The sequence below is a fragment of the Sabethes cyaneus genome, chromosome 3 (assembly GCF_943734655.1).
Source record: "Sabethes cyaneus chromosome 3, idSabCyanKW18_F2, whole genome shotgun sequence".
In the NCBI taxonomy this organism is placed as follows: Eukaryota; Metazoa; Arthropoda; class Insecta; order Diptera; family Culicidae; genus Sabethes; species Sabethes cyaneus.
The window spans coordinates 23,571,277-23,684,804 of NC_071355.1; the positions used below are offsets into that span (position 1 = coordinate 23,571,277).

At 38.5% G+C, this 113,528-nt stretch overlaps 1 protein-coding gene across 1 annotated transcript; it reads right to left on the reverse strand.

Annotated features, from left to right (window-relative positions):
* Positions 1–223: 223 nt before the first annotated feature.
* Positions 224–95,002, reverse strand: LOC128739387 (putative protein TPRXL). The gene is made up of 4 exons (XM_053834869.1): positions 94,843–95,002; positions 34,340–34,595; positions 24,376–24,790; positions 224–310 (listed from the first exon to the last, which is right to left on the reverse strand). Exons 1-4 carry the CDS (start codon positions 95,000–95,002, stop codon positions 224–226), a joined length of 918 nt encoding a protein of 305 aa, XP_053690844.1.
* Between the last annotated feature and the right edge of the window lie 18,526 nt (positions 95,003–113,528).

Consider the following 113,528-nt stretch of genomic DNA (forward strand, 5'->3'; position numbering starts at 1 on the left):
TGATACTAGAATTGTAATTATAAATCTCGTCGACTGTTGTTTGCGTGCGTAAATGTGTGTTAAAAAGGACCGTAGGCCATGATATCGCAGAGGGAAAGAGATGACGAACATTTAAAATAAGAAGTAGAAAAAAACAGTCAACGGATAGGCACTTGGAGGCGGTGTGTTTGTGTGTAATTTTGTTGGCACTGACACTGGGCGGTAGGCGCTGGCCTGGCCCAGTTCACCTGGCAGCAAGGAATCCCCAGCCGATGGCAAACAACGTGGCGGTCACGGCCAATGTCGGCCACACCAGGGTCTGCTCCAGAAACTGTGAATAAAAAGAAGGAAAGCAAAAAAAAAAGATTATCAGATGACTATAAAAGCAACGGCTGGCTGTTGTGAGGGGTTAAGTGAAAACATCATGCCATCATGTTTATTGGCAAAGTGATTGAAATTATTATTGAGTCCCCCTCCGGGGTGGTTGTTATTACTGCTGGAACCTATTTTTATTATTGTTGTAGGCAATGGGTGCCAAACGAGGTGGCTGCGATTGCCAATGTGTACTCACTGTTTTGTCCTTAATTAGTGTCTCGATGAGACACTATTTTACTGTTTTAAATAGTACACACTTTATTTTCTCCCTGGCTTTTGAGCAAACTATACAAGTTTCCTTCATCAAGCCAAGGAGTAGAATCAGGATTTAATTTACCCTTGGCAAGAGCCCTTACTCCTCGAGTCAGTACTACCGTTGAAGCACACTTTATACAAGAGGCTGCTTCGCTGCTAATGTATAGGATTTAGTATTATAAAGGTTGTGGAGGGGATTGGGAGGATATTGAGAAGGGAACGGTAGAGAGTCATACGCTAGTTGGGAAAGTAGAGATTTTTTTCTTTAAAAAGAACATTTTGAACTTCTGGTAGGGTTGAAGATGAAAAGCAACCATGCGTCTCCATTTTCGCTGCAATTCATGAATCTTACTTACTGTTGCATTATTTTGGAATTCACTTTTAAAAGAGCGCTGATTGTGCCACTCACACAACAGTCTTAGTGAATCTGTTTGAAAAACTTGTGGTGGATAATGGCGAACGAAATAAGGTTTTGTGAAATATTCGTCATTCGTATTTTATTTTCGAGAACGAATGGTTACGATAATGATAAACTTAACAGGTTATATACTGTTGGGTAGCCCATAAAAGTCGTTTTTTTCGTTTTTATCAAAATAGTAACTAAAATAACTACTGCAGTTAATCTCCTGGAACACTTCTAAAATAACACAACTTACGGTGAGTACGATGTCTATGGACTGAATTATCCGCAATCAAAAAAATCACAAAGAGTTCAGTAAGGCAATATATTATCTTGAAATTGATGTTATTGTATTGAATTGATAACGACAAACGCCGGTTTTTTAAACTCAAAAAATTGATTTTTGGCATAAATATTGCTTTTAAATTGTCCATAAAATGGAGAATGTTAATCGGTGATATAAAACCTTCGATAAATTACTTATAAATCTTTTTCGAAAGCTCGCGTCCGAATTGGATTCTTTCAATCAGTTTGAAGCAATGTTGCTCTCCGACTTTAAAAACACAGTTTTGAAAAATACGCTTTTAGAGCGTATTTTTTTCAATCGTTCTTTTTTTCATCCTTGATGATCCCCTTACTTACTTACTTTAGCAGCCGACAGCCGGGGTGGCTCTTGCCGTATCAAGAATTACTCTCCACTGTGCTCGGTCCTGGGCTACTCGTCGCCAATCCGTCGCGCGTCTCGACACACGCAAGTCGGCTTCAACCTGGTTGAGCCATCTAGCACGTTGGGCCCCTCTATTCCTGGTGCCGGTGGTGTTCTTGAAGAGAACGGATTTCACTGCACACTCGTCCTACATCCTTGCGACGTGACCGGCCCACCGTAGTCTCCCAACTTTCGCCAGGTGGGACGATGCAAATCTCTCCAAGCAGTGCCCGTAGCTCGTGATTCATACGCCTCCGCCACTCTCCACTTTCTGTGGAGAGTCCGCAACACCTTTCGTTCAAATACGGCTAAGCAAAGTTACTGCCTCAAGTCCGTAGAGGACTACCGGTCTGATTAGTCTGATTTTGTACATGGTCAGCTTCGTGCGGCGGCGCATGCTCCCAGATCGAAGCATCTTGCGGAGGGAAAAGTAGGCTCGATTTCCAGCTTGAATGCGTCGTTGAATCTCCTTGCTCGTATTATTGTCGGCGATGACCAGAGATCCCAAATATACGAACTCATCAACCATTTCCAGTTCATCACCATCAATAGTCACTGTCCGCGGGAGGCAAACGTTGCTTTCTCTGGAGCCTCTTCCTACCATATATTTGGTTTTCGACGCATTGATTTGTAACCCTATCTTCCTAGCCTCCGTTTTTAGTATGGCGCAGATTGCCTCCACCGTTCCAAGGTTTCTAGTAATGATGTCGAGGTTGTCTGCGAAGGCTAGGAGTTGGCTACTCTTGCTGAAGATCGTTCCTCTCGTTTCGATGCCCGCTCACCGGATAACACCTTCAATAGCGATATTAAATAACATACAGGACAGTCCATTCCCTTGCCTCAACCTTCTGCGCGATTCGAAAAGACTCGAGAGTGTCCCCGAAACGCGCACGTAGCGTATCACTCGCTCCAGAGTAGCTTTGATCAGCCGCGTCAGTTTGTCCGGAAAACCGTACTCGTGCATTATCTGCCACAGCTGTTCTCGTTCAACTGTATCGTGTGCTGCCCTGAAATCCACGAAAATATGATGCGTGGGCACGTTGTACTCTCGACATTTCTGAAGGATTTGATCCCCAGTAATCGCATAAATTATCATATAATATTGTATCAAAAATATATCCTCACTGGAATGATACGATATACATTTCATATCTAGCAGACTGAAAAGAATTAGTAAAATTTGAATGACAAAAAAAGGATCAAAACTAGGTCTAATCTAAACCAGCCTAACCTAAAGAAGGGCCAACAATGGTCTTATCCGTCTCAATGATAACACATACAAAAAATAAATAAATTAGCATAAACAGCATAAATCTAAACAAAAATCTAAAAATAACTTTAAATGGCATAAAAATAAGTATAATGTGAAAGACTAAAAGAATGCTGCTCGGTCGTTGAAGTCTTCTTGAATATGGGGATCCATCAATAATGATGTCCAAAGGCCAAGTTCAAGTCCCAAGTTCCCAAGTCAAGTTCAAGTCTCAAGTTCCAAGTCCAAATCTCAAGTCCAATTCCTAAGTTCCGAGTCCCAAATCCAAGTCTCAAGTCCAAGTCCCAAAAGTGCAGAGTTTCTACTACAAATCCTAAGTCCAAGTCTCGAAGGCCGAGTCCCGAGGGCCGATTCTCAACTCCAAGTTCCAAATCCAACTGCCAAGTCTAAATCCTATGTTCAAGTCTAAGTCTAAGTTCCATGTCCCAAGTGTAAAAAACAAGTCCAAGTTCAAGACCCAAATCCAAGTCTCAAGTCTAAGTTCTAAGTCCCAAGTCCAAATTCAAATCCCAAGTCCCGAGGGCCAAGTCCCAACTCCAAATTGCAAGTTCAACTCCCAAATCTAAGTCCAAGGCCAAGTTTAATTCCCTAGACGAAGTGCCAAATCCAAGCCTCTAGTACAAGACCCAAGCCTAAGTCTTAAGTCCACGTTCGAGTTCCAACTTCAAGTCCAAGTCCCAAGTCCAAGTCCCAAGTCCAAATCCCAAGTCAAAGTCCCAAACCTAAGTCTCAAGTCCAATTTCAAGTCCAAGTCCTAAGTTCCAAGTCCCAGGACCAAGTCCAAGTCTTCGTCCAAGTCTAAGTCTATGTCCATGTCCAAGTCCAAGTCCTTAGTACAAGTGCCACCTCCAAGTTCAAGTCCCAAACCCAAGTCGCAAGTCCTAAGTCTCGAGAGCTGAGTGCCAACTTCAAGTTTCAAGTCCAACTGCCAAGTCTAACTGCAGTGACCAAGTCCCAAATCTAAGTCCCTAAGTCACAAGTGCAAAATCCAAGTCCAAGTTCAAGTCCCAAGTCGAAGACTCAAGTCAAAGTTCCATATTCAAATTTCAGTACTAGATGCCGAGTCTCAACTCCAAATTCCAAGTTCATCACTCAAATCCAAGTCCAGGTCCACAGTTCAAGTCCACGTCCCAAGTCCGAAGTCTCAAGTCCCAAGGCCAAGTCCAAGCCATAGGCAAAGTCCAAGTACAAGGCCAAGTCTTAGGCCAACTCCAATTTCAACCTAAAATTAAATAAAAAGAAGAAAACTTATCCAATTTAATTCTACTATGTATATTTTATTCACGACAGATACGTATTTCACCTACGACTTGCAGGCTTGCCCAATGTCTGTTTTCGTCTAGTTCGAAAACAGACACTGAGGAAGCCTGCAAGTCGTAGGCGAAATACGTATCTGTCGTGAATAAAATATACATAGTAGAATTAAATTGGATAAGTTCTCTTTTTTTTTTTAATTTTAGGTTTCGTATGCTACTAAGACGCTCCAAAAACTTCAGTCCAAGTTCAAGCTTAAGTTAAAGTCCATGTCCAAGTCCTCAGTCTCAAAGGCCGTCTCCCAACTCCAAGTTCCAAATCCAACGGCCAAGTTTAACTTCTATGTCCAAGTTCCATATTCAAGTGCCAAATTCTAGTTCAAATCCCAATTCCTAGTCCCAAGCCTAAGTCTCAAATCCGAGTTCAAGTCCCAACTCCAAGTCCAAGTCGAAGTCCCAAGTACAAGTTCAAGTAGTATCAAGACTTATTCATTTATATTCATTTATTTATTACATCCATCTAACCTAATTGGTCGCCCTGGATTGGATGGAGAATAGCCCTGTTGAGGTCATCCTCAGGCAGGCATAAAACCCTGTCATCTTTTTCAGAGAATCTCGTACCACGGTAAAACTTGGCCATTGATTCATCGAATTCAAACACCTGCTCTACCGGAGAAAATGCACGAATACAATTAGCGATATGCTCGTTGAATCTAAATGTGGTACAGTGCAGTTGACACTGGAATGGTTCAGCAGAACGAAGCGAACGTTGAGGAATACGAGGAATTCAGCAAGGAAAGAATGTGCCGCAAATCCATACGTTTGGCGTCTTGGCATGTTTGGACTTGTTGGACTTTCCTTCGATGTTCTAAAATGTCGTAGACCAATAAGGTGACGAAGACCAGGATATGGTGGTAAGTTTACGGGATCACGCCAGAGGGTATCATGTAATGCTAGAAGCTAGATGAATTAACCTCTCGAATTAAGCACTCGGTTAATTCTCAATATCCAGGCGATCCTGGAGTCCGAACCAGATATGCAATTCCTAGTACTGGTCTAACCAAAGAGCAGTACAAGGCCCTTAAGAAATATGGATCCATGAGATCCCGTCCGATTTTAAAGAGATAATACCAAACTGTGGCGTTGCTTTGAAAATAATAGCCGACCGTTTCATGTTGAAATTAGGCTTTGCATTAAGAACAATACCCACATCGTTGACGTGGTTGACTGTTTGGAGTACAGCGCGAACAGCAATGGGTCCATATTGCTGCCTTGTATTACACCCTATTTGTTTGGGAATGGGGAGGAAAAGCCTGCAGTAGTACGTGTTTGATCGCGTAAGTTGGAACTTAGCTATTCTATAGAATGTTGTGATGCAGCAATTCGAGAGATTTTCAGTAAAAATATGATTAATATAGTCAACTTAAGCCTCCTGCTCTAGATGCGAGATACAAGTCGTCGCGAAGTCCAAAAGAAGAGTGCTAATGGATCGTCCTAGCATAAATCCGTGTTGATCAACAAAAATATAATTTTTCATATACGACAGAATAGCAGAGCTTACTTTTATTTCGAATAGCTCACACGTCGCAGTATGGCTAGTTATGCCACGATAGTTCCAAATATTACGTCGATCGCCACTTTTGAAAACCAGAAACATATCAGATTGCTCCCAAAATGCTAAAAAATGTCTTTGCTCAAACGATCTATTATGAAAACGACATAAAGGTTAAGCCAATACATCAGCGTATCGGATATAAACTACAGCAGGAGTCTTAGGCCAAGACATGGGCCAAGATACAAATCCCAAGTCCAAATCCAAGTCACAGCTCTAAGTCCCAACTGCAAGTCCCAACTGCAAGTCCCAACTGCAAGTCCCAAGTTCAAGTTCCAAGTTCAAGAGTCAAGTCCCACGTCTCGAGCCTAAGTCAAAGTCCCAAATATAAATTGCAAGTCCAAGTTCCAAGTCCTAAGCACATGTGTCAAGTCCAAGTCTCGAGTCCTAAGTTTTAGGTCCTAAGTCCTGAGTCCAACTCCCGAGTCCAAATAACAAGTCCAAGCTCCAAGTCCAAGTGTCAGGACCAAGTCCCAAGTACAATTTTCTAATCTCAATTCCCAAGCTGAAATCCCAAGTCCAAAGGTGAAAATCAGGTAACAAGTGCATGTTTAAAGCCCTAGAGTCAACTCCCAAGCTCCAAGTCCAAGAGTTAGGACCAAGTCCCAAGTCCTCGTTCGAAATCCAAATTCCAAGTCTAAGAGTCAAGTCCAAAATTCAAGTCCAAGTTTCAACTCTAGGTCACAAGTCCACGTTGAAGTCCAAGTACCATGTTCGAATCTCATGCTCCAAGTCCAAATCCCAATTCCAAGTGAAAATTTTAAGTCCAAGAGACGTGTCCCAAGTCCAAGTCCAAATGCTAATCCCAAGTAGCACTTGTAACTAATTACAAAAATAAAAAAAGGTTGCACAGCAGTTACATTTAGACTACTTTATTTTTCAATGATTTCTAGGTGAATGCTCCACTAATACATTATCGTTAAGAATAAATTTAAAAAATCAGAAAGTTAAAATTAAAATTTTTATATTTGTACATATTTGTTTTACAAAAAATCAATTTTTTAAAGAAGTACGTAACGAAAAGCTATATTAAATAGGAGCGCGTGAATTTTTCAAAGCTAGTCATGCATTTCACCATAAATTTGAAACTGCATTAAAATTTGTGTTGAAATAACAAGCGAAATTTATACACTCTCCTATATACAGTAGTTAAATTTATTGCTTGACGTTGACAGCCATAGATTGAAATAATTTTCTTGTATTCTAGCAATATTGTAACCTGCTGCATTGTTTTCGCTATGCAATAAAAGTTTCAATATAACTAATTTGCCACCAATTGAAAGTCAGTTTACAGTTTATGTGTAATTTCAATAGTAACCATTTTGTAACTATACATGTTACATATTGGTCATTGAGTAACTGTAAATGTAACCATGTTTAGTTACATAAGTTGCGCTATTTCGGTTACACAACTGTTATATTTTAAGTTACTGTAACCCAAGTTTTACGTTTAAGTTTGTCGCATATCAGCCGCGCGACTCAATTGTGACAATGTGTGTTACTTGGGAATCCCAACTCCAAGTCATAAGTTCAATTGTGAAGTCTAAGTCCTAAGTTCGAATTCTAAGTCACAAGTCCAGAAGTTAAGTTCAAGTCCCAAGTCCAAGTTCCAAGTTCAAGAGTCAAATCCCACGTCACAAAACGAAGTCTAATTCTCAACTCCAACTCCAAGTTTCAAGTCTAAATTCCAACTCCAAGTTTCAAAGCAAAGTTTCAAATCCAAGTTCCAAGTTCCGAGTTCTTAGTCCTTGTTCCAAGTTCAAGCTCCCAGTTCAAGTCCCAAGTACAAGTCCCACGCCCAAGCCAAGTTTACATGCCGAGTCCAAGTTCAAAGTTCAAAAGTCAAGTCCCAAGTTCCGAGTCCATGTTCGAAGTGCAATTTCCAAATTCAATAGTCATGTACCAAGTCCAAGTTCCTAATCTGAAGTCCCAAGCCGAAATCCCAAGTTCAAGTTCCAATATTTAGTGAACGGGACATAACACTAATAGTTCTTACAAACGGATAGTTTACCTTTTAAACCGACCGGTTTCGGGAAACATGTTTCCCATCAACGGGGTGATGTCCAACTGATTATCTTGAAGAGATGGAGCATTTACATCCTTAACTTAGTCAAACTGAAGAGCGGCGATATTATTGAAGTATCGTCCTCATTCATTAGCGGTTGCTCAGCTGTAGATATTTGCATAGACTCCCAGGCATTTAAGTGTGACGATTTTTTCACATTTTTGCCTTTCTACTATATAAATATATAGTATAAAGGTATAGAAATCACTTGGAAAACCGGAAATGGAAAGAAGGTCCTGCGGGCCGAATGTTATATACCATTCGACTCAGTTTCGAAAACTGAGCATTTTCTGTGTGTGTGTATGTATGTGTGTGTGTGTGTGTGTGTGTGTGTGTGTGTGTGTGTGTGTGTGTGTGTGTGTGTGTGTGTGTGTGTGTGTGTGTGTGTGTGTGTGTGTGTGTGTGTGTGTGTGTGTGTGTGTGTGTGTGTGTGTGTGTGTGTGTGTGTGTGTGTATGTGACGCTTTTAATCTCACTCACTTTTCTCGGAGATGGCTGGACCGATTTTAATGTTCTTAGTGTCAAATGAAAGGTCTAGGTGTCCCATTGGTCGCTATTGAATTTCATACTGATCGGACTTTTAGTTCAAAAGTTATGTATAAAAATACGAAAAATATGGGACTTCATTATCTCATAGGTCTCTTAACCGATTTGAACAAAATTGATTGCATATGAAAGAGGAGCCTTGCAAACCCTTAACCTCCAAATTTCATGACGATTAGACTTGTAGTTTGAAAGTTACATAAAGAAATGTGAAAAAATAGTATTTGAAACATATTTATGTAACATATAAGCATTAATTTAATGATTAATAAATTAATCCACCTAGCGGCGTGACCTAGCCTTTCTACTGCCACAATAATCATTATTTAATTTTTCAGGAACATCTATAATTAACTTGACTATATTTTTAAATATCCGTTCCGTATTCCTCAAAATACTTATTTGCCAGTAAAATTCATAACGTATTGCGTAGAATAATTATATTTTCTTTCCTTGGGTGCGTAAATACTTGTAAGCGACATTTATGTTATTTGATGAACATCTTATTTAGTTTTATAGTCGATCGGCTAACTTTCGGGTTTCAGAGCCACATACGAAACTTGTTTTGAACTGACAATATGAAATATGTGTTCATAGCAGATTTTCTGATATTTTTTTTTTGAGTGGTTTAAACCCAAAGGGTAGATTTTTTTGATATTTTGATATTAATACCATGCGCTCAAAAGTTAGCATCTTTGAAAAACAAGAGTTCAGAAAAATTATTATTATACTTCGCTTTTGAAGAAAAAGGATATCTACAACAAAAGGATTAATCTCAAAATTTTACTATTAGTTTGCTTGGCTTCAATTTTGCAATATATCTGAATTAGAAAAAATAACTGAATAGAGCATTAGATATGAAAAAGAGAAATTGAACTTTTTCTTAGCTGGCGCTCCTTCAGATAATTATTTTTTGCATGAAAATCAAAACTTAAGCTTCTTTTGAATGTACTTTCATGAAAAGATAGTCATTAGCTTGATCGCATCGTTTTTACAATGTTAGAGGGTTAGGAAAACAAGATGAGGTCGAAAACTAGTGCCAAAGCTGCGCCATAAACATGCTTGAGAATGGGAAATACGATCGATATGATTCCCAGTGCTTGTCTTTTTTTGATTTATTTATTAAAACATGATACATGACATAAGACATCTGTCCTTTAAAATATCACTAACGAAAACAAATCTTACAAAATTTCTACATTTCTAAGCTCTAGTATCTATTGATTGAAAAGAGCATCTATTGATGCGCAGAATTTGTTTGGAATTTGTACAAATTTATTTGGAAAAATCAACTCACTAGTATTTTTGATTCTATGCACCACTATACCTACATGCTTAAATAAACTGCTTTTCTTCGCTCTTTGCTTTTCTTGTACAATTGTGAGTAACAGCAAGTGAAGAAAATGACAATTGAAATCTGAAATCAAAGAAAAGAAAAAACTTTTCGATTTAATCCCACTATTTAATATTTATTTGCAACAGATACGTAGTTCACCTACGATGTGCAGGCTTCATCAGTGTCTTATTTCAAAGCGTATACGTATCTGTCGCAAATAAATATTCAATAGTGGAATTTAGTCGGTAAAAGTTTTTTCTTTTCTTTAATTTCAGAGTTCGTATTCTACTAAGAGGCTTCAAAAACTTCAGACAATTGACATGTTTCTCACTTTTCTTGAATTTCACTGCAAATTTTAAAATTGCAAATTGTCATCACATACATACATACATACATACATACATACACACATACATACATAACATACATACATACATACATACATACATACATACATACATACATACATACATACATACATACATACATACATACATACTGAAGACTAATTGTTGAAGACTAATGGCATGCATCGCCACACTGGAGTCGTTTATGCGTTTGTTCTCTGTTGCATTCCTATGCTGCTTTATCCTGGCTTGGATTTTACGACGAGTTTGACCAATGTATATTGACGGGCAGTCTAATGAATGAGGACGATGCTCCAATAATATCGCTGCTCTTCAGTTTGACTAAGTTATTGATGGGAAACATATTTCCCGAAACCGGTCGGTTTAAAAGGTAAACTATCCGTTTGTAAGAACTATTAGTGTTATGTCCCGTTCACTAAATATTGAGTTATCGGTTCTTACGTTGGCATAAAAATAGTTTTCAAGTTCCAAGTTTAAGTTCCAAATCAAATAGTAATATCTAGAAGTAATAGTCCCAAGCCCATGTCCAAGGCCCAACTCGAAGTTCCAACTCTAAATTCCAAGTTCGAGTGTGAAAACCTAAGGACAACTTCCAAGTCTCAAGTCCAAGAGGCAAGTTGAAGTCCCAAGTCTAAGTCAAATTCAAGATCCACGTTCCAAGTCTAAAAGTCAAGTCCGAAGTTCCAAATCCTTATCTCTAGTCTCAAGTTCCATGTCTCATTTCTTAGTCTAAGAGTCAAGTCCCAAGTCCCAACCCAAGCAGCAATGTGAGTTTTATTATACTCTTATGGCGGTTTTAATGACCAATTGTGGTCTTAAATACCATCATAACAGTGAAATAAAACCCAAATTGTTACTTGGGCAGTCCAAGTTTCAAATCTAAGCTTCAAGTCCTAATCCTAACTCAATTTCAAGTCCTAAGTTCTAATTCCAAGTCTTAGTCTCGATTCCCATGTTTCAAGACCAAGTCCCACGTCCAACTCTCGAGTTCCAAGTTATAAGCCCAAGTCCCAATTCCAATTCCCTAGTCTAAGAACCAAGTCCGAAGTCCAAGTCCACGTCTGAAGTCTAATTCTCGAGTCTCAAGCCCCAAGCCTAAGTCAAAGTTACAAATCCAAGTCCCATGTCCACGTCCAAGTCCATGTCCAAATCCCTAGTCCCGAGTCCTAAGTCTCAAGCCAAAGTCCAAGTCCCACGTCTAAGTTCATGTCCCAAGTCCATGTCCAAGTCCCAAGTACTAGTCCCATGCCCAAGCTTCAAAACCCAAGTTTAAATGCCAAGTCCAAGTTCAAAGTTCAAAAGTCAAGTCCCAAGTTCCGAGTCTATGTTCGAAGTGCAAATTCCAAATTCAATAGTCATGTCCCAAGTCCAAGTTCCTAATCTGAAGTCCCAAGCCGAAATTCCAAGTTCAAGTTCCAAGTTTAAGTTCCAAATCCAAGAGTCATATCTCAAGTCCCAAGGCCCAACTCGAAGTTCCTCTAAGCCCCAAGTTCTAGTGTGATATCCTAAGCCCAACTTCCAAGTCCCAAATCCAAGAGGCAAGTTCAAGTCCCAAGCTTAAGTCAAATTAAAGATCCAAGTTCCAAGTTCAAAAGTCAAGTCCGAAGTCCCAAATCCATATCTCTACCCAAGCAGCACATTTTTCACACATATGGTTGCAGAATCTTATTTATGACTGAACTCAATCATAAATCGGTTGCCGCAACTGGTTTGTAACAACGGTGCTAGTAGGGTAGTCTCAAGTCCCATGTCCAATTCCTTAATCTAAGAGTCATGTCCTAAGTCCTAAATCCAAGTCCTAACCCAAGTCTAAGGTCCAAGTCTCAAGCCCAAGTTCGAGTTCCAAATCCAAGTTTCAAGTCCTAGCTCAATTTCAACTCCCAAGTTCCAATCCCAAGTCTAAGTCTCGAGTCCCAAGTTCCAAGCCCAAGTCCCGCGTCCAATTCCCTGGTCTAAGAACAAAGTCCTAAGTTCAAGTCCAAATTCCAAGTCTAAGTCCCAAGTTAAAACCTCGGGTCTCAAGCCCCAAGCCTAAGTCAAAGTTTGAAATCCAAGTGTCATGTCCAAGTCTCTAGTCCCGAGTCCCAAATCTCAAGCCCAAGTCTAAGTTCATGTCCCAAGTCCATGTCCAAGGACTAGTGTGAAATCCAAGTCCTAAGCCAAAATTCCAAGTCTCAAGTGTAAGAGTCTAGTTTATGTTCCAAGTCTAAGTCAAATCCAAGATCCAAATTCCAAGTTCAAAAGTCAAGTCCGAAGTCCACAATCCATATCTCAAGTCTCAAGTCACAAGTACAATTCCCTAGTCTAAGAGTCAAGTCACAAGTTCTAAGCCCAAGTTCAAACCCAAGTCTAATTCTCTGTCCCGAGTTTCAAGTCTCAAACCCAAGTCAAAGTTCCAAATCCAAATCCATGTCCAAGTCCAAGTTCACGTTCAAAGTTCCAATCCCAAGTCCAAGTTCCAAGTCCCATGTACCAGGCCCAAGTCCCAAGTCCAATTTCCTAGTCTAGTCTAAGAGTCAAGTCCCGATTCTCAAGTTTCAAGCCCAAGCCTCAAGTTCCAAATCCAAGTTCCATGTCCGAGTCCAAGTTCAAGTCTCAAGTTCCAAGCCCAAGTCCAAGTCCCAAACCCAAGTTCAAATCCCGAGTCTATATCCCTAGTCCCAAGTCCCAGTCCAAGTCCCAGTCCAAGTCCCAACTCAAGTCCAAGTCCTAAGTCCTAAATACAAGTACAAGTGCAAGTCCCGAATCTCAAGTCTGTAGCCTTCATATCCAAGTCTTAAGCCTCAAGCCCAAGTCCAAGTCCCAAGTCTAAGTTGGTGTAAGAAGTTTATACCATTTTTGTCCAAGAATTGGTCGGAAAACTTTTCTTGCAACTGTTACTGTACAGTGCTAACATTCTTTTGTCAGGAATTATTGCTTCTGAATAAGAATTGAGTTTAAAATTTCCCAGCAATTTCCTTTCGCATATTTTGTTTCTTTCAGAATTGTTATCTATTCGAGTAAATGGTAAACGTAATTCAGTGAAAAATGTTTTCAATGCAAACTGTTTTGCTTTCAAAGCGGAATAATGATAGGATAAAGAAAGACACCAAATTTGTCATAAATTTTGAAGACCCAGATGCTGTAAAAGTTTGGTGCCTCATCATCTTCCAAGCTCCTTAGCATGCTAGAAGTTTGATATTCATGGCGTTCAAATTAACCTTAGGTATCTATCAAATTTAATCGTTCCAATTTGAAAACCTTTATCACGATAACGCCATGATTGCTTTCATTTGGTTCGTGAAGAAAAAAGAACAATTCCGTTTTTGAATCAGGATGAATGGTAATTCCGGTCACTAAAGAGCGACCGTAACGACTCCATTCTGGTTACCAGATTAATCGGCTTCAATAAAACCGGTCGAACTGACCCATCATGAATACGCGTACGCTTCCGGAACTACGGAACGAAACCAATAAAAAGATCAATTTTTATAATTGGTCAACTTATCTTCGTTAAAACGTGGCTTTCATTATTAGTCTAGTCACATTCTAGCTCGGAACTGATAAGCTTTTTTAATAGCAAAAATAAAGGCAAAAAACTTTATTTCAGTCATTTGGCCATTCAGAATTGATTGCGTTGACTGCCATTTTCCTGATAGTTTATTACTCGCGACCAGATTTCTTTCGGACCATCATCATTTACCTGCGTCCAGCCAAAGCTATCATCAGTCGTACTCGAAAAGCACAAGATCAAGCGCTATAATCTTTTTTATTTTTATTTTATTTTACTTCGATGATTGCCCTCCCTCCCGCATGTTGGGACCGTACAAAAAAAAAAAGAAAGAAGGGGGATTGTTTTTATTTGTCTAACCAACAACAGTTATTGAGGATATCAAAAACAAATCATACGTGATGCATCAGTGTGCAGTGTGCATCAAAAGTGCCCGGAAAGATTATCTCTTGTATCGAGAAAGAAAGAAAGCATGGGGAAGACCCGAAGCCCTGTCATGTTTATGCGTATAGCCGCGTCGTCGAGGAACAGCAGCAGCAGCAGCATCCCATACGCATCACAATACCTAATCATAAAAACAACGATTACGTTTCCAGCGAAATTGAAAAGTTTTTCTTGTTTATTTGTATTCTCAATGCAGGGCCTGGCCTGGCCGTTCCGATCACATTTACCGCGCGCAAGAGACTCCGACTCCGACTTCGATTGCCGTGGGAGGTTTGTTTACCGGTACTTTTCACGTTTAAATATACACTACATCGCGCCCGTCAGGGTCATGAAAACACGGGTGATCGGGCGATGAAGGTGTTGGTAATAAATCATTGGCAACGCATTGCCTAAAGCGTATTTTTATAGATGGCATTATTTTCTATTACGATCAAATTCGAACTTCGAACAGATTGATGCATTATCAATCGTAATAACTGCGAAAGTTTGTGCTGATTTGTAGCGGTACAAAGCTACCGGTTTAATGCACATAACCTCCAGTCGGTTTCGATTGCCCTGATTCGTAAGCAATCGGACAAATGCGGTCACTCCATAATCGTCCATCACAGCCAGCCAGCGCCTGGCCAGCGCCATCATGACTCTACATAATTAATCGTGTATAATGCCAGCCAGAACCCTCTCAACACAGTAGCAGTCCCTGATTCACTCGGCATCTTATAATTATTTCTGCAATAAAACTCATCCCTTAGTAATAAGTGTACCTGAGAAGTCGAGATAAAAGTCATCGTTTGTAGTCTCGGACTTTTTTTTTTTCATTCTCCACGTTTAATCAGAGATGCCAGAAGGCAACCGACAATCGCAGGCACCACGACTGATAAGCTAAAGCCATACTGTATTTATACCTACGTACGTATGGATATGCTTCATCATTGCCTCAATCAGCGTGCTTCCGTTGCATAGAAAACCGATTTTTCTCCAATCACCTGATCCTGGGTGCCTGCCGGCCGTGTGGTTGATGTTCTTTTTGCACACCGTTTTGAATTATCATCATTATTGTTGTTGTGTTAGGCTCATATGCAGATAATTGGGTAACTGTGCTAAGTAAGACCGACTGGTGCGATCAACCATCAGATCAGTCTCAGTCTCGCCGGGTGTCGTCGTCACCATCGCCATCGTCATCATCTTCCATCAGTCCTTCTTACATAGAGGTAATTACAAAGGAAGACTATTGACCCAATTTAAGTCTCCGAGGCGACGCCATTCAGTACGGCTAAAGCCCTCCTGAAGGGTTTCTAATTTTTTTGTGCCAGATGGTTGGGTTGGGTAGTGATAAACGGATTTTACTTTAAATGGGAGAAAAATTTTTCTCACGATTAAATTCCGCTCTAACGATCTGACGCCTTCGCAATTTTTATTTTGTACTAAAAACTGCTATCAAAATTTTCCAATTCCGACCACTAGGAGCGTTACAGTGAAATAAGCAGTGCGTCCAAATATTATGTGAATCGAGCTTTGGCGCAGGCCAGTGATAAAAGTAAAATCCGAAAGATTTTTGTGTTTTTCATGTTTAAAGTGGAATACGAAAATTAAATGAAAGAATACTTCTTACACGATTAAATTTCACTACTAATTTTATTCACCACAGATATGTACTTACAGGTTTCATCAGTGAAAGTAGAAGTGCTATTTTAGCTTAAATCGCTTCGGTTTCTTCGGCGCACTTATTGCTTGGAATGTAACGAAAAAGTGCGCCGAAGATACCGAAACGATTTAATGTAAAATAGCATTTTTATGAGCTTTGTTGCACTTTGGAGGGTACAATTTTTCTTGCAATCAGCAATACATTGCAGTACGTAAAGTAGCGGAGATTGGCTGCGCATACCTGCGCCCTTTTAAAATAAAGCCCCTTAAAAATTTATTCAAAATTGGACAAAAGCTGTAATAACTCGAAAACCAAGAAGGGTAGAGCTGCATTTCTTTCAGCAAAAAGGTGTATTTTCATAGTATGTTAATTTTCGCGGAACAAAAAAACTGCGTAGAAATGAAAATAACAAAAAAAATAGAAAAACTGGTATTAAGGGGATACACTAGTTTGTAGCACTATAACTTCTTTCCCTTAAGGGATAGAAGTTTTCTTTCTTCGGCGAAAACTCCTTAAGTAACATTTTGTATAACTTTTTCTTAGGCTTTGTTTATTTTTAGCTTTAAATAAAAAAGTTATATTGATTATTTATTGACCCACCACCTTAAGGTGAAATTAGTGATCATTAAGATATCATTGTTTTGGGGAATAGAATAGAAACTGTAAGCGACAAATAACCAAACGCATTGTGTGTCTACATGCAGTTTGACGAGCAATGTTATGAAAACACGGGAGTATTGTATAACGCATGATGAACATTTCAGTTGAAGTCACGCGAGAGCTTAACACAAAATTCGCTGGTATTCTTTGCCCAACGTAATGTTGCCACATAGTGCATGCTGAGTGTCTTTTGCATGCGCAAATGCAGATTAGGTGCTCGTGTGCTTTCATATTTTGTAAATTCTGCCAACTGCGGAGATATATTGATGGAAAGTGACTCAGATATTGATGTGCTACAATTAAATGTTTCTAGCTACTGCATTTCAAGTAAAGTGAAGGGCCGGTTTTGTTTAAAATATTCAGGTAAAATGCGATACGCGATGAGTTTAGTATTGTTTGTGTGTTTTATCCTTTATGTTTTATGCTGAGATGATTTTAAAGTGCGTGTGCTCATAAACAGTTTTCTCGTCAGAAAAACATTTTTGTCGATGGAATTGAGTTGCATATTGAAGATTATCAATAATGTAAGACAAATAAACATTTATCCTAGCGTATCTACTGTGCTACATTTAAAAAATTGCAACTAAAGAGCCATTTATTAACACACTCAAACAAATCATGGTTACATGATGATAGGGTAGATGCTCCAGTAGTTGTGGTAGTACCAGTAGTCGTGGAAACGCGAAATATATCATAATTTTGGCGGATCTCGAGATAATTTCAATTTTCTATTGTTAAATATATATTTGTTAACAGTTTTATCTAAGACTAGAGGACCCGGCGCGCGTTGCTACGCCATTCTGAAAAGGGATAGATGCATAATGCTGAAGAATTGTTTAATAGTAATCTTGCAACCAAAAGCTTTCTTTCTGACAAACCAAAATATTCCTAAATCATGCCGCGAATTTCTAATCCCACGTAACAATTTGGGTTTTATTACCAACCCATAAAATGGTTATGTTGGCAGAATCGCAATAAAACAGCGGTTCCCAAATGGGGGTTCGCGAACCCCTAGGGGTTCGCCAAAACTTTAGTTCGCTGCAGAATAGTATAGGGAAATCCGTCAGGGGGTACGCGAACTGAAAAAAGGTTGGGAACCGCTGCAATAAAATATTAGTGCAGTTCGTTTGAAATCAGTTGCAAACTGGTCAGAAACCATAGACTTAGAGTAATCTCAACATTTTTTTCTTTATATTTTCATTTCAACAATATATTTTCTTTTGAATTTTGTTTTTAAAATAAGTATTATATTTTCTTACTTTTATTTCATTTGACTCATTATCAAGGCTTCACCGATTTACTATTAACAAATTTGTTCCAAATTTATTCTACATGTTATTATGGACGGCAAAAGTCGCGGCCTGCTGCCGTCTCGCCCTGAATCATATAGTGTTACTATATGTAGTTTTTCGTGGTATTGTTATTGACTAATGTTTTTTAGAAGAATCCAAAATTTGCCGAGTTCGATACTTTTTGAATTACGCAAAAATTTCTGTTTAATTTGTATAACTGCCCTCCCCCCTTCCAGAGGGGGAAGGGATCACAAATTACCATAGAAAAAACCTTGCCTCCAAAAACCCTCACATGCCACATTTGTTTTCATTCGCTTGATTAGTTCTCGAGCTATGCAGAAATTTGTGTTTTACTTGTAAGGGAGCCCCCCCGACCAGAGGGGAGAGGAGTCTCAATCCGGCATAGAAAAAAAATCTGCCTCATGTAACCCCCACTTGCCAAACTTGGTTTCATTTGCTTGATTAATAGTCGAGTTATGAGGAAGTTTGAGTTTTATTTGTATGGGAGCCCCCCTTCTTAGAGGAAGGAGGGGTCTCAATCTACCATAGAAACAATTTCTGCCTCCAAAAACCTTCACATGCCAAATTTGGTTGCATTTGCTTGATTATTTCCCAAGTTATGCAGAAATTTGTGTTTCATGTGTATGGGAGCCCCCCCTTCTAGATGGGGGAGGGGTCTCAAACCATGCTAACAACATTCCTCACATCATACGCAATATGTATGCCAAGTTTCATCAAAATCCGTCGAGCGGTTTGCGAGTCTATACCGGACACACGAACAGCATTTCATTTTTATATATATAGATACATAGTTAAAATCAAAGATGTTGGTGCAAAAATTACAAATTCCTTTTGAGCAGACCAATAAAGTGCAACTGCTTATAAAATTCGTCATAATCCATAACATTTTAACAAGCCTACGCTGTTATCCACCTGCTGCCATGCTCACTGCAAGCGTTACTAAGGGCGGTAATCAAAATTCCACTATTATAGGCAAATTTTCCACGATTATAGAAACATTACCACTACCTTAGGAGCACAGACTAATGTCAGGAAAAGCAATATTTTGGATATAGGTATAAACCAGCAGAATGGTATAAGTTTGGTATGTATTTAAAACCAACATTATGGTGCACCATATTATCATGTAGTTCAATTGGAAACTGAAAAATTGAGCGTTCAAATTGCCTTTAAACACTATCCCCCGACATAATCCCTCCATTACTGGAGCATCTACCCTAGCTAATTTACTAATAGGACGACGACACTATGCAGGCGCTTGCGACTAACGCTATTCGTCTGTCAGCGTGTTAGCCGCGATTCTCAACGCGGGTGTTTGGGGAAAGGTTCCCCGAATAAAAATGCACAGCGAAGAAACATTGAATTTCACTACGGAAATAACGTAAAAATACGATAGAAAGATGACAAAAAGGCACCAAAACTGCAACAAAATAAAAAGATAAAAAAACATGCTAAAACGAAAAAACGTCGAAAAGACAAGAAAAAGACAGGATTTTTGTTGTCTTGGCAACAAACAGGACGAAAACGAAGAAAAGGCGGCAAAATGTCAATGTAAAGACGCAAGAAACAGTACCGAAAACGGTAAGAAACGACGAAAATACGATGGAAAGATGGCAAATAGACCATGAAAATCACGATTAGAAAATAGACAAGAAAGGTGCGACAGAGAGGTGACAATGAGACAACGTGCTGCTCGAGCCAAAGATGTTGAAACTATTGACGGCGATGAACTGGAAGTGGTCGATGTGTTCGTATATTTGGGATCTCTGGTCACCGCCGACAATAATACGAGTAAGGAGATCCAACGACGCATTCAAGCTGTAAATCGAGCCTACTTTTCCCTTCGCAAGACGTTTCGATCAAGAAGCATACGCCGCCGCAAAAGCTGACGATGTACAAAACGCTAATCAGACCGGTAGTCCACTACGGACTTGAGACAGTAACTTTACTTACAGAAGACATACGTGTACTTGCCGTTTTTGAACGAAAGGTGTTGCGGCCTATTTTTGGCGGGGTACAGACGGAAAGCGGAGAGTGGCGGAGGCGTATGAATCACGAGTTACAGGCACTGCTCGGAGAGATTCACATCATACACCTGGCGAAAGTTGGGAGACTACGGTGGGCCGGCCACGTCGCAAGGATGCCGGACGTGTAGTGAAATCCGTTCTCTTCAAGAACCCCACCGGTACCAGGAATAGAGGGGCTCAACATGCTAGATGGCTCGACCAGGTTGAAGCCGACTTGCGTGTGTCGAGACGCGCAACGAATTGGCGACGAGTAGCCCAGGACCGAGTACAATGGAGAGGAATTCTTGATACGGCAAGAGCCATCCCGGCTCTCGGCTGAATAATGTAATGTTGTTAACCAAAATGGCATAAATACTAATTTTAATACACAATGAGCACCCAGTGGAATTTGTGATTCCTTTTAAGGGATAAAGTTTCCGAAAAAGCAACGATAATATGACGAATAGACAACGGTAGGTCACATTCCAGTGTTACGGGACACAATTCGCGACCATCGTTAATGTGTAAACTGGTTACTGTTTTACCAAATTTATGAAAAATATTTTGCAAAATAGGGGACAGAGGGAAACGTTATTTTCCAGTTGTGTACTAGGGATTTGGTGAAATGGGAACTGATATGCGTAGTAGGGATGGTGTCCCGTAACGCTGGAATGTGTCATAAGGTGACAAAAGTAGAACGAAAAGACATAAAATAAACGACAAAGAGACAACGAACAGGCAGTGAAAAACCAGCGGAAAGATATCACGATAAAGTGGAGACCACTAGGTAAAAAGGCGTAAGAGGACAAAAATACGATTAAAAGACGCCAAAAAAGCGACAAAAAAATGACAATAATAGAAAACGACTACAAATAGATGTAGAAAAGGCCTTGAAGAGGCGATTTCTCGAGATAATTCTCGATGAATTGAGCTCTCTACTAACACGAGGTCTTCGAAGATTGGAAGTTTTGCACTTGGTTGGTTGAAAGCGGTTAAAAAAATAAGAATTGCACTTTTAAAAGCTCTAAACAGTAAACCCCTGGTTCGCCAAGGGGCCCAAAAGTTTCAAAAAAGTTGAATTTCAAGCAAACCTAGGTTAGCTTAATCTAGGTAGTCTCAAAATGAAAATCGGTTGGAAGGCTTATGGCGAAAACGGCGTTCTTTTTTGATAAAATCCAATATGGCGACCAAATCCAAGATGGCTATCAAAATTGTTTCTGTTCCATTTGAATGCCCTATTTACATAATCATGCCATTTGCTAGCAGTTCCATTGCAAATTTAGAGAATATCACATCATATAGATCTCAGGATTTGCTTCAAATTCTGCTTTTATGAAACTTCTGGGGCCCTTGGCGAACGAGGGGTCCATTGTTTTGAAGTATTAAAACGGCGCGTCTTATTTTTTAACCACTTTCAATTAATTAAGTGCAAAAGTTCCAATATTTGAAGACCTCTTGTCAGCAGTGGCCCTGTTTCAGCGAGAATTGCTCATCTCCTAAAATGGACTCAACTCAAATGTCACGGCTATCAAACCAAAAATGGCACAAAAGGCAATAAAAAATGACAAAAAAAAATACTGAAAAGAAACCAAAAGACGATGCCAGAAAACCATATGTTCAAAATAACGATAAACGACTAACAAACGCAACAAAGACAAAAAAGAGGGGTTCACACGGTGTTGATTAGCATTTACGCCTTTCACGCCGAAGACTCAGGTTCAAATCCCAGCCACGCAGAAATTACGAATTGAATAATTTAGAGAAAAATTTAAATGTATCATAATTGATTTGATTTAAAAAAGTATTAATTTCCTTAAAATACAATCAAGAACAAAACCTAAGCAATGAAAACAGATACTTTTTGCACTTTTTTTGTTAGATTATAGTCACTTTTCCAGCTTGGGTCATTCGTGACTTCTGCGGGGTTGGAATTTGAACCCGGGTCCTCGGCGTGAATGCTAACCGCTATACTGAGTCTGACCCCACTTTTTGCACTTGTCAGCAAAACTAACTAACCTTTTATAATAACAATTCTTCAAATGAGGCACTAACGTAGGTTAAAAACACAGATGGTAACACTACGGATTTTTGTTCAGCAAAACCTGACATCAGCCTCTTATCCAGCAACTTTTATCTCTACCGCTCGTCGTACCAGCCGGGATACGAGCAACCTTAATGGAGATCGGATAACCAACACGCAGGGCCACAGGAGGTTCGTGCAGGCCTTACAAGCCATCCGTGACAAATAGCAATACAGGAAGTAAATAATATGAAAAGGGACCGGAGCAATCGGCATAGACCAACGCAACGAAAAGGGTTGGAGCATGGAACTGCAAGTCCTTAATTTTTCTGGAAAGTACCCGTATCTTTTGCGACTTGTTGAGGGCCCGCAAGTTCGTACATTGTAGCACTGCAGGAGGTTTGCTGGAACCTGGAAGGGATCTACGGTACATTGGTATAAAGATGGATGCACAATTTACCAGAGCTGTGGCAATACACACGAGCTAGTTAGGTATAGCGTGGACGTGGAAGCTGCACCTGGTGACCCGTCAAAACGTGGAACGATATAGACAGAAACGAAAACTTCAAACTCAGTTTGTCCGAGATAAGAAATGGAGGTAGAGGTCATAGAATAGTTGTATCGTTCTCAGGAAACGCGGAAATTTTATAAGAAACTTAACGTATTTCGCAAAAGTTTTGTGCCGCGAGCCGAAACATCTCGGGATAAAGACGGAGGAATTCTTTCGGATGAACGTGAGGTGATTGAGAGGTCGAAGAAACACTATAATGAGCAGTTGGATCCCAAGTAACAATTTGGGTTTTATTACAGTCTTATGATGACATGTAAGACCAAAATTGGTCATGAAAACCGCCATAAGAGTACTCACAATGTTGCTTGGGATTGCGCGGATACGGAATACCAAGCCGGCAGGGGTAATGACTACATCAGTACGGCGAATGATGGTGATTTGACGACTCCCAGGAGAAGTGAGCGAAGGCATCAAACAGCTGAAGAACAACAATGCAGCTGGCAAAGTTGAGCACGAATAGACACCGACTGATAGTCCGGATTTGGGAAACAGAGCAGCTACCGACGGAGTGGAAGGAAGGAGAAGCGCAGTGGAAGGAGCATGTAGATTCGTAGGAAGTTATCAAGTCGGTTTTGTGGACGGGCGATCGACAATGGCTCAAATCTTCGTGTTGCGACAGATTCTCCACAAGTGTTACAATACCAAGTCCATACGCGCCAGCTCTTTATAGATTTCAAGGGCGCCTACGATACTATCGACCGTGAAGAGCTATGGAAAATTATCGACGGAAACGGCTTTTCCGAGAAGCTGACAAGGCTAATTAAGGCGACTATGGTTGGTGTACAGTGCTGTGCGAGTAGAAGATTTCGACAAGACAATGGTATTTCCTACCTTCTATTCAACATCGCGCCAGGAGGTGCCTATTGCAGCCTGGCTTTTGGTCTAAAATCTCCGTGGGTCCGGAGTATCACTTAACCTTTATTAGCAAAGATACTCCCAACGACTGCATATTGCATAATGTAATCTGTAAATTAATCAATATCTTCAAGGGAAGCGTTTGGTACGGGAGGTCCACTTTTTCTTCTTTCCGCTTGATTTCAATGAGTTGATTGGAATGAAGTATCATTTGTAATTCCACTTGATTTTTTGGAAGTGAAATAAGATAAGATAATTATTTTTGTGGATCAGCGTTGCATTATCTAGTGGTAGCGATAGCGGTAGGACGTATGGAATATGTAGAATTTTTACGAAGTCAGAAACTTTACTGACGAAGCTACACAGATTGAAAGCTACAATAACCATCTAAATATTGAAACAACCAACTACGATAGCAACACGGTTAACATATGAGTGCGTAAAGTTATGCTTATCGGATATACGCACAGAGAAAAAGTATTGTTAAACGGTATTTTTTCAATCTCAATTAAAAACTTATAACATCCTAAAATTAATCGACCGAAACTTTCATTTTACGTAATCGCAACAAGATTGCCAGGTCCTCCGACTAATGAAAGATAGTGCGCAGTAGGACAGCGGAATTGCTGGAGTGAAATGGAAATGCGAGCGTAATTGCCCGTAGATACGTTAGTCGAAACGCTGCACCTATGTTGAAGTAATGAGAACGCACAACTGCTATCACTGCCATACATTTTACGATGCAAAGGTTGTGATGGCAGGGCACTAATATTACTCCTGCGCCTTGCCCTTACGCCACGGATGGTAATCAAACTTGTTGCAATGAAAGCAGGAACTGTACGTAGTAAAATGATTAGCTTGGCGAACAGTGAAAGTTTTAATAGAAGCTATCCTATAGTTTAAGAGTCTGCATTAAATCGAAAACAAAATTGCTCGATTTTGCGAAGTGACATTATTTTTATAAAACAGTGAATAATGAAGTACGACCCTTCAACTGGCAATCCGTGGTTGCTACCATCTGCAGATGCAGGAACCGAATCGAGGCGTGACGGGACATGGCACAGCAGCCAAGCCGTTTCACATACGAAACAACATCTCGCATTCATACACCCGAGTCGAGATTCGTGTCTCGTGGCAATTATGAAATAATTATCTCTTATCTCTGCCGATTCGCGCGGCCAACCGTTGTTCCCGGTACCCCGGAGATACTTACTCTCGATTTCCTGGACTTGTTTGCCTTGGACTTCTTCTTGCGCTGTGGGATTTTGCCGGCAAACTCCTGCAGCTGTTCACGACCAGCCATGTAGTCCAGATGGGGTGGAATGAACCCTGCGTTGTTGTTTGCAGCCATTAGGCCCATTGTTCCGCCGCTTCCGCTAGTACTGCTGCTGCTGCTGCTGCCGCTGCCGCCACCGATGCCATCGTGGTGCGATGGATGACCGTGCACTGCCGGAAGGCCCAAGCAGTGCGAACTACATCCGGACGAAGGCTGAGACGAGTCGGACTCACTCGATTCATCTCCTTCGTCGTTCCATACGGCGGAGGAGGAAGACGATGAGGTGGACGCGGCGACAATGGCAGGACTGGTTCCACTACTGGGCGTCGAGAAGCTCGTCGGGAATTGGTGACTGTGGAGGATGAGAGAAGGGGAAAAAATTGGCTTGTTAAGAAAATTATAACAACTTTTTGCAGAACATTATGCTCAACAACAGGAGATCAATATCAGTGCCAATTTTTCACTTGACTTGTGACCCGCACCAGCAATTTAGGAAAATTCTGTACCATTTGAGCGTTTATTGCTTCGGATGGTTCGGGCAAGTGATAAGCGTTGAACTGATTTTCAATAGGATCTCGCAACTGTCGGGGTGTCGGTGTCGGAAGATCGACACGATTTCGGATGGATAATTTTACATGAACATCAGCTGCGGCGTAATTGTTCGTTTCATTTGTTGAAACGTTTTGCTGCCTTTTGTTGCCTCATACACATGCTATTAATGGGTTCTAAATGATAGCACAAAAGAATGTAGTTTTGAATACAGTCAATCTCAATTCGTTGTTATTTATCGACAATGCAAAACAATTAATGTCGATGAGTAACACGTCTGTTACTAGAATAATAGCATTAATAACAAATTTTTAAATTGAACAAATTTTTTAAATTTAACAAGGATTTCTAAACATGTAAAATATATTCCGTTCTGATTCAAACTTCGAACACTTAAGCTATGCTGAAACTTTAATCAAAGAAAAATGTTCGAAAACATCTTTATTCTACTCCCATAAATGGTTTAATAGCATGACAATTTAATTATTTTCATGTTAAAATTTTAAAAATGAGGATAAAATGCTAATTCACTTTGAAAAACACTAAAAAACTGCTGTTCGGTTTTGATTCAAATTTCGAAGACTTTCATGGTCGACATTCAAAGTTCGAATATTTCAGTCTCAAACATCGAACACTTGTATTACTTTGAAAAGTATTAATGCTTTTAGTGTCATTCAACTTAAATAAGTGAAATTGCATCCTTTTTCTAAACACTGTCTTTTTAAATCCACCTAACAGTATGATTTAAAATTTCCACACAATAATTAGTTTCAATCCGTACTTCTGTAGTCAATTGCTAATAATTTCAAACTTTATGTACCACATCTGAAGCAAGTTAACTTTGTACAGCTTAACAATGCAAATAATTCATTTTCCCGAAGGAAAATCCGGAAAAACCGGATATTATTCGTGGGTGTTCGAAGTTTGAATCACACCTCAAAACGTGATTCAAACTTCGAACACTTTTTATTTATCTAATATTTTTGAAATAATGCATGAAATATTGTATTTTAACTATGCTTTAGTATATATATCTTGCACTTACCTAATAATCGCGAAGTGGGAAGGTAAATGTTCTAAAATTGGTAAAATAATGCAAGCGAAAAAACAGCTACTTTTGCACGGAACGCTTAGAGTATGCGAACGAAGTTAAAATCTGAGTGCTCACTTTTTTCCAGCGCCTGCTGATTTCTTACAAGGAGTCCTACAGCTCAATGTCAGATCTAACCGGATAGAGGACATTCTAACGAACACAATGGTGTACAATAATCATAATATTTTATCATATTAGCGAGCATTTTATGCTGAAGTGTTCGAAGTTTGAGACTGTTCTAAGTTTGAATCAGAACGGTATACTGATTTTTTTTTTGCCAGATTTTCGAAAATAAAAACAATAAAACTAAGCCATCAAAAATATATCATCTATTTTATATATAAAAATGGATTTCTGTCTGTCTGTCTGTCGGGATGTTCCTTATAGAATCGAAAGGTTCTATGATGGTTAGAGACCCCTCCCCCCACTAAGAATGGGGGGCTCCCATACAAATGAAACACAAATTTCTACATAACTCGAGAATTAATCAAGCAAATGGAACAAATTTGGCAAGTGGGTGTTTTTGGAGACAAGCACTTTCTCTATGGTAAATTGAGACCCCTTCCCACTTTAGGAGGAGGGCTGCTATTCAAATGAAATACAAAATTTCCGCTCAACTCGAGAACTAATCAATCAAATTGAACCATATTTGGCATGCGGGTGTTTTGGAGGCAAATTTTTTTTCTATGATGGATTGAGACCCCTTTCCTCTTTAGGAGGAGAATTATGACCACTCTCCCCTTTAAGAGGGGGGGCTTCCATACAAATGAAATACAAATTTCTTCATAACTCGAGAGCTAATCAAACAAATGGAACCAAATTTAGCATGTGAAGGTTTTAGGAGGCAAGAATTTTTTATATGGTGAATTAGGACCCCTCCTCTTTTTAGGAGATGGGACTCCCATACAAATTAAATACAAATTTCCTCAAAACTTTAGAACTAATCAAGCAAATGAAACTAAACTTGACATGTGGGTGTTTTGGGAGGCAAATACTTTTTCTGTGGTGAATTAAGACCCCTCTCCTCTTCAGGAGGGAAATTATGACCCCTTCCCCCTATAAAAGGGGCGCTCCCATACAAATGAAATATGTACAAATTTCCTCATAACTGGAGAACTAATCAACCAAATGAAACCAAATTTGGCATGTGAGGGGTTTTGGAGGCAGGATTTTTTTCTATGATGGTTTAAGACCCCTTTCCGCTCTAGAAGGGGTGGCTCCCATGCAAATGAAGTACAAATTTCTGCGCAACACAGGAACTAATTAAGCAAATGGAACCAAATTTGGCAACCTAAGGTTTTTAGAGGAACTTTTTTTTCTATGGCGGATTGAGACCCCTCTCCTCTATGGAAGGCGGAGGGGGGGGGGGTCCCGTACAAATGATACTCAAATTTCTGCATAACTCGAGAATTAATCAATCAAATGGAAACAAATGTGGTCTCCCACATGCATGCATACATTTTTGGAGGCACGCTTTTTTCTATGGTAGTTTGTGACCCCTTCCCCCTCTGGAAGGGGGGAGCGGCTCTCACACAAATTAAACAGAAATTTTTGCATAATTAAAAAGTAATCGAACTCGAGAAATTTTAGATTTTAGAAACATTAGTCATTAACAATACCACCAAAAACTACTTATAGTAACACTAGATGATTCAGGGCGAGATGGCCGCAGGTCGCGAGTGTTGCCGTCCATACTAAAATATAGAGTAAATTTGGAACAAAATTGATTACTCTCCATGGTTCCATGGTCCATGGTTTCTAACCAGTTTTCAACTGATTTCAAACGAACTGAACTAATATTTTATAGTGATTTTGCTAACATTATCATTTCAAGGATTGGCGAAAACCCCAAATTGTTACGTGGGACTAGAAATTTGATGATTTAAGAATTTCGGTATGATTTAAGAATATCTTGGTTTATCAAACAGAAAGCTCTGCAAGATGCAAGATTACAATTAAGCAAATCTTCAGCATTATGCTTCTACCCTCTTTTTAGAATGGCGTAGCGACGCGCGCCGGGTCCTCTAGTTTTTGATGAGGGGACATAAACGACTAAAACTTTTAAAAAATTTATTATTTTTTTATTTCAGATTTTGATTTTGCAGTCTTTTCCAGTCTTTAATTTTGTTACGATCCAGCCACGAGAAGTGGCCGAAAAACGATCATACACATAAGCGTTCCAGTGCGGCATGGAACAATCTCGACAGAATAAAACGCCGCTCCTGAAAAACCACGATTTTCAAACTTTATGTACCTTTTTCTCAGAAACTACACAACGTATTGGAACAAACTTTTTTTTGTTTTGTTGGTAGTAGCTTGACGAAGATTTTTATAACTTTTGAGCTTTGTAAACGAAACACAGCCAGAGAAAAGAGAAAAAGAAGACAACATTTTATTTTTTTCAGCCATCTTTCCTTCTTCTTTTTCTTGTTCAAAAGTTAAGACCAAAAGCTAAGACCGGGCGTTTTCTTAGTCTTCATCCGTCTTGCCACTGCTAGTAGTTCGGGAAAAGCTCTTCCACGATAGCCTTCAGCTTATCCGGGCGCAACTCCCCGGCTGTGGCAGGTTCTTTGACTTTTGCGATCACGGTGTGGTACGCGTCAGGGGTTAACTTACGTTTTAATGCAGCCCTGGCTACCCCGAACGTCATGCTACGCTCTTCCCAATCTGATGCAGGTCTGGCTCTTTGGACGCGTCTTCTGACCCAAAGTTTTCTTATTGTCCCATTCTATCAATATGCTCGTTTGTCGGCTCCTGGGCATCCGCCAACTCGTTCGCATGCAAGATCGATCTTCCGCCGTCCACTCAGAGTGCCTCGACTAAAAGATCCCTATCAAAGGCCGTCGTCTTACAGCTGTCTTCGTCTTCTAGCTTTCTGTATAATCGCCGGATTCCACCAGTTGATACTATATTTAATCGCCTGGTCATCGCTATGCCAAAAGTGACATCAATAGTGGGCTCGCGACTGTCTTTAAGAAAAGTGTTAACGGTACCTTCGTTGAACAATGCAACTTCTAGCTTAACCAGGCTTCTAACAGACTACCCTTTGACGTTAGTGCATCTACTAACCCACTCCACAGCGCAAGCGTTGAACTCTCACGCAACGATGCTCAGGCTTCGCCCGATGGTTTTCTCAGTCAGCGCATCCAGCATTTGGTGGAACTGCTCCAAGGTCCATCACCCAGGACAAGCACGAAACTTTCGTACGAACCAACCTCATCAATGGGGAACTTGCCCGTTGCATGTATTGCTGCTTTATAAGCTGTCCAATTACCGTTACCGGGAGGAATTCGGTACGGCTCTGCAATTATTGTGACGTCGCACAATTCGCACTGTACTTTCTACGCACTTCTTAACTCCTTTTCTGTCGTGATCTTGTCCAGATCCCTACACTCGATCACGCTTTTTTAGGAAAGCGTTTTCGTTTCTCCTCCGCTTTCAAGCTCCTTGAAAGCTGCCCTTTTAACCGATGGATACTTTTGCAGCTCAACAAGAAACTCTTCCCATTTTGAGTTCGCCAGGTTTTAAATCGCTTTCTCTCCGAGTTCCTTCAATTCCGGGACATCTCGCACTTTTTCGTGGATCACAGGGTGAGAAACGTTGGCATTCGCTTCAACAATTAGGGCATCCCCCTTACGTCTTTCGCGCTAAGGTCTAGACTTTTTATGCTTTTCGTTGTTCTCTTTTTTCTTCGCTGCTGTTTATCCTTCTAACTTACGACAGTACGCCAACCGCTGTTTTCGCCACAGCTCGGATCCTCTTCTTCTTTGTTCTTGGCCTTTTTTTGCTCCTCTTCTTCCCTAGGCGTTTCCCCCTTCTTTCTTTTTATAACGCGGATTAAGATCTGAAGGTGCTCTAGGCGTCTCCAGTACTTCGGAAGTGCTCTTCTTCATAGCTTCGCTTAGTGCAGTTTCAGCAGTCTCAGCTCCAGCCCTCAGATGCTTCTGCTCACGTTCAGCTGTCTCCACACGTGGTTCGTGATCGCCTTGTGGTGATTCCATGACTATCTTTGCAAGCAGTGAGGCCATGCTAGGGTTGACTCGGGTCTTTTATGGGGGCCCGAGCCAAAGCCAGATCGACGCAAGTCAGGAATTGTCATCTGTGCCTACTACCCCGCCACCTAAGGGGCCGAGCTCTGAATATATCACGAAGGCCGGCTAGGTTTTAACGGGACGGAGACAGCAGTGGCTTTGCCACAATTGCCTTTCCAGCAAGGTGTCACTCTTGCCTACTGAGAGAAAGCGAAACTAAGATTGCCAATTCATAACGTCGAATCCTATCGATTCATCCATGCCGTGTTCATAACTCGCTATCGTAGCCAGTGTACCATAATCAGGATCTCACTGGTATCGATCCTACAGTGCCTGTTGGCATTCCAGCGGCTAAAGTAGGTACTTTAAACGGCACTAGCTCGCTTTGACGGAACTACCTTCTGAATTTTGTGGTATTTTATAGAAGTTTGACAGAGCCCACTCATTTAATTTTCATGACTACTCAGTAAAGTCAATATTCCACTATATTAAAATCTTCTTCAATTATGAAATAGGGTAATTGATCTTGAATGGACCTATTTAGCGCTTTTTAACACCACCACTCGCACTCCTGCTCAATTTACTCGTCATTTATAAATAATATGTGGTGATGTTACTATTTGTTGGAAAGTACCACCTTTTTTTCTACATTATCAGTAGTTTAAAAATGTATAATTGATTAAACTTTTATTAAATATATCGTTTTTTGCCAAAGCCTTTTTTTGATCTTGAATGGACCCAACATGATCTTGAATTGGACCTATTTTTGATTTTGAAATGGACCTAAATTAGGATTGTCATAGTTTCTTCCACGTAAATGAACAAAATAATAACAAAGAATTTTTTTAATAGTACAACTATTTGTTGTTATTTATTAATAGGACACAAGGTTGAACAGCTTTTACCTTTCTTATATTCTGTTAGAAAGGTATGAAAGTCGGTTGAAAAATTTGAAATCGGTCACAGTCACCGAGGGTCTTGTTTTTATGTCAGCCCAACAATTGAACAATGTTTCAGTGACTTGATATGCGTTGTGTATGTATCTGTGTGTTACATTTGTATATTGGGAATTTATTATTACCTGTTGTTCAGATATGGTTGAAACGATTTCCACGTCATAAAAAAATTATGTCGCCTATTAGTTTCAAAAATTTAAACCATTCATTAAACATATGTAATATAACTTGTATTAAACGTAGTTTATCAAGTACAGTGGGGTTCGAGTTTTTATTTAGTGACTACATATTTCGAAAGGTCAGACTTTTACTGACGTAGGACTACGTCTTACTGCAAAGTATCTAAAGGTTTGCCACAGCCCCTGTCGAACATTTTGAATATAAAACCGTTGCAATCGTGAAAAATTCGTTAATTAGTGGTAATTATTCAATTTTTGACACATTTATATGCAATTTTTTCAGTTAAAAAATGGTCTAGATTTTGCCACGGTTTCGATGTTGGCAACATAGGCGACACGCATTGGTTGTCAAATTCGAAATCATACTGTAAATGATGCTTGAAAAAATTAGACTTGGTAATTCTACTAGGTTTAAAGGTAAGGTTAGATACTAGGTTTCAATTACCAGATAGAAAATAGGAAGTTTCAAAAATGAATATTTTAGATCTCAGAGTCACTCAATTTCGGTGGACAAGGAGGTATTAATTTTGTCACAAGTCAGAGGGGAGAGGTGCTTAAAGAAAACTTTACATCCCCCAAGAAAAAAATCAGAGGGGTTGTGTATAAGATACGACCACGGATGACGTAGTACAACGTTAGTCCGGTTGCATGATTTTGAATATTACTAAACTGATTTTTAATCTATCTGTCAATCGACCAAAAGGTGATGTGAAGTCAACCTGCTTGCTTATCGGCGGAATATAAGGCCTTTGCAAAATATTTTTTAAGTTTTTGTCACACCCCCCCCCCCCCCCTTTGGAAATTGGCTTGAAAAATCGGGGGGCTAAAAAAAATTTGAAGTCAACCTTAAAATTACAGCAAAACTTTTTGCTGTATTTATATGGAAAATACAGGACGTTATTTGTCCATGAAAAAAATTTTGATTCCAACCATTTTTACGATGTTGCCTGTAGATAGTTAAGCAGGGATAACCACTTTAAATAGAGTTTGGAATATTAGCTTCGTAACTCAATTCGAAGTTCCAATATTAGAGTTTCCTATACAATAAAGCTATATATAAATCTTCAGAAATGTATTCTCAAATAACTTGTTTCATTCTTCTGTGCATTACTTTTAATGATACAAGAATTGTCCCGTTTAGCATAATTTGGGAATTTTTTTACATAGGGTGAACAAATTGGGAAAATTTTGCTCTACTTATATAGATTACTTATATAGATTACACTTTTGCTTCGTGCTAAAACAAATACGTAAAATCCAATTGGAAAAATTTAAGTGTAACTGGTTTTGTGCTAAATGCAAATGAAGCAAAAATAGTTCTTTTTTGAGGGGCATAGTACCTTTTGCACCATATTTTTTGCCTAATTTCAAATAATTTTTTCTCGATAACGCGAAAGGCAAATTGAATCGGGTTTTTTGCATTCGAAACATTGCATTTTATACTAATATTTGCAATTTTGTTTTCATAAGGGAACCTTTTCCCCTTGCCCCTACGGCTCCTTGAAGATAGTCGTTCAAAAAACCATGAATTGCGGTACCATGGATTGGCGCTGGGGGGCTTATCCGAATTGAAAAATTCCAAAACGACATGAAAGAACATTAAATTATCTCGTGTTTGATCCATCCTTTTTTAGAATTCGAACACATAACAAAATGGCGAACATTGAAACATAAAAGTATGGTTTTTAAGCGAAAAAATTAACTTTAAACATTTCTAAAAAAATCAAAAATTACACTATCAAGAAAAGGATGGGTCAAACACTAGATAATTTTGTTGGCTTTCAAACAAAAAAAGAATAATAAGAATTGCTTGAGCCGTTCTTGAGATACTTATGGTACCGACTTTCAAAACCTGGTTTCGAGAAAAACGACGTTGAAGTTTTTACTCGTTGTTTAATCGCTCCAGACATGCGCGGTACAAATAGCTGTAACTTTGTCAATATTTGGAATTCATGCAAACACATATGGTCAAAATGTTAATCTTTCGAAATAATCAATACAAAAATTTAGGTTTTAAAAAATCGAAAAGGTACTATGCCCCCTTAACAAAAGGCAGTTAGTATCCCTCTTATCTTTTGATCCATCTTATCTTTTAATCAATGATGGTTAAAATTTTTGTACAATACTGAGAATAAATTAAGTTTATATTGTTTTAAGCATAAAATGACATATGTTAGCTAACTAATTAGGAAGACTTTTTAGTTTCAAAACTAGAGGCTACAATGTACAAACACTATAAAGCAACTACGAAAAAGGATGACTGATAGTTAGTTTTATCAATATAATTAAGTTTTTATTTAGGCTATAAATCAAGCCTACTTTCAATATCCCGTGCTTATAGATTAATTATAAACGGAGATATTATAGTGACAACAAGCAGTTTCAATGAATATACAACGACGAGTTCGTTAGTGGTAGGCAATGATAGCTACCGTCAGTGATGTCTCGGAGCGCAAAACTAGGTCCATTCTAAAATCAATACTAGGTCCATTCAAGATCAAAAAAGGGGGTTAACATTTTTAATGAATTTGAAGATTTTATTGGTTTTACTGAACTTTTAAATACCTAAATTGAAATTACACATATTTTAGCATCATTTTAAGAGTATTGTTTTATTTCAAACCAGAAGGGTTCCGGGTAGTAACAGTTTGAAAATACTCTATGGTGACTGCCAAAACGCTGAAAAACAGCTACTTTTAAATAAGCGGCAATAAAGTGGTTTTGGCTATAATTTTAATTTAATTTTAGTATATTTACGTTCAGAAATGATTAAAGATAAACATAAAAGCTAAATACAGTACAAAGACTTGATAATTATATCCTAAAATTCTTATTTAAAAATAGGTCCATTCAAGATCAGAATTCGACTAGGTCCATTTCAAAATCATTTACCCTACATAAGTTTTTCGTAGGGTGTATGCATAGAACTTAGCCTCGTTTCATACAGCCCATCTTTATAATGAAGCGATTAAATCTTTAAAAAACTTTAACTTAAACACAATTATTCAAAGTCAAGCAAAAATTGATAACCAAAATAGGCCATAGTCTCACTTGCATGAAGGTTGAAAGAATGTACTTATAGTAGATACTCACAAAATTGCCGCCGAGCAGGACGGCGTATCCGGACTGTTGGCACTGTGCTGGCTGCTGTGGCTGCTGCTTCCACTGGGACTCGGAGTGGGCAGTCCGAAGAACACCCCGCCGCCCCGTCCGCCGATGGCACCCGGCGGGGTCCGCAGCACCGCGTTCGGGGTCTGCGGGAAGAACACCTGGCCGCTGTAGTAGCCGGTGGTGAACGGACTGCAGGACGTACTCTGCGGTGACTGTGAGATCGGTGTCGAGGGGGTATCTGCAACGGGGAGCGGGAAAAATATATAGAACAAAAGGTTAGAAGCGGTGGAGATCTTCATCGGATTGCAATATAGGCTACATATAGGTGAGTGCTTTTAGTACGGGGCCGTGAGTCACCGTATGAACATGTGCATTTCACGCTCGGCTTTGTTAATAAGTGCGACATTCCTTCCAAGCATCCTATAACGAGCCGGGTCTGACCGGGCGATAATCGTAACGAACGGTTGTATGGAAAAGGAAATATCTGACATACCGGTTGAAATTCTACCGAGACATCGAACGGTTCGCTATTCTTCAAATGTTACGATCTGTTCGTGGGATTTTTAACGGCTTATTTTTGCCATCCTTATCCGTCGAAAGAGGAATTAATTACAATTGCTCTTAAAGTGCATCCAAATTAAGATGTGAGATAAGTTTCACGCTTCACTCAGCATAGTCGATTCTTTATAAGCCCAGTCACTACACCCGGCACAGGTAACACAGACTAATCGAAGTGTCTGAGTCAACACGTCGGCGGAGTCCATTCATAATGAGCCGTATGTCCTTGTCCCAACTCACGTTCCAAGCTTGGCAATTGTTTGTAATAACAGGGCAAGTGTCAGTTCGCGGCTTAGGTTTTGCTTCGGCTACCCTCACTAATTACCCGGGCTGTGCGCGTGCACGTGGAAATCATAAAGGCTTTGCTCATTCCCTCCCTGACCTGGTACTAAATATTCGCTAAAACAAATATCCTTGAAGCGTACGGTTCCCGCTCGCGCCGCGATACATGACTTGCATCCTGCCGATGATAAATTTGGTTTCACGCTTTTCACACGCGATGATGGGTGGGAAATTGCAAATTGCACCTCATTAGCGGTCAATGAGTCTTTGATTATTTGTAGGTATACAAGTGGCATGCAGTGAGCATTAGCCACTGCCTGTGGCATGTAGCACTGCGAACTTATTTGCTAGCTATGCCTACAAAAGGATACTAATTCCACTGGGAATCCAGCCACTCATTCTTCAAAGATGACGAAATATAATCAGTCTTAATCGACCTATACTTAAGCGGGCAGCTATTTTCCCAACCCACCGGGCGATCTTTATCGGAGAAATCGTCCGTTCGGGCCCCATCGTCAGTGTCAGTGCGTCATTAAGGCACGATAGATGCCGCCAAATGCTAATGGCAGATGCAATTAAAATTCCCGTCTGACAGTCTCGTGAGGGAATATGTCTATCTACTATGTTGTCGACAGGCAGCCGGCCGGTGGTGGCGCGGGTGGTGGTTCTGAAGTATTTTTGCATCATCGAATGGCGCGGTGCGGCGTTTTCTGAATGAAGTGTCGTCCCTTTACGAGCAAAAACGGATAAAGAGATTCCTACCGGCGGACGTCATTGGCGCTGTCGATCGAGCTAGCGTTACTGATTTCTATTTTAGTTCTTTTTGAAAGAAAAAAATTAGAGAGCCTTTCCACAATGGGAGACCACTAAGTGTCACAGTTTTAATGGATTATTAAAAGCGTTAGTCAATAAACGAATCCATTTCATTTTTAAAGTTATCCATTAGCTACTATTGATGCTCTACCTACATTTTATGGCAAAGGAAACTAGGGGAAGCGAGATAGCTAGAGAAAGTTAATTTTCGTACAAATTTTATATGAGATTTGATAGTTTCGAAGTCTCCTATTTTCAGATTACGGGTAAAATCAATATTATTAGCATATTTTTGACGCACTAAAATAGTTAATTTAACAGCGAAAATATCTAGTCCATGTCATAGTCAATTATTTTGGCTAGCACCACTGCATATCCATGCTCGTAGCCTTGGTTACGTACCAACAAATGACTGCCTTGCATTCACGATTGCAATCGAAATGAATTGGAGTTTTCCCCATTAATTCAAGTGAGCCCTCTCTAAGCGAAATCATTAAAACTTTAACCTAAATAAGTACTCGGGCGGTAAACCAAAGTTTCATGTTAATTTTTGCGAGTGTTTCGACGAGTTGGAGGGTCGAAAAATAATATTAAAAAATCGACGGCGAAAAAGAGAAAATAACTATAGTGGTGAATTTTAATTGTGTCTCAGTATTTGGTCAACAAGTCTCAGTATTTGGAGTAATTTATGGCACTTTCCAAACACAGATATCAAATTCATCTAGGCTCAATCGTTTCGCCGTAAAGAATTTTTAACCCGTTGGGACGGAAAGATTCTGCAACACGTTAAAACTTGTATGACGTCTTTTCCAACCAATCGCGGTGCGAGGATTGCTAGTTAGACAGTAGGGTATCTTGCTGCTTCGTCGTAATTGCCTATTCCCGTCCTTTCCAACACAAATTATTAAAAATATTAGCGTTTTTTATGACACACAATGCAAAATTAGTTATTCCCTATAATTTTAGCTTGTTGGCTATCATACGCGATCAATCAAAGCGAGCAGAGACCTATTTAAATGCTTTTTTTCATTAAAGAATTCCTATCAGCCAAATTTCCTACGTTTTTTCGTGCGACGAAGAAAAAGTGGCGACTAATCGTTTCAATTTCCGTCATTCAAAAATGAAAATAACTCACGCAAGGCATTGTCGTTATTCTACAGCCAGGAAAACTTGCCTGGCCTGCAGAAATATTGTAGAATAACATTTGTCATGCCGTCCTACACAAATACATGCGCGTTAGCTTCGTAAACATTGTTGTGATTTTCAGTTTGGACGATGAAAAATTTTGATGGACGGACTTTAAAACGGTGCGACGAATTTAAGAAATAAAGTCAGTTGCGTAATTTCAATAAAATGCTTTAATAATCGCTTTTTAATGATTTCAAAGTGCACGAATCGGAAGGTAAGTGTGTTTGAGTCAAATCAGCACCAGAAGTTTTGGAGTATTAATTAGATCCATCCAAGAAATGATGAAAATTAGAATGACTTTACTTACTACAACGGGAATTAGAAATAAACCCTACTTCATTATTTTCGATTTTTCAAAAGTACAACCGCATGAATCAAGAGCGTTCTTTATTTGGGTCGACACGTAGGACATATTCCGATCGAAACCTGACAACTTTTCGAGAAAGATTTTTTGGAATGATCCTCTATAACAGCTACCTTCGCGAAAGACATAGTTCTACGTCAAAATTCATAAAAATGGTTACAAAATAAGCACAAAATCAAAAGTAAAAAGCAGTAGAACAATGAAAACAAAAAAAAAAAAAAATCAAATAGCCAAGGAATTAAAAAATCGAAAACTTCAAAATGACACAAGTTTCAAGTCCAAAAGACCAGAAGTTCAAAACTGAAAAAAATCTATACCTATAAAAAAGGATTTCTGTCTGTCTGTCTGTCCCTATGTTCCTTTTAGAATCGAAAACTACTGAACCGATCGGCGTGAAAATTTGCAATTAGGGGTTTTTGGGGTTACGGAAGGTTCTCTCGATGGCAAAAGACCCCTCCCCCCATTAAGAGGGGGGCTCCCATACAAATCTATGCCTATAAAAATGGATTTCTGTCTGTCTGCCCGAATGTTCCTAATAGAATCGAAAACTACTGAATCGATCGGCGTGAAAATTTGCATATAGGGGTTTTTGGGGCCAGGGAAGGTTCTTATGATGGTTAGAGACCCCTCATCCTACTAAGATGGGGGGCTCCCATACAAATGAAACCCAAATTTCTGCATAACTTGAAAATTAATCGAGCAAATAGAACAAAATTTTACATGTGGGTGATTTTGAAGACAAGAATTCTTTCTATGGTGAATTGAGACCCCTCCCCACTTTAGGAGGGGGGGCTCCTATACAAATGAAATACAAGTTTCCTCATAACTCGAAAACTAATCAATAAAATAGAACCATATTTGGCATGTGGGTGTTTTTGGAGGCATGAATCTTTTCTATGATGAATTAGGACCCTTTACCTTTTTAGGAGGGGGGCTCCCATACTAACGAAATACAAATTTCCTCATAACTCTAGAATTAATCAAGCAAATGGAACCAAATTTAGCAAGTGGGTGTTTTTGTAGGCAAGAATATTTTCTATGGTGAATTAGGACCACTCCCCACTTTAGGAGGGGGGCTCCTATACAAATGAAAAAACAAAATTTCCTCATAACTCGAGAAATAATCAAGCAAATGGAACAAAATTTGGCATGTGAAGGTTTTCGAGGGCAAGAATATTTTCTATGGTGAATTAGGACCCCTCCTCACTTTAACAGGGGGGGCTTCTACACAAATTAAATACAAATTTCCTTATAATTCGAGAACTAATCAAGCAAATGGAACCAAATTTGGCATGTGGGATCTCCCACAGTCTTGAATTGATGAGTCTTGAATTTATTTTATGATAGTTAGAGACCTCTCACCCCTGTGTTAGGGGGATATGGGCTCTCATACAAATAAAACAGAAATTTTTGCGAAACTCAAAAACTAATCGAACTCGAGAAGTTCGAGACTCTTCCATAAAACATTAGTTAATAACAAGGCCACAAAAACTATCTATAGTAACACTAGATCATTCAGGACGAGGCGGCCGCGAGTGTTGCCGGTGACCCGCCGTCGGAACCGCCGATCACTTTGGGAAGCAACAACCCGCAGAAATCACTACTGTCTAGGTTTATTTGTTTTCCTAGGTCTACCTGGGTTACCTGGAACGAGCGACAGCGAGTAAGGAGAGGATCGCGAAATGGTACTTTCCACAAAAAAGTTTTACGTGAAATGGTACATTCCGCTTAAGGTTTTTCGTAAAATGATATTCGGCGAAATGTTGTACAATCATGGCGAATATTACTATCCGCTTTCTGGCTATGCAATGAGGGGACAGGGGAGATGTTTTCTACTTTACTGTGAGGAAAAATTGCAAATTTGTATATTAAACTACTCATTCCTGGTAACTAATAAGCAATAACATAAGCAGCAAATCAGCGTATCTGGCATTTTATACTGCACGTTGTTGTATATTAGCTTTTTGACTGCATAGGTGTTGTAAATTGGCATCCAAAATTGTATTCAAATTCTTCGTGTCGGTAATTATCTGTAAATTAGCATTGTCAGCACTATAAGAAGATTATCAGTATAGTAGCTGTATATTTTGCCAAAATAGCATTTAAGTAGCATTTAAGGCGACTCAAATGCTTATTGGCCTACATTTGAATAGCATTGGTGATGCTTATTGGTTACCTGGGATGCTTTCATAATTACATAACTGCCAAAATGAATCATCTAAGGTTGAACTCCTCAGAAACTTGCAAAACTCGAGATTGTGACAAAGATCATCCGAGATTCATGATTTATGTACAACACAGGTTAATTTGTGGCAATACGAAGTTTGTCGGGTCAGCTAGTAAAATATATAAAAAAAATTTCGCGCTATTTAAGAATTTTTAATTCAATTTCGGGCAACTTCGCGCAAACCAGGCAACCATTAGGTGAAAGTACTATATTTTGTTTATAGAAAAACAATATTTCCATCAGAAGATCTTCAAAGGAATCTCAGAAAAAATCAACCATGCTGTACTCCCGATAACGACTGATTGATTTTAAAATACTAAGCAGTATTAGCCGAGTTAACTTGAAATTGGATTCCCGATGAGTAAGGTTCGTTTTTTAGAAGTGTGTGATGATGATTGTGGATAAAATGCAATAACATTCAATAAAATGCGTGTGTAGAAAACTTGATGTCAATTACACTCAAGTCGTTTTTTGCGCGAAGGATACGTTCCGCGTAAATCAAAACCGCGTGAATTCCAAACTTACGTGTAAAAATAGACGTTTTGGGCAAATCTGCATAATTTCCGAAGGTTGCGTAAAAATACCGCGCGAATTCCAAAATTCGCGTAAACTCCGAAATTCGCGTAAAAAGCGACCCCAGTGTACTAGTATTGGTGGCCTTGATAAGGACAGCGAAGTTTGTAAGAAGTTGGCTTTTGGTCCCAAAATACTGCCTTGGGGGACTTCCGAACTGATACTAAACAAGCTAGATTGTGACGTACCTAAATTCGTAGCAGTTTTTTGATGATTCTAACCATGCTGCCATCGTTCTGTTGATATTTAATTTCATGGAGCTTACAATTGCTCCAGGTTGTACTAAACCCCTATCCCGAATCACGCAATCCTGTTTATAGAGCTCTTCAGTACGTTAAGAACAACTGTTTGTAATGAAAAACATCACTAGATGGATGTACGAACTAGCAAGCCGTTAAGATTCAACTACAAAAAGGACAAACGCAATATTTTCTTAAATAAATGATAGCTCAGATTACTCGTTTGCAAACGCTAATATATTTCAATTTCCAGCTAGAAAAGTATCAAGCAGCAATATATTACCCAGCGCTGCATCGAGAAAGGCCCTCCGATGCAGCTTCGCATCCATCCGGTGCGACCGGCCTTTCGTGGGGACAGTGATAAAATTAATTAATTGTATAACTTCGCTCCCATTCCTTCTGCGCGATCCTTCGCCCTTCCCGACGACGACGCTGCTCTGCCGTGCTGTGCTGTACGGTCAGTGATGCGGAAAAACGGCGAACCACTTGCCACGAGGATTGTTGTGGTTCGGCAAAGTGCGGCAAAAACCGCACAACATCGTAGAGGACCACAGTGCACCGCCATGCGATCCACTAGAAGGGTGGCAATAGTGCTGCGGGATATTATTTCTCGGCAATCACAGTTTTCACAAATTACCAACAAATGTGCGCCCGGTCCGCGTGGAGCTGTAGGGAAATCGGAATTACCGCCTCGGTTGGCAAGATTGATAACCTTGAACGTTGATTGCCGCCGAGCATAGATTGCATAACACACGTAACCGTCGGGCATGATGGGGGGTTCTCGCCGTCAATTCTGAATTGATCGTTTGATTTGAAAAGTAAAATAAAACAAGCTCTAGTGCAACAAGTGGAGTTATTACTTAGCGTCGTTTTGTTTCTGCGCAATAAAAAGCCACATTCGATCGACGCACGAGTCTCGTTCTAGGCTGTCCCGGGCTCGCAACTAGCTTCCCCCTTATCACCTGCCACCCGGACTCGAATCTCGGACTCGGACCCATGATCGCGCTGAACCCGCATAGGACTCTAGGGACGGATGGTTTATGCATAAGTTTAAATGAATTATTCCTAGCGCATGTAGCGAATAAAGAGTCGCTCAATTGCTATTGCACCAGTCAGCCACTCGACGGGTGATGGAGTCGTCATCTTCTGAGCCGCTCAACTCTGCACCTTCTTGGCATTTACAGAAAAAAACCTATATGCTGCCTGTACGAACAAGTGTGTGCGGACGGGATCGCGAAACCAGCTACCTACTAGCGAGGAAAAAAACGGCAATTATTCACTCCAACTCATTAGTTAGTCCTATGCGACCGGCTGCTTGTTGCTGCAGCGTAATGGAGTCGATTGAAGAAAGAGGGCCCAATATGCACTGCCGTGAGTGACGATTTGCAGGCAATTCAGCCTCCGTCCGTACCCGAGCCCGTTGCTTCAGTCAGTGCAGGCAGCGCCAGTATGCAAATGATGGTGATTTTGAAGCGTTAGAACAATAATAACCACCCGTAGAAGGAGGAACCTGGTCGAAGGTTTCTCCAGCGTACGCTCTGTAGGGATCGATAATCTGATTATATAAGAGCAGATTGCATCAGGTGTGTGTGTGTGGTTGTGGATGTGTTTTGTCAGGGCAGTGAAGTTTGGCACAGGGGGTGGTTGGAGAGGGTGGTTGGGTTGTCTTACGACTAAGTTATACCGAAGAATTACTTGCAACATTAATTGAAGTCATGTCAGCGCTGACTTCGGATGAAATATTGCCTGCCTGCGGTGTAGCGGTTTTGCATACAAACACGTGTGTTTGGAATTAACCTTCGCTGCAGATTGTAGGCTTTTATAGGCTGCGAAGGCTCTAGAATGCGACTAGAAGTGCTGGGCGGTTGTACGCGAGGTGAACAATTTTGATGAAGATCGATTAAAGTGATGAATGGGGACGATTCGAAGAATAGAGCCAGCTGATGATCGATTTTGCATTGGCTTTTCGTAATTATACAAACACTTGATTCAAAGGAAATTATACAAAAAAAGACTGCTAGTAGGTATATTGACGTGATCTGGCACAGGTTAGATAGTTAATGATTGTGATTTTGACCATTCAATCATTAAATATTAGAAGACGCTAGATTTTGCTTTTCACGCAACGATAACGTTTCGATAGAATCATAGAATCAAAGTATCAAAGAATCATAGAATCTTAGAATCATAGAAGCATAGGATCATAGAATCATAGAATCATAGAATCACAAGAAACATAGATTCATACACATAGAAACATTGAATCCAAGAATTCATAACCTTATATTCATATATTCATTCTTATATTCCTATGAGAATCCAAGAAGCTAAGAATCAGAGATACAACAATCCAAGAATTCAATTACAGAATTCAATAATTCAAAAACCCACGAATGCAAGAATCCAAAAATTTAAGAATTCCAGGATCGAAGATCTCAACAATCCTAGAATTTCATAATCCAAGAATTCAAGAGTCCAGTAATCAACAATTCACGAATTTAAGAATTTTAAAATTTCAGAATTTAAGAATAAGAGAATACCAGAAACTGAGAATCCAAGTGAATCCAAGAACTATAAAATTCAAGAATTCAACAACTAAAGAATGCAATAATCTAAAAATCCGAGGATTCAAGTATCTAAAGCATCCAATAATATAATCGATCCAATAATATAATCAAGAATCGAAGCACTAAAAAATCGAAGGTTCCAATAATCCAAAAATTTAAGAATCCAATATTTCGACAATCAGAGAATCGAAGAATCTAATAAACCTTTAATGTAAGAATCCAAGTGTCACAGAATCCAAGAATACAGGATTCTAAGAATCTAATAATCCAAGAATCAGAGGATCCAAAAATCGCAGAATCCAAGAACACAAGTATTCAATAATCTAAAAATCCAAGAATTCAAGAAACCAAGAATACAAGAAAGTAAAATTCTGAGAACCCAAGAATTCAAGAATACAAGAAACCAGGAATCAAAGAATCCAGAAATTTCAAATCTAAGAATCCAAGAATCCCGAAGTTCTAGGATCCAAGAATCAGTGAATTAAAAAAATTAAGAATTCAAGAATCGAAGCATTCGAAAATGCAAGTATCCAAGAATAGAAGATCTCGAAATTCCAAGAAAATAATAATCCAAACATTCAAGAATCTGAGAATCCAAGAATTATAGAATCTATGAATTCAAGAATGAGAGAATTTAAGAGCTCACAAATCCAAGAATCCAAAATCTATGCATCAAAGAATTCAATAGTTCAATGATCAAATAATCCTAGAATCCAACAACCCTAGGATCCATGAAACCAAGAATCAAAGAATCTCAATCGTCCAATAATCCAAAAATCACGAAACCCAATAATTCAAATTCAAGAATCTAAGAATCAAAGAACTGAAAAATTCAAGAATCGAAGAACTAAAAAAAAATAAAAATCTAAGATTTTAATATTAAGGACTCGAAGAATCCAATAATCCAATAAACTCAAAAGTCCAATAATGCAATAATACAATGATCTAGTAATCTCTTAAAATGAAATTAGTCATCATTGATTCTGACAATTTCAAAAGCAGTATTTTTGTTTGAAAGGAAAATTCTATGCATGAAAATATATTCGCAGTGTTCAGCTAGGTAAAATCCATCAGAATCCATCAGTCTACGAATTCAAGAATCCAAGAATTCAAAATTCCAAGAATCGAAGAAATAGAAAATCTGAGAATCCAAGAACCAAAGGACTCAGCCGTCTTCGATTCTTGGAAGCTCAACAATCCTGGAATTCTACAATCCATGAGCTTCAGAATCCAGAAATTCACGAATTGAAGATACGAGATGGTGCCGACAGAAGACATTCCGATGAAATAACTCTCGAGCTGAAGGATGTAGCCATCGCAAACCATTGTTACAAAACCCGAACCCAGCTTCGAAAGTCATTTGGGCGCCTTGCAACCGTTTATAGACGACGATGGTTCCCTTCGAGTCGGCGGACATTCGCAAAATTCGAAATTGCCCTTTGAAACCAAGCATCCAAGCATTGTTGCTTCTTCAAAACGACTCCAAGAGGGACACTCCGGGGTGTTGGCAGCCGTTTGTCAAAAATTTTGGATCGTCAATGCTCGTTTAACTATTCGTAAGGTGATCCACATTGTCGTGAGATGTTTCCGCACGAAGCCGAGGAAGGGTGATCTTCCTGAACCTCGGGTAGACGTCGCCGCACCGTCTGATTGGACTGGCGTCGATTATGCTGGGTCAGTTTCAGTGAAGGAGAGCATTGCTTAATTCGCGTTCCAAGTATCGAAGGTGTTTCACCACGAACTTGTGTCGGACTTGTCGTCGAATGCCTTCCTGGTCGTACTTGATCGTTTTCTCAATCAATGGTATGCAGAATATTTTTAGACAACGTAACCAATTTTGTTGGCGCATCCAGGTGGCTGCGCTTCGGTAGGCTGCGAATTTCGGTAGTAAAGACCATAGTTCAAGGCCAAAATCAAAGATTCTCTATTATACCGAGAAGTAGAACGGGAATTCATCCCACCAAGATCGCCGAGGTTTTGGGGTATTATGATTGACCAAAGTGAAGGTGATGAAACTGCATTTAGTCATAATTCTAGGATCTTAGAAGCATTACAGAAACCAAGAAACTAAGAATCTACGAATTCGAGAATCAGAGACATCAGGGACAGCACTACTGGAATCCAATAATTCAAAAATTCAACTGTGCAATAATCGCAGAACTCAAAAATGCATGAATCCAAAAATCGGAATCCAAGAATCCAAGAAAAAATAAATTCGAGAATCGAAGAAAACAAATAACCAGGAATCGAAGAATCTAATCTTTAACCAACAATCAGGGAATCGAAGAGTCTGATAATTCAATAATCTGAGAATCTAAGTTTCCTAAGAAATAACAGAAACCTTAATTTTAATTTTTCAATGATCAAATCAACTCAAAAAATCAAGAAGCCAGTAACAAGCGAATTCAAGAATCCAGCAATTCTGAAATCCAGTAATACAGCCCGCCCAGTTAGCTCAGGGGTACTATGCTGGCCTGACAAGCCAGTCGTCATATGTTTGAATCTCGATTGGACGGTGCCGCTATAGGGTTAATAGGATCTTTGCACTATCCCCGTAATTTTCTTGTACTCTAATAACCGGCTGCGAAGTCTGTCGAAAAGAAGGGTCAAGTTCTGAAGGACGTTTATACTCATGGCTTTGTTTTGGCTTTTTTTTAGGAATATAAAAATCCTAGAATCCAGGATTATAAAAATCCAAGTATCAGAAAATTCAATAATTCAAAAATTAAAGAACACAATAATTTATAACTCTAAAGATCGAGGAACTCGAAAATGCAGGAATAGAAGTTCTCAAAAACCCAATGATCGGAGGATCCACGAATCCAAGAATCTGAGTATCCAATCTAAGAATCCCAGATTTCAAGAATAAGAGACCTCAAGAAACTAAGAATCCAAGCAATTAAAGAATCCAATAATCCAAGAATTGTAGACACCAGAGAATCCAAGAATTGAAAAATTTGAGAATTGACCAAACTCGTGACTTTAGTCATGACCTTGAAATGTGGTCAGGCATATATTAATAGTTTTTTGAAACGATGATTCTACAATTGATGAAGGGCATTCCAGCATTGGACAAAAGATAGGAGTCACGACGACAACTTGTTAAGCATAGCTACTTATTACCCCCCCCCCCCCTTTCTTTCCACCCTTCCCCTTCATTCCCGCAAAAAATCCTTCTTCATTACTTTCCCTTACCGTCCCTTCATCAATTGTAGAATCATCGTTTCAAAAAAATATTAAATTTGAGAATCCTGGAACCGAACAACGAAGAATCTAATAATCCAATAATCCTAAGAATCCGAGAGTCAGAGAATCCAAAGATCTTAAAATTTGAGAATTCAGGAATCCAGGATACAGAGAATTCAATAATTAAAAAAATTCAAGAATCCAAGAATCCGGAGAACTCAAAAATACAACAACTGAAGATTGCAAAAATCATAAACTCCAAGAATCCTACAAACCAATAAGCTAAAAATCCACGAAACCATTATTTTATGAATCTAAGATTGCTAGAATCTAATAAATCAAGGAACCTAGAAAGTTCAAGAACTGAAAAATGCAAGAATCCAAGAAGCGAAGAGCTAAGAAACCAGTAATTCAAAAATCCAAGATTCCAATAATCTAAAAATTTACGAATCCAAGAATCGAAGAAAAGAAGATACCTAGAATCCATAAAACCAAACCAAGAAACTTAGAATCCAAAAATTCAAAAATCAAGAAGCCAGAAATCAGCGAATCCAAGAATCCAGCAATTACAAAATCCAATATTCCAGGAATCCTTAAATACCCAAGAGTTTAATCCAAGAATTGGAGAATCCAATAATTCAAAAATCTAAGGATTCAAGAGCTTAAAAACTTAAAAATCCAAGAATCGAGGCGCTCAAAAATGTAAAAATTAAAAAGCCAGGAATCCAATAATCCAGCACTCCAACAATGCAATAATGATCTAAGAATCCACAAATACATGAATTTATGAATCTAAAATTCTAGAATCTAGACATACAAGAATCCAAAAAGCCCAAGAATAAGGGAAAACAAGAAACCAAGAATTCACGTAATTAGAGAATCCAATTCAAGAGCTCCAAAATCCAGGTTTCGAAGAATCCAAAATCCTTAATTTTGACAATCAGAGAATCCAAGAATTTAATACACTCAAGTTTTTTTTATACAGCTTATATTTATGGTTTTTAAATTACCGTAGTTTTTTATGACGATTTTTGAATTAACACGGTTTATTTTTATAACAAAATTTTAATCAACGTGATTTTTTACATCGTTTTATTTTATACGCCATGTATCCCCCGTGTACAAATAGATTTGAGTATAATTCAATCTAGGTGTTCAAAAAATTAAAAATACAAGAATCCAAGAACCGAAGAACCCCCAAAATTCTGGATTCAACGAACTGAAAAGTTCGAGAATTTAATAATGCACTAATCTGAAAATACCGTAATCGAAAAATCCAGGGATCCAAGAATCTAGGGATTCGATATTCCAAGAATTCGACAATCTTAAAATACAAAAATCCTAAAATCCAAGAATTCAACAAACCAACCATCCAAGCATCTTAATTATTCATTATTATCCAAAAACTCAAAAAACCAAAAACTTAAATTTCGCAGAATCCAAAAATCCAAGATTACAGCAATCATGGAATCGAAGAATCCAATAAATTAATAATACCAGAATTTAAGAGTCAGCGATTTCAAGAATTCAAATTCTAAGAATCTAATAATTCTCAATCAAAAATCCAATTGAATCGAAAAATGAAAAATCCGTATCGCCTATGTTGCCGAAATCGAAACCGTGCCTAAATCGAGACCCTTTTTCGATATGAAAAAATTTAATGTAAATGCTTTAGAAATTGACTAAATATATTTAATGAACGATTCCAACCATTTTATGTTTAAAAAATCCGCCAAGAGCTGTCCGTTCGGTGCAAATAAGATATTGTCACCCTGCGGTAAGACGTAGTCCTACGGCAATAAAAATATTATTGTTGGAAACCACATAACTTTTTTTCATGAACATACTGAGGGCATCATGTTTTCGTCATTTAAGCTGAAGGTCGTCAGAGGTCAGCTGCTTTTTTACTGATTTCAGTACTTTGTTTCCACTATCGTTTTGTTTATGCTAAGTTTATGCTGAGTTGCTAGTAGTAGGAAATAATCTGTTATGAACAATTATGAAACGTAGAATCGCGTATCCATTTTTGCTGTTGATCTAGATCCGACAGTAATTCTATCACATAAATCGTTGTTTACGGTGAATTTTATTATCAGAGAATTTTATAAGTATGAGTAATTCTCGCTGAAACGGGGCCACTACTGACACGAGGTCTTCAAATATTGGAACTTTTGCGCTTAATTGGTTGAAAATGGTTAAAAAATAAGAATTACACTTTTGATACCTCGAAATAGTGGACCCGTCGTGCGCCGGGGGATCTATCAGGTTCAAAAAAAGTTAAATTTTGAGCAAACCTTGAGATCTATATCTTGTGATATTTCATAAATTGGTCCTAAACTGAAAATCGGTTGGGGGGATCATGGTGAAAACGGCGATTTTTTGATAAAATCCAATTTGGCGACCAAATCCTACATTTGAAAGACATGCTCTTCTCCTTTACAGAACCGGACCACTTGTTAGTTATTTCATGGCAAATTTATGAAATATCACAAGATATAGATCTCAAGGTTTGCTCAAAATTTAACTTTTTTTGAACCTGTTAGGCCTCTTGGCGAACGAGGGGTCCACTATTTCGAGGTATCAAAAGTGTAATTCTTATTTTTTACCCATTTTCAACCAATTAAGCGCAAAAGTTCCAATATTTGAAGACCACGTGCCAGTAGTGGCCCCGTTTCAGCGAGAATTACTCTATATTTTCGAAACTTTACGACTGTTAATTGAGTAGTGAACATTATTGGCCAATTTCAAGCTCAACGTAAATATGGCATCACTCCCGTTTCCTTGGTGACGTATCAACAACGACGGTCGCGGATTCGGAATTGCAATCGAAACTTCGTTTTTTCGATTGCAATTCCGAATCCGCGACCGTCGTTGTTGATACGTCACCAACGTGTCACCAAGTGATGTGATAAATGGAACGGCCGAAAAAAATTAAAGAAAAATCGGTGGCTAAAAAGTGAAAATACAGTGATGAATTTTAATTGGGCAGAAATCTCAGTATTTAGTGTAAGTTATGCTCCAAAAAGTAATAGAACCCATAGAATGCAATGTTTAGTGCTTCGAGTTGCAAGTTATGATTACGACTAGCAGATTAGTTAAACTAATTTTATTTTTTTTGTGATGGTTTCCCGAGTCTATGGAACCATGTTGATACACTGAAGAAGGGAAGGGAAGGGTGATATTCGGTGCAATACTGACTGCCATAAATGGACTCTGACGACCTTGTCCTTAAAGCATGTATGCGGAAATGGATTGATATTAAAGCATATTTTTGGAAGTGAAATATCTTGTGTTGCCAATAACGGTTAGTTTTGTTACCAAAATCGAGGCATGCCAAAATCGAACCATGCCAAATTCGAAATCCAACTGTACAAACTTTGTCAAAGGCAACATAGTTGTATCTTTTCATATAAATTAGCTTTGAAGCGTTATTTGTGGACAAACCCTTAAAAACAGTTTTTTGTTCTTAACTTTTTCTGGTCAATTTTTACGAGTTAATAGTATTCCAGAAAGTTATTTGTCTTACTAAAATACATGTTTTATTGGAAAATCATTATACGTTATTTTCTAAATTTTCCAAGATATTGAGCTTTTTCGGTGAAAAATAGTACTTCTTTGAGCTCGAATATTTTTCAAGGTGGTTATTGGTGGCAGATTAAATAACTCACACATGAAAGTACAACATAAAACCTGTAAAGGAAGTATCAATTGTCTATATCTGATTGTATCCTCGAAAGTTACAGTTATTTTAAAAAGTGCTTATTACATGAATTTAATAATAACAGGAAGGCCATTGCAAATCCAGTTAAAAGTTTTTGTCACCCTCCCTTGGAAATTGGCTTGAAAAATCGGGGGGCAAAAAAATAATTTGTGGGATATGAGTCAATTTTTTTTATAAAATAAGGACCCTAAGGGTTGTACGAAAGGGTGACGTAGGACTGTGTCATATAATACTCATTATATTGATAACATGTTTTAATCGATGAAGTATAACTTTCTGTCTGATCATTAAATCAAAGACTAATGTAAACTGCATTTCTGGCATATGCATATTTGAGTATTTGTGAGTATCATTGTTTGAGTGTTTATTTGTAAAAGAAGAGCGAAATATTCTGATTTAATTCTTCATTGAATCAATGGTGGTTTTGAAAAAAACCGTTTGAAATTGTTTGGTGGCCCTGAAAAGAACTATGTTTGAGCTGATAGCACTTCTTAAAAATCAGTACTATAATTACTGTTGCCAATATATAGATGGATGTCGCTAATCGGTCCTTTAGACTCTAGGATGATGGTTGCCCGCTAATACAGGAGTGATAGGAATCACTGTAAAGTAGAAATGGATTAGTTTCATCAAAATACTGACCATCCGTCAGTGCGATCGTGCGGTAAATGAGCAGACGGCGAACCTAGTGTGCGATTTTATAGTCACTGGCACTGCCGCTGCTACTTGTAAGCTAGAGTAGGTATGGGAGAAACCAGATCGGCTGCTGCTGCTGCTCAAATAATTATCCGAATGAAACGTTAACCATTTTAGAAAATGTAGAAAAATCTTTCCATTCTTCAATTACTATAGTTCTTATAAGAACTGTTTAAGACCACAACGGCCTGCTGCTGAATTTGCTGCCCGTCAGTCGATCCGTTTCCATTTGCCTTCAGTGTCCGATAGCCGTCGATGATAAATAAAATACTGACCGTCCGTCAGTGCGATAGTGCGATAAATGAGCAGGCGGCGAACCAAGTGTACCATTTTATAGTCACTGGCACTGCCGCTGCTACTTGTAAGCTAGTGTAGGTGGTGGGGGAAACCAGATCGGCTGCTGCTGCTTAAATGATTGTCCGACACTGATTGAGCAAGCTATCGAACAATTTCGCATGTCTGCGATGGGGATAATGCAAAATGTAACGTAAAGTGCATCGTGTGGGATTTACGTTGGCCATTGCCCGCTGATTCCGCTTGTCTTCGGGGTCGGTGTTGCCGTCAATAGCCATTGATGTTGCCAATTGAATTGGAAAAGGGGTGTGGCTTACAAAGTGGTCTCAAAGGTTATCATTTGGATCCAAATCCTTTGGTGTATCTAATTGTCGTCCGTGCCTGTGAAGCTAGGCGATCGCAAGGGAAATGTATGGGAAAATTCGGCCTTAAAACTTTACACACATTTTCACTATTTAGCGTATAAAAAATTATTATTAATATGTTACTATAAAATTGCTGGACATTTTATCTATCCAACGACATATTAACTGTTATGTTTCGTTCAGTAGTATAGTAGCTATTAGCGTTGGAAATATTTCATTCAAACGTTACACACTTCTATTTTTCGTTTTTACAAAGTGCTACCTAGTCCCAGTATAGTAAACAAAGACGTAGTCCTACGTCAAAAATTTTCCTTCGTTTTTGTCTTGTTTTCGTAGATTTTTGCATAGAAAATAATAACGTATATATTATAAGCAAGAATAGATTCGGTTTTCACGTTTAAACTTTAAATAAAAAACCCAAGTTTTTTTTTGCTCAATTGAAAAATTCACTTTGTTTTTTTTTCGCCCCCCTCCCCCCTTCAGTGGCCGAACACCGGAAGGACAAAAACTTTATAAAATATTTGTAATGGCCTAATCTAAGGATCCAAGAAGCCACGAATCCAAGTATCCAATTATCCGAAAATCCAAAAATCCCAGAGCCTTAATTTACCAATAATCCAAGAATAAAAGAATCCATGAATTCAAAAACCCTAGAATCCAAGAATCGAAGAACTCAAAAGTCCAACAGCCGAAATGCTATAAGATAGAAGAATCCAAGATAGCAACAATCAGGAAGTCGAAATGTCCAATAATCTAATAATCTTGGAATCCAGGCAAACCAAGAATCTAAAGATCCAAGATTTCACGATCCGAAGAACCTCCAAAATCCAAGAATTCAAGAATCGAACAGCTCAAAAGTCCAAAAATCCAATAGTCCCATAATCGAATAACCCGGGGATTCAAAAATTCGAAAATCAAAAAATCGAAGATCTGACCTGATCTGATCCATCCAAATCCAAAAATCTAATAACCCTACAGTGCTTGAATTTCAGGCTCCTAGAATCTATGAGTGCACGAATCGTGGAATCCAGGAATTTAATGATCAGTGAATCAGACGCGTTCCAGAGCGTAGCTATTTTGAACAATTGTTTTCATCCTCCTTTGGGCTTATATTTGTTTTACCACAGGGCTGAGAACTTAATTAAGCTGAACACTAAACTCCGCACTATATGATCGACAATTGCATTGTCATTGGTGTAGTAAAATCAGATAATTTACAAGGAAAAACTATTCTTGTTCAACGTAGCTACCACATAAGTATTTTAAATACGACTAGCGAGTGAATAGATTATTTGAAAGTCACACAATAAATAAATCTAGAAAGGTTTTAGAGCTTGATCTTTAAATATCAACTTAAATGTAAGCAGATAATTATATTGATTTCCTGTGCTGGGCATCGCTAGTCGCTTATTCGCTAACTCACAAATCACTAGACGTCAGTAAAATTTCTGTAATTATCGAGCAATTGGCGAATTAGCGGTATAATTAGCAGTAATGATTTCCAAATAAATGTAGTTCAAAGAAACGTTACTAATATTTTGCGAAAATAAAAATTATATGGTTTTACAGAAGAGAACTATAACTCTTGTCTTCAAGGGCATCGTATTTATTTCGTTTAGCTAACCACCAAATCGCAAAAACCTAATTCGCGTTTCCCTTAGAAGTTCAAATCAATTATGTTCGCTCGCTCCAACCAAGTCCACGAACCCAACCGCAACCATTAAACACACAACGGTGAACCAATCGAAGAAGGTGTCTCCAGGAGCACGTGCGGACCATGTCGTTTTTCCTCACTTTCCTCGCTGCCTTTACCGATCGTTAAAAACCCAACATTGTCCCGACTCTCCGGCGAACTCGCGCGAGGCGGCCCGTGCAATTCTGTATTTACACGTACCCGTAACCACCACCCGATCTGCAACAGATTAATATCGTGCCATTAAAGACAGTTCTCGCCAGCAACAGACCTTCCTGTTGACCCGTGCCCGGGCTTCCTTTCCGCTGCCCGCACAAGCGACGATGGTCGGCGGCGACAGAATCATGCCCGGCCGATCCGAAAGTGTTCATTTCCTGAACCAACCCGAGTGGCTGTACGAGCGGAGTGGTCTACTAGCTATTATTAACCTAAAAGATCGCCATTTCAAGACAAGAAGCAAACTTTGCAAATTGGACAGCCTGAACTGTTTGCCTCTGGAGCGGCAGCCGTAGAACTGTTTTGTTGTGTCTGTATGTGTGTGTGTATGTGCGTGGATTGAATCGGGTTCGGCAGTGGAAAACTCTCCCATCAGTGCTAGTGACAGGCCGTTTTCTTGATTAATTAATTAACTTTTGCGAAGCTAGGTTTTACGGGGCAATTGTAGTGAGGTCTATCGTGCCAGTGCAATTAATCTAATTGTCGGTTTAATTTATAAAGCGCAATTACTCCCGCACTTATGCCATGGTAGCGTTTATGTTGGATTGACACTCTGGTTTTACTGCACTCCCCAATTCCTTTGATTCGGACCCAACCGAGCCGGGCAATTACTCACCATCGAAAGGTTCAACCGCCGATACTGACCCCTGCTCGGCTCGGCTCGGCTCGGTTCTAACGTGCTTTGGTCCCCGTGGGCGTGTTTTTCCGTGCAGGTGTTCACTTAGAACTGGACTGAACAAGTCCAGAAAGCTTCGGCCGAACAGAGCAAGGCTTAGAGCGAACGACAGATAATGGCTGGCCGGTCAGCTTGTCTGGAAAACAGGAGAGGCTTTCAAATGCACAGGAGAAAAAAAGAACAACAATCTGGAAGAAATCGAAAGAAGCAACCGGTATAAAGAATATCGCAGAACGTATTTTCTACGTCGAACGCTCCCTCCGAGCGACTATCATTAGTCTCCGAGGGCGATGGAACCGGCCTGAAAAAAAAACTGAACCCAACCCGGTACAGTCACAACGGCGGCGTGAGTGGGACGCAAGGACCTAGCAGTGGGCAGCACCCGGCGGGCGGGCGGGGGAAGATTCGTCCGGAAAAGGTTGCAATGAAAGGCGAAATTCAAGAGAAAAAGCGACAGCGGGTAATTCGAGAAGCGAGCTACCGTTCTGTGTGCGATCGGATTTTGACTGACTGAAGCGAGCAGCAGCAAGGCTTACGGTTTTTGCTTCTTCTGCTGAAAAATGATTCCTAATTTGTTTCTGCTTTGCTCGATTTTCAGACCGATTTGCCACTCACACACAAAGTGTAGGCACACGTAATCAGCTAGGGAGAAAGAGTTAAAATATCATTTTTTACCGGTTTGCGCGAGACAAAAAACGGATTGAAGAAATTAGAGATAATTTTCCTTTTTGCCTTAATATGTTTTGTACCTGAAGTAGGTTGATAAGTAAGCTGGGGTTTAAATAATCATTGCAAATGATTGATTAATATTCCATCTCATTGGCACTCGATTGTAACTACACTGTGCCAGAAATTAAATACAAGAATAATCGCTTAATCCTGTTTCTGTATTATCTTCTTGCCTTGCTGCACTGAATCTATAATCTCAATAAATAATCTCCACAGATTTTTTTTTTATAAATTCAAGACCAACAATATTTCCACGGCGCATCAACAAAAAGCAATCGCTCCAACCTGTCGTATCAATATAATTTACCTCAATATTTGCCATTGATCCTTAATTAACTCTGCCAGATGTGAAGCTCTCTGACGCGCGAGCCTCCAGCACAGTAGCTCGGCCGGCCGTGCTATAGAGCAGTGATTCTTGTGCCATCTTACCGCCAGGAGGCACCGAGCTTGACATTAGCCAGCTAACGAGTGCATGCATACCGCGGAAACTCCATCATAAAATTATATGTGCATTCATTGTTATTTATCCGGCCCGTACATGCATGCGGTTAACCCTTACTTGTCGCCACCTGCCATCATCGATCGCTGCGAATCTGCGCCGCGACTTAAGCCGATGTGATGTCGATGAAATGATGCAACATCATGTTTATTTAATGGCACAAGTATAAGGACGATCGCGCGCTTCGAGCAATGAGTGCTAAATAGTAGCTAGAGCTAAAAGAGGTAGAGAAAAAATCCCTGCTTTTAAACATACTTCGCGTAGATTCTGCACTCACGGTATAATATTAATAATAACAATAATAACAGTAATAGTATCGCTGATCGGAACGACATCAAACGAGATAGTGCGCCAACAGGCAACGGTGCCATCGCATCAAGCAGAGTATCGGTTCGGTTTGGGTCTGTCAGTTCATGTCCTCTGTGTTCTATCCAACGAGTGTCGTACCAGGTTGAACATTAGAGCCCGATGGTAGTCCGTCAGTACCATTAGGCAGCGCATTTATTGTGAGGCTGTCGTCGATCCATCAATTCATATGAGACACCGCAATTAAGCGTGGAAGTGTGAAACCCTTCGGTAAGAATCCTTCCCAATCGGTCCGTTAGAACCATCAGAACCAATCATGCTCAGGCAAAATGCGTTGTATAAATCATTGTTTTTTATATGATTTGACGTATGATGATAGATTTGAATTCATTTCCCCAAACAAAAATAAATATAGCTCGATGTTTTGATGATATCCAATTCTGCTCCGTCTCGTCCGAACGTAAACGTGTGTCCTGTCTGCTTCATTAATGATTAAAATACAAATATTAGGAGATGCAAAAATTCATGTTGATTTTAATCCCATATTTTACATCATTCATTCTAATGATGTTACTATTTATATGCTAATGCAAATGTTGATTGAAGTGTTCTAGAATGCAGTTGCAAACTTATATCTATTCAGGTTGCAGGGACAGCGGAGTGCTTGAAAGCGGTCGGTTTTTGGGTTTTGGTAATGGATTCCCGTTATAAATACTGCGCACTAGCTCTTTAGTCTCGAGGATTAGGAGGTGGGTGTGACTCTATGGTTTAAAGCTTCTGTCGACTACCGCGAACGACAGCGTCTAGCTGCGCTCAATTTACTTTGTGGACCTATCTACAAAATGTCCACGGCAAAGCACATTTACATATTCGATTTATCTATTATTTTTCTTTCATCGTCAGCATTACCATCATATTTAAAACATAACATCCAGGCTTTTGGCGGAGAAATCTCGGAGTCAGTTCGTGGGGTCCTCGCATGGTAGGGATGCCTCCACCTGCGGGCATAAGCCCGTCGGCTATGCGTGAGGTTCTACCTGTGTTTTAGTGGGCGACATTGCCTGTCTCGCCGGGTAGAACTGGCATTTTAGATCTCCCTAATACTCTGAGGATGACAGCACAAACGGGTCCGGCGAAGAGTTTTATCTTTTATACAACATTAAGTGACCAGCTAGATAACCCGAAAAAAAGGAAAATTCAATTCTAATTATATGACCATTTCAATACTAATTTCAAATCAAGTTTAAGTCTATTTGCAAGTCCGATTCAAGACAATTTAAATCTAATTTCAATTCCATAGTTAAGGTTCAACGTCAAGTCTAGTTTTAACTTTGATTTAAGACCAACTTCATATACAATTTCAAGTTCAATTTTAAATCTAGTTCCAAATCCAATTCAAAAAAAATTCATTTCAATTTTTTAAACCCAATTTTAAGTGAGGTGAGTTAAGTTAAACTCCACAGAAAAGTCGGAAAATTATGTTCTATCACACGGAAATTTTCTGAAATTTTTTTTCAAAATTACAATCAATATCAATTTCTAGGCTTCTAATGACAAAATTTCCACGATAACAGTTTTCGTTATTCCTGAGGGCTGAAAAACTCGATTTTCCTGAATATTTTCTCAAATGAATTAAAAAATTCATATCTCATGAACCAAACAACATAGAGCAAACAGTTTTCTCAGCATATTCACAGATGAATGGACCAATGGATCCACAGGTTCCGTTTTTCGCCTTTTTCCTGAGCCCAGATTTTCCTCTTTTCCACTTTTCGTCTCTTTTCTTCTATTTTTTTCGTTTTCAGGTTCGATTTGCTACTTTCCCTGTTTCTTTTTTTGTTATTTTCTGTACTGTTTCTACTTTTCATCTCATTTTCAGTTTCGATTTATAACTTCTTTTCAATACCTGTTTTCGTCTGTTCCATTCTTCCTAGTATGTCATAATTTTCCGGTTTTTCCTTCTTTTTTGACGTGAGTTCTGTTTTTGTTTCCCGTTCATCCTCTTTCTGTTCTCATTTGTCATTTTCCTGCTCCACAATTTAACCTTTTCTATCTCATTTTTTCTCCCTTTTGGTTCCATTTTGCTCCTTTTCTGTCCAGTTTATCCTCATATTCTACGTGTTCTTTATGACTTTTCTTTCTGTTCTGCCATTTTCCTTCATTTTCCTTCATTTCTCATCCGTTTTTTATCGTTTTCTGTTCACTCTCGTGTTTTGCCTCGTTTCCCTCCTTTTCATCTCCCATGTTCTTCGTTTCCACTTTTTTATGTCCTCGAAAAAAATTCCTTTTTTTCTTCGCATTCCATCACGTTTTTTTCTTTTTTTCATGCCAGCCTTTATCCATTTTGTCTTTCGTTCGTGCTTGTTTTTCTTTGGTTTTTGTACCGTATTTCTTCTAATCTCGGTTTTCTATTTCCCTGCTCCCGCTGTTTTCTCCTTTTCTTTTCTTCATTTTCTATCCCGTTTTTCTTCTGTTTTGTTCTCTTTTTCTCCTTTTCTCTTGAGTTTATCCCCTTTTTCTCCTTTTCTCTTCAGTTTATCATCTTTTACCTCGTGTTCTATATGGTTTTCCTTCTGTTATGCCATTTTTCTTTTTTACATTCGTTTTTTATTATTACTCCTTCTTCTCTCCCGTCTTCTTGCCTCCTTTTCAATCCCGTTTTTCTACCTTGTTGGCCTTTTTTTCTGTTTAGATTCCATCTTCATTTTTTTTTTCGTTTTCTTTATGATTTTCTTTTCTACTCTGCCATTCTTCTTTTTCTATTCGTTTTTTAACGTTTTCTGTCCAGTCACCTAATTTTTTGTCTCGTTCCCCTTCTTTTCTGACCTTTTTTTATTCATTTCCACTCTTTTATGTCCACTTTTCCCCCCCATACTGTCACGAAAGCAAAATCTTTCGTGTTCCTTTTTTCATGCCAATTTATGCTCTTTTTCTTTTTCTTCCTCTGTCCTTCGTGCTCTTTTCTGGTCCATCGCCTGCTCTCCAGGAAAAAGAGGAACATAAGGGAAAGAGACCACGAAGCGGAAACGTGCACGACGGTAAGCAGCACGAAAAACTCAAGAGAAAGAGAAAAGGAATAAATACTGGCAAGGAAAAAAGAAAAACGAAAAAAACATGAAAAATGGCAGAACAAAAGGCCTAACTATAATGACACTATAAACATGAATAAAATGAAGCCAAACGGGACAAAAAGGGAATAGAAAAGGAGGAAGAGAAAAGGAGACACTACGGAAGCAGGAGAATGAAAAAAACAGGAAATGAAAAGAGGAAATGGGGGACGGAAAAAATGGAGAAAAAGTAAAAACGGAAGATAAAAGTGAGGAATAAGTGATAAAAACACCATGACATGACAGAGCATGAACATGACAGAAACGAATGAAAAACACGAAAAGCAGGACATAGTAGGAAGAACGAAACAAACGAAAACAAATATAGAAAAGAAATTAAAAAAGACAAAAAGTAGAAACAACAAATGAATGAAAAATGAAAACTTGAAAACGAAAAATGAACTTGAAAACGAAAAAATCGGAAGAAAAAAAAACGAAAAATAGGACAAAGGAAAAAGAAGAGGACTCAAGAAAATGACGAAAAACGGGATCCATTGGTAATCCATCTATGAATTTGCTAAGAAAAGTTAAAGAAAGACATGAGAAGACTAGACACAACGAACGGATGAACGGACAGAAGAACGGATGAGAAAATGAGAAAAATGGCAGAATAGAAGGAAAACCCATGAAGAAAACGGAGAAAATGAGAATAAACTGGGCAGTAAAGGAGAAAACCGGGACAAAAGTGAGAAAAAAGGGGATAGGAAAAAAGAGGAAGAAAAGAAAAGGAGAAAACAGCAGAAAAATGGATAAGAGAGAAACGTGAAAAAGGAGAAATTGGAGTAAAATATAAACGGTAAACGAAAAATGAAAGGGATATACGGAAAAGAAAAACAGACTGTGACAGTAAAGGAGGGAAGCAAGATGTAGCAGGAAAAACGGAAGACGAAAACGAAAAAAGGGTCAGACGGGGAAGTACAAAGCAGAAATAGACGTAAGCCGGTACCGAAAAAAAGAAAAAAGTAAGAACATGACAGAAAATAACAAAAAACCAGATTGGGAAAGAGAAAAAACTAAATAGAAAGGCGGAAAATTGGAACAGTGAAAAATCTGGATATCAAAAATAGCGAAAAACGGGACGGAAACATAGAAAATTAGAGAAAAACAACGAAGAAAAAGAAAACAGCGGTCAAAAATAGCAAAAACGAGAGAGAAAAAGAGGTATAACAAGTCTAGAAAGGGAAGGTGGAACAGAAAACAAGAGAAGAATATCGAGAAAGAAAAGAATAAACCGATAGAGGAAACGGGAAGGTCAATTGGCATATAAAAAAGAAAGATCGGACGAAAAACGGGAATGTGAGACAGTAAAAGAAGGAGAGAAAAACAGGAAAATTAAAGGGGATTACAGGGGATTAACGAAAAAGTTAAATAGGAAGCGAAAAAACGAACCGGGAAATAAAAAGGAAAACCGGCGATGAAAGGGAAAAAGAGGAGCTAAAATAGAATTAACATGATAGAGAAGAAGCAAAAACGGGGCACGAAAAAGACAAAAAACGAGAAGGAAACTAGATAAAAAAAAAGCAAACGATAAAAACTAGAAACGAAAAATAAGGAAAGAAGAAGGTAAAAGACGGAAAGCGGGGAAGGAAAAGAAATATGAATATAAAATATAATAAATTAGAAAATATGAGACAGGAAATGAAAAAAACGGCATATTGAAGCAAGAAACACAAGTCAGAAAAAAGACAACGGGAGAAGAAAAGTGAAAGCAAAGAAAACGGAACAAAAATAGAAAAAAAACAAAGCACAAAGTGGAAAAACGAGACTAAAGAAAAAAAGAGAATAGAAAAGAGTTAAAACGTGTGAGAAAATAAGACGAAAAAGGTCAATTCTTGTTTCAAGTTAACTGTCTGGTCTAATTTCATATCCATGTCCGGTTTGAAGCAAAACTTTAAGTTCATATTAGTCTATATTGAAGTCTAATTTAATGTTCTAATTTGAATTTTAATTTCAGGTCTGATTTCAAATGTACTTGCGAGTCCAATCTCAAGTCCAATGTAAATATAATTGATGTCGAATTGCAAGTCGAATTTCAATTGCAATTTTATGTCCAATTTTAAGCTTAATTTTAAATGCAATTTCAAAGTAAAATTTCAACTGTAATTTTAAATCCACTTCCAAGACTTAATCAATTCCAATATCAAATTCTGTTTTAAGGCCGGCTTCGTGTCTAATTACAAGTGAAATTTCTACTTCAAATTACTCCAAATTTAAATCCAATTTCAAATCCTATTTTAAGTCCAATTTCAAATCTAATTTCCAGTTCAATGTGAAGTAAAGTTTCAAACCCAAATTAGTCCAAATACAAGTCTAATTTTATGTCCTATGCCAAGTCCGATTTCAAGTCCAATTACCGTTAACGCAGGTAATTTCGACCAGTTTCTAATTCCGATCACTCAACTAAAATAGCCGATTTTTAAAAGATTGAATTAAAATTCAGAGTTCAAGGGCGTGCTTAAACCATGATGATTTTTAATAATTATGGGTTTTGATTCAAACTTTTAAAAATTGACAACTTTAGTTGTGTGTTCGGAATCAGGAGCTGATCTAAATACTAGTCCAGTTCCAAGTCTAATTTCTAGTCCAATTTCAAGTTTGCTTTTGAATTGTACCCGAAAGTCTAATCTAATGTAATCGGTTGGTATTTTTGTGATAAGTAAGGCCATTACAAACATTTAAAAAAGTTTTTGTCCCTCCGGTGTTGGGCCACTGAAGAGGGGGGGGACGAAAAAAAAAACAAAGAGAATTTTTTAATCGAGCAAAAAAAATATGGATTTTAGGCAGTTAAAGTTTAAACGTGAAAACCAAATCTATTCTTGCTTTTAATAAATACATTGTTATTTTTCATGCAAAAATCTACGAACAAAAAGACAAAACCGAAGGAAAGAAAGTTTTTTTTTAGCCGAGTCGGAAATTTCACTGTTTGAACTTCCATGTCCATTTCGTGCTAGAAGCGTTAACTCAACTCGTGCACTCATTTTTCGAGTTTTTCAGGCTGTGGAGCCGACAGCCAATTGATTTTATAAAAAAAATTTAACTCACATCCTACAAATTATTTTTTTGAATTTTGAAGATGATTCGCAATGGCCTAATTATAGTTTGGTCATCCTACCATTACTCTATTTTACCAGGCCAAAACATTCTTTTTTATGCCTTGCTATGATAGTTCATACGTGTTACTATACTTTTGTCTTCCTTGTTTTATGATAATATACTGAATAGAAGTGTGCTGCATAGTCACTCGTATACGGAATTAATTCTAACAAACTTAATTCTAACAAACTGACTGATCGGAACTAGAAACGTCAAACTATTTTCATGTTCCTGATTCCGATCATAGCATTAAAGTTAAGTATCAAATAAAAATGAATGTGAACCACACTGCCAATAAAATTTTACAATTGTTCGCAAAACACTAACATTGTAGCATGTTTATATATTGTTGCCTTCTGTTATACGAGGTTTTTAGAAAGGCTAAGCGGTTGTTTCATTGAGAGGAATGATATAGTTTTTTATTGCGTTGCAACCTCTTCATACAAAAGGGTCAGTATAGAAATTAGTCTGACACAAGTCTGAAACTGACACAAGTTACAGGTGTTTTGTGGCATTAAATTATGCATCAAGAACCTTGTTCATGTATATTTCAAAGACCTACGCGAGCTATGTATTATGTGCAGTATTCCTGACGCTGGGTAAAGTTAATTAGACAAAAGCAATAAAACGGAAAAGAACAGAACGTGACAGAGAAGAATGAAAAGCAGGACATAATAAGCGGAGGAACGGAATAAACGATTACGAAAATAGGCGAAAATCGTGACCGAAAAAAAAAACATTCAAACGAGACAGAAAATGGCAAAACACGAGACAGGAAAAGAGGAAAAACTAGGAAACTGGAACTACTAGAACTAGAAAATGAAAGTTAGAAAAAGTGAGAAAAAGTTATCAAAAAGGATGTAAAAGGAAAAAGATGAGACAAAAAAATGGGATGGAAAAGGAAGAAGAAAAAACTGGAAAACGTTCTAAAGAAAAAGGCAAAACGGAAGAGCAAAATACTAAAAGAAGAGATAAAAAAGGACAACCGGAGAGGAAAGGGAAAAAATGTGCCAAAAACAGTGACAGAAAAGACGGGGAAACGGGGCATGAAACAACCAACAAAAAACGCGAAGGAAAGAAATTGAAAAGAGTTAGAAAAACAAGAGAATTGGCACTGGAGAAAAGGGAAAAAAGAAGAGAAAATGTGAAAAACAGTAAAGGATAAAACGAAAAAAAAGTGGAAGGAAAGTGAGAGGAAATACCAAGAGAACCATACAAAAAAGGAAAAAAAAACAAAACAAAAAGTGGTGAAACGGGACTAAATATAGAAAGAACAGAACAGAAAAGAGATAAAAAGTGTGAGAGAATAAGACAAAAAATGTCAATTCAAATTTCAACTAAAATTTCAAGTTCAAATTAGTCCAAATTCAAGTCTAATTTAATGTCCAATGTCAAGCCCAAGGTTTCAAGTTCAATTACAACTCTAAATTCTAGTTCAGTTTCAAGTCTAATTTCTCCGAAGTCCGAAATTTTCAACCTAATCGAACGGTATTCTTACGATAAGTAATAATAGATTCGCCATCCCACGATTACTTTGTTTCTCCGGGTCAAAACATTTTTCTGATAGCTCCGGTGCTCCACGTTTTGTTCATGACTGGGCACGCTGTAACTTAATATGTTTTAAAATCCGAGCCGTCCCATATTGCATCCAAACTTTTGTCGACTAATTTAATTCATCAAACCGATAAGAAATGCTACCAAGTTGACATAGAAACACAAAAATCGTGTTCCAGGCATATCAGCTTTAGCTTTATCAATTTTTCTATATTTTTATACGATCTAATACTCCACTTCAACGCAAGCCAGAAATCAACAATAGAGATAACAAACCAATCAGTGCACCGTAGTAAAGTTAACTACTTTAGTGCCGACTGCAAGATTAGTGTACGAGAGCCAATTACAGCCGTTTTATTGTAAAACAGCTCCTAAATCAGCCGATAACAGCTCCGCGCTACACGTGTGTCCAACCACTACTACCCGCTGCTGCCCGCTGGCCGACGGGCATCGTTGGCTGTCATTCGAAACTTCTCAAGTGCGTGAAGCCATAAAGTCGCAGATTCATGATAGGCCAGCGCGCTCTCTAGCTGTTCTCTGGCAAACAAATCCGCCACGGGCTGTGCGCATTGGCGCGCTTCGAACTTGCACTTGCCCGTGTCAGTGGGCAAGATCGCTTGAATGCGATTACATACACATATTTTCCATGTTCTTCGGGACAAAGCAAGCATCAATCTGTCCCCGCTCGGGGCTGGTAACGGGGTCCGATACGAAGGGTACATCAAGGGGGCAGCGCGCAGGACGGTCCACGGTTTAGACCACCATCGCGTACTTACTTTAGCCATATCACTAATAATTTTGAGGAGCTCCGTACACGCAATCGTACGGATGCTGGCTAGCTGAGCAGCGCTACGTCGAGGATGAAGGGGTTTCGAAGCGGAGTGTGGCTAGTGCACATAGCAGATTCGAAGGAACTAGATGGTATAATTTATGTGTGCCCCCTTCCGAGTTTGAGCCGATGATGGAGACGACGTCGCTCGTTGGCATCAAAACAGAACAGCGTACAGACGCGTAATGTGTGTCCATACGGATCGGGTGTAATGCAAGACGGGAGCTACTATAAGATTTGTTCCGACTCTCCGCGGCGGCGTTACATAACAGCTGCATGCATATGAGTAAATATTGCATTATTATAATTAAAGACGGGTTGCCACCCCACTAGCTCTCGTCGTTTCATTACGTTCGTGATAATATGTATACACGGTCAGTACAGACTGCAAGTCGCTTGATAGTACCCCCGCTAGAAGTCGATTATCTAATACAGCACGGTAATCGAAGGGAATTGAGAAGCGCATCGTCAGAATAACCAAACAACGAATCACGACGTTGCGAAGCTTCGAAGCATTAGTATGGCTTCTCTGTTCTATCCCCATCCCCACACACATGGGGCAAACGTATCCGATGATCATGACCCAATCCACCGGGAGCTGAAGCTGACCTGTCGCACCGCCGCTGCGCCGAGAATCGGAGCCTTGATCACGACCCTCACATTTTCCTGCTGCTGCCATCGGATGACCGAAGAACCGTACAGTTCGGTAGGTACCTGGTACGACGACGACGACGCGACGGCAAGAAGGAATTGTCGTCAAACAGGAAAACTTCGGCCAAAGTTGACATCTGCTGAGCTGACAGACACGATGATTACATCTTCCTCATCAGCACATTCGTGACGAGACGTTTTTTATTTGCTTCATCCTTTGCCTGTGCGCTAGGAGATGCATTAGAATTAGAAGCACAGCACAGGGATTATTTCTTACCGCGAATGATCGAGAGTTTGTTATTATCGTGATTGTGCGGTGGGAGTTGGGTGAATGAGATGGAGTGGAGGCATGGTACTGGGAATATTTACATGATATATGACATTAAAAGCGAATATTTTTATTTACATACGTTTGTAGTAATGTATATGTAAATACATGTACTAGCAGGTTAGGATAGGAAACTCTTGCCAATTAGGGCTGTTAATACCAATTGACTAGTTTTCGAATCAACTTTCTACAGGCGCGGATTGATATTTGCACAATAAGTTTTCCCCAAAATATGTAATTTCATAGTATCAATGTGTTATTCTAAGTCAGGTTTTGTTTAAAATAAGAGAATATGCAAAATAGTCAATTTAAAAAGTCGTAGCTCTAAAGTTAGCTATGAATCGAAGACAGACTTTTCTCAAAAAATGTGCATTCATATGTTGATTTTTTAACTCTCGAACAATTTACAGAAAATCGTGTTTGCAATATATTTTGACAACTTTTCAGAAAATTCTTGCCCGAATGTCTGAAGTATTCAGAGTTTTTCATAATTTACAGAAAAAATGCGGTTAAATATTTAAAACTGAGCTTGTTGGAAACATAATAATAACTAACCAACTGTGTTATTGCAGTTTTTTTTAATAAAATGCAATTTTATTCTGAAAAAAAAAAAACGGTAACAAATGAATCATCAAAATACTGTCCCCATTACTAGCCCAGTTGGCCTCGTCTTTCGCTAGTCTCGTCAGTCGACTTAGATTTTGCTGAAGAAAAATCGGCAGCTGAACCAGTTGCGTTTTAATCACAGAAAAAGGGTAATAGTTTCGTTTCAAAATTAGGAAAGAAGCAAAACTTAATCAAATTTTGTTTTAGGAAAGAAACAAAACTTAATCGAAGTTTGTTTTTGTTGTGCAGATATGATTTCGTATTTCTCAATTGCAATCGAGATATACGAATCAAATTGTTTGCTGGGTTTTTCTAATATACAGCGAATTTGTTTATTCAATCCGGGTTGGAACTAGATGAATTTTATCTGTCAGTTAGGAGCAAATGAACACAATAAGTTCATCTAGTTCGATCCCGGATCGAATAAATAAATTCGCTAATACTTTTTACACGGATGAACGCCGTTTCATTCCGCCAAGACGTGTAATCACTCTTTATCGCATTAGTTCATCGATACTGTTCTTATTACATTTGAAGGAAATTACCGTAAGCGTACCTACGGACTGCGTTCAGTCGAAACCTCCAAAGTCCTGTAAAATGTTATGTTAATGCACCTAGCAAAAGACGTGTATATCTAGCTCTTAACTTGAGAGTTCAATTCGTAATAAATCTATTTGGTGTGCAAAATTAGGAACCTTTTGTCTCTTGATGGCGTCTTTTTATCATGATCTGTAGCTCTTTATAGCATTTCTTGTCGCTGCTTTGCCATCTTTTTATAGTCGCTCTATCGCCTTTTCTGCTTCTATTTACTTTTTTCGTCGTTTTTTACCAATTTTTTTACGCTTCTTTCGTGTTTTTTCACCATCTTTTTAACGTACTTTTGTAGTCTTTTGTTTTTACATCGTCTTTTCGCCTACTTATCATCATTTTGTTGTCTTTTCACTACCTCTTCATTGTTGTTTTGTCGTCTATATGCTGTCCTTTCGTCGTTAAGAGACTGGAACTTTTCGTCATCCTATTGTTGTCATTTCGACACTGCTTTGCCGTCTCTTTGTTGTCTTTTCTTCGTGTTTGTAGTTTTTTTGTCACCTCTCTGTTGTAGTTTCGGTGCGTTTTCATCATCTTTACGCCATTTTTTCATAGTCTGTTTATTTATCGTCAGTTCAACGTCTTTCACCTTCAGTTTTTGGTATTGTTTGTTACTTTTTGACGTCATTTCGTCATCTTTTTGTTGGCATCTATTCGTCGTCTATTTGTCGCCTTTTCTTCGTTGTGCTTTTGATCGTCCTTTGCCGTTATTTCACCATCTTTTCGCTTGTTTTTCGTCACTTTTTGCCATTTTTCGACAAGATAAGTTGTTTAGTTTATTATAGAGTGGTTTAACCGACAGGTTCATTCACCATTCGTGAAGATAACAAAAATTTTGTCTTTTTACTCTCTTTTCGTTGTTGTTTAGCCGTCTTTCTGTAACATATTCGACATTTTTTTGTCTTTTTCTTAGCATGCTTCGTCGGCTATTTCAAGTTTTAAAACTTTTTTTGGTCGTGGTTTTGTTCTGTTAGTCGCCGTTTTTAACTTTTGATTGTATTTTCATGTTATTTTCGTCGTCGTTCTTTGTCTTTTCGTCAATCTTTTCGTAATCTTTTCATCGCATTTTCGTCATAGTGATGACTTCATAGTAATCACCTTTTACCTTTGTTATACTATAACAAAGGTTTAGGAATTGATTTACAGTACTCCAACAACAGGGACAATATCAGTTTTATTATTAATGTAAATTTACTAGGATCGAAGAGCGAAAAAGCCTGAAAGTGGAGCACATCATTGACATTGATCATTAACGGCATAGGAGCATTACCGTGAATCTTAAAGTTTAAGTTTCAATATTCTTGATATAGCTATGTACAGATGTAAGTGGCCTGGTTAAAATCCCAGCGCCATAGATGACAGTGGCGAATTAGTATAAAAATCTAAGCGAAGATTTAAATTAATTATGCCAGATTGCATTAGAGACAAGCGTCAGCTAGGCAGTTGCATCTCATAAAGTTACATAACGTTAGAAGTAGGCTTAAGCGTTTTGGTCATATATTCCGGTTATCTCCGTTATAATGAATCTAGATTATCAAAGTAAAAAAGTGATTTTTGTCGATATTATAGATTTTGTTAAATACCTTCGGTGCGCTCTCAATTAAACGGGAGGCGCGCGCAGGCTATAGCTAGTTTGCTTATTTATACCTATAAAAACAGATTTCTGTCTGTCTGTCTGTCTGTGGGGATGTCTGTCGGGATGTTCCTTATAGAATCGAAAACTACTGAACCAATCGGCGTGAAAATTGGCATGTAGAGTTTTTTTGGAGCCAGGGAAGTTTCTTATGATGCCCCCCACTAAGAGGGGAGACTCCCATATATATGGCACAAATTTCTGCATATCTCGAGAACTAATCAAGCAAATGGAACAAGATTTGGCATGTGAAGGTTTTAGGAGGCAAGAATTTTTTCTATGGTGAATTAGGACCCCTCCCCACTTTAGGAGAGGGGGCTCCTATACAAATGAAATACAAATTTCCTCTATCTAGGTTTATTTATTTTCCTAGATATACTGACCTTTATTACTTTCCTTCAGTTGGGTCACCCCTGCGAAATGGTATTTTCGACGAAAAGATTTTTCGGGAAATGTTACATCCCGCGTAAGGTATCTCGCGAAATGGTATTCTGCGAAACTCTATATTTCGCGTTATGATCAACCGAGAATTGGTGTTCCGCAAAATGGTATTCGGCGAAATGTTTTGTAATGATGGCGAATATTCAAATGCTATCCACTTTATTTTATCAGACTAAGCAATGGAGGGAGTTGTTTTCTATTTTACTGTATATTAAAACACCCATGAACTCCTCAGAAACTTGCAAAACTCGAGATTGTGATAAAGATCATCCGAAATTCAGGATTTATGTACAACACAGTTTAATTTGTGACAATCAAAAACTGCTGCCGCACCACCGCACCGCCACAAACCCATCGTCCCGCCACTGCTACAAACTTGCCAGTTTATCACATTACAAACGTTCGCTTAACTACGGACCAAATTTTGACTATCCGACAGATCTTGCAGAAATGTCGGGAGTACAACGTGCCCACGCATTACAACTTTATTGATTTTAAAGCAGCATACAATACAGTCGATCGAGGCAAGCTATGGCAGATAATGCATGACCACGGTTTTCCGGACAAACTGACGTGACTGATCAGAGCTACATTGGATCGAGTAACGTGTTTCGTGCGCATTTTTGGGACACTCTAGAGTCCCTTCGAGACGCGGCGAGGGTTGAGACAAGGTGACGGTCTATCCTGCATGCTGTTCAATATCGCTCTTGAGGGGGTGATCCGACGAGCGGGCATCGAAACGAGAGGCACGATTTTTACCAAGAGTAGCCAACTTTGCGATATGGAACTTTGGAACTTTGCGACGGTGGAGGCAATCTATGCCAGACTGAAAGCGGAGTCTAGGAGAATTGGGCTAAAAATAAATGCGTCGAAGACCAAATACATGAAAGGAAGAGGCTCAAAGGAAACAAACGCGCGCCTCCCACGGACGGTAACCGTTGACGGCGACGAACTAGAAGTGGTAGAAGAGTTCGTGAATTTGGGATCGCTGGTGACCGCGGACAGCAACACTAATAAGGAGATCCAGCGGCGCATCCAAGCGGGAAATCGGGCCTACTTTGCCCTTCGTAAAACGCTACGATCAGGAAGCATACGACGCCGCACGAAGCTAACAATGTACAAAACCATTATAAGACCGGTAGTTCTTTATGGGCTTGAAGCCGTGACACTGCTTACGGAGGACATACGCGCCCTTGCCGTGTTTGAGCGGAAAGTGCTGCGGACGATATTTGGCGGAGTTCAAACTGAAAGCGGAGAGTGGCGAAGGCGTATGAACCACGGGCTACAGGCACTACTTAGGGAGACTCCCATCGTACATCTAGCGAAAGTTAGCATGCTACGGTGGGCCGGACACGTCGTAAGGAGGCCGGACCACAGTGCGACGAAAATAGTCCTCTTCAACAACCCCACCGACACCAAGAACAGGGGGGCCCAACGTGCACGATGGCTCGACCAGGTCGAAAGCGATTTGCGACTTCTGAGACGACTAGAAAATTGGCGTTGAACCGAGTTGAATGGAGACGAGTGCTTGAAACAGCACGAGCCACCCCGGCTCTATGCTGCTGAAGAAGAAGAAGAAGAGACCGCTCTCCTCATTAGAAGGGGGGCTCCCATACAAATGAAATACAAATTTCTTCATAACTCTAGAACTAATTAAGCAAATGGAACCAAATATGGCATATGGGGGTTTTTTGAGGCATGAATTTATTTTATGATAGCTTGAGACCCCTCATCCCTCTGGTAGGACAATAAGGACTCTCATACAAATAAAACAGAAATTTTGGCGTATGTACCATATTTTCTGCTATGTAACAAGCAGTAAGCTGTGAAAGTAAACTAGTAAAATTTTGTCGGAGCAAGTGACAGTCAATCGACGCCGCACACTAACGTGCCTGTTGTCATTCATGTCAAAAGAGAAAGACATTGGAATGGCACGTTATATTTGCGAATAACGTGTTTTGGCTTTAATGTTATTTGTAATCAATGGCCCTTTTAAAGGCCACAAGCGAGTTAAAGTAATATTATTGAAACATGTCAAGCTACGCATAATAATATTTATTACAATAATCTGTGGGCTGGTTATTCATTACTATTTCAACCTTTATGATGCACACAAGTGATTTTTAGAGAAATCTCTACGTCTCAATGGTTGTAGGCGATGTACTTTTGAACCCCGTCCACGTATTTTCAAAGCCACCATTGCATTCAATGAAGAATTGAATATAAATATTTCGCACTTCTCTTTTAAGCATTCACTTAAACAATGGCACTCACCGATTCTTATAAACATACATATGCTAGAAATGCAGTTTACATTAATCTTTGATCGAATTATCTGATATAGTCCTATGTCACCTTTTCGTACAACCTTTAGGGCTCAATACCTTGTAGTTTTTCGTTTCTTCTATGACAATTTTCAATATCTTCCGAGAAAAACTGGCATATTTCCAACTTGCCGAAAGCATATTACACTCTTCAGCTGTGTTTTTAGTATTGCTTGATGCAAAATTAAACGATAACTTGCCTCGTGAAGTTAACGAAACTCAGCTTTTTATATCTACCAGATGTTGCAAGTTACCCCGTTTAACGACAAGGTCGGCAGAGTCCTTTTATGGCAGTCAGTATGGCACCGAATGTCACCCTTCCCTTCCCTTCTTCAGTGTACCAACATGCTCCCATAGACTCGGGAAACCATTACAAAAAAATAAAATTCGTTCAACTAATCTGCTAGCTGTAATAAGCTCTTGCAACTCAAAGCACTAAACATTGCATTCTATAGGTTCTATTACTTTTCGAGGCATAAATTACACTAAATATTGAGATTTCTGCCCAATTAAAATTCATCACTATATTTTCACCTTTTCGCCGTTGGTTTTTCATTAATTTTTTTCGGCCATTCCATTCGTCCAATGACTCGCGAAACTTAACTTGAGGCACAGAAAACTTTAATTTACCACCCGAACAGTTATTTAGTAAGATATTATAATGATTTTGCTCAAACTGTTCACTTGAATTGATAGGAAAAACTTCGCTTCGTTTCGACCGTCGTTCTTGTACGTTGCCTAGGGAACGGACGTTTATATGGAGTGATGCCAACGTAAACATTTGAGCATGAAATTGACCAATTATTTTCGCTATTAAATTAAAGGTCGTACAGTGTCGATAATATACTTATAAAATTCACTGATAATAAAATTCACCGTGAACAACATTTTATATCATAGAATTACTGTCGGATCTAGTTCAACAGCAAAAATAGATACGCGATTCTACGCTTCATAATTGTCCATAACAGATTATTACCTACTACTAGCAACTCTATTCTCAACAAAACGATAGTGACAACAAGTACTAAAATTAGTAAAAAAGCAACTGGACTCTGAAGACCTTCACCTTAAACACTTGTTTTAATGTAATAACAAGCAGGATAAACGAAACTAGTCATCATGAATCCATTATTTTGTTTACTTATTATTCATTTTACTATAAAAAATGTATGTTAGGCTACTTTTATTTGAAGTGCTTGTGGGCGAAACCAACGTTTTGCAGACGAAAAAATTACAATGAGTTTGACACCGTGTTGTGAGATTTTTTAAAAATCTTCAAAACAGCAGAAAATCAACATGACAGTATCTAAGGCTTCTTAGACCTGTTATTAACTAGATTCAGTGACTGATATAGATTAAATATTGAAGTAACAGATCAAGAAATACAATAAATTCGACCGATATAGCGTTGTTGCATGTTACCCCGCTACTGCAAGTTACCCCGTTTGACGGTAACCGTTGGAAATACCGTAGGTGTGTGCTTTTAATTTAACCCTCGGATCGCTAGTTTCTAGCATGGTTGTTCTTTCTGTGTAGAAGCATCTCATACACAAAATTTGTATCTCCAAACGACGCCGTATCCTGTCAGTTTGAATATGATTTTTCATTGCTCAATCTTAAATTAATTTCTTGTGCATAATGTAGCACTGAGAGTAGCTCAAGCATCCCCCTTTCTTGATTTAGGAGGGGTTCAAACTACTATCAGAACATGGTTCGTATGCAGAAATTTGTGTTTCATTTGTATGGGAGTCCCCACCTCCCTCCTTCCCGTGGGGGGAGAGGTCTCGAACTATCATAACAACCTCTCCCGGCTACAAAAACCCTTGCATATAAATTTTCGTCGTTCGTGATGCGCAGTAATAGGCGTGCTTATGGTACAAAAATAGGTTTCTGAGATTTTTTGGCCTAAACTAAATGTTTTAAATTATAAGTGCGCCATTTTGAATCACACCGTTTTTTCATGATGAAAATAATACAAAAACAGGAAATGCTACTGGTATAGAAAATATACAAGTTTCCGACTTCTTCAATAAGTCAATACGAAATTACGTGGTTGATCTGCATTTTTATCTATTTTTTTTAATACACTTACATAACCTCAGTTTTCGGATCTGAGACGATTGGTTTATGCGATACTACTCTGTGAGCTTTAAAATTTGAAAGCTCTGCTTTCTTTCTTCGAAGAGAACAGTGAAAAATGGAGACCACACCAATCGTTCTACTTTTTCAATAAACTTAAGTGAAATAAATCGGTTTCATTACGGAGATTGATACGCTCATCCGCTTGCAAACAACGTCGGATAATAAACCAAATTGGTTCTCTATGTGTTTTATAGCTTCCAATAATAAGAAAATTACGCATTGCACTATCAATGGTAGAAAATTTTCAATGTAGAATACACCTATCGATCCATTTCATTTATTACCTGCCCCTCGTTGGTGTTTTAATGATTCACTAGCAAAACGGGTACTTAAAAGCACCCATGTAGCGATCTGCGAACTGAAAGCTTTTGAAGTTAAAATTATACCTATTTGAATAGTGAACGTTTTATCATAACCTTTATTTTCCGATTTTCACCGGTTTGTTTTATACTATTTTTGGACTAATCCTTTAGGAACAAAAAAGTGTCCATTTTTTATATTCTTCTTATAGGAGAGGCAAAGAGAGGGGATACATTTTACTTTTGAATTTAGAATCAGTTCAGAGCAACTGCTTCAAAAATTAATGCAATCTTAAAGTTTACAAATTAAATTTTAAATGGCAAATGCATCTGTTAATATAACTTCGACACCATTTGTCGCGCATTCGCAATGTTTCCCACCACCCACTCTAGATTAATTTTTCAACCAAATTTGCTTATCGTAGCACTGTCAACAAGTGGTGACCATTAACGGACTTTCCGTTTTCATTTTGCTAAGTGACACATCAGTCAGTGCCAACAGAAAGCTACACTCCTTAAGTGCGACGGGAAGGAAAAAATGAGAAAACGCAAACCCCACCATCATAAACCACCGATCGCTTCGCTTTTTATGTTGACGATTTGCCATCGTCTTTCAGATTGTTCCAAAAATAAACTTTAAACCCCTCCGAAAGTCAAAGAGCTTATAACAAAACAGTCGAAAACCTGTTTCAATTGCCCCACTTTTGGGGCCGGACAAGAGCCGGGTCAACAGGAGGCAGAGGCAGAGGCAGTTTGTCCCGTTTGATAACAGTGCGGTGAGATGTTGTTTTGCTGTTGATTGGGTGGAAGAAGAGGGCTTTAAACTGAAAAATCCACTGTCAACATTTGGATGTTCACTTCGACAGATCTGAAGTCAGTCGTTCTCCTTCTTATTACGCAGCATCCAAAATGTGCTTGGCTTTCCCGCCAAAACGAACGAACATCTTCGTACAAAATCATGGGTTCCAAAGAAAGTCCGACGCAGTCTCTCGGTTTCAATACGTAGAAAATGGTACCCGATCCGGTAGTGGTCATTAGAAGTTGACTTGAGGTCAAGTTTTTTTTATATATATTTGTTTAGACGAATGGCTCGTCTAGACTTCTAATTTACGAACTTGTTAGGGTTCAGCAAAATCTAAACTACCGCAAGGTATATACTTAGGGCAGCTCGCAACACCCCTAAGGACCATGATAAATCGAGCCACCTTTCAATCGACTTAAAGGTACACAATGCATCGTGATGTACGCGTTAAGGTTCGTTGTACTTTTCACGTCGCTCCTGTCATCAGCGAGTTAAAGTTCTTTGGAAAGAACAGCCTCCAGTCGATGGTATCGAATGGGGAGGGGGCGACTGGCGACGGGTGTGGAGAAAAACTTGTTTCCCGACCGAGGTAAAGCCCAACCGTAGAACTACGCTCGTCCCTCGACTGGCATCATCTCGGCTTTGTCCGAGTGTAAGAACCCAAACGAGAAAGATGGTCGAAAAAAAACAAGAAATCACCGAGAAAAGAGACCCAGCCAGTCAAAGTTTGAGGCACACTTGTGTTTCCTTCGTGCACCAGGCATAGGCATCACGCGATCGCTGTCTCATCATTATACAGTCAGCCAGCCAGCCAGCAAGCATGGGTCAGTCGAGCCAGCAGGCAGGCACAATCCGAGACAAGACGCGAATCGAATGGAAACAGAAGTAAAGTGAAAAGCAGGAAAATCCAAAGAGAAAGAAAGAACTCTTTTATGCCAGTTGTTGTAGACTTCGAAAATAAAATAAAAATAAAAAAACACTTCTTCCCGGGCAGAACATTGTACCTTCGGCTGAACTAAAGTCAATGCTTAGACGAAAATACAGAGCAAAACAAAAATGTGTATTCAGTCAGTCAGTCCTCTATGTGGCTTCGGAAGAGGAGAGATCGTGTAATTATAGAGTTTACTTCATAAACAAAAAGAATCGAACACTTGAACTTTGAAGCACCCGAGAGCACGTTGCGAAATGTTTGAATAAATGCGAAGCTGAAGCTCTCCTTACGATCATTATTGATTTTGCTCCGTCGTCGGTTCTTCCCTTTCGGTGTTGTTTGTCTGTGAAACTTATTTTATTCTGTTTTACCCGAAGCGCAACACACCCGTCCGGCTGTGATTCATTACGGAAAGCAACATAAAATTATCCTCCAAATGAAGATTTACGTTTTGTTGAGATTATCCTAATTGCATTGCTGATTAGCTTAAAACAATTGACTTCGTTGATTGAGACCATAGACTAAGGAAACCGATTAAAATGGAAACAGTCGTTATTATCTCGTCGAAAGCAAAAGTGTTACAAAGAAATAACATGGTAATTACTCATAGTTTATGTGCAGCAATTGCCGGCGGATTCTGCGAAATGACGGCTTTATAGGGATTTGAGCACGGGCAGCTTAGCATTGTTGGTTCAGTGCGCTAGACTAGACAGCATGGCACCCAGTTTCTGCATAAGGAAGGGAGTCAGTCCTACAGCTGTGGCACTCAGGTGTTTGCACAGCCAGTGAAGGGGCTTGGTAATGCATAAAAAAAACTTTCCGCTCACTTTAAATGACGTCATCGTTAATTGGCAGCACCCCCTGAATGGCAAGTGTCGAACAATAGGTTGAATCTACCGCTGATGCAATTGTGATTTTTATTACTTAGCTACTCAGTTTGCTACTTCGAAAACTACCGTATAACATACCTATAATGTGAAGTAAATATGACATTAATCTCATGAGTATGTCAAATTTGTTGTGCCTGAATTATCTAATTGTAAATTCAGGTAATTTGGATTAACGCGAACTTACTTTAATGCGACGATGCACAGTGGTCCAGAATCGAAAAAGAACGGACATTAACAATTGAGTAAAAAATGTGTAATCAATCATGGAACATAATTAATTTTTAAGTGCTCTTTTTTTAACACATCATTATATTTCACAACTGGTAAGAGATAGATAGTTGATATTTTCAGCAAAGTTGCTTATTTTAGTATGTTCTGCAACATTTTGGAGGAATTCTTTTTAAATAAAAAAAAACAAAAGCTTGTATCACCCTAATAGGTGAATTCACAGTCACCCTAATAGTGCAGAAAGACGCGCTATATTTTATTTAAAAACTTCCCAGAAGGCACTACCCTTGAACAATTACACATTTTTTACCCAATGGCTAATGGCTACCCAATTTGAACTTTCACTTCGACGGCGAATAGAACTTTTCACCACTATATGCTTTGATGGCATGATATTTTTCCAACTCTCAGGCTTTGGCTAGGGCTTCCGGCCCGGTAATACTGACGGTAATACTTTTTTTGGGTGAAGAAAAGTAAAATATTTACGTTTCAATGTCTTCGCACATATCAACAGTTTCTAATACAATTTCTGTAGTTTGATAGTATTTTATTACTGTCCGTTAGAAAAGACACCGAAAGTGCGGTGATAATTCCCGTAAAAGTGATGAAAGGATCGTGTAAATAAGATAATAATTTGAATAAAGTACGAGGGAAAGCCATAGTAATAGGTCGGAAATAACTCGAAAATATGCTGAAAAGACGCCCAAACACCAACGACAGCCAAGGTGGCGACAAAACAGGCAAAACAACGACAAAAGAATGAGGAAAAGACAACATTTTTATTTTAGAGACAGCAAATAGAATGACGAAAAGATAGAAAAAAACTGGTGAAAGCGAAAAAAATGACGAATGAACGACAACAAAAAGACACCAAAACAGCAAAAAAAGGCAACAAAAACGGCAAAAGCCACCGTGAAAGTAACTACGAAACAACAAACACTAAACAGACGCAAAAAATGAACAAATGACGAAAATACGATGGAAAGATAACAATAATACGACAAAAATCCGACAAATACGAAAAAAAAACAAAAATAAGCTGACGAAAGAACGACAAAAAGACAGAAAATAGGCGACAAAAAACAGCAAAAAGACTGAAGTTTTTGGAGCGTCTTAGTAGAATACGAAACCTGGAAATTAAATGAAAAGAAATCTCATCCAATTTAATTCTACTATGTATATTTTATTCTTGACAGATACGTATTTCGCCTACGACTTGCAGGTTTCCTCAGTATCTGTTTTCGAAGTCGTCGGCGAAATACGTATCTGTCAAGATTAATATGTATATTTTAGAAGATTAAATTGGATAGCAGTAGAATTAAATTGGATAAGTTTTCTTTTTATCATAAAGACGACGAAAAGACAGCAAAAAGACGGCGGAAACATGACGAAAAGGTGATGACCAACTGGCGAAAAGGCCATTTTACAAGACGGGAGGCTACAAAAAAGCGATTAAATATGACAACAATTACAACATATAATCGCGGACAAGACATAGTTCAATTATGACAACAAATCGCTGAAAAGAGTTAAAGAAACTATGTAGAGATGGCGAAAATACGATGAAAAGATGTCAAACTGTCAAAAAAAAACAAAAAAACACGGCAAAAAATGACAAACACCACAGAAAGATGTCAAGAGACGGCGAAAATGCGGAGAAAAGACAACAATAAGATAACGAAATAAAGGCAAAAACTAAAATCGACAAAAAAAGCACGGCAAAAAGACGTTTAAAAGTATCAAAAAAGCGACAAAACAAAAAAAGATGATAAAAACGACAAAAATCTGAAAATCTGAATCTGAAAAGTCGACGTAAAAAAACGACAAACAGAGGGCAAAAGTACGTTGAAATAATGTCAAACAAAAAAACCTAAAAAGCCGTCAGAAATTTGGCAGAGAGATGACTTATACGACAACAAAGAGATGACCAAAAGATGGTTAAAAAGTATCGAAAAGGCTGCAATAACCTGACGAAAATACCACGAAGAGGCGACGATGACGATGGAAAAATGTCAAAAAATAATGAAAAAAGATGTACTCAATGCGTGCTTGAAACTGAAAAGCTCAATAAATCCTGGTCCAGACGGGATTCCTTCAATCATACTGAAGAATTGTGGTTTGGTTCTTTGTACTCCACTGGTCCGCACTTTCAACATATCTCTGCTTTCGGGTAGTTTCCCTACCGCATGAAAAACTTCATATGTCTTTCCAGTCTATAAAAAAGGTCCAAAACAAATCGTTTCAAACTATCGTGGAATAGCATCACTCTGTGCCATTGCAAAGCTTTTCGAGCTGGTTGCTCTGAAATTCCTTACTTACAATTTCTCTAGCTACATTGATAAAAGTCAGCACGGTTTCGTATCCAAACGGTCAACCTGTACTAACCTGATTTCCTACACACCCTTCATTGCTCGCTCAATGCAAAACCAGGCTCTCCAGGTCGACGCAATCTATACGGATTTATCAGCAGCTTTCGACAAAATAAATCATCAGATCGCCGTCTCGAAACTTCAGAGGCTTGGATTAAGTGGCAATATCCTTAACTGGTTTGAATCATATCTTACCGGTAAGACTATGTCCGTTAAAATTGGAAATACTATTTCTCTACCTTTTTCTGTCACATCTGGTGTACCACAAGGAAGTCATCTAGGTCCTTATATTTTTCTGCTGTACCTTAATGACATTTATCTTACCCTTAAATGCATGAAATTATCGTATGCCGATGATTTCAAACTATTCTCCATAATTAAGAATATCTCGGACACCCAATTTTTATAATCGCAGTTGGAGATCTTTGCTGATTGGTGCAATATCAACAGAATGGTGTTAAATGTTTCAAAGTGCTCTTGTATCTCCTTTACACGCAAACGATCAGTCGTATCATTTGATTATAAAATCTCGGACATTGTTCTTACGCGGGAAAACGTTGTAAAAGACTTAGGAGTTTTATTAGATTCAAAATTGACATTTAAGGATCACATAGCTTTTATCTGTTCTGAAGCTTCTAAAAATCTTGGTTTCTTATTCAGAGTCACTAAACAGTTTACGAGCATTCCATGTTTAAAAATTTTGTACTGTTCTTTATTGCGATCAGTACTAGAATACGCTTCAAATGTATGGGCACCGTACTATCAAAATAGCATTCAACGGATTGAGGCCATTCAACGTAAATTTGTGCGTTTCGCCCTACGACTTCTACCTTGGAATGATCCTCTAAATCTTCCAAGTTATGAAGATCGGTGTAACCTTATTAGTCTTGATATCTTGGTACTACGGCGTGAGGTTGCCAAGGCTACCTTTATGTCCGATATCCTAACATCATATATTGACTGCCCCGACATTCTACAACTGCTGAACATAAACATCCGCCGTAGAACTCTTCGATCCCATGCTTTTCTCTACCTGCCTGTCTCACGTACCAACTACGGTAGAAACGAGCCTCTCAGTAGCATGTGTCGTGTTTTTAATCAATGTCACAGTGTGTTCGAATTTAATTTATCTCGTACCGTTTTAAAAGAAAAAATTTGTCGTGCCTTGAAATAAATGTAACTATTGTTAATCATGTTATAAGTAAATTATTACTCCTAAGCTCAAACTTTTGTACTATTAGTATTTAATGCAATGTATTCCTAGTTTTAAGTGTTAAAAAAGCTATGTATCATTTGGTGGAAACTGTTGGTACAAAAAGATAGGAGGTTTTGTGCCTACTGGAGAAGGAATGTCAAAGCTGTTCCACTCCAGCGGGCTTTTCCCTTCTCAAATAAATAAATAAAAAAAAAACGCCAGAGCAGCAGCAAAAATTGCAAAAAAAAACAATTGAAAACGGCGAAATGCTTATAAAGAAACACCAAAGTAGCGACAAAAAAACGTTGAAAAGGTATAAAAACTAGACAAAATCTACACGCCGACGAAAAGATAGCGAAACAGCAAAAAAAGACGACAAATACGATAAAAAGCCGTCAAAAACAGCAACAAAAATGACAAAAGTAGAGGTCAAAAAATGAGCCGCTGATAAAAACAAGAATATGGTAATAAGACAACAAAAATACGACATAAAGATAACAAAAAGACGACAAAAAGATTACAAAAAGACAACGAATCCGAAGTAAATGCTAAGGCTATTTCGAGTTTACCGAAATCTAACGAAACTGACCGAAATTTACCACACCGTTAACTGTAGTTTAATGGTGATCTCCCATACAATCTAGAAGAAATTTCGGTAAACAAGAAATTTTGCGAAATCTCACACAGCCTTAGTAAATACAGCAAAAAGATGTCAATAAAAAGACAACAGTTTTGTTGCCTTGTAAACAACGCAAAAACAGTTACAAAAAGATGTTTAAAACAATGTTGCAAATCGAGCAAGAAGTCAACGATGTCTACTCTCACGCGAGATAGAAAGAACGCTCACGCAAGCGTAAAACAAACAGTTGTTGTGACATTCTGCTACCTACACAATCGCGAAAACATAGCTTCATATCGTCTTTCTGTACAGCTTACTGGTGAGGACTAGCCAAGCTGCCCGTGAGGACTACCCAAGTAACAATTCTAAAGTCACTTGGTTTTACTTGAATTTTATATGAGTTTTAATGCGGTAGTAATCATTACCTCCGGTTCTATTATAGTATTACGCAATAGCAAGAGGATACGAGTCAAAATACACTTGTAGCTAGCTATAAAACCATAATAAAACTGTTAATAAAGCAAATTTATTGTGGTTGCTTATTTACCGCGATAAAACTAATTGGCTCACCACGTCTCTTATAAACTTACCGTACCTGTGGCGTAGCAATACAATATGGCGCACCAAACGAAATTGATCTTATAACGATAGCTTGTCAAACCGCAATAAATCTATTAGTTATCAATCAGTTATCAATTTTATGAGAGGCCATATTGCCATATTCTTGTATTCTGTTTTAGCTCACAAAGAAAAATGTATCAAAGCAAAGTGTTTTACAGAAAGAAAGTTATTTTCAATCGGTTTTCATGTCACAGGAAGCAACTAAATTGATTTTGCTAGAAATTGAGATTGACTAACTGAATATATTTATTTTGCTAAAACGACCAGTTTTCAAAAATTGCATACTTTCGATGGCACGTTGATTTTATCTACCTATGATATCAATATACACGATAAAATTTAATGCGCATGTGCTGCAAACCAATGTATACTGCTAAAATTAATTAATTATTCTATGGGATATTTTATTACGGTCGCTGCAAACCAATTCGATAAGGATGATCTGACAGTAAAACTTTAACTTTTCTACTCACGGACATATTTTCGAGTTAACAACGAACGAAGGGCTCACATACAACTACGAATGTAGGTTCAGTTCGAAAATGCTTGACATTTTACAAATGTTTGTCACGCAAATTTTTAATGTACTGTATTGTAATAAATGCTCTGGAACATTCCTATAAATTTGATACGAGAAGCCAAGTTAACATTTCCTAAATGCTCATGTTCTGTATATTAGTTATATCCATTTCTTGAAGTTTTGTAGTTCCATTAAGAGTTTCATCAGGCCACAAGCCCACAATCACACTTTTTCTAGTGATTGGCGACGATATCGCATTTTGAAAATTTTTAAGTGACTTGTAGCACTAATCAACTTGATACGCTTGATACCGCTTGATACGAATGTTAACTGGTTTAAGGATTTTGTTCGAAACATAAGATATTTGTCATTGGACGCACAGCTTATGGTTGAACGGAAAAAATAAATAAATAATATCTATTATCTATCATTTACAGTCAGTCCACAATCATGGGTCACACACAATTATGGGTTATTTTAGCTTTATCTACCAATTAATTCATAAATATTATACTAATTCATTGATAAAATTATCCCTCGTAGGTAGCACTAACAATTTGATCAATCATTAGACGATATTTAAGCGGAAATTAGCAGCTAAAGCTAAAATGACCCACAATTGTGTGACCCATGATTGTGGACTGACTGTACCACTGGTTCACTATCGTCAATTTCCTTGCAAATACCTATAAAAAAGAATTTCTGTCTGTCTGTCCCTATGTTCCTTTTAGAATCGAAAACTACTGAACCGATCAGCGTGAAAATTTGCATGTAGGGGTTTTTGGGGCTACGGAAGGTTCTCTCGATGGCAAAAGACACCCTCCCACTAAGAGGCGGGGGGGGGGCTCCTATACAAATCTATGCCTATAAAAATGGATTTCTGTCTGCTCTATGTTCCTTATAGAATCGAAAACTACTGAACCGATCGGAGTGAAAAATTGCATATAGGGGTTTTTGAGGCCAGGGAAGGTTCTTATGATGGTTAGAGACCCCTCCTCCCACAAAGAGGGGGGGCTCCCATACAAATGAAACACAAATTTCTGCATAACTCGAGAATTAATCAAGCAAATGGAACAAATTTTTACATGTGGGTGTTTTTGGAGACAAGAATTTTTTCTATGGTGAATTGAGACCCCTTACCTTTTTAGGAGGGGGGGCTCCAATACAAATGAAATTCAAATTTCTTCATAACTCGAAAAGTAATCAAGCAAATGGAACCAAATTTGGCATGTAAGGGGTTTTGGAGGCAGGAATTTTTTTTATGATGCTTTGAGACCCCTCACCCCTGTGGTTTGTGTAGCTCAGAAACTAATCGAACTCGAGAAATTTTAGACTCCTTCATAAAACATTAATCAATAACAAGACAACCAAAAACTATCAATAGTAACATTAGATAATTCAGCGCGAGACGGCCACAGGCCGCGAGTGTTGCCGGCGACCTGCCGTCGGAAGCGCCGGCCACTGCGGGGGGCAGCCCCCCGTAGAGACCACCTCTATCTAGGTTTATTTATTTTCCTAGATCTACTGACCTCTATTACTTTCCTTCAGTTGGGTCACTCCTGCGAAATGGTACTTTTTACGTAAAGATTTTCCGTGAAATAACCGCGTATAATAACCGCGGGATGTATAACCGCGTAAGGTTTTTCGCGAAATGGTATTCTGCGAAACTCTATATTCCGCGTTATAGTCAACCGAGAATTGGTGTTCCGTAAAATGGTATTCGGCGAAATGGTTTGTAATAATGGCGAATATTTAAATGCTATCCGCTTTATTTTATCAGGCTAAGCAATGGGGGGAGTTGTTTTTTACTTTATAGTGAGAAAAATTTGTATATTAAAACACCCATGAACTCTCCAGAAACTTGCAAAACTCGAGACAAAGGTCATCCGAGATTCACGATTTATGTACAACACAGTTTAATTTGTGGCAATACGAAGTTTGTCTGATCAGCTAGTAGCATATATAGCACCATTTGTTGTGGTTGATTTGAAATATAATTTACATTCAACTAACATGCAAACGACGAGTTAAAATTATGACAGTTAAAATATCATCAATTAGCTAACGTCCATTAAGTGTTCTTTTTGGCACTCTGTTTATCAGTTATCTCACACTTTGCAGCAATACAATCGAAAGTATGTAAACAATTGCATGCAACTATAACTGTAAAGCAACAAATTAAACGCCCAAAACCTATTATCGGATCAGACAGTTAATTCTAACTCAGCCTGAATATTCCGTCAACCCCTTTTTCATATAAAACATCAGTTTAGAATAAATTCTTGCAGTATGTGGATACAATCGGCCGAAAGATGGGGTTGGTCGCTCACTCTTTTTTATAACTGTCCACTTTCAGGACATCAAAGTGGACTAGATTTCCCGCGGTCCTAAGAAATCTCGTTGGGATGAGGAGGCTCACTCACTCTTTTCTGGCACACTTCCGTAACACAAACATCAAATTGGTCTAGGTTTATAGCGGTCTTTAGAAATGTTATTAGGATCAGAGGTTTAATGGCATACTTCCCAAGCACAGATATCAAATTAGTATAAGTCTGAACATCGTAAAAAAAAATTTCGACCTGTTGGGACGAGGGAGCTTTGCCTTAAAAAAAAAAGTAATCGAAGTCTCAGTAAACAGAAGATGTATTTATCTGTCGTCCCTGTCTGTGAAGCAATGCAATCATCCCGTATGGGGATATTTGACCTTGAAACCTTTCGTTAATTTTTGGTCATTCGTGATTGAAAAAGAAAATTATATTGGAAACCACATGATTGCTAGATCAGTTCGAGTCGATCGGTATCTAAATAAACCATGAAAATCCATTCGTAATTGGCAAAGTTGTAAGCAATCTTTCATATTTTATATAAAAATATAAGTATATAAAAACAAAATTATGGAATGATAACCTGCGGTAAGACGTAGTCCTACTCCTACGTTAAAAAACTCGAAATATATTAAACAATAACCAAGCAATTCTACATGGATTCACAATCCGTATGTTGTGCGGAATAAATACCGTGCGGCTACATTGCATAATAAAAGAAGGAAACGTAGGGTAGACAGCAGAACATTTCTGATTCTACCGCATTTGCATTTATATCTAAAAATAAATATTGGCGGCTTATTTTGAGTTTGAGTTGCATCAATTTTCATAATAAACCGTTCCTAATATTTCTAATTCACAAATTACTTGCAATGCACTTAGCCTTGAGTTGACAAGTAAAACGTTCACTTTTGGGATGTCAATCATCCCCCCACCGTGTTTGGATATAAAATCCAACAATTGGCCCGTCATTCGATCACATTTAACTAGCTTTTTTTCCTTGTTTACCGAGCGCATCATGCATAATCCTGCATGCCTGGATGCAAAATTAATCGCCTGTCGTTTACGGTCAATCAGCGTAAGCCACCGTTACCGCGGGGCGGGTTTCCATGTTTGACAACCCGAAAAAGCAGCAGCAGCAGCAGCAACAACTTATTGGCGACTTCAAGGCCTCGTCGTAACCACTCGTAAAACTGGTGGTGTTGTGTCGGTGGCAAACCAGCTGCTAGGCTCCCGGGTTTCAGCAACAAACAGCCGCTGCAGTAACCAGCGAGCGTCGTCCCTCGGTCGTGGTGCGCAACCTACTTGACATTGAATCTGCCATGTCCCCGCACTCGCGCTCACGCTCGCGCGCGCGTGTCGATCGTGTGTCCCTGCGGAAACCCCCCGGCAGCAATCGATCGTAAACGGTTTCCAGCAGCACGGAGCGGACGGACGGACGGACAGCCAGTTGCATCCAAACACGACCCGAACGATCTCAGAACCGGTTCTGACAGATATGCAATAGATTTTTTTTTTATTATTTCGCGCACTGTGCTTCCCGCTTGCAGCAAAAGGAACGGAAACTTTGTTTACAAACATTGCCCACCGTATGTGTCGCGCGAACGGGTGTTTTGCACGGATGGTGGTGGGTGGGAGTGCGCATGGTAACGATCCATAACTCTCGGGAGTTTGGGATATTTACCGCACGACACGACAGATCCAGGAGGCCGCCATGGAGCACGTTCCGTATCAATCTACGAGCCCATTGTGATACCCGCTGCTGGTGTGCTTCGTCGAAATGTTGCGGAATCAGGCGTTGCTGGCAGGCCGCAAACAAAGAGCCTCCCCTGCTGTAGTCCTGGCTTTAGTGTACACATTCAGTATGCAAGCGCACTGCGCTGGCTGTAGTGCAAAGTAAACGCGCAAAATCCGCACCATAATGATCGTGATTCTGTTTTTGCGGACGCGCGGTGCGACGAGGTGCGGTGCGAGGAGGGATAAAAGACACATACACTCACATATACACACAGATTGACGGGTTAGTGGGCTTGATGCAAGCTTTGTGCAGTTCTTACGACTGGATCGCATCAGATGGGGGCCTTCTGGAAAACTGGTTTTTGACACAAGTTTTACGAGCCTCGAAGGACTGTGCGAGTTCTTACCCGTACCTTTGACCGTCTCAGCTCAGCTGACGGAGGAAACGGTGTTCGAGTAGCTCGCTAATGGTAGGGGACTTCGGTTATTCAATGTTACATTCGGACGGTGCAGTCGCGGTTGAAAATTCGAGAAAAGTTCTACATGTCAACCCACGTTTCCTGGCCAGGCAGCGCGGCGCAGCGCACAAGTCGAAGCGCAAAAAGTCAAGGGTTTAATGGCCTGCCATTGCAGTTGACCACAACCGGGGTACCCGATGGTGATTTTGTTTACCGAGTGGGACGCAGCGGTCAATAGCTGAACGCTTCTGGATTTATTACCAACACTTCACTTATCCAAAGCGGGCAGACCCGAAAGACCAGTTCCTCAGAATCAGCGCGCAAAGCCGGAGCGAGTACGTGCGGAAGGGGGAAGGGAGTTTAAGCCTCAGGATGACAGCTTACTCTCTGCTGGGCTGGGGCAAGCTTGGGCCGAATTGCAGGCACCCCGATTGTTGCGCTGCGTAGGCAAGATGTTAATTAATGTTGCGCAAGAGAGCTAGTAAGTAAGCAAGCTAATCTGGATGGATGTTGTCGGGACACGCGCGAGGGGGTGCATTCTAAGGCTCTCGAAAGCACATAACCTGTTCCGTTATGGTTTCGGTTCTTTTTCAGTTTTTTTTGCTTACTACCGGAGCAAGGCGAAAACTTGCTATTCCAAGTTGCAATGAGGTGAATGGGGTGCGGGGGAGCCACCTCCGGGGCACACTTACCTGAAACGAGAGATAGAAAATGACATTGTTAGATGATTTGCATAAAGTGGAATGGATTGGGGCGGGGCAAATGGTTGTCTGAAAAAAGGAAAAAGTTTTCAGGGCAATTAAAACCTTTTGGTATTGAATGGATTTGCGAAATTTTCTAAGCACTCATTGTAGCTGATGCAGTAATATTGAGTTTTATTGTCAGGAAATTGCGTTTGCTGAATAGACAATTCTTTTTGCGAAAAAAATTGAGACGTATTAAAGATAAACACAAACTTCAACAAAATCTGCAAAACCTCTAGATAGTATAAAAGCATAACAAATTTCCAACGCAACAAAGTTTGAATTAAGTGAAGATGACTCTCCACAGCACCAGGAAAACCTGAGATTAAAGCAAAATACAGTTATGGCAAAATTTGTTTTAAATTAAACGGAATCTAATAAAAGTATTGACAAAGTTATATAAAAGGCAACCAACCAAAAATTAATGATGAATGTATGACGTTATTTAAGTTGAATTTTACACTAAGTTTGTGTCAGTTTGTTGTTCGAATTTTCTTCAAATGCTTTCTCAGTGTTTATATAGTTTTGTTTAAACTATTTATCTTATTTCTCTGCATGACTTTGTTTTAGGCTTATATTGCTTACAAGCATTGTCCAAACTTCATTACCTACACATTAGATTTGGATTAGTGTTGTTTGAATGTTGATAAAATACTTTTCAATTAGATTTGTTCACTGACGTGCCCAGACACAAACAGAAGAAGGGTCACCCAGCTTCGGATTTTGACTTGAAATTAAAAGTGGTGTGTAATTTATATTGGATTTAAAATTGGATTTTTAAATTGGAATTAAATTGAACTCAAAGCCGGACTAAAATTAAAATGAATTCGAAGCATTTTATTTAAAACCAATCAAACTTAGAGTTGAACGTGAAATTCGACATTAGACCTGAAGCAGCCCCTATATTTGACATGCTTTACTTCAAATTGAACTAGAAATAATACTTCAAATTGATTTTGACATAGGATTTGAACTGAACTCAAAATTCAAGTTGAAATAGAACTTAAACTCAGGACATGAAATGGGACATAAAATGGGACATGAAATTCGACTAGAAATAGGACTTAAAGTTTTACTTGAAATAGGTCTTAAACTGACTGGACCGGAAAAGGGACACGAGATTGAACCTAAATTGACCTAAACCTAAACGAGATTAAACTTATAATTGCAATTGTAGAAGGATTTGAAATGGGACATAAGATGGGACATGACAAGGGATATGAAATTGGGCTTGCAATGAATCATTGCAAGTCACTTGTTAATAAACTTTTCGCGGGTTGGTCATCAAAACGTCGCCTATCATGTTTGTTGTGAACGTCATAACTTCTTCGGATTTATCATAGTTCGCCTTAGTGTGGAAGGTAATAATCAAGAAATGTATGAAATAAAACTTAAAATGGGACTTATATTGGACGTGAAATTGTACTAATTTGGACTTTCTTTACTTTAAATTAAGTTAAAAATATCACTTCCAAAAGAAGTTGAAATTTGACTTGAAAAGAGACATGCCTAAAAATAACATGTTAAACCTAAAATTGAAATTAGAAAAGGGTTAAATTTGGAAATCAAATTGAAGTTTCAACTAGACTTTAAAAGAGAATTGAAATGGGACGAAAAATGGGACATGATATTGAACTCGAATTTGATCTAATTTGTACTTGTTTACTTGTTTATTTGTACTTTAAACGAAACTAGAAATTTTATTTTAAATTGAACTTGAAATTGGACCCAAAACTGGACCTAAAATTAGACTTCAAAATGGACATAAAGTTAAAATTGGATTTCAAATTGACGACTTTAAATTGAATTTGAAATTCAACAAGAAGTTGGACTGGAAATAGGATTTAAAAATTTTACTACCAATTGAATTAGACTTTAGAATTTGAATTTAGAAATTGGACTAATTTACTTAAAACTTGGACTTTATTTAAAATTAAGTTAGAAATTTCACTTCAAACTGAACTTGAAATTGGACTTGAAGAAGGACATGAAAATGAACCTAAAATTAAAGTGAAAATGGGGTTTAAATAGGATTTCAAATTGAAGTTGAAGCTAGGCTTTATATGGGACTAAAATGGGCCGAAAAAATGGGACATGAAATTGGACTCAATTTTGAACAAATTTGTATTTGATTTGCTTCAAATCGATCAAAAAATTTTACTCCAAGCTGAACTTGAAATTGAACCTAGAACTGGACCTGAAATTGGGCATGAAAAAGGACATCAAGATGAACCTAAAATTGTGGTTGAAGTAAGGATAAAATTAGATTTCAAATTGATGACTTCAAATTAAATTTGAAATGGGACTAGAAATAGGACTTACAATTTTACTTAAATTGAATTAGAAATTCGTGAAATTGTGAAATTAGACTAATCTGTACTTACTTTACTTTGAATTAAACCAGAAATTTCACCTCGAATTGAATTGAATTCGGACTTGAAAAGAGACATGGAGTTAAACCTAAGTTAAAATAGGGTTATACCTACTAGGATTTCAAATTGGAGATACAACTAGACTTGCTATGGGGCTTGAAATGGGACAAAAAATGGTAGGGGGACTGGGGGTATAATGCCCACGTTAAGAAGAATATCATATTATTCATCAATGCGGAATGCATTTCCAGAAACTAGACTATAAACCCTAAAGTAGAACAGTTTTCTACCTAACATGCTCGTCCTGAAGCATAAAAATCAATAAAACACGTTTAAATCGTGAAATTATATAAGGCATTTGAAAATTTATTTTCAGATTCGTTAGGGGTAAAATGCGCATAGGTGTGTACAAAATGAACCACAACAAAAGGTCAAAATGCTCCACAACAAACTGGCAAAATGCGCTGTCTGTTTTATTTGAATGCAAACCCGGCACGACTCAGAACAGCGTGAGGACCTACCTACTTGTTAAATCTGTTATTCTGGATCGCGATTTTGCAATCACCAGGTCCATCTTCGCTGGAGCGGTCGATGCTAAGATATCACACAAGGGTTTTTCTTGGTACCTTGCCGGCAACGCGTCTTTCACTGTTTTTCACTGGTTTTCACAACCGCCGCAAGTGGCAGGCTCCGGCCAAGACCACGGTGGGTTGTTTATGTAGCTTCGCGACATTTTAACCGGGTTTTTCGGAGCGAATCAGAATTAAAAAAACACTTTGCCTTTTGCTTTTACCAACGTTTTGACGTTTGCCTAAAAGTGTATGGGCTACTAGATCGATTAACGTTTGGTTGCACTGCAAGTAAATTCATGCTTCTCACGGCGCATTTTGCCCCGCTAGAACTTGTTTAAAAAAATCGTTTAAATCACATAAATAATAATTCAATTATGCAATTTTACACTAGCTGCTGGATACCGAGACCATTGTTCAAAACAAGAGTCATTTACCGATACGTAATATTGTTTATTGGTGGCGTAATGTCTTACGAAAAAAGTTGCGAAAATTGTAAGAAATAAGACGGCAAATAATTTTTTTGTTTTTTCATAGGATTTATGTAATTTAGAAAGCTTATATGCTCAACACAAGTTTGTAATGTAAAATATAAGCGATTGGCACCTGAATTACAGTTTAAAAGTGAGTAATTCGTGAAATATTACAGCGGCGCATTTTGCCCCGACTGGGCATTTTACCACCAGTTACCCTACATGAAATTAGTTTCGAATTTGTACCTTCCTTGTACTTGTACCTTGTATTTACTTCAAATTAAACTAGAAATTTTATTTCAAACTGGATGGATGGATGGATGGACATGAAGTTGTACAAAAAATTGAAGTTGAAACAGAGTTAAAATTGGATTTGAAATTGGAGACTTTCAATTGAATTTGAAATGGCACTTCAAATTGGACATGAAATGAGATTTAGAATTGGAATTGATATTTTTTTTTTAAATTGAAATTAAATTGGTCGGTGTTAAATCAGACCGAACCAAGTCGCAAATTTAAAAAAAAATGAGTTGATGACAGCAAACGATCAAGAAGTTTCTAAGCTACATTTTACTCTAATCAGACTACGTAAATGTTGCAAATAGCCAGAGTTATGGAATGATTTCGAACGATTTATAGCTATAAACCATACAGAGCAGCAAACTTTAAACGCGATTTTCTCGAAATCAGAGTTTTGTCACTTGGTTCGGTCTGACTTAACACCGACCAATTAGTCTTGGACATTAAATTGGACTTGAATTTGAAGTAACTTCTACATGATGTGCTTTTAATTGAACTAACTAGAAATTTTACTTCAAATTGAACCTGGAATAGGTCGTAAACTGAATTGACTTAAAAAAGGACATGAAACTGAACCTTAAATTGAAATATAGCTTAAAATGGGGTTTGTAGTGGACTTGCACTGGACTTACTTTAAATTATGTGGCGAACCAACCACCGGTTGAAAGCCCCATTAAAAAGAAAGTAAACAAATAAATAGTACAAATTAAACTAGAAATTAGACATAAAATTGGATTTCAATTTGTGTTGGAATCATACTTAAAAAGGAATATTGAAATTAAACCTTAAATTGAAGTTTAAGTAGGCTGAAAATTAAATTTTAGATAGGAGTTTAAATCAGACTTCAAATGGCACACAAACTGGGACATGAAATTAGACTTGATTTTGAACTAATTTGTCCTTGATTTACTTCAAATTGAACTAGAAATATTACTTCAAAATGAATGTAAATAACGTAACTTGAAAAAGAAATTGATCCTAAAATTGATGCTGTAATAGGACCTAAACTGGGGACATGAAATAGGACATGAATAAACTATTCGCCAGATGGTCATATGAACGCCGACTGTAATATTTGAGTTTTGATTTAAGTTTGAGTTGGAACTGTTGTGGAATTGAAAAGGAAATGGGGTTGAAGTTCAAACGAGAATTTAATTTCCAATTTCTCCTAATATTATTATTTATATTCGTGGTTAAATGTAAATAATTTTAACAATTACTAGTTTCACCGCAGGTTTGAATGTTTTTAGTTGATTTTCTTTTATAATATTTTCAACTGGAGTTTATTTCTTTTGTGGTGTTTTTTATCAAAACTATAATTTCGAATTGTAATAGAAGAGATTTCGTAGGCCACCCGCACTTACAGAAAATCTCATGCCGAACAGTCAACGCGTGAGTGTTGACAACAGCAAATATACTTCCTTCTCTTTTTTTCTCACGCAAAACACTGAACAATATCAGCAACGTAGACATCGCCAATTGCATTTTGAGGGGTTACATACAGTAACCCTATTTCAATAACTATTTTTACAAATTATATGTGTTAAAATGCAATCAAAATTTACCGTAACAAATTTACCCTTTAGTAAGATAAAAAGTTGTCTTTAGAAAAATCCTAGAAAAATCTCCATTTTTGGCCCTCCCAGCTCTATATAACCCCTTAATTCAATGTAGTCAATAAAACCAATCTCAGCACAAAATCAAGCTAAATTTACTGGAGATTTTTTGAAGCTAAAGCTCAGCCCGAAACTGAAGAGTTCCAGAAGAGAAGAGAAGAGAAGAGGAGAGGAGAGAAGAGAAGAGAAGAGAAGAGAAGAGAAGAGAAGAGAAGAGAAGAGAAGAGAAGAGAAGAGTAGAGTAGAGTAGAGTAGAGTAGAGTAGAGTAGAGTAGAGTAGAGTAGAGTAGAGTAGAGTAGAGTAGAGTAGAGTAGAGTAGAGTAGAGTAGAGTAGAGTAGAGTAGAGTAGAGTAGAGTAGAGTAGAGTAGAGTAGAGTAGAGTAGAGTAGAGTAGAGTAGAGTAGAGTAGAGTAGAGTAGAGTAGAGTAGAGTAGAGTAGAGTAGAGTAGAGTAGAGTAGAGTAGAGTAGAGTAGAGTAGAGTAGAGTAGAGTAGAGTAGAGTAGAGTAGAGTAGAGTAGAGTAGAGTAGAGTAGAGTAGAGTAGAGTAGAGTAGAGTAGAGTAGAGTAGAGTAGAGTAGAGTAGAGTAGAGTAGAGTAGAGTAGAGTAGAGTAGAGTAGAGTAGAGTAGAGTAGAGTAGAGTAGAGTAGAGTAGAGTAGAGTAGAGTAGAGTAGAGTAGAGTAGAGTAGAGTAGAGTAGAGTAGAGTAGAGTAGAGTAGAGTAGAGTAGAGTAGAGTAGAGTAGAGTAGAGTAGAGTAGAGTAGAGTAGAGTAGAGTAGAGTAGAGTAGAGTAGAGTAGAGTAGAGTAGAGTAGAGTAGAGTAGAGTAGAGTAGAGTAGAGTAGAGTAGAGTAGAGTAGAGTAGAGTAGAGTAGAGTAGAGTAGAGTAGAGTAGAGTAGAGTAGAGTAGAGTAGAGTAGAGTAGAGTAGAGTAGAGTAGAGTAGAGTAGAGTAGAGTAGAGTAGAGTAGAGTAGAGTAGAGTAGAGTAGAGTAGAGTAGAGTAGAGTAGAGTAGAGTAGAGTAGAGTAGAGTAGAGTAGAGTAGAGTAGAGTAGAGTAGAGTAGAGTAGAGTAGAGTAGAGTAGAGTAGAGTAGAGTAGAGTAGAGTAGAGTAGAGTAGAGTAGAGTAGAGTAGAGTAGAGTAGAGTAGAGTAGAGTAGAGTAGAGTAGAGTAGAGTAGAGTAGAGTAGAGTAGAGTAGAGTAGAGTAGAGTAGAGTAGAGTAGAGTAGAGTAGAGTAGAGTAGAGTAGAGTAGAGTAGAGTAGAGTAGAGTAGAGTAGAGTAGAGTAGAGTAGAGTAGAGTAGAGTAGAGTAGAGTAGAGTAGAGTAGAGTAGAGTAGAGTAGAGTAGAGTAGAGTAGAGTAGAGTAGAGTAGAGTAGAGTAGAGTAGAGTAGAGTAGAGTAGAGTAGAGTAGAGTAGAGTAGAGTAGAGTAGAGTAGAGTAGAGTAGAGTAGAGTAGAGTAGAGTAGAGTAGAGTAGAGTAGAGTAGAGTAGAGTAGAGTAGAGTAGAGTAGAGTAGAGTAGAGTAGAGTAGAGTAGAGTAGAGTAGAGTAGAGTAGAGTAGAGTAGAGTAGAGTAGAGTAGAGTAGAGTAGAGTAGAGTAGAGTAGAGTAGAGTAGAGTAGAGTAGAGTAGAGTAGAGTAGAGTAGAGTAGAGTAGAGTAGAGTAGAGTAGAGTAGAGTAGAGTAGAGTTTTTACTCTAATAGTAAAAATTAAAAAGTGAAGAAGTTGAAAATCAAAAGCCGAGAATCAACAATCACTAATCGATGGTCAAAAATTAAAAGACGAAAATAAAATATTTTAATAAAAATCCGAAAATCAATAAATTGGAAATCAAAATTTAAAAACCAGTCGAAAAAGTTGAAAATCAAAAGTCGAGAATCAGAAATCGAAAATCCAAAGTCGATAATCAAAGGTTAAAAATTGAAAATTGAAAATCGAAAATAAAAAGTCGAAAACCAAAAGTTGACAGCCAAAAGTCAAAAGCTAAAAATCAGAAAACAAAAATCAAAACTCGAAAATTCCAAATCGGAAACCAAAAATCAAAAATCAATTGTCGTAATAGTCGAAAATCAAAAGCGGAAATCGGAGGTCGAAATTTATAAATCGAAAATCAAAATTCGAAAATCAGAGGTTGAAAATCAAATTCGAAAATATAAAGTCGAAAATTAAATGCCGAAAATCAAAAGTCGAAACCTAAAAGTCGATAATTAAAAGTCAACTATCAAAAGTTGAAAACCAGAAGTCAAAAATCAATAGCCTACAATCAAAAGTCAAAAAGAAGAATGTAAAAAGGAAAAATTAAAAAGTAAAAAGTAAGAACTAAAAAATAAAAACTTTTAGCTGTCATTTATTTTTTTTTATTGATAAAGCATCAAATTAATCTAATTTTTTGTACAATTTTGGATAGCCAAAATGCAAGCTACATTAATTAAACTGGTTTTATTTATATGGGGTCAGTAATATATGTAATTTTGTGAACCCTAAAACCATCTATAAGTACGTAGAAATCAAAACTACTCGCCGCGACAGTAAAATTACCAATAATAACGAGTGCCCAAAATTTATCCAATTCAATACAACACTCAATAAAATACAACACATGGGCCAGCCCGAGCTTCGATTCCAATTCGTTCCAATTCTTGACAGCAGAAGCTTCCAAATCCATTCCCATTTCATGCCATCGGATCGGATCCAATCCCTGACAGTTCAGTTCACCACTTGCTACTTCAGATGTTCACAGAACAGAAACGGCAGCATAAGCCGTTAACATATAGCTGCTCAAAGCTGCTCGAGAAACCTGAGCCGCTAATGCACTCGAATTACATATGTCCGCCTGTGTGTACATACCTAGCTACAGAGTGTGGAAAAAGGAAAGAAAATCTTCACGCTTCCTTTCGGGTTTCGGGATAGAGAGTGTGCGCTACCATTTACGGGTCCGTTCAAATTTCGTTTTTGGATGGAATCGGTCGTGTGCACTGCACTGATGTCCTTTGCATCGAGATCGAGATGAGTATGATGAACTGCAACTTGTTGTCCTTGCTGTTGTTGTTGGTAGTTGTTCCAAATTAGGCGAACGTTTCCCATCCTCTCGAATCCACATGTCTCTGGGATTCGGAAGAGAAGCGTAAAACATGTGAGCCATTGCCTGCCCCTTTTTGGCATCCTTCTTTATCGGTCTGTTGAAAACGACGGTGGTTTTGGGTGTATTTTTTTGTATGTTTATGTTGTTTTTTACTCCCTATATGCTGTCGACCATTGCTATTACGAAGGGAGTAGAATATGGCACCATCAAAATCGTAATAAAAAAGGAGATTTAGGATTTCGTTTCTCGTTTTTCTGCGTATGTGTGGTTCTTTCTTTCCTGGAGTGGCACCTGTTGGCAAGCCTTAAACTTGTAATGTGAAGCTCTGCCATCGCGCGGGTAATGCCAGGATCGTGTCAGTGATTTATGAACTGCAGTGAGTGCAATTTTATGGGTATCGATAATTGACAGCACTTAAGCTTGTAATCTCCGGCTTGTTAAAAAACGTTAGTAATTTCATTACCTAGAAAGGTAAATAAGACGCTTTTATTTGCAATCAACAGGTCCAATTTTGACATAAATCCAGTAAACAAATCCTCGTTTAGCAAGCCAATCCTATCTAATTTTCTGTAAGTAGTCGCTCTGCCAACCACCAGCCTTAGGTCATAAACTTCAGTACCCAGAAACCCAGTAGCACGAGCCAGCCAAACTGACACTACATGAGCGAGCACCCTTCCCGTTTGGCCAGTGCACTGCAAGCAGCCTGGCTTGGTTTTTACACGAAGAACCGTTGGGCATCCTAAGTCACTGCTGGCGTCACTGTGTCGAGTCCGGTTTTAACTTTTCCGTCACTCCATTTGCCTCTATCTCGTCATGCCAGCGAACTTGTATACATGAACGCCCCGAGCTGTAATAGTAAACAAAAATTATTTTAATTTCTCATGCGCACCCGCCTCCGATCCGACCGTCGTCCCTTTCCGCGAAGGATTTGTTGCTATTTCAGAAGACCAAACAAATCTGTTAGACGCGCGTGTCCACTTGAATACCGTGACGTCCAGTTAGGCTCGAGCAAGTCTTCGGGTAAGATTGTGTACAGCGAAAAAAAACACACGATTGCCAGATTGCCTGCCACCCTATCCGAACGGTAACTACTGTCCTCGCGACCATGCATTGAGAACGGCTGAAATGCTGCTGCTGCTGCTGCGGCGCGGCGGTCGGTGGTTTCATAATTTTGTTTTTAATAATATTAATTATCATCAATTGGCTTTCGCCCAAGTAGCAATCTGATTGCGTTATTGTTGTGCTGTGCTCGTACGGATAGATCGCATCTGTAAGGACCTTTTTTATTCTGCGGCGCAAAATAAACTCTTGCTAATCAGCTGTCGCGATCTGCTGGTTGCACGGACGTATAGGTACATATATAGAGAGACTGGTGTGGATGTTTATGTTCGAATACAAGATTATTAATAGCGACCTGTCCCAGTTGTGAGTTGGCGCAATCGAATGTGTACAGATCGAATGTTTCGAATTAATCATTCCGAAGCTAGTTTATAGTCAAACACAGTCCGGCGAGATAAGCAGAATAAGACTCATTCCGGCGTTGGTGGTTACGCCAGTTGGTGTAACAGCTTCTAGCCCCAACTTGTCTGGGTTTAAAATTTGTTGTCACTTTTTTTTTTGACACGGAAAATATTAGCTCAGACTAAAGGAAGTATATTTGTAATTTGAGATTTTTTCATTCATTTTCAAGTCCTTATCCTATATCTTAATTCTTCAATTTTTACGACCATCATGTTTCAAGCCCGCCCAGTTAGCTCCGGAGTACGATACTGGCCTAACAAGCCAGTCGTCGTATGTTCGAATCTCGACTGACCGGTGGCGCTATAGAGTCACTAGGATTGTTGCACTAGCCCCGTAATTTTCCAGTACTCTAATAACTGGCTGCGTAGTCTGTCGATAAAGAAAGGTCAAATACTGAAGAACGTTTATGGCATTACTTTTTTTATGTTTCATGCTTCTCTTTCATCTTCAATCTTTAATCTTTTATCTTTCGTCTCTCATATTTCGTCTTTCGTCTTTCATTTTTTATGATATATCTTTAATCTTTAATCTTTCATCGTTTATCTTTCATCTCTTACCTTCCATCTTTCATCTATCATCTATCATCTATCATCTTTCATCTTTCATCTTTCATCTTTCATCTTTCATCTTTCATCTTTCATCTTTCATCTTTCATCTTTCATCTTTCATCTTTCATCTTTCATCTTTCATCTTTCATCTTTCATCTTTCATCTTTCATCTTTCAACTGACTAAATTTTTTGAAAAAATCGTAAATTTTTTATTCCAGATTTTGATTCTGAAGTCTTTTCCGCTTATTTTGATACTAATTTTGTAATGATCCGACCACGGAAAGTGGCCGAAAAACGATCGAACACATAGGCATTCCAGTGCGATGTGGAATAACCACGCCGCTCCTGTAAAACCTCGATTTTCAAACTTGATGTACCTTTTTCTCAAAAACTCCATAACGTATTGGAAAAAACTTTTTTTTGTTTTGTTGGTAGAAGCTTGGCAAAGACTTTTATAACTTTTAAGCTTTGTAAGCTACACACAGCTTGAGAAAAAAGAAAAAGAAGAAAAAAAGATGACTGAAAAAATGAAAATTTGTCTTCTTTTTTCTTTTTTTCTGGTTGTGTTTCGTTTACAAAGCCTAAAAGTTATAAAAGTCTTTGCCAAGCTTCTACCAACAAAACAAAAAAAAGTTTGTTCGATACGTTGTGTAGTTTCTGAGAAAAAGGCACATAAAGTTTGAAAATCGTGGTTTTACAGGAGCAGCGTTTTATTCTGACGAGGTTGTTCCACATCGCACTGGAATGCTTATGTGTTCGATCGTTTTTCGGCCACTTTCCGTGGTCGGATCATTATAAAAATAATATCAAAATAAGCGGAAAAGACTGCAGAATCAAAATCAGAAATGCAAAATTTATGATTTTTTCAAAAAATTTAGTGGTTTACGTCCCCTTAACTTTTTACTTTCCGCTTCGTGCTTACTATTTTCTAATTTTTACTTTAGTTTTTCATTTTTTTTTTGAATTTTTAGCTTTTACTTTTTATTTTCTGCTTATAAACTTCGACTTTCGATTTTCGGCAATTAATTTTGGACTTTTGATTTTCGACTTTTGATTACGGAAAGTCAAAAGAAACGAAAAGTCAAAAAATCAGAAAGCCTGAAAATCAAAATGTCCAACAAAAATGAGAAAGTCAAAAATCACATAGTCAGAAGGTCAGGAAATCAGAAAGGCAGAAATATAGCCAGTAGGAAAACGCGGAAGCCCGAAAGATGTTCAGCAAGTCAGAAAGTCAATAGATCGGAAATTCATTAAGGCCATTACAAATATTTTTTAAAGTTTTTGTCCTTCCGGTGCTAGACAACTGAAGGGGGCGGGGGGAGGCAAAAAAAGCAACGAATCTTTTTTAATAACGCAAAACAAATTCAAATTTTTAAAGCAAGAATTTATTCTTGCTTTTGAAACATACGTTGTTATTTTCCATGCAAAATACCTTCCAAAAGAGAGTCAAAATCGAAAAAAAAATTTTGCCGGTTTTCGGAAGCTACATTATTTGTATATCCATTTTTGTTTCTTGTTAGAAGCATTAACACTCTTTTTTCAAGTTTTTTAAGCACAGATAATAAATTTTATACAAAAATGTTTTACTCAAATTTAACAAATTTTTCTTTTGCCCCCCGATTTTTAGAGCCAATTTTGAAGGGCGGGGGACACCGGACAAAAACTTAACCCTCTAACGGGCAACATCGTAAAAACGATGCGATCAAGCTATAGACTGTTTTATCATGAAAGCACACTCAAAAGAAGCTTAAGTTCTGATTTTTATGCAAAAATAATTATCTGGAGGAGCGCCAGGTTAGAAAAAGTCCAATTTCTCTTTTCCGTTTTCCATGTCTAACGCTCTACCCAGATATTTTTTCAAAGCATGAAATTTACTCATAGAAAAAATTTAAGGTCAATCATTTCGTTCTAGATGTGCTTTTTCATCAAAAGTAAAAAAGGAAATATTCGTCCAATAATTATTTTCGAAATTTTTCGGAATTTTTGTTTTGCATAGTCAGAATGTTGTGATATTAATATCAAAATGTCAAGAAATCTGTTCTGAACACATTTTGCATATTGTCAATTTTAAACAAATTTCGTATGCGGCTCTGGAGCTCCAAAAGCGAAGGCCGTCTACAGACGGCCTTACCCGTTAAAGGGTTAAAAATAATTTGCAATGGCCTAATTTAGAAAGTCAATAAGTCAGTACCTTAGGAAGTCAGAGAGAACAGCTGTCAGGGAAGACAGCCGGCTGCGAAGTCTGTCGATAAAGAAGGGTAGAGTAAGGAGGGGTAAAAGTGCGATGCGGGTAAAAGTGCGATTCAATGATTTATCGGTGCAGATTCCGAGTAAATTTTCTACATTGGCATGGAGTAAAAAGGGAGAAAGTCTGCAAGTTAGAAAATCGCGAAGTCAGAAAATCGAAGTTCAATTCAAAAAGCCGGAAAATCAACAGATCAGGAAGTCAGAAAATTCGGGAATCAGTACATCTGAAAGTCAAAAAACTAGTAAATCAGAAGGTCACGAAATCAGAAAGGCAGAAATTCAGTAAGTCCAGAAAATGAGAAAGCCCGAAAGCTAGAAGGTCAACAGTCAAAAAGTCGGAAAACGAAAAGATCAGGAAGTCGGAAAGTCACTAAACTACTAAGACTGAAAAGAAAAAACTTGGAAAATCAACGAATTAAAAAAGCAGAAAATCGAACTTCAGTAAGACAGAAAGTCAAAAGACCGAAAAATAAGAAAGTCATAAACTCAGAAACACGAAGAATCAGAAATTTAATAAATCAGGAAGTCTGAAAATCAGAAAACTCAAAAGCTAAAAGGTCAGAAAGAAAAAAAATATCGGAAAGCCAAAAGGTCAAGAGTAAGAATGTATGACGCTCAGAAAATCGAAAAGGTAGAAAGTGAAAAAATTAGAACTCAGCTAGCACCAACTCGTATAACAATGTACGAAAATTATCGTAAATATCTCCTAACAAATCCGAAATCGTAATTATAACTTGATAAAGTGAGGCAAAGTTGATTTTCTGTCGTATATAATGATAATAACTGACATACATACGATTTTCAGCACAGAATCGTATAGCATTACGGAGCGAGTTGCGCTTAATCGGATATTGTCGTATATAAATACTTCTATAGTCGTAACGCTTCTAATTATTCCTAATCACGTATATCGCCTCCAAAATAGTACAGATATGCCAATTTTGCGCATCAAATTCGGTTTATTAGCATGTAGATCTGTACGTAATGCTGATTTTTATCTTTTATATACGTATGAAAATGCTAGCTGGGAAGCTCATTATGTCAGGAAGTCGGAAAGTCACAAGGCCGAAAAGTCAAAAGATGAGAAAGCCAGAAAATCGAAATATTAAAAAATGAAAAAGTCAAAAATTAGAAACTCAGAAGATCAGGAAATCAGAAAGATAGAAACACAGTCAGTCAGAAAATACGGAAACCCGAAAGCTAGAAGGCTAGCATGTCAAAAGGCCACGAAGCCAGAAAATCTAAAAATTCAGAAAGTCAAAAATCAAAAATACAGAAGGTCAGCAATTCAGGAAGTCAAAAGATCGGAAAGTCACTAAATTAGAAATTCAGTAAGTCAGAGCTTTCGGAAGTCAGAGAGTAAAACAGGCTGAAAAACAGCGAGTAAGAAAATCGCAAAATCGAAATTCAATAAGTCACAAAATCAGAAATTCAGTAAGTTCAGAAAGACAGAGAGTCCAAAAAGCTAGATGTTCGGAAAGTCGAAAGATCTGAAAGCTAAAAAGTCGCAAAGATAGAAAATCATAACATCAGAAATGCAGTAATTCAGATCATCAGAAAGTCAAAAGGCCGGTCAGGAAGCCAAAAAATCAGAAGGTCAGAAAATTAGAAAGTCCACAATTCAGAAATTAGGTCTGGTAATCCAAAAGCCAAATGCAAAATGTCTCTGAGCAAAATTCATGTAAGTAGAGTTATTCTTTCTATAGATTCTATAAAATAACTGAATGACTCAGAGATTTTTTTTCATTTGATGAAATTTAGGTCATCTAACCCGCAACATCCGTAAATTTTAAACAGGAGAACTTAATATATATAAAAGAAACATTCTATCAAAGCCATACATTCGCCGACAAATAATTTTTTTTCATCTTGAAAATTTTATTCTTGAAAAAGTGATTGAATAACGCAGGTCTGCAAAAAATTTCTTTCAGATGCATGATATATTCTAGGTGAATTATATGTTTTCTGGGGTGCCTGGGGTTTTTGTCTTCAACACAGGGTTACTGTACTCACTGACGTACATTCAACTGCGGTGCCACACAGAAGCAAAATCTATAAAAATCATGTATAAAGCATTTGTAGAACTGAATGTAATCTACAATTTTGCTTAATAGAGTAGTGCATTATTTTTTCTTTATAATAAAAACGGTCTTTAAACCTTGTTATATACACTAAAGTTTTTTTTAACACGGTTTGTTTTTTTTCGATTACTTAACGACGGTGCACCTTAGGGACCATCTACAAACTACGTGACAAATGTCGGGCCGGTCCTAAATGTATTGAGAAATAAATGAATGGTCCCTAAGTTGCCCCATTTTTAATAATCGAAAAAACAAACCGCGTAAAAAGAGTACTTGAGTGTAAATAGAACCTTTTTTTTGCGCTAAGGATGAAGTTGCAACACTATTACTGCGTAAATACAAAAAATAATAGAGTACTCAATTCAGAAAGATTTTAGATTGCATTCAGCTCAACAAATGTTTCATACATGACTTTTACCGAATTTGCTTCTATAAGGCAATACAGTCGACTGAGCGCAAGTGGGTATATTTGAGCGCACCAAAACTGCTTTATAATAATATTCTCTATAGTTTCTCCATCATATATGGTTTTCTTCCAAAATATGGAAGAGTTTACATTAATAAATACAATTCTGAAATTAATTTTTAATGTCAATTACGACCGGGATATTTCTGCTGCTTTATGTCTAAAACCAACTTTCAAGATTATTCAACAAGTATTGCCTAAAAACGTGACGTGATGGACAATTTTTATTATTTTTTCTGAATTCAGTGGACAAAAATCTATAAGAATCAGTTGACAAATCCTGTGCAGTTCTTTTGATGCAGATCTGAGAATTTATATGGAACAGTAATTACGGTAATGGTAACTATTAAAATATTCAATTTTGTCTCATGGCGACCGGTTCCGTTGAGACGTTACTTCATGGCGGCCGGACGCACATTTGTAATTTTTGTGAAATTCATACTACTAATCCTGTTTATTCATGAATTACATATAGGGTCCGTCTCAAAGTAATAGAAAAGCTTTTTTAGCGGCAACGAGGGAAAACTACAATTTTCATGACGGCAAGAACCTGTTATTTATCGTACAAATTACTGCTATGCTGACATCCTTCTACCGGTCATAGTTCTGACGTACTCCAATGCGTGATTCCCTCGTATCAGACTGACTGTAGTATAGACACAATTTTATTGAACTCGATAAAGATTTTATTGTTGCATGAACACATTCGCCTACGGCTAGTTCAAAGTTAGGTTTTATTGTTGACATGATATACTTTCAGTAATTGTAAATTGCACATTTCCGGCAACATAGTAAAACAGCCGTGATGTGGGTCAAAAAGGTTTCATCTTAAATGTCAGTTGAGTAACAAAAGCATCATCGATTAATAACTGTTGTTGACAGTTGCTGTTTACGACTTTGCGACTTTGTTTGGTGAATTGTTGATCGTAATAAGCGTCATACGCGAAAAGGTTTGCGACTGGCTTTCAAGTCAATTGAAATTAGCATTTCTAGTAAAATAAATAAAGATAGAATTTTACAATCTTTTGATAAAGTATATCAAAGGGTTAGAGAACTGCTCTGTATTAAGTTCAGAATAAATGCAAAAATATTACGTTGCTTTACGGATCCGTACGTGACCAACCAACATACCTCATAATTAGCTAAAAACTAGTTCTCATTAAATAGTAAACATTTGCGATAATTTAGGATAATGGTTCCCTCTTGAGCAGAGCTTAAGATAACAAGCAAATTAATGTCAACAGTCACTTAACTTATAAAAAGTATAGAATATACACATTCCCCGGCAGCAGCAGGCCAGGGAAACTGACTTGATTCTAATCCACCTGATTTTACGACTGACAGCATGCACCAGCAGACCCGCCTAGCATTGGAGGTCATCCACCAAACATCAACATTCTCCTCCCCGTTGTATGCTGCTGCTGCTGCTGCTGCTGCCCACTATTCTGCAGGGGATGATGATTATTCCATAACAGATGACCCGTTCGTTGTTGGTCCACCGCTGTCGCCGCCGTCGTTGCATTGCGCTGCATAAGTGCTTCTTTGCATTGCATTGACGACCGGTTTAGTTGCGCTATTTTTTCCTCGCTTTTTGTTGTTCCTCGAGTGTCTCTGCCTCTGCCTCGCTACCCCGACCTAAAGGGGTCCGAATGGTCAAAGCAGTGTCAAGGCGATACTTGCCTGTTTTAATGAAAAGCGCCTTGTTTCGCTCGGCTGTTTTTTCTTTATTATTTCCATGTCCGCGACGGAAGGTGTTTTCGGTTTCTGGGGACGGAATGGCACCGGTGGACGTGCGGCCGCGGACGGTTTGCTTGTGTTATTGGTAATCATGTTGTTGCTGCTGTTCCACCATTTTTTTCCCTGTCCTCTCTCGCGGGCGCAAACATGTGATTAATGGCACCGCGTGACAAGTTGGTTTTTCTTCTCGGTACCACGCGTGTTATTAGGTTATTGGGAGGGTATCAGCTGAGCTCCTTTGGCCGTTTAATGCTGTTCGTGGCGGGCGCAGAGTGGTAAAATGTGCACGGCATAGATCAATCTGTCAGCCAGGTTCATTTTTTCTCCTTCTTGGAGCACGGCTATCACTAGTAAGTATTTGTATGCACTCTTACCGTAAGTAGTTGAATGCAACACATATGCTCGGATTAATTATTCTCCTCTGTTCAACAGGGGGCTGGCTGCTTCGTGGGTGCATACAAGTGGAAGCTGCAGTAAGAAAAAAAAGCTCCGATTTTGGATTAACAAATTGCCAACAACCGCTAATATTAATGTAGAACTACTATGCTGTGATATTTTAGCTGATTTGCGTGATTATCGGCGGTGACACATTGCGACTTGATGCAGCTTTATTGCAACTAAAAGCCCTGCTTCGACTCGTTCCATTCCCCAGGCTGCGGTTGAGTAATTTATGGCAAACGATCGGCAGCATAGCAATTGTGAAATAAAACGGCTTTTTATTGCGCTTTTACTGGTCGCTATAAAACGATTACCGATTGGATTTTGACAGGGGAGATTAGATTTCATTAGCAGCTTTGGTGCGCTGACCACTGACCGGCAAGTGCGAGCGATTAATGTACTAGAAGTTTGAAATTAATTTTTACACATTTATTCAGAATGTTGCGAGCAACAGTGAGTAAAAATTAAAAAAGTTTGCTTTTCTGTTTTGTTTCTTCGTGATTTTCTAAAGCAATATTTCACAATGATTTACCATTTACCGGTCAAAACTAGCGCGTACCGTTCCGTACGGAATTGTACGTAAATTATGTAAGCCGCCACCGCATAAATTTGACTGTCACAAGATCTAAGAAATCTCCCCGGTGCGGTGCACAGATGATTAACGATTCACATTTCCAGCGATCTGCAAGTTGCAAATCCTGGGGCTAAACCAAGCGAAACGATTCTTGCTTTTCAGTGTTATTCCATTCCGTGCCACAGTAATCCACTTGGTAGGAACTGAATCCGGCCAGCAAGCCAGCCAGCCAGCTAGCCAGCAGGAACGTGGTGACGTGGAAAAAGTTACAACGTTGACAAACAACAAATAAGAGAAAATGAAAATCCTGCGCGGAAAAATAATGCAAGTTTATTTTTAGTCGTGCCGCGTTTCAAGAATGAAACGCAAAGTTGCGGGAAGAAATCACAACGGAAAATTTATCATTGTGAGCAATGACGCTTGTAAAGGAATTAGGTGATGAAAGTTGGAGCAATTTGTGCGGCTTGAAGATATCATTGGATGAACATATGTTTAATAGCTGTTAAGTTAAAGGTTAGTTCGGCGACAGTTTAATCTAAGTTGGAAAAACATACCTCTAGAATTAGATATACAAGAAAATACTGCACCAAACTCTAACTCGAGATTGCAACTTCAATGAAAACTAGAAACTAAACCAAAAATTTAACAAATAACTACCGTAACGTAAGCGTGCTTAATTCTGCGCATGTTTTCTAATTTTGAGCACTTTTATTGAAATCTTTCAATTTTCAGCAACTTTTTCATCTTAATTAACGTGTCTAGCAAAATATGTCTACCATTTTCATTTTTACAGCATTTTCATTTAAGGTGAAGGTCGTCAGAGTCCAGTTGCTTTTTTACTGATTTCAGTCCTTGTTGCCACTATCGTTTTGTTGAGAATTGAGTTGCTAGTAGTAGGTAATAATCTGTTATGAACAATTATGAAACGTAGAATCGTGTATCTATTTATGCTGTTGAACTAGATCCGACAGTAATTCTATGATATAAAATGTTGTTTACGGTGAATTTTATTATCAGTGAATTTTATGAGTATATTATCGACACTGTACGACCTTTAATTTAATAGCGAAAATAATTGGTCAATTTCATGCTCAAATGTTTACGTTGGCATCACTCCCTATAAACGTCCGTTCCCTTGACAACGTACAACAACGACGGTCGCGGATTCGGAATTGCAATCGAAACGAAGTGAAGTTTTTCCTATCAATTCATGTGAACAGTTTGGGAAAAATCATTATAATATCTTACTAAATAACTGTTCGGGTGTTGAATTAAAGTTTTCCGTGCCTCACGTTAAGTTTCGCGAGTCATTGGACGAATGGAACGGCCGAAAAAAATTACTGAAAAATCGACGGCGAAAAAGTAAAAATATAGTGATGAATTTTAATTGGGCAGAAATCTCAATATTTAGTGTAATTTATGCCTCAAAAAGTAATAGAACCTATAGAATGCAATGTTTAGTGCTTTGAGTTGCAAGATCTTATTACGGCTAGCAGGTTAGTTGAACGAATTTTATTTTTTTGTAATGGTTTCCCGAGTCTATGGGAGCATGTTGGTACACTGAAGAAGGGAAGGGAAGGGTGATATTCGGTGCCGTACTGACTGCCATATATGTACTCTGACGACCTTGTCGTTAAAGTTATATAGCATTTTCATTTAAACATAGAATCAACATAATAAATTTTTGATGTTCTGGATACTTTTACATATATTTAAATAAAAGTAACAAATTCGTACAAGTTTTTATAGATTTATTATTTAAATGCGCTAGTTATTCGAGCGATATAATGCACTGTTATGTCTAATAATGTGGTATTTCACTCTTGAGATTATTCGAAAGTTCGAAGTAATTTCGAAACTTGAAAAGGGCTTTATTAACACTTCATTGCACTATGGGGAAAACTGGCTTAAAACGAACGAAATTCAGAAATGGTCTGCCAACTGATGAAATATAAGTAATCTCATGTAAAATTTTCCGGCGAATCTCATGGTGCCCACCTCTTTACTAATACCCATCGGAAAGTATCAAGTTTTGCTAATGTTCGTCTATTTGTAGTAATATTTAAACTTATTGGACTACATCAAACAAAATTTTGAGAAAATAAAACTCGGAATAATCCTCTTCGGAAAACACGAGTTTGGTCAAACTCTATCACTTTCCTTCAGTTGGGTCACCCCTGCGAAATGGTACTTTCTACGAAAAGATTTTCCGTGAAATGGTACATCCCACGTAAAGTTTTTCGCGAAATGGTATTCTGCGAAACTCTATATTCCACGTTATGATCAACCGAGAATTGGTGTTCCGCAAAATGGTATTCGGCGAAATGGTTTGTAATGATGGCGAATATTTAAATGCTATCCGCTTTATTTTATCAGGCTAAGCAATAGGGGGAGTTGTTTTCTACTTTACTGTGAGGAAAATTTGTTTATTAAAACACCTATGAACTCCCCAGAAAATTGCAAAACTCAAGATTGCGACAAAGGTCATCCGAGATTCACGATTTATGTACAACACAGTTTAATTTGTGGCAATACGAAGTTTGTCGGGTCAGCTAGTAGCGTATAAAACTCTATGCTGGACCCTTTTGTGTTGACATAATCAGAGTATGAGGGAGATCTCAAACACCAGTTCTACCTGACGAGACAGGCAATATCGCCCATTAAAACACAGGTAGAGCTCCAAGCAAAGCGACATGCCTATGCCCGCAGGTGGACCAATAGGGACACAAATCTCGGACCATCAGTGGTTATCAACTTATCAAGGCTCGACCCAGGGAACAAATTTCAACTTTCATCCTCCTGGCATTTTTGCACTTGTCCCAAGATAGGTCTATAAAGCATATTGAGCGCAGTATGACCTGGGCGTTCGCGATAGTCGACATAAGCTTTAAATCATACAATCGCATCGACCTCCCAACCCTCGAGACCAAAGAGCTAGTGTGCAGTATTTATAACGGGAATCCATCGTTAAACCCCAAAAACCGAACGCTAGAAATATTATTATTGTGAATTTAATGTAATATAGTAGGTATAAGAATTGACTTAATCTTCGCATCTGCTACTTTTGCGCCTATATCATTAATATTTTTTTGAAACGATGATTCTACAATTGATGAAGGGACGGTAAGGGAAGTAATGAAGAAATATTTTTTTCCGGGAATTAAGGGGAAGGGTGGGAAGGAAGGGGGGGGGGGGGGTAATAGGTAGCTATGCTTAACAAGTTGTCGTTGTGACTCCTATCTTTTGTCCAATGCTGGAAGGTGCATGGGTCGAACCAAGCTGTAATCAGAGATTATAACCGGATTTGAACCCACAACACCTGCCAGGGCGTGTCGCTCACTGGACACATCCCCCCCCCCTGTCAAAGGTTAGTCATCGCGTACTATAATGAAATTAAAAAAAATAACTTTTTTGTGTTAGGAAATATAGACATAGTTTCTTCGGCAAAGTTGTAAATATTGTAAAAACAAGCAACTTTGCTGAAGAAGTAAAATTTCTATCTTTATCAAGTGCTGAACTATAGGCCGTATTCTTCAAAGCTTCTTTAAAATTTGATTTTTCATGCTTAGCTTTTGTTAGTTGCATTTTACAAGAATACAATTATCTAGGCAATTATCGAAGCTCTCAAAATACACGTTTTTGCAGAAGACCGCAAATCACTTGGACCTTTGCTTGCTGAATTATCGCATACTCAAGCTTTAAATTTCCTTAGCTTCTCGAGCCCATGGGGTAAAATGGGGCAAGCGGATTTATGAAATCAGCACCGTATCTTAAAGCTTAAGTCGAGTGCTATAAACTTGTACGGGTTCCGCTTGTCCCTAACCACCCAAGTGAGAGTACGGCAAGCATACGTTTTATGTGTTTCTCTCATTTGGGTGGTTGGGGACAAGCGGAACCCATACAAGTTTATAGTACTCGACTTAAGCTTTAAGATGCAGTGCTGATTTCATAAATCCACGTGCCCCATTTTACCCCATGGGTTCGTGAAGCTATGGAAATTTAAAGCTTGAAAATGCGATAACTCAGCAAGTAAAGGTCCAATAGATCTCCGGTCTTCTGCAAAAACGTGTATTTTAAGAGCTTCGATAATGGCATATTCATACGAACAAAAGTGCTAAAGACTATAAATGATAAACTGAAAGCAAAAGACACTAGGAAAAAGTTCCCCTTTTCGCTCTTTTGGCCCACTGTGCAATGACCATGTGAAAAATTGATTCCAAATTAAGCCCAATTATGGTTAAATTATGGCATACAATGCGATTAGAAAAATGATAAAGAAATTATCCAGAATGTTCAAAAATTGTTATAAACTAAAATCTACTTAAATTAAGTGAAAAATGTTCGAAAAATGCTTCTAGAAGCCAGTAAACGAAAAAAGTGAAAATATTCTCATGATAAAAAATGTCATAAAAGAATATGAAAAAATGACAAGCCAAAAGGGCAAAAAAAACTCTTCTGCAGCTCAGAAATTAGGTCTTGAAATTAGGTGATCCTGAATTGAGTTCAAAATGACCAAAAAACGTTTTAGGAGATACTAACTGAAGCTTAAAACAGTCTAGTAACGCCTCTAATGCCCAGAAAAAGGACAAAAACGTTTCCATATTAGGCTTCTTCGAGCCTACAATCAATGAGCATACGCCGCCGCTCAAACCTGACATTGTACAAAAGGTTAATCAGACCGGTAGTCCTTTACGGACTTGAGACAGTAACTTGGCTTACGGAAGACATACGTGCACTTGCCGTATTTGAACGAAAGATGTAGCGGACTATTTTTGACGGAGTACAAACGGTAAGCGGAGAGTGGCGGAGGCGTATGAATCACGAGTTACATGCACTGCTTGGAGAGATTCCCATCGTACACCTGGTGAAAGCTGGGAGAATACGGTGGGCCAGCCATGTCGCAAGGATACCGACCGAATCATGCACAAAATGGACAGCAGCGCTTATAAAGCCTAAAATGGCCTTTAGTAAATGCCAAAAGGTCCCAAAAGGGAATATAATCTAAAATAAAACTGTTTGTTTTACGATGAGATCATGAGCTTATGAGAATCATTTTTTTTGCAAATTAGCGTTGTGTTGGATTAAAAAATTTCTCAATTTCTTAAATGTTGATCTTTATTCATAAGTGTATTAAAAACGTCTGTATACAAAACTTGATAAAATTAAAATAAAATAAAAATTTGTATGAGAACTATGAAAAATGGTATAGGTAGCTTGTGATTTTTTTGGTGAATTGGCATTTTATTTGACCAGGATATATCAAACGAAAATTTCCAAACAAAGAAACCTTGCACAAAAACTTCACTTCATCCAAACTGTTCTTTATGCTGCCATCTTCCATCGCACAGTTCTCCCCATTGATTCTAAAGTTAAAAATAAAGATAGCGCATCGACACAGAGAGAGAGAGGTTCATGAACATGTGCTAAGATGCAATATTTTGTGTGATTATGTGATTTATTTCGCAACTAATGTTCAGCACACGACCTCTTCCGTTCGTTGCGCTTCCACTAAGCCACCAACCCGAACCGAGCCGGTGGCGATGGTCCTAGCGGCGCAACGGCGGGCGAGGAGAACGGTGTGAACGAAACAATCAACTGAAGACTGAAGCGTTTCTTCGGAGGACACTATCCTCCTTGCGAACCGTAGGTACATCTAGTAACACCGCATCGCCCGCCCCGCAGAACGGTTCGCAACGACTAGATGATTTATTATCTACTGGTTTTACGCGCGCCCGTTCGCCATTTGCGGTGCGGTTCGCCGTTGGTTGTTGCACATGCCAGCATTGCCATCCTACCTGAATCCGAAGGTCGGCCAACTGGTAACCCTATCTAGCGTGCTAGCAAGCACTTGAATCAGGACAGTTCAGTAATTTCGTCACCGGCAAATTTGTAAAGTCACCGGCACCGCCGCCGCCGGTCTCTACTTTCCGATGCTTTGCCTCGATTCAAGCAGGTTCCTCTCGGTTCGGTTCGGTTCGGTTGGTGTCGACTTGGTTTTATGATTTTCCTCTTTCTTTACAGTATCTTTACAGTAGCATATTAGGTTGTGAACATGGTTAGCCCGGCCGGAATTATGGAAAGGACTGGCAACCAACGGCAGTAGCAGCTTCTCGGCATCCACTTGAATGGCGGTGACTGCATTCGGCGCATAGGTCAAGTTGTTGGCCATTCAATGCTAACGTGTGGCCTTTTGCTGGCAAAACAGGGAGCACCGAAAGGGGTCTGCACTTTAACACCATTCAATGAGCAACTTATGTTGCTGTTGCTGCTCGCAAACTATCGCAGCCGTGGGGAGAGGGGGAATGTGTTTATAATGGAACATAACATATGTGCACACGTGATGGTGATGACGATGATGATGCCGATGATGCTCTTATAGCATCATGATGCTGGGCTGGGGTCTTTTCTTCCCATTTCTATGTTTCATTGGACTCCGAAGCTTGAAGCTGAACGGCGATGTGTAAAGGCTTGGGTACTGAGGCTGAGGGGGCAATAAACTCGATTATGTTTACTTTGAACAGAACTCTTTATTAGTGTTCAACGCTGGCCGGTCGAATATGTGCCATAAGGTTGGTTGTGACTAGCCGAAGAACTGGGACGAATCGAAATGGCAAAATTAATTTTACTGTTTGAATGAAAGTTTCTGTGTACTGCCGGAAGGTAGTCCCAACAGGACAGGATATTGGTAAAAGTTGGTTTTATGGGTTGGTTTTGGAGTTTTAATATCGGAGAATTTATGACTTTTTCTATCGACAGCGGTATAACCCCAATTGAAATGTTTTAATCAGTACCATTATCAAATTAGGGGAAAACATACGTGAAATGATGATTCTAATAAAAAACATCAACATAAACGTGGAACAACTTTTTGCGTATCGAAGTACTTATTTTCGATCAATTACTGGTTTATGGCCGTTGGTAAAAGCTAATTTTAAATTTCTTTCTATCAGCCATACGACTTCCGCAATCGTTTGGTGATCGCAATAAATCTAACCATGTTTTATTGCATACATTTAAATTTGATAGTCGGCCCATGTTTAGAAAGTAGTTTAATGGCGATCTGTCTTGTTCGATTGAGTCGGATTTCAAGTTCAAGTAAATGTTAGCAAAAATTAATCGACATATCAGCGAAGAAAGAGCTATTCTTTTCAATTTTAGCAGATACGCAGGTGAATTGAGATTGAGCTCAGAGACGCTTGGTTGTTTTTTCGCCCTACATCGTGCCCATTACCGAGGCCGTCCGGTGAAATTATTCCTCTTAGGACCATTACTATTGATCCGTTGATCAATGAGCCGGCGCACAGTGGCGCTCCTCCAGTCAAAAGTTACTTCAAATCGGCTGAATATAACATCTTTAACCAATGTTGGGTCACCGAGTTCAAATTTGGGATCCGAAATCGAAAAAAAAATGATCGCTCATTAGAGTGGTCCACAAAATTAAAAAAAATAGTTTCGTTTTTTACTTGTTTTACTGTGGTTTTTGTTTTTGATGTGGCAAATTTTGTATTTGCCGTTGAAAGCATAAAAATCTTGTATCATAATGCATTAGGGTGGTTCACAAACCATAAAAAAATTATTACAAAAAAAAAACTTTAGTAAATTGCGATATTCACTAAGCTCGTTCAAACTATAGAATTAGCTTTTCGAAGCGCCATCGTAAGGTATCTTCGCTATATAAAAATAAATTCAAATCGGTTCAGTAGGTCAACAGTTACGAATTTTTAAAGAAAGAAAATTGGTCAAAAATGAAGATTTTTGGCACCACTCTAACTCAGAAAAAGACACCCTAAGCGCCAAGAAAAAAATCAGGGGTCTAAAATTTTACGAAAAGAAACAACTACACAAAATTTGAACAAACCCGGAGCATTTTTAATTAGGACTTTCGTGGAATTCTCCTATGGAAGAGAAAATCATTCCTTCAAGTAACAAGAAGAAATCACTTCTAATATACCCGCCAAAAAATCGATATTACTTCCTTAGCGCAGTAAAGCGCAGAAAGCCACCTAGTTTCCAAAAAGTATAGAAAATTTCCTACAAGATGCATTTAACGTGATCGTTTTCTGACGTTTCCCAGCATAGTTTCTTGATCGCTGAATATTGGTGTTGAGTTTCCCATAAATTTTGTATGGAAGAACAAAATATCATTCTTCAACATGTTCAGCTTCAGACAGGGGCGTAGCCAGAAAAATTTCTTGGGGGGGGGGGGGCAGTTTATTCAGGAAATGGAGAATTATTTTCAGTTAAAAGCTAGTTAGGTTGAAGTTGGGTGTTCTTCATTTGACAAAAAAAATCGAATTGAAATAAAATAAGAGAAATGTTAAAATTTTGCCTCTAAGTTGGCATCGAGGCATGTGTGTTCGAATCTCGGCTGGGAGAGGCTGTAAGAGTCCATAGGATCGAGTCTCTTCGAGACGCGGCCAGGGTCGAAACAAGCTGACAACTAATCCTGCATGCTTTTCAAGATCGCTCTTGAGGGGGTAACTCGACGAGCAGATACCCAACCAAGAAGTTTGATTTTCAATAATTGTAGCAAACTACGCAAGCTATGCGATTTGATATTAAAGCCAGAAACATTATCATGGCGCAGGCCATTTGCGCAAGACTGATAGCAGAGGCCAGGAGGATTGAGCTTAAAATAAATGCGTCGAAGACAAAATACATACATGATAGAGGCTCAAACGAGACCAAGGCGCGCTTTTCGCGGACGGTAATTGTTGACAACGATGAACCAGAAGTGGTAGATGGGTTCGTGAATGTGGGATCGCTGGTGGCCGCGGACAGCAACACAAAACAAATGAGGAGATCCAGCGACGTATTCAAGCAGGACATCGAGTCTACTTTGCCCTTCGCAATACGGTACGATCAAGAGGCATAAGCCGCCGTACGAAGCTGACAATGTACAAACCCCCTGCTAG

What these genes read in the sequence shown, in the direction of transcription:
- LOC128739387 (XM_053834869.1), bottom strand. Translation starts at nt 95,002, where the DNA reads ATGGGAAACGTTCGCCTAATTTGGAACAACTACCAACAACAACAGCAA. An exon ending in TTTGAACGGACCCGTAAATG is followed by an intron (nt 34,596 to 94,842) that starts GTAGCGCACACT and finishes TCCCCGTTGCAG; the next exon opens with ATACCCCCTCGACACCGATC. An exon ending in ACAAGTCCAGGAAATCGAGA is followed by an intron (nt 311 to 24,375) that starts GTAAGTATCTCC and finishes TTTTATTCACAG; the next exon opens with TTTCTGGAGCAGACCCTGGT.